The sequence below is a fragment of the Tauraco erythrolophus genome, chromosome 28 (assembly GCF_009769465.1).
Source record: "Tauraco erythrolophus isolate bTauEry1 chromosome 28, bTauEry1.pri, whole genome shotgun sequence".
NCBI lineage: Eukaryota > Metazoa > Chordata > Aves > Musophagiformes > Musophagidae > Tauraco > Tauraco erythrolophus.
The window spans coordinates 6,248,203-6,386,373 of record NC_141492.1 but is presented as its reverse complement, the minus strand read 5'-3'; the positions used below and the strand labels follow the sequence as shown (position 1 = coordinate 6,386,373).

At 48.1% G+C, this 138,171-nt stretch overlaps 10 protein-coding genes across 31 annotated transcripts in view; 4 read left to right on the top strand and 6 right to left on the bottom strand.

Moving 5' to 3' along the window:
* LOC104374500 (scaffold attachment factor B1-like) overlaps positions 1 to 401 on the bottom strand; it is a 7,174-nt gene extending 6,773 nt beyond the window's left edge. Inside the window, exon 1 of the mRNA XM_086627590.1 lies at positions 168 to 401. Coding sequence (XP_086483716.1) covers positions 168 to 359 — 192 coding nt within the window. The 5' untranslated portion in view covers positions 360 to 401. The remainder of the gene's footprint in view (positions 1 to 167) is intronic.
* A 334-nt stretch (positions 402 to 735) lies between these two features.
* On the top strand, positions 736 to 20,909 carry SAFB (scaffold attachment factor B). The gene is given in 22 exon segments (XM_086627871.1): positions 736 to 1,128; positions 2,678 to 2,765; positions 4,018 to 4,082; positions 4,169 to 4,375; positions 5,709 to 5,768; positions 6,557 to 6,584; positions 7,486 to 7,550; positions 7,552 to 7,985; positions 8,412 to 8,461; positions 11,188 to 11,288; positions 13,024 to 13,173; positions 13,269 to 13,345; positions 14,279 to 14,418; positions 14,752 to 14,843; positions 15,240 to 15,346; positions 16,506 to 16,799; positions 17,089 to 17,226; positions 17,725 to 17,767; positions 19,152 to 19,273; positions 19,989 to 20,101; positions 20,226 to 20,277; positions 20,532 to 20,909. Coding segments are annotated over 22 exon segments (2,745 nt in total). The 5' UTR covers positions 736 to 939; the 3' UTR covers positions 20,662 to 20,909.
* Positions 20,910 to 22,515: 1,606 nt separating this feature from the next.
* On the bottom strand, positions 22,516 to 32,232 carry MICOS13 (mitochondrial contact site and cristae organizing system subunit 13). 2 transcript variants are annotated; one of them, XM_086627872.1, is made up of 4 exons: positions 32,202 to 32,232; positions 30,826 to 30,982; positions 29,985 to 30,036; positions 22,516 to 24,900 (listed from the first exon to the last, which is right to left on the bottom strand). In XM_086627872.1, exons 1-4 carry the CDS (start codon positions 32,228 to 32,230, stop codon positions 24,761 to 24,763), a joined length of 378 nt encoding a protein of 125 aa, XP_086483998.1. In that variant the 5' UTR covers positions 32,231 to 32,232; the 3' UTR covers positions 22,516 to 24,760. The 2 variants fall into 2 exon arrangements, with proteins under 2 accessions (XP_086483998.1, XP_086483999.1); XM_086627873.1 differs by lacking the exon at positions 22,516 to 24,900 and adding an exon at positions 28,707 to 28,925.
* A 1,318-nt stretch (positions 32,233 to 33,550) lies between these two features.
* On the top strand, positions 33,551 to 42,162 carry HSD11B1L (hydroxysteroid 11-beta dehydrogenase 1 like). The gene is made up of 8 exons (XM_009985929.2): positions 33,551 to 33,587; positions 34,850 to 35,028; positions 36,259 to 36,389; positions 37,713 to 37,824; positions 39,100 to 39,191; positions 40,256 to 40,349; positions 41,222 to 41,387; positions 41,688 to 42,162. The coding sequence occupies exons 2-8, from the start codon at positions 34,944 to 34,946 to the stop codon at positions 41,872 to 41,874; spliced, it is 867 nt and encodes a 288-aa protein (XP_009984231.1). The 5' UTR covers positions 33,551 to 33,587; positions 34,850 to 34,943; the 3' UTR covers positions 41,875 to 42,162.
* A 5,118-nt stretch (positions 42,163 to 47,280) lies between these two features.
* Positions 47,281 to 85,362, bottom strand: CELF5 (CUGBP Elav-like family member 5). 16 transcript variants are annotated; one of them, XM_086627601.1, is made up of 12 exons: positions 85,083 to 85,362; positions 77,286 to 77,368; positions 64,988 to 65,039; positions 57,277 to 57,405; positions 56,602 to 56,681; positions 55,473 to 55,619; positions 50,002 to 50,146; positions 49,181 to 49,327; positions 48,907 to 48,969; positions 48,736 to 48,819; positions 47,520 to 47,663; positions 47,281 to 47,408 (listed from the first exon to the last, which is right to left on the bottom strand). In XM_086627601.1, exons 1-12 carry the CDS (start codon positions 85,360 to 85,362, stop codon positions 47,281 to 47,283), a joined length of 1,482 nt encoding a protein of 493 aa, XP_086483727.1. The 16 variants fall into 16 exon arrangements, with proteins under 16 accessions (XP_086483727.1, XP_086483734.1, XP_086483736.1 ...); XM_086627608.1 differs by lacking the exons at positions 77,286 to 77,368; positions 85,083 to 85,362 and adding exons at positions 58,094 to 58,103; positions 63,662 to 63,675 and having other exon boundaries at positions 47,580 to 47,663; positions 48,892 to 48,969; positions 64,985 to 65,039; XM_086627610.1 differs by lacking the exons at positions 77,286 to 77,368; positions 85,083 to 85,362 and adding exons at positions 58,094 to 58,103; positions 63,662 to 63,675 and having other exon boundaries at positions 47,580 to 47,663; positions 64,985 to 65,039.
* A 5,555-nt stretch (positions 85,363 to 90,917) lies between these two features.
* Positions 90,918 to 94,183, bottom strand: LOC147526804 (activated RNA polymerase II transcriptional coactivator p15-like). The gene is made up of 4 exons (XM_086627858.1): positions 94,112 to 94,183; positions 93,695 to 93,811; positions 93,374 to 93,482; positions 90,918 to 91,534 (listed from the first exon to the last, which is right to left on the bottom strand). The coding sequence occupies exons 1-4, from the start codon at positions 94,181 to 94,183 to the stop codon at positions 91,455 to 91,457; spliced, it is 378 nt and encodes a 125-aa protein (XP_086483984.1). The 3' UTR covers positions 90,918 to 91,454.
* Positions 94,184 to 95,442: 1,259 nt separating this feature from the next.
* NCLN (nicalin) lies at positions 95,443 to 109,587 on the bottom strand. Of its 5 annotated transcripts, none has more exons than XM_086627720.1 (16): positions 109,407 to 109,587; positions 106,450 to 106,640; positions 106,087 to 106,231; positions 105,372 to 105,466; positions 105,068 to 105,148; positions 104,762 to 104,865; positions 104,233 to 104,321; positions 103,914 to 104,053; positions 102,651 to 102,829; positions 102,348 to 102,435; positions 102,215 to 102,253; positions 101,935 to 102,098; positions 101,249 to 101,302; positions 101,088 to 101,166; positions 99,633 to 99,732; positions 95,443 to 96,141 (listed from the first exon to the last, which is right to left on the bottom strand). In XM_086627720.1, exons 1-15 carry the CDS (start codon positions 109,585 to 109,587, stop codon positions 99,673 to 99,675), a joined length of 1,689 nt encoding a protein of 562 aa, XP_086483846.1. In that variant the 3' UTR covers positions 95,443 to 96,141; positions 99,633 to 99,672. The 5 variants fall into 5 exon arrangements, with proteins under 5 accessions (XP_086483846.1, XP_086483842.1, XP_086483845.1 ...); XM_086627716.1 differs by lacking the exon at positions 95,443 to 96,141 and adding an exon at positions 96,151 to 98,630; XM_086627719.1 differs by lacking the exon at positions 95,443 to 96,141 and adding an exon at positions 96,151 to 96,601.
* Positions 109,588 to 110,434: 847 nt separating this feature from the next.
* S1PR4 (sphingosine-1-phosphate receptor 4) lies at positions 110,435 to 112,337 on the bottom strand. The gene has a single exon (XM_009982701.2). The coding sequence runs from the start codon at positions 112,335 to 112,337 to the stop codon at positions 111,111 to 111,113; it is 1,227 nt and encodes a 408-aa protein (XP_009981003.1). The 3' UTR covers positions 110,435 to 111,110.
* An 8,648-nt stretch (positions 112,338 to 120,985) lies between these two features.
* On the top strand, positions 120,986 to 122,795 carry LOC104376191 (mast cell protease 1A). 2 transcript variants are annotated; one of them, XM_086627708.1, is made up of 6 exons: positions 120,986 to 121,068; positions 121,151 to 121,295; positions 121,488 to 121,613; positions 121,930 to 122,209; positions 122,565 to 122,578; positions 122,675 to 122,795. In XM_086627708.1, the coding sequence occupies exons 1-6, from the start codon at positions 121,005 to 121,007 to the stop codon at positions 122,793 to 122,795; spliced, it is 750 nt and encodes a 249-aa protein (XP_086483834.1). In that variant the 5' UTR covers positions 120,986 to 121,004. The 2 variants fall into 2 exon arrangements, with proteins under 2 accessions (XP_086483834.1, XP_086483836.1); XM_086627710.1 differs by having other exon boundaries at positions 121,488 to 121,623; positions 121,994 to 122,209.
* A 3,194-nt stretch (positions 122,796 to 125,989) lies between these two features.
* LOC104376189 (granzyme-like protein 1) lies at positions 125,990 to 128,775 on the top strand. The gene is made up of 5 exons (XM_086627867.1): positions 125,990 to 126,053; positions 126,167 to 126,314; positions 127,427 to 127,568; positions 127,716 to 127,937; positions 128,625 to 128,775. Exons 1-5 carry the CDS (start codon positions 125,990 to 125,992, stop codon positions 128,754 to 128,756), a joined length of 708 nt encoding a protein of 235 aa, XP_086483993.1. The 3' UTR covers positions 128,757 to 128,775.
* Positions 128,776 to 138,171: the final 9,396 nt, after the last annotated feature.

Sequence of the window (138,171 nt, the reverse complement as noted above, 5' to 3'; positions counted from 1 at the left end):
CCCACGGAACCGCGCCCAGAGCCCAGCGCACGCCCCCTGCTCCCCGCAGCCCCACGCCCTCCGCTCCGCGACCGTTTGGCGCCATTTTCCTCAGCGGGGCCTGGCGGGCTGGGGTCGCGCCGGCGACCTCTCTCCCTCAGGCAGCCCCGACGCGTCTACCCGCTCACCTTCCTGAGTCGGTCCATGAGGACGCTCTTGTTTCCGCTGCTGTCCAAATTACGGCGCTTGAGTTCAGCCCGCAAGTCTATCACGCGCAGCTCGCTCAGCCGCCGGCGGTTTTCAGACTCCGAAGCGGAGACTCCAGACCCACCCAGGGACGCAAGCTCGCCCTGCCCGGCCGCTGACTGACTCTCCGCCATGGGGCCGTTGTTTCGACTCGCACGCACGGAGCAAGGCAGGATAAAAACAATGGCGAAAAGCCGCAGATGCAGCACAAAATGGTGGCAAAAACGAGACGCACTGAAGAGAAAGGGGGAGGGGAGGGAAGGGAAGGAACCGCAGCCCGCACGCGCGTTGACCAGAAGTCCCGGACGCCTTGCGCGCATGCGCAGAGGGACCTCCCCGCTCGAGCAGGCCTGCACAGGAGCGCATGCGCGCTAGTTCCTCTGGCTACCTCACGGCAGGCGTGCGCAACCGCAGCCTGTTTCGGCCCTCCGACGCATGCGCGGTAGCTCGCGAGCCGTCTCGAGATGCGGGCGACGCCGTCTGCGCCTGCGCAAGAGCTGTCATTCACGTTTTCCTCCATGTCCTGCCTTCCTCCTCCCCCCTCCTCGTCGTCGTCCTTCTCTCCGAGCCTGCGCGTAGCGGGCTTTCTTCCCCCTCCCCTCGGCGCGTTTTGGCCTCCCCACCATTTTGTGCTGTGATCGCAAGGTTAGCTGCTTGATCGTGCTGTGTTCTCCTGTGCGTTCGGGCTTGAGGCGGAATATCGAAGGGGCCTTGATGGCGGAGAGTCAGTCAGCGGCCGGGCTGGGGGAATTCACATCCCTTGGTGGGGCCGCGGCTCTCGGCTCAGAACCCGAAACGCGGCGGCTAAGCGAGCTGCGAGTGATCGACCTGCGGGCCGAGCTCAAACGCCGTAACCTAGACAGCGGCGGCAACAAGAGCGTTCTCATGGAGCGGCTGAGGAAGGTGAGTCGCAAACCTGGCGGCAGAGGGGGGGCGGGGGAGATGTCATCCGGGTTCTTTGTCCCCGGCCTGAGGGCGCTTGGCGCATGCGCGCTCGGGGTCTTGCCCGGAGTCCCGCGCCGAGGGAGGCCGTGAGGGCAGCGTGAGCTGGGCTGAGGCGCGGCGCCACTTCACTGCTTCCCAGCGCTAGTGCCGGGAGCCGCAGGGTGTTCTTTCGCACCAGTGTGCCCCTTAGCTCCGACCAGTGCAGAAGTGTTGCCCCTGCGGGGAGTGCCGGCAGCCCCGCCGCTGCACTGCTTCTTGCTGCCGCCCTGAACGCCCCGGCGGGGTCCCGCGCCGCTTACTCGCGCTCCGGCGTTGGGCACCCGCGCTACCGCCCGCACCTTCGCCGTTCCCTTGGAGCACTACTCTGATTTCACTCCGCGATGGCCCCGGTCTTTGCCATTCCCTGTCCCTGACGTACGTGCGTCCTTCCCCGATTTCCTCTCCCGTTCCCCCAGCATATACACACACTCCCCTTCCCGGTATCTCTTCTCTTGCTTCCTTTGCACGCAGTTCACCTGACTCCACCTCTCCGGAATGTATTTTCACAGCCTTCCAGGAGGCCGGAACAGCGTAGTCAATCGTGACCCTTTTATGGGTTCCAATAGGCCTGCACATTGAGAAAAACAAATATTGTTGGATGCCCTTGAGTTTCTGTAGCAGTCACTCTCAGCTCTGTACAGTTAAAAGCGCTTGTCTGCTGAGTAGGGAGCCTCGTTTACAGATGAGGGGAACTTTGCTCCTCAGTCGTAGCTCGATGTGGCTGTGGCGTTGTGTAACAACACCTTGCTTTTCAGTGCTTCTGAGGCTGATATGGCTGCCTGGCTGTATGACCTGAACTAGGGTGAGAAGCTAGTGTTCCATCTGACAAATCCTTAAAAATGCTGTCATGGTTTAACCTTAGGTAGTCAACACCACATGGCCAGACACTCGCCCCTCTGCCCCCCAGCAGGATGGGAGGGAGAATTGGAAGGATAAAAGTTAGAGAAAGCTTGTGGATTGAGATAAAGACAGTTTAATAATTTTAAAAATGGAAAGGCAAAAAAAAACAAAGAGAGGAGGAAAAAGAAAAAACACTAAAGAAAAGCAAGTAATGTGAAAGAAAGCAATTGCTCACTGTCAAACGACTGATGCTGAGCCAGTCCCTAAGTAATGACAGCCCCACCGACTTCCACCCGCACCAGTTCTTTTGCCGAGCGTGGTATCATATGGTCTGGAATATCCCTTTGGTCAGTTGGGGTCAGCTGTCCCGGCTGTGTCCCCTCCCAACTTGTACGCCCCCAGCCTGCTCGCTGGCAGGGCAGCATGAGAAGCAGAAAAGGCCTTGGTGCTATGTAAGCACTGCTCAGCAATAACTAAAACATCCTCGTGTTATCAACACTGTTCTCAGCACAAATCCAAAACATAACCCCTTACAAGCTACTGTGAAGAAATTTAACTCTATCCTGTCCAAAACCACTACAAATGCACACAAACAATATAATAGATGTCATGCTTCTGTCTCCGATAGGCCATTGAGGATGAAGGAGGAGATCCTGATGAAATTCCTGTGGCCTCAGAACTGACCAATAAGAGAACACCAAAAAGAATTAGCAAAGGTACGGAGTCTAGACAAATACGGTTCCTTTGTTTCCATGTAGCTAGAACTTGGTATACGTTTTTGATTTCTTCTGTTTCGTTAGTTTACTTTTATTTTTAAAATTTGCTTTTTCTTTTTCCCTTGTGGAAAATGGTAAAACTCTGTTGCGTTGGTGAGCGATAAGAAGTTTAAACAATACCGTGACACCTAACTGTACTTCCGTTAGCAATTCTTGAAACCTATAGATCAGACTGTAAGTGCAGATGTTTCTGTGCTTGTGACCATGAATGTAGAATTGTGGCAGGTACAGAGCAGGCAGGTGCAGCATAAGAACCTGTGGAAAGCTCTGCCAATGTATATTAAGGTGGCTCCACAACACCTGAAATACTAATTTCCTTGCCGTAACTGTATACATTCTCCTTTTTTCGTAGAAGCCCCTGAACCTCCATCATCATTTGGATGCATTTTTAAATGCAGGAAATTACTGTAGGAGTAATTAGAACCATTGTTGCACAAATAACAAATGTGTATCACTTTTGTTAGTGTTGTATTTCATTTTATAACTGTTTTGAAAATAAACTGTTCTGAAATAGCTCTTTTGTGATTTAAGTATATTTTGCTTCAAAAACATTAAATATTGAATGGGCCATGTTACATGTGGTTTATTTGAATTGCTCATAGCCAGTTCTTAAAAGATACTTTCTGAAAATTACTTTTAAGCTGCTTCCTTTACGATAACGGGGTGAAAACAGAGACAGAGCAGTTGGTTTTGAATAGTGATACAAGTTCGCGGGTGACAGATGTGTCTAAACGTGATCAGCGTGTCAAAGATCTTAAAAGAAAAGACTAATTCTAAATCAGTTTAATTATTTAAATGGTAAGAGGGAGGGGTTTTGTAACAATGATGAGGTTTCTTTTCAATGGAACACCTTCCTAGACTGTATTGTGTTTTTAGATATTGAAGTGTTGTGGAGTGAGTGGAGTATAGCTGTTGAAAAATGTAGCTGTGCTAGTTTTAGTTCATGCTCATGCTGTTCGCTTGTGTCGAGTGGCAAGTCATCCTCCACTATATTCAGACAGACCCGGACTTCTGAATCAGGGTCTTAATGATTATTTGTTGAAACAAACTCAGTGTTGAATAGATAATTCAGTGAAGAGTGGACATGTGTCATGGCAACTTCTGCCACCTGGACCTCCCCCCCCGACTTCGAACCATGACATTATGTTACAGAATCTAGTGCTGTATCTCACTTCAGTGATACTATTTTTAGGCAGAAAACCAGAAGAAGAAGGTGTTGAAGACAATGGACTAGAAGAAAACTCTAGAGATGGGCAGGTAAGTGAAATGGTGATTGCTGTTACTAAGAATATGCATTATTTAACCCGCAATAAATACACATCTGCCCTTTTTTCTTTCTGTAGGAGGATATCGAAGCAAGTCTGGATAACTTGCAAGATATTGACATGATGGATATTAGTGTGCTAGATGAGGCTGAAATAGATAACAACAGTGCTGTAGACTGTGGAGAAGACTATAGTCCTGAGAACATTCTTGATTCTCTATCTGATAATAAGGACAATGTTGAAGCAGAAATTAAAGAACTTCCAGATCAGCTAACAGAAAATGAGGTAAGTGAGTAGAGGTCTTTGAAGTTTTCAGAAGGCATTTAATAAGTATATGGGCACATGAAGGAGATATCTCAGTGTGATAGAATATAGGACATGAATGTGATACGGATTCTATTTCACGTTAACAGTTCTCTTGTCCTACTCTTTAAGTAGTAGATGTTCTTGGACCTATCAGAGACTTGAAGTGTTCACAGTAGACAGGTCACAGCCTTCTTTACCTTGCATTAACATGTTTGCTTGCCATGAAAGAAACCTGGAATGGAAAGTAATGTATTAGTTACATTAGTGTTCCTCTTGCCGTTCCAGTGTGTTAAAGCATATATATGCATGTACCCAGCAATCTAGATACTTATGTCTATGGAGAGAGAGAGAAATACATTTTCGACTCTCAGATATGGAAATCTTTTCTGTAGAAACAATGCTTTGGTTTAAAGAATTTATTGTATAATTTTTTCATAAAGGTTAATAAAAAAAGAAAGATCTTTATATATTGTGTATTGCCCTGTTCTTGACATTGCCAGGCTTTTAACTTAGTTTTGAGAGCCGCTTGCAATGTCTCTTGCACACAGCACAGTCTCCTGCTACTGAGTGAACAGGGTAATCTGTATGTTACATTCACTCCCGAAATATGATCCTTCCTTGGATCCTTATAAGTTTTCTTTATCTGAGGCTGTTCGCTCCCAAAACTGAAGGTATTATCCTTCTTTGCCTCCTCATGGTTTTTGTTTTTTGTTTTTAATTTTAGGCCTGTGGTGTCTGCTTCAACTTTTTATCATTTACCTTCTGAAAACAGAGTCATTGCAACAACATCCAGTTAACCTGAAAGGCAATTTTCTTGTGTTCTGTAAATTAGAGCTGTTGTGAGTCATGCACCCGATGATCTTTGGTTGCATCTTATCATCAGCTCTTAAGGAAGGAAGCTTTTGGGGACGTGTTTTATTTTTGGAAAAGTAGAAACCTAGGTCAGCTTCATTTCTAACTTCTTTTTCCAGTTAGAAACCAAAGAAGTAAAAACTGGAAAAATGGAAAAACATGTTATGTACAGTAACCACAAAAATGTGAAATAAATTTTCTCTCTAAATAAGAGTAACTGAAGTAGATGATGTCATGTTGGAATTAAAGTGAAAGTTAACTGGAGAAAGATATTTAATCATCACGAATACTTCTATGTTGCTCCTCATTCTTGGGTCTCAATCTAAAGCAGCAATTGAGATCTGTCAAATGCTGGAAAATAGTGCTCATATTATTGCTAGGGAAAATTGAAGTAGTATTTCTCCAGAAGGTAATGTTACTTTTTGTAAGCAATGCTTTAATTCCTTTTTTACTCTTTTAGGAAGATTATGATGAAATTGAGAACAATTTACACGTCTCTTCTGATTTAATTGAAATGAAGGTAAATAGAAAACGTAACTGTATTTCCGATTCTTATTATCAGTATTGACTGTATGCTTATACTACAAAAAAGAAAACATGACCACAATATGAAATTGTAACAGAATCCAAGACTTATATGATCTTGCTCAGAATACAATCTGTCATAGTGTCACAGAATGGGCTGGGTTGGAAGGGACCTTAAAGACCATCTATTTCGAACCCCCCTGCCATGGGCGGGGGCACCTTCCCCTAGATCGGGTTGCCCAAAGCCTCATCCAGCCTGGCCTTGAACACTTCCAGGGATGGGGCAGCCACAACTTCTCTGGGCAACCTGTTCCATTGCCTCACCACCTGTCAGTGTGAAGAATTTCTTCCTTATCACTAATCGAAATCTGCCTTCTTCCAGTTTAAAGCCATTGCCCCTTGTCCTATCACTACACGCCCTTGCAAAAAGTCCCTCTCCAGCTTTCTGGTAGGCCCCCTTTAGGTACTGGAAGGCTGCTAGAAGGTCTCTGCGGAGCCTTCCAAAAATACTTTATTGGACTCTTTAACATTCCAAGTCAGATAGGAGAATGCAGTTGTGGCTGGTACATTGATTTGGCTTTAATGGGCCAGAAAAATTACCTATATAAAGGACTCGGTTCTAGTGGATGGTGAAAAAAAGTGCTAAATGTAGTAGGTGAATTTGTTTAGTTTTCAATTTTGGAATTGGGCAAGGGCTTGCTATTATTCTGTGGAAAACGAAACAAAACAAAAAACCCCTCAGATTTTATAAAATACTCATTCTGTGTTTATTTTCCCAAACAGAAAATGGAGAAGCTACACTTGGAGCCAGGTACTGTTAAAGAAAAACATGTTCCTGTCTTTTCAACTAATATTTTTAAACCATTAACTATTAAAAAAACAGGCAAACAAACATAATTTGCATTATTTTTATGATGGACAATCCAGATCATGCAGGGTCATAGAGATTGGAAACCCAATCATATCCCCAGATCTGTGAAGTGATGCTTGTCATCTTTGAAATATTTCCAGTGAAATGAAATGGTTTAAAAACCTGTTAAACTACATAAATGGATTTAGAGAAGTTAATCACAGTTTAAAAGCTAAAGATTCTACTTGTAAACAGATCTTGTGATATCGCACACACCTTTACTCTGTTACTAAGTAGAGAGCAGTGAAAGCAGTAAAAAGATATTTTAGGGCATTAAAATTTAAAGATTAGTTACTGGATACAGAAGAAAGAAGAGAGTTTCTTCATGGAAATTGCATACAGATACTTTTCACTTACTGGACTGCAAACACACTCATGCACCATCAGAAGATGCCCAGTTCTCATGTTGGACTGTCTGCTAAAAGAATTTCAGAGAAATTTAAAAATTGAACTCTCAGTGCCTTGATACGTTCAGTTAAGCATCTCGGACTCTGGAAGCTAACTAGAGAAGAAACAGAGCTGAACGATTTCACGAAGAATATCAAGGATCAGCCAGAAGGTGTTTGTTAAATCTGTGGGGGCACTTTTCTTCCCTGTTAACATTTTAGGGCTGATTTGGTAGTTTGTCAGACAGCAGTTAGCGTAGTACTTTTACACTGTGTACACTAGGGTTTTCCAATCTCTGTGTAGCTTAGAAGTTCTCTTGGTGTTAGTGTGGCAGCCATGCCAGTTCCACATTTGTGATTGCTGTATTTCCCTGGTGATTAAATCTTGTGCCATTCTATTCCTGTTAAATCCGTAGAAAATGAGAAAATACTCGACATTTTGGGGGAAACTTGTAAATCTGAACTACTTAACGAAGAAACTTCCTGAAGCGGAGCGGCCACATGCACAGGAAGCAAGTAACGTGGTGCCAGGCAAGAGGCTAGCAGAGGAAGAGGACGCTCTTGCTGCCACTCAGTTGGAGGAAGATGCTTTAGATTTGGACAGCAAATCGGCACAAGCTATGGCAAGGAAGGAAGCAAAGCGTTTAGTTGTAGCAAAAGGGGAGACAAGTGAACAGACAATAGAGGAAGAGAAACCGGACTCTGAATGTTTAGTAGTAGAGACCCTAAGCGATCAGAGTAGCAAACGCTCCCAAGGCCTGGAAGCCTCTAGTGGGGAAACAGCGGAAAAAGGCGCAGGTCCCGAAGCCAAAGATAGCAAAGAAGATGCCAAGAAAACAGAAGACAAAGCTAATTCTGAGGAATCCCCTGCTACTAAAGAGTCCTCAACCAGTGAGGGCGGTGATCAGAAAAAGAGGTTTGTTTTTTCTCCGTTATAGACCAGATGCTATCTTTTTTCATTGGTCGTTAAGTGATGCGAATAAGCTGTTTCCTTCAATTGGCCACCGAGACTGATGAAATTGTAGCCTATTCCTAAAGAGTCTGTTTTATTTCTCCATGTGCAGATATTTTATTTTTTTTTAAAACACAGAGGGTTTGATTTCTTTCCTTCCTCAACCTTCAACGGTTGTTTTCTTACTGTTATTTATAAACGTCTTCCTTATATAACTCTGTTTAAGAATCTGACTTCATTATTTCTTGTCAGATTTCTTAAATCAACTATACAAAGGTGTGTTTTCGTTTGCAATGTATTTTCTGGTAGGTATTTAATTTTAGCATTTTTCATAATTTATAGTTAGTCACGTTTCTTTCTGACTTGAATAACGTGGTGTTTTGTCTTTAGCCCTGTTGAGGAGGACAGAGATACAAAGATAATCTCAAAAGATGAGAAAGGTATGTGGTTTTTTTTTTCAAAAATAGAACTTTAATGATTGCTTGGAGAAACTGGTTTTGTATTGGATTGGGTATTTCAGCAGAAAAACACTGGAATCTGTGCAGTTGTTAAATGTAATAAATTAGTCGCTTCTTTGTGGATTTTTTAAAATCTATCTATGCCAGAAAATCTATTTTCCTTTTGTGCATTTCCTAAGGATGTCTGTGTCGCACCCTTTGGTTTATATCTTTTCAAAAGTAGATGTTAATACATGGCAAATATGTCCATGGCATTGACAATGCTTACTAACAGGTGTAAGTGAGTCAAGAGCCTTTTGCAATTGTGTTTACTTTACTATACACTTGTGGTTCTTCATACCGTCTTCTGTTCTGCTGAAATAACTTGGAATCTAGTATTCACATGTTTAAATGCCACAGAAGCTTACAGCTTAACGTTGTCTTCAGATCAGATTGATGTTATTAGATCTTTGTCCACGCAGATCCTATTTACGGTGCAAATATGCATCATAAGCAAGATGAAAATTTCTTGATCAACAGCATGAGGTGCCTGCTCCTTCTTTTCATCATACTTCTTCCTTTTAACACATCAGGCTTCTGAGTCTTTGCAGCTCACTCCACCTCTCTATGCTCTCCTACCTGATCGGGACAGAAAATTTAGAACTGACTCTTAAACACCTTCTTACAGACTGCAGGCAGGTAGTTCAGCATGGTAAGCGTGGAAGTTCCAGCAATTCCTGTAATAGGCAAGAAACTCATTATGAGATCTGTCTACTGACTGGACAGGAAGAATTTGTTTGGCTTTAATTGGGGTTAACGACACAGACTGAACTCCGTGTCAGCTGCTTTTTCCAACATCTGGGGTTATACCTGTCTGTGCGAGCTACTGGACCTCACCGTCAGCTCCATTAGGGTCTGTTTTCCTCTTGCTTACAGTCTGTAATCTTGTCTCCTCCTGTTTCAGAATATTTAAAGGAGTGGTTTGTGCATGCAGTCATTTACCCAATTACTTTATTTTTTTTGTGGAGTAGGAAAACTCTTCTTCAAGGTTGCATTCAAAATAGCCTCCAGGAATTTGGATGTCTAATAACAACAACCTTTCCCCTGCATACCTTCCTCCAAAGGATATGCTGTGTTCCATAACATTTGTTTAAATAGTTTTCTGGCTTAGTAAAAAGCACTGGGGAGAGGTAGCTACTTGATTATGTAACTGCATGCAGAGCAGAGCAGTTGAGACAGAGGAAAGGTACAGAACTATATACAAGTCAGTTCTGACTCATAGGTTGCTATTTCCACACCTGTATGAAAGGATTTTATTTAGGAGGAGGAGTTTTCCATTTTCCTTGCATTTGTTATGAAAGCTGTATTAATAAGAATGTAGTAAATTTATGAGCTCTTAAGTCTGGTGGACTTGGCAGTCGACCTATGCATATCTGAACGATGTCGCCAGTGTTGCAGGTTGGCCCCCAATACCTATGTCATTCTAGTTTCTAACTTGGAGAAGATTTTGTAGTCTCAGTCTTTCTTTGTCTTGGAAACGCAGTACCATTGCAGGAACACCTCTTGAAGTCTTATGGGAGGGCAAAAACTGAAGATGTTGAGCCTAATCGAAGCTTATTCAAAAAGGGCATTAATGTAGTTTAAATAATCTAAAAAATAGTTGGTAAAATAGAAGGAAGTGCTCGTTTTTCTCTAGGATGCTGGTGCCAGTGTAACCACATGTGGCCATTTTCTAGAGGAAGCTGATGGAATAAAAGCATTAAAGCCTATGGCTCAGCTGTTCGAAACCCCAAGACAATTTATCTCCCATGTGCATGACACACCTTTGTCCATGCAGTTCTAGAGACTGGAAGATGACAGGTGTAGGCTGAGTCTCCTTTATACAAAAGACCTCTTTTTTTTTTTTTTTTTTTTTTTTTAAAGACATTGGTACAAATGATTGCATGCTTCCCTAGGGAACTTGTATAAATATTAACAACAGTGTTCTCAGTGCTAAGTTCATGTTTGAGACAACGAAAAACTATCAGGAAGTAAGAGATGGAAAGACATTCAAACAAAATAGCATTTTAGAAAAGTTCTGGAAGAAATGTCTTCCCTTGATGAAAGCAGCACAGAGAAATTCCATATATCACCAAAAGAAAAAAATAAAAGGCAGATGCTTTGGAAGCAGGTAGCTGAACTGAAACCTGCTTCAGTCCATTCATTGAAGCCTTGGAACTGAACACTACCAAGACTGATAAAAGGACAGTAAAGACATTTCAAAGGATGCTGGAAACAGTATCCCTGCAGAAGTGATTCACACTGAAATGCAAGTGCTAAAACTTGGAGTTCAGCCCGAACACTTTTTAATCGCTGAGCGTACATGGGTACTAACACAGTTCCCACAAATCTAGCAGGTCTTCTGTCTTTTCCTTCAAGTGCAGTTACTGGGATCTCTCCAGGCACATTCTAAAGAGCCACAGTTACTTCAGAGAAGTAGGACTTAACAGACTTCTGTTGCGTGTGTCAAAGCTTGTAGTTCCATCTTAAAATATTTGCACTTGTAATACTATTTGCCTTCAGGAATGCGAGTCACAGCGGGACAATGTTATGTATTGCGTTTCATTTGCTCTGCAATTAAAAAAAAATAAAATATTTGTAGAACTACTCCTTTTTAGTTCAGAAGTAGTTGCTGAAATAATGAGGATTTGGTGTATGTTTTGGTTCTGTTCATTTGTTTTCCTACTTAGGTCGCACTGCTAGCGGTTCTGGTAGAAACTTTTGGGTGAGTGGACTGGCTTCCACTACCAGAGCTACAGATTTGAAGAATCTGTTTAGCAGATATGGGAAGGTAAGAGTTTTGTTTTGTTTTGTTTTTTTTCACTTGAAACTGTCTTAATAAGACTTTTGAAGCTCCTGTCACTGAAAATACCAGTGAAAGGAATCAAATTATCCAAAGTATTGTGGGATATCAAGCAAAAAATTGCCAAAGTACATGCTGAATGACTGCTTTTTTTATTGTCACTCACTTCCAAACAAATACAAAATTCCATTTACAGCCCTTTATTTGAAACAGTCAATGACTGTTTACACATACTGTTATCTCCTATGCTGTAGTAGAGTATCTTCACTCATTGGAAATTCAGAGTCAACAGTGAATGTAACATTTATTAAAGACTTCCTTGGGACTAAGTAAAACATGCAGTAAATATTGAAACATGACTATTGGGGAAAATCTTAAGAATTGCCTTGGTACCTGACATTTTATTTTTGTCTACAATTGGCAATTGTTTTAAAAAGCACTTGTTTGGGTAGGATTGCAGGGAGGGAGCATGTTTGGTTTGTGAGAGGAAGGTTTCCTGAAGTTGTTAATGATAGACAAAATGGCAATTTAAATCTCCCTGTCAGCTGGGAAATTGAAAGAGCTAGTTTAACAGAAGACTGATGTCAGTGACATCAGTAAGGATTTTTGTCAGACCTTTGAAGCCTATTTAAAGATGACTGTCAGCATATTGTAGTAAAAGAAAACTGTACGTGGTAGCAATCCGCTATTGAATGTTTAACTCGTGAAAATACTCTAGAACTTAAACATGACTTTACAATAGATACAAAAATGGATTATGTGTAGCACAGCTTTGAGTTTGTCTGAAAGTCATGAGACTAGTAAAACCCTTTTAACGTTCCTTGTAACAATAAAAATGCAATGCTTTCCTTCCATTTATTTGTTCAGAATTCCATCTGGTAACCTGGAACATTGATCATAGAGATGTACCACAAAATTTTAAATGTAATTAAAAACTGTGCCACAGCCAACCGAGTATTTGCCTCTACTTAGACGCCATGGTAACGTTTAGTTGTTTAAATAAAATTACTGTTATTTTCTTTGAAGTATTAACAGAGGCAAAGCTTCCTAGAAGTGGATGTACATCTGCAATAAATCAAATGCTCAAAAGTATGTTCTTTATTCAACTGTACTTTAAAATATGACACCTCTGTGAAATACGATTGATTTCTGTAATACAAAGTAAGCTGTATTGAATATATGAGCGTAAGTAAACATCATTTGTGAAAACAGGTGTTTTATGTGGGCTTTCTCAAGTTAAACTTTTTAGGGAAACTTCCCGTTTCTTAAACAAGATTGCAGATAACATTGTGGGTCTGCCTCTTAGCAGTGACATGAAAACATATTTGAAAGGAGATGGGACTTAACAGTTGAGCTAGCATTAGCATGTGAGTGGAAATGAGCTTACAAATTTTTATTAGGTTTTTACTCCTTTACACTTAAGCAAAAGGATGCTGTTGATGTAAAGTTGGCCTCTTTTTTTGTTTTGTTTTGTTAACGGGCTTTCTTCAGAACAGAATTCAGTCTTTGGCTCCCATCTGTTGATTCAGCTTTTGCAGTGTTGTCTTTGCAACAGAAGCATGATTAGCTTCAAGCAACGATCCTTTTGTATTTGTTAATCTTAAAAATAGAAGTTTCCTGAATGAGGATGAGCAGGAATAAAACAGTAAAAATGGAGCTGGTTCTTCTTACTGTTAAAGGGCGGGCGTTTGTTAGAGTGTAATACCTCTTTTATTTTGGAAAGGTGGTCGGTGCAAAAGTGGTCACCAATGCTCGCAGCCCTGGTGCTCGCTGTTACGGCTTTGTTACGATGTCTACAGCTGAGGAAGCAACAAAGTGCATTACTCACCTCCACAAAACAGAGTTACATGGAAAAATAATTTCTGTAGAAAAAGTGAGTACTGATCCTCAAAGATATCCCATTATCATCAGATTATGCAAATGATCGAGACCGCATTCTCAGCTAATGATGTGCAAAATTAATTTCAGGCAAAAAATGAACCTGCTGGGAAGAAGCCAAGTGAAAAAAATGAGAATGAAGCAAAGAAAGAACCAGTCAGTGAGAGGTACTGTTCTAAAAGTACTCTGTCCAAAGGGATTTTGCTGTTCTTCAGTTTATGTTGATTTGTCAGGAGCAAAGTTACACTAAGAATTTCTGTGGCAAACATTCAAAAAGAGTGATAGATGCATTTTTCCAACTTTCAGTATAAGATAAACTTCTGTTGATGTTCAATGCCTAACTTAACACATTTCTGTTCTATGCTTTAAGGTAGGCATTGGAAAGTTGCATTTTCAAGCATACCTTTTAATTTAGCTATATTTGGTTTTTAGTAAAGATTGTTGTGCTTTCCTGTCACAAATCTATAGGAAAGGCTGTTTGAGAATTTTGATCAGTATGTCACTGTTTCTTGGTTAAATTTTTCCCTCCGGGCCTTCTCAGGTGGTTGTGGTCACAAACAGTTAAAGATCAGTTGTCCAAGATCCTGTTTTCAGAACATGTTCCTCTTCAGCACTATGCTTTTTCTCTCTAGCATTACTGAAAGTAGCTGAAAAAGATACCTAGAGAGTGAATAAGACACTAAGTCCTTTGCTTTAATTATCTTCTTGGGGTATAACTCCTATTAAATGCTATTTGCTGAGAAGTTTTTGCCTTTATTTCACCTAGTTGCCCAACAAAAATAATTCACATTGGCACTTCATAACTGTCGTGTCGTATAAGGAGCTTTGTGGGCATTAAGCGCATGGTGGTGTGAATTTTTTCCTTTTGGCTCCAGTTGAGACATCTGAATCACGTGTAAGTGTTTATGACAACTGGACAGCATGATCTGATTGTCTTATTTTATAGTGTAGGAAGTTGTAGAAGGAAATCTTTGCAAATCGAATTATGACTGTCCTACCACATTAGAATTCTACTTTGTTACTGTGTTACTAGCATTCTCCTTCTATTTTCTTTTCTCTTACTCTGAATTAGTCTGATCTATATCAATCTCTATCTATAGACCTGGTAGTGTTAAAAGGGATGAGAAATCTGACCAAAAAGATGATCCAAAAAAGACAGAAGACAAAGATGAAAAGGAGAAAAAAGATAAAGACGAACTGAAGTCTGGTTCATCAGATCAACCTAAAACTATTAAGTCAGGTAATGTGGCTATTCTTTTTTTCATAGAGTAAAAGTTACGGCAAAGTATGAGTAATTAATTGTAGGTAGTTCTTTCCAAAGAACTGCCAATATTCTAGAATTATTTCTGGTTCTTAGTTGGAAATCCAGAAGGTATAAAGAGGCAGGGGAGGAGACGGGTGTTTGACAGAAGCACTTGGAAGAGGTGTAGGGAAAAAACAGTTTTGGAGGAGAGAGTTAAATACCTGTTCTCACATTTTAGAGAACGTAACTTCTGGCATAGCAGAAAGTGGTGTATGTTGTGTAGTTCGATTGTTTTTTCCATCTCTTTCCCTTCACCTCTGACTTATTTAGGAAGTAAAGGAACAGAGAGAACTGTAGTAATGGATAGATCCAAAGGAGAACCTGTTATTAGTGTGAAAACATCAACTGCATCAAAAGACAGAGTAAGTAATGTTCCTGCATGGGAAACATCTTTCAGTTTTCCTTAAAAACAAATACTGAATCCTGCCAAGCTACATGTAACCCACGCTTGTCTTACTGATTTGTCCAATTAGAGTTTCTATAACGTGGATTTAGATCTTAATTAGTAAAATACTTTCATACAGCTGATAACTATATTCAGCAATGAAATCCTGCCAAACAAATGTGGGAAGGTGTTAGTGTGTTAATATATGGGGTGTCTGTAATGTTAATAAAAACTAGCTTTTTTGAAAAATGCAGAGACCAAGCTTTGAGACATTATATGTACGAATGGAAACGGAGCTTAGAGTATTGTTTGTGATAGTTGTCCTTTTGTAAATGCACTCCATTAAGTTTCTCTACTTCAATATTAAATACAGAGCATTAAGAGCCAGGATCGCAAATCGGAGAGCAGAGAGAGACAAGGCATTGTGCCGTTTGACAAAATCAAAGCGCAGCGAAAAATGAGGGAGGCAGAGCAGCGCCGGTAAGAGCAACAGTGAAATTGTTTGATGTTTTTTTTTCTGAGAATGAATATAATTTGATTAAAATGGCGAAGAGAAAAAGAGGGGTTCGATTTGTTTTTTACTTGTAATTTGTTATAGTTTTGTGGTTCACATATCTGTTGAATTGGGAAAGCTCCAATTATTGATTCTGTTAGTACTAAGCTTGAAATTGGGGGAAAAAAAATTGAAGTTTGTTTTTTGTTCTTTTTCCATTTTGTAGATTTTGCTATTTAGATTAATTTAAGTAATCCTGCTCTCCTTAGCTGAGCATGAATTATAGTAGATGTGAAACAATAGTTCTAAACTTGCCACACTCAAATATATAGGAAAGGATCAGGAGAAAAGTTGTCTTTCGGTGAATAAGACCTTGTCTTTCTTGTCTTAGCATTCAAAGTCTCCATAGTGTTTGAAATAAAACAAGATGAATGTTTTTGTATTTAAATGCATTATGTCCATAGAGAAATCGTGGGATTTTCCAGCAACCCTTCAAAGTTTCTACATTGTATCTTTTTAGTTAATAACTTAATTCAGGTATTTAATTATTCTTGGTGGGGTTTTATTTCTGTTTTCATGATGTTTAATACAGGATAAAGGTGGTAATAGCCATCCTTCAAATTCCTTGCTAAAACTGTGACCTGAATTCTATGTTGAAACATTTTCCACACATTATGAAACTTTATTATTTACCTAAAATAAGTTGAATTGGACAGGGGGAAAATGCTTTAATCATTCTTACTGGAGAGGAAAAAGTTTCTCTCTCATAGGTAGATTTCTTAGCCTTAGTGGAGTCATATTATTCAGCATACCTTCTGGCTCCTTCAGAGTTGGATATTTTACTTGAATAGAAGGAATGAGCTTGGGGCATTTGGATTCAAATTCTCTTGACCATACAGGATTATTTGCCCCCACAGGCTGGTTTTGTGGGAGTAATATGATCGGTCTCTAAATACAAGTAAATCATGTGTACGCTGAGTGTTTTCCCTCCGTGCCTTTCCTTCCACTCACCCCCCAGGTATAATTTCAAGGAGGTGACGCAAGTTCACAGTCACTGTGGTTTTAATTTTTAATACTTTTTTTTTTTTAATTTCCTTTATTTGTTGAAGTACTAGATCTACAACCTTTTTGTTTCTGTTAAAACAGCACACGTGAGCGTCGGGAGAGACAGCAACACCTGCAGACCATCCGGGAACGAGAAGAAAGGGAGAGGCTTGAAATTGCTCGTGAGAGACTGGAAATTGAAAGGCAGCGTCTTGAACGAGAACGGATGGAAAGAGAAAGACTGGAAAGAGAACGAATGCACATAGAGCATGAAAGGAGAAGAGAACAAGATCGCATTCAGCGAGAAAGAGAAGAGCTGCGACGGCAGCACGAGCAACTGCGCTATGAACAAGAACGCCGGTCTGCAATGAGAAGACCGTATGACATAGATGGCAGGTAAAGCCAGCAAATACAAATGATGCAAGTGGAAAACGTTGCTGCCAGGTTCTGTCTCATCAGCCTGTGCTATTAAAAGCTATCCATATTCTCTCAGCTTCCATTAATCAGCAGTTGTTGATTGCATTGAGATGACCATGTTTAATAGCCCCAGTCAAACTATCCTCTCTGAGGTTTTTCATCTCCCTTTTGAACTTAATTACCCCTCTTCTGGTTTGCACAGTCTGGAAGGAGGGAACAAGATCAGAAGTCATTATCTTGACTAAAATGAGTATGTTCTTTCTTTCAGGAGAGATGATCCGTACTGGCCAGAGGCAAAACGAATGGCAATGAATGATAGGTACCATTCAGATTTCAGTCGCCAGGATCGCTTCCATGACTTCGATCACAGGGATCGTGGCCGTTATCAAGACCATTCAATAGACAGGTTAGTGTCTTACCTCCCACTGTGTTGCCTGAAATTGAAAGACAGATTTGTATTTAATGTCACATTTTGCTGCCTTTACTGTGGGTTTGGTTTGCATTCTGTTTTTGAAGTGTGGCTTAGTGGCTATGGACATTTTCCTATATAACCATGAAGAGATCTGCACTGTGCCATGAGTTAAACCTTCTGGCAGGCTTGTTCAGCGTTCTGCTTGCAGTGCTGTTTCACACATTTCTAGGATTTTGAAAAATTTCAAAATAATACTGTAGGCACCTAGCATCTTAAAGAGAATATTCTGGTTTATACCTTAGGACTAACTATGTTTTCCAAGAATCCAAAACATGTCATGGTTTCCATATGTTCCAGGTGTTTGTGCCTTTTGTACATAATGTTGACACTACATGGAAGCAGGACTTTTCATCTGTGTTTTTATGTAAATGGATTTTTATAGAGTGGTGTATGTTTTACTACCACAGTCTGATTTTATTTGTCTGTCTGTAGGAGAGATGGATCAAGGACAATGATGGGAGATCGAGATGGACAAGTGAGTTGCTTTATAAAGCTACAGAAACATCTTAACTTCTTATAGCCTAGTTTTCTATAGTGTGCATGAGATTAAATTTCAGTAGTTAAGAATTACATTTTACCTCCCAAAACATGTATCAGTAACCAGATGAAATTTAGTTCAAAGACTTGTTACTATAAAAGTTAGATATAGTTCTTCTGATACAAATCAAACAAAACAAGTGAATTGCGTCAAAAAGGTAGAATATTCCAAAAGATTGTATAGAAAAGTAAAGGTACAAAGTATGTATAAAATTCACTCTACGAGGTTGCGTGGAAAGAACAGAAAAACTATCAGAGATGTTTGCATGTTTTTGAGAGCTGGGGGAAAGACATTCAGGACACATTCGACCAGTGAGAAATTAATTTTGAGAAGTCAGCGAATCCTCAAGTGCCCTTTACTGATGGCTAAGCTGTGAGACTCAGAGGGCAGGATGGAGAAGTGGCCAGAGGGGAATATCATTAAGTTCAACAATGGGAAATGGGGAGTCCTGCTCCTGGGGAGCAATAACCCTGTGCGGCAGTCTATGCTTGAGACCAACCAGATGGAAAGCAGTTTTGCAGAGAAGGACCTTGGAGTCGTGGTGGACAAGCAGCTGACCATGAGCCAGCATTGCACCCTCCTGGCAAATAAGGTCAGTAGCATCCTGGGCTGCGTTAGGAAGAGTGTTGCCAGAAGGTCAAGGGAGGTGATCCTTCCTTTTTAATTGGCACCCATGTGACATACTGTGTTCAGTTCTGGGCTCCCCAGTACAAGAAAGAGAAGAACTTACTGGAGTTAAGTGCAGCCCAGGGCCACAAAGATGATTAAAGGCCTGGAGCTTCTTTGTATGAGGAGAGGCTGAGAGAGCTGGAACTGTTAAGTCTGGAGAAGAGAAGGCTCAGGAGTTAATATGCACTAACATCTCACAGGAGGGAAGGTATGGAGTAGATGGAGCCAGACTTTACTCAGTAATGCCCACTGTCAGGACAGAGTCAATAAGCACAAACAGAAACACATCACATTCCATCTGAAGACATAACAAATCACCTTCTTTCTTTCTTTTTTTTTAAAAAAAAAAAAAAAAAAAAACACCAACAACAAAACAACCAAACAACAAACTGTGAAGGTGGTCAAACATTGGATCAGGTTGCATAGGGAAGTTGTGAAGTCTCCAGCTGTGAAGATACTCAAAACCCAAAGGGAGATTGTTCTGGACAGCGTGCCCTGGCTGACCCTGCTTGAGCAGAGGGGTTGCACTAGATGATCTGAGGAGGTCTCTTCCATCCTAAATGATTCTAAGATTGAGTAATTACAGCTGAGCATTTTTAAACAATTAAACAGTCTGTTTTGGGCAGTGCTGTACGTGTTCTTTGCGTTTTAGCATTATCCAGATGAGCGCCATGGAGGACCAGATCGTCATTCACGAGACTCTCGGGAAAGCTGGGGTAGCTATGGATCTGACAGAAGAATGAGCGAAAGTAGAGGGATACCCCCACAGTCACGGTTAGTATGCTTCACAGAAAATACTTTTTCTTGTGCATATAAGGAGCATTTCCATATGTGAAAGTGGGACACAATTTTTGGAAGTACGATTCCTTTTTTCCCCAACTTTCATCCGAGTCTGTTCTCTGTTGGATGGACTACAAATGAGTAGCTCTTTCAGCTTGCTGATGCATCTTAGCTTTTTTTTTTTTAATAAGTTTACATCTGAAAGTCTTCATGTTTTCAATTAATTTTACCTAACATTACTATCAAAGCTTGATATTTTCAGGGTAGTGGATCTTCCCCAGTTTGTAGTTGTTGGAAGCACCATCCTGTCAGCCCTTTGAAAGAAAAAAAGTTCATAAAATGCTTACGGACTAGAGGTCTGTGTGTTGTGGTTTTGGTTTTTAATAAGTCCTATGAGGAAACCAGCCTACAGAAAACTCCAAAAATAAATAGACTGGTCAAAACAAAAAGCTAGGATATTCAGCGTAAACTGGGATATCAGTGTAGCATAAACCAGATTAAGGAAATGGTATTTTCTTCTTTGTCATGTTAGTTGGATTGGACAGAAGGCTTATTGCTGAGATTTGACTTAACAGATGGCAATATAAATACAAGATTTGCATGTACCTTGGTAAAGCATTTGAGCAAGTTTGTGACTTAGTTGTTTTACTTGAATCTATTTTGTGTGCTCTGGCTAATGTGAGAAGGTATGGATTTCATACTTTTGCAGGGATGGGCGTGACTGGGGAGATCACGGTCGAAAGTTTGAAGGACACCAAGATCGTTCATGGCAGAGCAGTGTGGAAGGAGGAATGATAGGACGGGATCATGAGAGATGGCAAGGTATGCTTCTTGCACGGCAGCTCATTAGTTGTGCTACGTAAAGCAGAAAATACAGGCATTATTATCCTTGGAGATGAAGTAAAACTATTCTGTGGATATAAAGGAAGCATTTGAACTCTTTTAGGTGGAGGTAGAGGCAGACCTGGACATGTGATGCATCGTGGAGGCATGTCAGGGTAAGAACTTTAAAAAGAGCAAAGTGTTTGTTTCCCTTCTGAGGGGCATCTCTTCTATTTAAATGGGCTAAAGAAACATTTTATGGGAGTGTTAGGTATCTGATTTGATATTTAAATGTCAAGGAATGATAAAGTATTCCCATGTTTTTATGTAGTGCATCTTATTGAAGAGTGAAAAATGTTAAAACACCCATTGCATCAACCTGACTACCAGAGTCAGAAAAGAAAATTACAATGTCTGAATCACTTTCTAGGCGTGGAGGTTTCATGCAAGGTGGCAACCAAAGTCAGATGATGCATGGAGGAGGAATGCAAGGAGAAGGATTTGCTGGCCAGGAGAGAGCAAACAGACCTAATGATCCTCGTTTCAACCGTCGCTACTGAATGTGTTTTAATCTTTAATGCAAGGTGGCAACCGAAATGAATCTCTTACCCAGGGTTACCATTAATTGTAACTTATGGGCTACTGTAAGTGTATTTTATTTTTTTTTTAAGCTGCTGCCATATTATGTCACTCAATCCAATGTGAACTCATTTGTTTTGTAACGTGTTGTTCATATCCCATTTAAAATGTTTGTTAATGAAGCATTCCATTTTCCATAAATAAAGCCAGTTTACAGTTAATTGCTTTACTTCAGCAGTCCTTGGAAAACTAATTTATTCAGCTATATGTTAAACCTTGTAACTTCTTTCAGAGATGAAGTATCAAAATGCCTTACAGGTGTCCCTTTGCCCTTTCAGTAGCACACAGCTCCCAGAAATACACAGAAATACTGTGTTACTTCAGACGTGTCAAAATTAACTAGCCTATGCGCCAGCATGAAAGAATGTTAGGATTGCAGTTGTCAAAGTTGGAACACCCTGCCACTGCAAAATTGACTTAGGATCCTGTAGGACAAGTGGTGAAGAATTTTTTTCATCTTGGCTCATGTTGGTAGGTACTGTGCAACGTAATACTCTTCACTCTCTGAAAAGGCCACATGCACAGCTTCTGTAAGAGAAAACGCACAGATAGTCGTGAAAGTAATGACTTTCAAGTGCAAGTCACAATCATTTTTGTTTAGCTTCTGATAGATCAGGGTAGTCTAAAGCTCCACCAATTTCAGGTTAATTTTACCTAGCAATCCATAATTGCCCTGAAGTAGATTAGAAATGGCCATTCGTTGTGCATGAGGACAAGTGAATCACTCCCACTAGATATAACCTATGGCTGCCCCTTTTATTGCATCTGGACCTTCTCTGCAGGAATTGCATGGAAATGTGAAGCTCTAGCACAAGTGACCTGTCCATTTGTAGCTTTAAGGAGAGCATCTTTCCTTGTCCTCAGCAGGTATGTAGCATCCCAAATGGGATTATGAGATTTCTCCTCCAGCCAGGGCAGACTATTTACAGCACCACACAGTCATTTATAAGCATGAGGAACATCTCCTGGTCTACTATTTAAGGAGTTTGGAGAAGTCGAAATAAAGTCATGCCTGTGACCCAGACCATTGCGTCAACAACCTATCTAAAGATTGATGCCAAAGAAATAGTGGTTTATGATCTGGGGAGACAATTAATCTAAGAACCTTTTTGAACACCATGGAGGAAAAAGAACAAGACGCCATCGATCAAACTGGAGCCTCTTATTATCTCATTACGTTTACTGCATCTGAAACTCATACTTAGTGTAGGATGAAGGCTTTTCCCACTGGGTTGTTAACTGAGCTGCACATCCCTCTGTTTCCGCCAGATGGCGACGCTGAGTACAGGCACGTTTCTGACCAGGTACGGCCGCTCACTCAAACCTTGACAACCAGTCGGTGGCGACGATACCGGCCCAGTCTTTGTTAAACTCTGCACAGTTCTTCTGCTTTGGCAGTTGTGGGTTTTTTTTTTTTGGTTTAGTTTGTTTTTCGCCTGGTGCAAAGATTTCTATGGGCTATCAAAAAAAAAAAAAAAAATCCACATAGCATAGGTGGAGACAAAGCTAAACAGCTGCCTTCTATTCCTCGATTCCAAATAAAATCAGGATAGAGACAATGTGACCCAACTTTAGCAGAGCCTTGGAATGTCCACTAACGGTGTAAGCAGGTTGCACCTGCTGTAATCAACTGCTGTGAAATGTAAAGCACACAGTAAAACATAAATATACTGATTAACTCAGGTTTGCATAGGGCTTTTTTTTTTTTCAGACACCAAATGTGAGTTCTGTGATTTTAAGAATTCTTCATTCATTGAACTTTTGCAGGCGAGAGTCCTCAAGCCAGCACCTGTGCTGCAGGCACAGCTGTTTTCAAACCTTAGAGGGAACTCTGCAAGAGAAGAATAGACTGGACCTTTGAGAACGCTAACTGGTCAAGTTGCATAAATGGTCTGCACCAGCTCCCAAGGCCAATTATCCTTTCCGCAACATGGGGAAAAAAAAAATCTGCTTAAATGGGGTTAGTACAAGCTGCTTGCGCTTTTTTCTTCTTCTACTGTTTCTCTTCTTCTTCTCTTCTTCTTCTTCTCCTCTTCTCTTCTTTCCCTCATCTTGGAAGCAAAAACCTAAAAACTGGAAAGGACTGGATTTTTATGCAAAAATAGTATACAACTAGAAAATGCACTGGGCAGTTTTTAGACCTACCTGCTAATGCCAGCTCTTTCTGTGAGTAAGGTATTCCAGAACTGTTTGGCGTAGTGGCCACTCTGGCAGAATCCAGTCGTTGTAGTTTAGCCCAGACAGCAACTAAGCACCATGCAGCTGCTCACTCACTCCTCCCCCGCAGTGGGATGGGGAGGAGAAAACATACCAAAAGGCTTGAGGGTTGAGACAAGGACAGGGAGGGATCTCTCACCAATTATGGTCACGGCCAAAACAGACTTGGGTTTGGGGAAAAAATGAATTTAATTTGTTGCCAATCAAATCAGAGAAAGATAATAAGGAAAAAAGCCACATCTTAAACACCTTCCCCCACTCCCTCCCTTCTTCCCAGGCTCAGCTTTGCTCCCAAATTCTCTACTTCCTCCTCCCCCCACAGTGCAGGGGGACAGGCAATGGGGGTTGTGGTTAGTTCATCGCACGTTGTTTCTACCGCTTCTTCCTCCTCAGGGGGAGGGCTCCTCATACTCTTCCCTTGCTCCAGCATGGGGTCCCTTCCCATGGGAGACTGTTCTCCATGAACTTCTCTGACATGAGTCCTTCCCATGGGCTGCAGTTCTTCATGAACTGCTTCAGCATAGGTGCCTCCCACAGGGTGCAGTCCTTCAGGAACAGATTGCTCCAGCATGGGCTTCCATGGCGTCACAGCCTTCTTTGGGTGCAGCCACCTGCTCTGACGTGGTGTCCTCCATGGGCTGCAAGTGGATCTCTTCTCCACTGTTGACTTCCGCAGGCTGCAGGGGAACAGCCTGCCATCTCACCATGGGCTACAGAGCAATCTCTGCTCTGGTGCACCTCCTTCCCCTCCTTCTTCACTGATTTTGGTGTCTGCATAGTTGTTTCTCTCACATCCCACTTCTCTCCACTGCAGCCACGCTGGGCCCGGCCAGTCCAATGAACACTGGTGGCTCTTGAGGGACGAGTTCCGCCCAGCAGGCACTCTGGAAGCAGGGAGCTTTGGAGCACTCCAAGCCCTGCAGCCACTGCCTGACCTGCCCCACCAGGCAAGGGGCAGCAGCCCAGCACAGGCAGACACCCGTGTCCTCCCCCTTTCTCCACCTTCTCACTTTCTGCATTCTTTGAGATGTTCAAAAGCTGGCTGGACATGGTCCTGGGCAACCTGGTCTAGCTGACCTTGATCGAGCGTGGAGGTTGAACTACATGATCTTCAGAGGTCTCTTCAAAGTTCAAAGATTCTGTGAGTTGCAGCACAGATACTATTCTAACAAGTCAACTTCTGTACTGCCACTTTGTCTGCTCAGCAAAAGAATCTGATTAGCATCCTGTCTTACCTACAATTATTTCTATAGGCCACAAACTAGACTTGGCAAAACATTCAACTTAAATCCAGCAACTGTATGAATGGATCAGTCCCTTATTGAATGTACACCTTGTCACTGCAATGTAGTAAGAGAACAGATGTACTGGGTCCGATGAAAAAGTTCTTCCCACTCAGTATTCTTTCTCTTTTAGAGACGGATGCGTAAAGAAAAATATGTTAGAACAGGGTGCATGTAGAGGAATCATCAGGTGATAAACTCCCAGTGTCTGGCACTCCAAGGTTTACTGAGCTGTAGGTTCCATCTGGTCCATTAGCTTTAAGAGCCACTGATGGACCAACCCATCCTCCAGGAATTAACTTAAGTGCTTTTTAAAGCTATTTATACCTTAGCCAAATCCTCTGAAATCCCTTGGCAGTAAGTTTCATCATATAACTACTTGTTTAAAAAAGGGAAACAAAACCCATGCAAATCCTTCTTCCTTCTTGTGTTTTAAATCTGCTCCCTAATCTGAGTAAGCACTCATCCTACTCTTCCTACCTACCCCTGCCTGTTTTCTGTCCGGTAGCTGCGTCCTGGCTCATTCTGTACCTAACACAGACGAGAACAACATGACTGTGTCAGCAGATCCGTGTGGGAGAAATGCCGCCTCTGCTGCTTGCAGCCAGGACAATCTCTGTACTGAGTTTTGGAAGCACGAGCAGCAGCTCTGGGACAGACCTGAGGACAGAGAAGTTACAAGCTGTGTATTTACAATGACCCATCCAATACAGGCACAGATGCTTCCTGCGAAGCAGAAACAGGTTCACACTGATGCTACGCCATGTTATAATGACTTCTGCAACCTCATGCCACAATCCCATCATAAAGGGTTAAAAATACAGAATAAATCTGTAACTCCATCTTACAATACTGATGCCCTCTAGGCCATCGGTGGTCCTTACATACATATACCTTGGCTGCGAGTGAAAACCAACCTTGGGAAAGTTTTCATCAACATTACAACTAAAACACGAACTGGAGCATACTGCAAGCTAGCAAAATGTTTCATGCAGATATACTTTGCTCAATTACTCTCCCCATGCTTGTTTAATCATCCTAGTCTATGCATGCACGTGTGCCAGCCCATTCATTTCTCTACTGTCATGTTACCATACCATACAGTTCCTGCAGACAACAGCTTCCTCCTACAGAAGTAAAATGGCCTACTGTGAAAAGTTTCACATCTGCCAGCATGTGGATGAAGACAGACACAGAGCAAGACTGAGCAACTCTATTTTAGATCTCAAGGAGTTAGAAGACACTGCCACTTTGAAGGTGAGTATCAGTGAAGGATTTCACTTCTCTACCTTGGACCAGCTTCAAAAGTGCCTGTAGGAAAGAGAGACTAAAGCACAGTGAAGGTGCTGAGATTCACAACTTCTTGTATACAATACTGCCGCTGAACTGTACGAGTCTGGCAAACCACCTGTCTATTGGTATAATTCCTCTTGCTTAAACTTTAACTTAGATCAACTATGATTCACTATGACTTAGATTAATTATGATTCAGGAAAAAAAATTACTAGATATCACCCAGACGTGTTCCATCATCAGTGGGTATGTACCGAAGGGCAGCTCCAAAGGTCTATGACATCGCTTGAAATGTGCAGACACATACCCTCAAGACCCAACAGGTCCAAGCTATGCAACTCCCAGACTCCCTCTGGAGTCCAGCCTGCAGAGAATTGGCCTTTAATGTGTCTTTTTTTGTCCTCTGGACATGCTGGTGGATTGTGCCTCTGACAATCCTCACTTTGGCAGCAACTGGTACCGTCTTCCTTTTTGCAAGAACCTTTCAGAGCAGCAAAGTTAATACGACTGCAGATAACTGATTAGCTGCTTCTGTTTCCTGCCTTTTCATGTCCTGGACGTAGCTGGAGAGGTTAAAAAGTAATATGCACTAACAGCAGATGTAGTTTATGGCCTGAAACCAAACTAAACAGCTCACAATGCAGAGAATGCCACAGTGTTGTAGGAGCTGTGGAAATTGCTTCCCAGCTACTTCGTTAATGCTTTGAGGGGGACAAATGACAGGACTAAACACATACATCCAGTATTTTGTAATTAATTACTGTAGATGTCCTGCTAATGAGCTACTTTGACTTCTAAACTTGCCATGCTACATCCTCCATCCCTAGAAACACCACTGTGATAAAACGTCTCTTTAGCTCTTAGAAAAACCTTCATCGCTGCCTGCATGTATCCATTAGTATTTCCACCACAAGAACAAAATGTTAGTACCTAACCCATCATGATATAGACATTCATTTTGCTCACATGAAAAAAAATTCTCAGAAAACTGATGGCAGGAATGAGTTGCCAGGAATCCACTTTCTGCTCAAGCCTTAATTTAACTCAAGCCTTAATTTAACTCTACGTTGCACACTTCTCTTCTACCAAAAAAGTGTTGACTGCCTCTTCTACAGAGGTCTACCACCAGCAAACAATTTTCCTACTGCTAACTCTGGTTCTTCTCCATATGTCCCTGATACACCATAACATGTTCATGATGGTCTCTGCCAGAGTCAAATTCACCCTGATTCTTGTGTTGATTTGACAGCTAGTTGTTACTTTCAGCATCTTCTGGACCTATTTAGAATCATAGAATGGTTAGGGCTGGAAGGGACCTTCAGAGGTCATCTAGTCCAACCCCCCTGCAAGGAACAGGGATATCTCCAACTAGATCAGGTTGCTCAGGGCCTCGTCCAACCTGGCCTTGAATGTCTCCAGGGATGGAGCATCCACCACCTCTCTGGGCAACCTGTTCCAGTGTTCTGCAACTCTCATGGTAAAAAATTTTTTCCTAATATCCAACCTGAATCTACCTCCCTCCATTTTAAAACCATTGCCCCTTGTCCTATCACAACTGGCCCTCCTGAACAGCCTCTCCCCATCTTTCTTGTAGGCCCCCTTGAGGTACTGGAAGACCGCTATAAGGTCACCCCGGAGCCTCCTCTTCTCCAGGCTGAACAGCCCCAACTCTTTCAGCCTGTCCTCATAGGAAAGGTGCTCCAGCCCTACTTATATTTTGGCAGGGCACTGAGAAGTGCACTGTCATCTTTGTTCCTCCTCCTCTTCAGAGGAGCTATCAGCCTTCTGTGGAAGAAGAGATGGATAGCAAGAGAATAGTCTTGCTTTCCAGGAACCTCCCTTCCCATCTCCCATTTTGTATTGCTTCTTAACAACCAACAAGGTTTCTGTTTTTTTTTTTTAAAAAGAAAAAAAAAATCTGTTTTTATTCAAGCAAAAATTAGGAGAAAGCCTGATAGGAAAATACAACTTAAGGTCTCTAGGCATTCAAACAATAAGGAAATGAAAAAACATCCACACAGATTGTGGAGTTATTCAGTGGCCAGCTCTGAGTTTAGCTCACCTTCACGTATTTGTTCATAGCTCAGCTGCAGAATAGCACTGTTCCCTTGCAAAGAACTTGTAATTCACAAAGACACAGCTGCAGTCAACAGGCTCTGTTCCTGAAGTACCTCTGCCTAATTCTTCACGGGGGCACTAGGTTTAGATGAAGTAGGAAAACCCTCAGCCTCATTCTCCCTGCCATGGGGACTCTGCTGTGATTGGAGACACTTCCCGTTTCCATTTTCTCTCTTGCTCAGTTGCCAAAAAGCTTCACACAGAGGTGCCAGTACCTTAAAGATACTTCTAGCCCTATTTTACAGGCATTTAAAGAAGCCAGCAGACAGAATTATTTTTTCAAGTCAAGAGACAAACTGAATCCACTTAGTTTTAGCCAACAGCTGGTAAAATTTAAAATCTAAACCCTTGCCTCCACATAACACATGCTGCGGAGCTGAGAATTCAGATACAGATGTAAATTTGACAGTGCCATTGGTCACTGACTATGCATCCAAGGGCATATTTGGATCAGTTGCTGGCAAAGTTACAGTTAAACAGTACTGTGATTTTGCTGTTCAAGCTCAGGGACTGGGAACACTGGAAATGCGCATGGCCCGAATAGACTGGGGGGGGTGTTAAAAGTTTTCTATGACTTGCCAGAGTTTTGCATCAAAGACTCATAAACTCCCTTCTATTGCACACTGTCACCGCCAACAAATATTCCACCTAGTACTGGCTACTCCCAGTTGTCTAACAAGTCACAGACCACCTGGAAGCAGCTTTCACATCAATAATGTGCTCTTTGTCTGACAAAGACACTCCTTCCTCAGCTAGCTTGAAAATAAGTGCTTTGTCTTCAAACAACATCTTTTACTGTTACCTTGGATTCATTTTTTTTTAAACTCTTGTTGGCTTGTTTTGAATTAGAAGGCATTCACCTTGAAGATTAATTCAGCTTCAGAATAATCCGTTTAGCTAGCAAGCCTGGCAGCTTTACAACAGGGGCTATACCTCAGCACATGGCCATCACTTGATTACAATTGATCCATGATCTCTGCTTAAGCCTCTGATCATTGGTAAGACAGAAACCAATTCTTGCAGTCTGTATGCTAAAACCAACCCAAATACAAATGGAACTTCCAAAGTCTTTTATTGTAGCCCTTGCATGGCTGAGCTGCTCTCTAGAGCAATGGACTATGCATCGTCCCAAAGACAACATAGAATGGAGAGAATCATGAACCCTGGAGAACGTGTTCATTTGACAAGATCCTTCACATACTTCCAGCCTTCCGCAGTGTATTCACAGGCCCTGGTGGGAGCTACAGACAAGGCAGACATGACTGTCTGCACTCCTGCAAGGAAAGCAGAGAAGAATTATCCCAAGAAGAACATAATTCAGGCCAAATTTTCTAATGTTATTCTAGCATTGTAGATCTCTTTAAATACGGAGAGAAAAACCTAGCTGTGTCTCAGAAGCTTTCAAACACGCTGAGGCCTGAATGATCCTTGGTTCAAATACAGCTTTATTGTCTCTGTAGCATTTGTGACACAGAGAAATTCCAACTCCAGGACCAGTATAAGGAATAGACAATTACAAGACTGAAAGAAAGAACTGAGCTAAGTTGCATTTTATTTCTGGCCTTGCCACAGACTCCATGGGTGATATTGGACATGTCACAACATTTGGGGACTGTGTTTTCCCACGGTTACAGTAAGACTTTTTGCTGCAATGTAAAAAACTATAAATTAACTTACTAGGTATTTATAACATGCTTTGGCCTTCAAGCAAGATCTCCAAATTCTAGTAATAATGGGAATACTCATCCCTTCTGAAAAGTCAGAGGCTAAGTTCAGACATACTAGCATCTGAAGAGTTTATAAACTCTTCAATCTTTAACCAAAGGTTCATCTTTCTTCAGAATAAGTCATCATTCATTTTTATGCTCTAGTTTCCCTGATCACTACCAGTGCTGATGAACTCAATGGTGCATAAACTGTATTTATTGTGGGGGCCACAGGCCTCCCCAAACACTTCCCTGGAACATTCAATCTCAGATTCTAGGATAGCACAGGCATGCCTGTCTTGGGGCACAGGTAGGCAGCAAGCTTTGCAGGTAAAAGAAACACCAGCTCCTCTGGTTAGAAAAGGCAGACAGGTTCATGGGCACACATCCTCCTCCTTATTTCATCATTGGAACAACAAGAAATTAAGTCCAAAGTCACTCAGTGTGATAGTAAAACTTGAAGCAGAATAGTCCTCCCACACCCAATGATCCTTCCACCAGACTGTAACATCTATCATCTCCTTCTCCATCATTCAATTTAGCAGGACAGTATTGAAACAAGACTGGTATAAGCTACATCACTCTGGGTCCCTTGCTCCTTTCACAGTTTGGTGAGAGTTATTTTACCTTTATTCCAGGAATCAGAGGGGGAAAAGTCAAATTTTGGAGTGGGTGGGAGCTAGAAAGAGAAAGAGAGACAAAATATCAGCACTTGAGGGGTTTCACTTATAACAGGATTCACATCACCTTGGAGAAGCCTCTTGACCTCAAATCTCAAAGATACTAAGGTACCTACTTTTCGTAAATCTCAAAAGAGATCAGACATGAGGCTTAAAGTCTGCACTTTGCTCTTTCCCTCCATACAAAGTAGGGGCAGAAGGTAGTACTTATCATTTGCGTGCTCCTGAAAAATCATCTCCATGGCTGTCTCCTTACAGTTATCTATTAGTTTAGAATAGTCTCTAATATGAAAAATGCTTTTCAGATTTTCAGCAAAGGCTTCTCCTATTCTGAGGATTTTAAAAACTAAGAATTACTCAAAGAGAAGGGCCTCTTCAGGCAATTTAAATTCAAATTGATGAAATGTTAGCAGCTTGAGAAATTGGGAGGAGAATCTCTTCATTCATTTTTCAAAAGTATGCAGGATCTTTCAAAAGAAGCTTAGGAGTACCGCTACATAGTGAAATATCTCCCAGAGCATGCTTGCAATCCCCTCCTTGACCCTGCATAGGCTAGTTACCCCTTCTCCTTTGAAATAACATCTGTGAGCAATGTCTCTCCCCCAGATTTAAAATTTTATCCTCCTTCCATTTCAATCCTCTTCAAAATACTCTGAAGGTGAAATCCAGTTTCAACAGCGAAACTCTTTCCAGCATCAGTGGAACCAGAATATCACCCCAATGTTTTCTCCTGCTCATTGAGCGCATGTGTTTGTTTTGCTGACTGTGTTCATCTGCACAGTCCTTACCTCCCAGCCTATGTAACTCGTCCACTCTTGGATAGCTGGAGGCAGTGCTGCTTGAGCCTTCTTGAGGGCTTCAGCACCTTGTGTGCCACTGCCTAGCAGCCCCTGATCATATGCCACGTATACGGCAGCTCCAGCCAGGCTTCCTTTGATGACAAACCTGAAAGAATGAAACGCAGCGACAGTTCAGTTCACATTGTGACTATCAATGCATCTCTCTCGGTAGGCTGTGACTGTCAACGGGAAGGTATTAATAAAGAAATCTGAGTGTCACAAATACTCTACTGTAATGTCTTACGACAGACAAAAAGCAGCAGAAAAACATGTAACTATCTTACTTTTCTTCCTAGGCCAACTATTCTCTGTCAGCCCCTTGAAAACATACCCATTCATATTTCATCAGTGATAGTTTTCAAGAAAAAAAATAAGAAAGGGTCAAACACCTCAGAGTATGTGCCACTTTTTAAAGTCTGAGAATCACTGGCATACACCTTTGATAAAACAAACTAAAGGATTTTGCAGTGGGTAAGACAACCATGTTAATGATGTAGTTCTTGCTGTCTTGTTAATAAGTAATCTGATTAATTTGACAGACACCAATATCTTGTGAAGCTCATTACAGTCCAGTTAACGCCTGGCCATGCCTGTCCCTGCATTGCCTAAGCTTTTAAAGTTTCTTGGTTGACGGCGCAGTACGCAAACACTAGTTTTACAGCTGTAGTGGCAACTTGCAAAATGGAAGACAGGACAAGGGTATTTAACTTTTATTTAATTTTTCATTAGAGATAAGACATCTGGAGAGACTGACTTTTTCAAATTTACAAGGCAAAGAGTTGTTTCCCCTTTAAAAAACCCCACGAAGCTATCGCACACCTAGGGAGAAAAAAAAAAAAAAAAAAAACCAAAACACAAATCCAACAAACGAAAAGCCAACACTTGCCAGACAGCAGCACCGCGGTAGCGGAGCCTACGACAGAGCCCGCCGCGGAGCAAGGAGAAACGACCCGCGTTTACACCCGCGTATCGGCAAGTGCTCTGGTGAAAGGGGGTTCCTCTGCCGAAGGGTCACCGCCCGCTCCCACAGCCACCTCCGCGCCTTCTCCCTCCCAGCGCGCTGCACGCCCCACCCGAGCGCGTTCCCTCAGGGAACAAGCGCCTGGAGCTTCGCGCCCCGCTTCCATCGCGCGGAGCCGCCCCGCCGGGCCGGAGGGGGCCGAGCCCGGCGCGGCAGATGCGGTCAAGGGCGCGGCGCAGCAGGGCCGGGCGGCCGCGGGCCCGGGCCGGGGGGGGCCCGGCGAGCCAGGCCGCGGTGAGCCGCGGCGGCACGCGGCGGGGGCGCGCGCTCGGGCCGAGATCCCCGCGCGGGCGCCGGGACTCACCGGACGGCGGGCAGGAGCCTGGCGGCCATGGCGGCAGCGGGAGCGCGCGCCGCGGGGGCCTTCGGGCGCCGGTCACGTGCCAGGGGAGCGCGGCGGCTGCGGCTGTCCCCGCCTCCCGCCGGTCGCGGAGCGGCGGGCGCTGCCGGCACGGCCGCCCCGACAGTTGCCATGGCAGCGGGCCCGGCGCCAGGCAGGTCACGCGGCGGCTGAAGGGCCGCGGTGCGCCGGGGCAGCCGCGCGCGCGGGCGGGAGCCGCGGGGGCGGGGCCGCCCCGCAGCGCGCGCTCGGCGCCTCTGCGCGCCGCTCGGCGGCGATCGCTGCCCCGGAGCGCTCCGGGCGCGGCGGGCACGGGCTGCGGCCGCCGCCGTGTCCCTGCCGCCGCCGCGTCCCTGCCGCCGCCGTGTCCCTGCCGCCACCGCGTCCCTGCCGCCACCGCGTCCCTGCCGCCGCCGCGTCCCTGCCGCCGCGCTCTCGGGCCGCATCGTAACGTGCCGGCGGGCCGTATCGGCTGCTCTTCGCATCTCGGCGGAGGCTCGGCCCGGGCGTCAGCTCCGTCGCCGGTGACAGAGCCCCGTCCGGTCAGCCCTGCCCGGTGCTTCGGTTCCGGCGCCGGTTGTCCTGAGGTACGGCTCTTTGTGGTGCATCCTGTCAGCTGCGGGCATGACAGTTCTTGAGGGAATTAAACGTTCTGCAAGATTAGACATCAGGGGTTTTCTGCCGTAGACTCAGAACTCTTGACTAGAGGCTGACCGAGTTCGGAGAGCCGTGGGAATTGCCGGTGAAAGATCTTTTTCTTAGAATCAGATTTATTCTCTTTGTACCTTTCTTTTGTTTCTCTTTTTTCTCTTTTCTCTTTTCTTTATTTAAATTAATAGAGCTCCTAACCGTCTAGTCTTTGTACATGCTTACATAAAATTTGGCCAAAAGCAGGCCACCTCTTGCTGTAGGTGCCTGTTGTGTTCGGAAGCCATCACAGTTCTTGGTACAAGAACCTATTTCTCACTTTTTTCTTAATCCTAAGAAAATCTAGACAGGTTCAAACCAGAACGTCGTTATTTTTTTATCCACCTTTAAGCACAGATTAGATGGTCTGAACTGCTGATATTCAGCAGACCTGGATCCCCTGTTTGTAACAGAGGAGTAGAAATAGATACAAGGAATAGAAATAGAAAATATATGTTGTGTTGTCAAATCACATTATACTTTTAACTTAAAACCCTTGAGTTCCAAATCTACCTACTAACTTCTCAACTTCAAGAATATCTACTATATTATCACAGAACCTTCCAGCCACTGAAGTTCATACTTGTTCCCATTTTTCCCTTTTATGTTCTCCAGGCCCCAGTCCTGCCAAGACTTCGGTCCATGATCATCTCTGTACCCTGGGTAAGACTGTTAAGTTCATTATCTCACTAAATATTAGACATATCCTGATATCGTGTTCCACCCAAAAAAGCTAGCTTTAAACATGTTTGCAGAACTGTAGAAGTTGACAAAGGGAATTTTGCAGAAGACAGCTTCTGGAACTACTGCAAAATTCCTTTTTTAATTCCTGCTAAATTCACTGGATAAAACTGCTTCTGACTACTAAAGAATTTGCGAAGACAATCAAACTCAAAACAGAAGAAATATAGTACTGGCTAATGATGCTCAGCTTGGAAAGTGAATGCTAATAGTATCAGTAGGTTTTGTTACTGATTTAAGTTTTGAACAATTTTCCTTTTGCAGGACAAGTTCTAAAGAAAGAGAAGTACAGAAATAAATCCCTCACCTTTTTCCCTGCCTTGTACAGTGTTTTACATATGGCAGGCCTGTATAATTCCCAAAGCATGGAAAAGTACATCTAAACGTAACTTGTCAGCATGATTTCATATCTGTTTTACATTTTTGTCGACAGCTGCAGATAATACGTTATTTTGGAAAAGAGGTAATCATTTAATTAATTTTGCTTTTCAGATTTGATTTATTTTTACATCAAATGTATCAGTGAGAATCTGAAATAGAATGCAGCAACACAAAATGCAGAAGATTTTTACTGTAAAATCAGAGTTCGAAGTCATGGTTTAAATGAGGAATTGGTGCTGACTCCACAAATTTCCGTGGAGTGTTCCATTAGGGACAGACATTTTTAAAATAATTCCCCCAGCCCAGTTCATTTAAGACACACTGAATGCCAGACTGGCTGTCCTGGAGCAAATTAAATGCTGAGAAAACAGTGGTTGAACAAGGCAGGAAGACAGATGAGATGATTTCTTGAGCTTTCACCAGACCTGCCCTGTTTGGATCCCTTCCTCTTGTAAGAGAGCAGATTTCACTGACTTCAGGCCTGCAGCTTTACATTTTTCATCCTGCCAAGGCTACTTCCTCTGAACAGGGAGTTGCACTGCGTGGCACAGCCACCCCCTAACCTTTCTTGGGCAAATGCAAACCATTTGCAGGACTGTGGTGTTGCCTCCCTTCAACAGGGAAACAGCAACTTCTTTGCAGCTTCTTACCAAACTGTTTATTGTCCATGTCCTCTCTCTGTTTCATTCTTGACAAAGGTGACTTTGGCTCCCAGTGGAGAGACTTCTCAGGTGGAGTCTCAGTTCTACACAATGCCTTTCTTAGACACAGGACAGAAAAAGACTTTACATGCCTCTTTGCAGGTTGGCTTCCAGCATCAGAGGAAGGAGATTACAGTAATTTGCCTGGAGTGCTCAGTTTCAAGACTTCACTTTGTTCTTCACAACTTGGACGGATATGAAGCCAATTGGAAAAGTGTTTTGTGCTACAGGGATCATAGCTGGGCTTCTAGCTTTCTTCTGGAAAGACCCTTTTAACCCAGGTAAGCTGACCAGGGGGGTCGTTCCAAACTGGGATATAAGTCATGTAACAGAAGAGGTTGAATTTCCAAACTCTGACTAGTGGTCTCATTCCTGCCCATAGTCTTACAAGAGTTGGTGGCCCCAAAGCAATGTTTCCTTCCCAGAAATTAAGAGAAACTTGAAACAAAGAGGAAGACAAAATGGTCTAACAGCATTTACAAGGGATCCTGCTGTCTGTGTGGGGAGAAAATGACATGTACTTTGCCACTGCCTTTCTCTTTTTTTGTTTCGATTGCAAACTTCTCGAGGTCAAGAACCATCTCTATAGATCGGCAGTGCCCAGCACAAGAGGGTTGACATATCTCCAATCTGATGGCAAAGACTAAATGATATAAAGAAGGCAGGAGGCCCAGAGCTTGGTTTATGTTGTACAGCTTTTTATCATGTGAAAACCAACTTCATCCTTGAAAGATATTGGTCTAGGAACCCAGGCAAAGGACGTGACACAGCTAGCTTGCATAATCATATCATTATTCCCTGGCAGTGATAGCCTAGCCATAGTGTCCACAACAAACATGCAGTAATAAAACAACACACTTCTTGGGCAACTGGGCCTGGGGGTTGTTCCTTTGCAACTGAGCCATGCCAGCTGCATGCTTTTATCCATTATCCAAGTCCATGGGAGAATGCTGAGCTGGGCAGGAAGGATGGGAATGCTGAAGCAAGGCTTGGCTCTTTGGTTTCTAGCAAGCCAGCTGCTGTCTGAGTGAAGTGAGTCAGACTGAGCCTCCTGCTCCATGACTGAATTATGAACCTGGGTGTTGTCAGGATGGAGGAGGGAACTAGCTGTTGCATGTCAGTGGAGCTAGGCCGAGCTGACTGCTGTGTGCTGGAGCTCGTTGAGCTAGCCAAGCTTTCCTAGCCAAAACGGATCAGTATGACTGGCTACTTGACATGAGGTGGCCAATGACTAACGTTTTTGTTGTAGGTACCTGCCAGAAGGGAAAAATAGCTCGCTCTTCAAGGATTAGCTGATATTTTTATTATTTTCAGTCTAGCAAGAATTGGAAGGTATTGTTAATCTCATGGCTTCTTCAGGTCAGTCCTGCCTCTTCTAGTTTTGGAGAAGCATCAAGACTTCTGAGGACTCACACACCCCTTTCTGCTTCAGAGCTCTGCCAATAGCTAAGGGCAGCACCCCTGCTGCTTCCTTCACTTCTACATCTTTTATTCTCTTTCCCATAAATAAGAGAGCTTGTCTGGTGCCCGCGTTCTCGTGACTGGAGCCAGTGCTGGGATTGGAGAGCAGATGGCATATCATTATGCCAGATTTGGTGCTGAAATTGTTTTGACTGCTAGGAGGGAAGCTGTGCTGCAGAAGGTAAGAACTTTCTTGTATGAGGGAAGACATAAGAGATTTGGACTTTTACAAAAAAAAAAAAGACAATGACAACAAATTAGTTGTCAGCATGATAAATTTCCCTTCAGAACTGTTGAGCAAAATCAACTTAGTTACTTTAGAAATTCTTTCCACTTATGTAGAAAGGTGGAACATGCCAGTGACATGTTTTGAGCCTGATTTGCTGGCAGTGTCCTGTGCCATTCTTCTCTGTTACTGATCTCCTGGATGGGCTACTTTGTGTGGCCATACACCAGTGCCTGCTGCAATATGGCCAGTTTCTCTTACCAGAAGACAGTAACACTGCATACTAGGGAGGTGTAACCCAGAAGGGAGCTTGGCCTGTGTGGGAAGATGCATATACATTGCCTGAACTTTTTACTGCCTGAACATTTACCCGAGGAAATGGTAGGAAGCTGCATCAGGGGAAGTTCACATTGGACATTAGGAAAATGTTCTTCACTGAGAGGGTGGTCAGTCACTGGAATAAGCTCCCCAGGGAGAAGTAGTCACAACCCAAGCCTGTCAGAGTTCAGGGAGTGTCTGGACAATGCTCTTAGTCATATGGTTTGGTTTTCGGTAGTCCTGCGAGGAGCAGGGGGTTGCACTCAGTGATCCTTATGGGTCCCTTTCAACTCAAGATATTCTATGATTCTATGAACTACAATTCCTGTGTGATATTGCGCAGCTTTTCAGAGTCCAAACAGTTCTATTTGTAGCTGGTTTGTTAAAGACTCAAACCTTTATGTAGGTTAAATAATTTTTGATCAGCTCAAATAGATGAGACTCCTTTATCTGTAGTTTATAAAATGGGACAATATTTAGAGAAAGTATCTCTTTAAACTGTGGGGATAGGTGACTTGCAAGGAAAGTTCTTCACTATGAAATGGCACAAAAGGAGCTCAGGGACATTGAGCATAAGAATAGTTCCTGATGCCTAGAAGGCATTATTTCAGTGAATAGCTAAACTGAATGAACTTATTGTAAAGCATAACCCTTATTCCAGAAGAGTTCTGAAGACAACAGTCTTTTTCAGGTGACTGTTGATCCTTTTCCAAGGTAGATTGAATCTGCATCCTGCTGAGTTACCTCTGTTTAACTGTTCGGTTAAACAAAGTCTGGATGCAAAAATGAGCTTTCCATGGGCTAAACAGCAGTAGATTTAAAATTAAAGTCTGTCTCTGTCCAGAATTGACGGTCACTGACTGTAGTATGGGCTAAAAACAGTGCCTTGCAGCGCCCTAACTTCTGTTGGTTTTCCTTACTCCATATTGTTCAATCTTTGGGGGTATGTTCTTTTTCCAGGTGGTGGAAAAATGCCTGACACTTGGAGCAAAGAAAATACTTTATATCCCTGCAGATATGTCTTCCCCTTCAGAGCCTGAAAACGTGGTTCAGTTTGCTGTTCAAAATCTGGGTAAGCATCTTGGGCATCTCTTTGGCTTTCAGGTGTATAGACAGTTCTCATTCCAGTAGGAGCTTCCTGCTTCGATTTCCCCATGTTCCTCACTGAGGGGTATGTTTAGGATGTGAGGATGTGGGGTTTGTAAATACCAATCTGGATGTGACCATCTTTAGCTATCTTTCATGGAGAGGGCATGTCTTTTGCTAGAGAAGAAAAAAGTATGCAGAAAGTACTTGCTTGCAGTACTCCGTTAAAACCACACCCCATAGCAACAGCTGCAGTACCTCATCTGTCACAGGTACCACATGTACCTGCATTTACCACATGTAAGCAGGTACCAGCTGCACACACCCAACCCTGAACATAGTGCCGTGTGTTGAGAGGGACGGAAACTGAGAAGTCTGAAAGCAGCAACGTGCCCCTCTAGCAAAGCTCAGTCCAAGTCTGTACAGAAGGGGAAGGTGGTCTTATTTTAACCTGAACTGATTCATGCTACTCCCACTCTCATGCATTCGCATTCATTCGTTCTTTAGTACTTACAAGCAACAAGATGTGTATGACCAAGTACCTTGGCCAAGCTTACTTACAAAGGACAAGGGATGCCCACTGTTGAGTCCTCATCATGTCTTCTAGGTTCTTGGTTGGTGACTCTGCACTGCTTTTTGATTGTCTTTTGTGCCCTGTAGGAGTTGAGAGATTATGATCTTTTGCCTCTCCCTCTTTTCTCATTTGGGTCAGACTGTCATTAGGCAGCATTTTCTATTATACTCACTATTCTTTTGTGCATTATTTGAGTGTCTTAATTACTTCATTATGCTCTTGGTTTTCCTGATGTGAGTGTCTTAAGAAACTGTGTGTAAGGGTGCTGTGATCTGGATGACCTGCCAGTCCAGCAGCCATCAATTCATACCTTTCTTTTAAACCTTCTTCTGTTTCTGCTGATACATTCCCATACCAAACGTAATTTTTCTGTTACAAATGTGTATACTTATAACTTTGAAAATAGAGTGTACTGCCAGAACTAAGTTCCAAGTCTGCATTACCCTGGAACATCATTTTGGGGAGCTGCTGTCAAGAAGAACAAACTTTCCTTCCAGTTCTACCCTTGAGGAGCAGGCAAAAGCTGCTCACAGATGGACATGTTTCATGTATCTTCATGGTAAAGCACTTCTTAGCCTTCTGAGGGAGCATCTGGTTGGTTCAGCTCTCCTGTTGGCATTTCTGAGTTCCTCGGTTACTGGTTAGGGGCTGGCCTGTTTGTTTGACTGCTTTTTCGCCTATCTACAGGGGGACTGGATTACCTGGTGTTGAACCACATTGGCGTGACCCGTTTCCAGTTATGGGCTGGAGATGTGGAATACACTCGCTGGCTCATGCAGGTGAGGTTTCCCAGCAGGAAGAGCTCTCTTGGAATTAGGTGGTCTGGCTTCTCCTGGGACAGCTTTGGGAAGCCCAAACGCAAGTTCAAGTTTATGGCAATGGCTGAGAACACACCTTTTACTTCATTCGTGTTTCAGGTCAAATGGTTTAGAAGCTTTGTTACTAGACAGGTGTTTTGCTCAGTTTTATATGTGTGCAGAGAAGCATTTGGGAAGGACTTCACTTTTCTCCTTCCTTCTGTCCTTCTTATCTCCCATTAGCTCAGCATTGTTAGCAATTGATGGGTAATTACGGGCAGTTGTGCAATGTATGTCTAGTTTAGGAAGGCCAATAGGTGAGAAGCAAGCACTTCCTACTAATCCAATAGCAAGTGCACATATCATTGCAGTACAAAATAGGTTGTTTGAAATCGTGTTTGCCATTTGAGTCTCTGCTCACAGATTCAGAGTTTTCCTATAGAATCACCTTGGTACCAGGTTTTGGGACCATGGAGATGAAGAGCTGTTTTCTTGATTCACTCTTCTTAGGTCAGGTGGGTCATATTAATTTTGTTTCATGTTGGAAGGAGCCTGTTTGCTGGAGAGTACGGAACTTGGCATCACAGGTAAGAAATTTCATGCAAGTTAGAGAGCAGTCAAGCTCCAACGAGATGCTGAATTCTGTGCTTTGTTGTAGTCTGAGCTCAGTCAAGACAAACTTAAAAGGGGAGGAAACTGAGATGCTACTGGTGTCCTTGTTGCTGGATAGGGATTGCAGAGTAAAGAATGGCATATAGAGAAGTCAGGGACAGGTAATTTTGTCTTGCCGAGAAGTCTGTATGTTAAAGCCCAGGAATAACCTTTGCTCTGACTCTTCTCCATTGCTTTTCCAGAGTCTGAAAGACTCATGGATGCAATATTTGTCCCCATCATCACAGAGATGATTCTTTTCACTTGATGTTTGAAAAAGCAAAGCCAAGCCATGCTCCTTTATACATTTCTGACCAATATATTGGCTTTCTGGTTCATGCTGACCTTCCCTCCAAAATCTCTTGCTTCTCCCATGTCTACTTTTATAATTCCAGGTGAATTTCTTCAGTTATGTGGCACTCGCAACAGCAGCTCTTCCCACCCTGGAGAAGAATAAAGGCTCTTTGGTGGTCATTTCTTCCATCACAGGTTACTGCCTTTAACTGGCATAAATGCTGACCCTGTGGAAACAATAGCTCCCAGCACGTCATGTTTCTCTGTGTCCTTCAACCCCTCATTTTCAAGCTGTGCATTTTATAGTAGCAAGCAGGATGGTGGCTGCTGGCTGCCTTGTTTTCTGGAAGACCTTCTCTGTGTTGCACCGTTTTGCACTCCCTTGGAACTTTGCTCTTCACTCACCATGTGCCCAGATCTGTTCATTTGGTTCCTGTCCCTCACAGCCAGGCCCATCTCTCCTTTATTTCTGACACAGCATGAAGACCATCTCGCTACTCTAAGGCCTTCTGGCTTTGGCCAGCCTGAATAGCAGGCTCCTGAGTAGCTGCACCTACTGTATGGTATGGAAAGGCAGGAGGAAGTCTTCAGTGTGTGTTCAAGGGAGCTGCATCACCATACACAACTTCATATTATGGCTTATCCCTGCCTTGTGATGCAACGCTCCTTGGTGTCAGGGAAATATCATGGTCGGAGGCACCAGCATGTGACCCAGTCCATGTCTTTGCATGTGATGGGGAGGGGAAGGCTGTAGGTAGACCGTCACACTGCTTCTCCTGCTCCTGAAGCTGCATTCGCCATGTGACCTGGTTACTGTCTGAGTTAAAAGACATTTTCTCCCCTTGTCCATGTATGTGGTGGCTCATGTGCTGGGATGTGTTCGTACAAAGTGGTATAATTTTCGAAGTGCCTGTGTGTGACTAGAAATAGAGGGAAACTCATCTGAACATAACATGGGTTGATGCAGGATGGCAAAGCCTCATTCTTTGCCCAGATTCCCTCTCCATGACACCATCTCCTTACAGCCACTTCCCCAGTGTTTTCCATTCTCTCCTTTTCCTTTCCAGGGAAAATACCCACTCCCTTCACAACTTCTTATTCTGCCACCAAGTTTGCACTGGATGGATTCTTCAGCTCGCTGCGCCATGAAGTCATCATGCAGAAGAGAAACATCTCTATCACACTCTGCATCCTGGGCCTGATTGATACTGATACGGCATTAGAGAATATCAGGTGTGTATTTGGTGGAGGATGTAGGAATCTGGGAGGGAGCGTGTCTGCAGGAACAAGTCTCTTCTTGAAAGCATGCCAAAAACGCACCACAGCTGTGTTTAAGATGGCGCGTGCATCTGTTGGGATGTGCAAGAAAACTAATGGGAAGAGTGAATCTACTTGGGTACATCATGGGGGTTGTACATGTCCCCCTCAGCATGGAACATGAGCTTGCAGAACCCTGTGGTAGTCAGTCTGCACAGTTAAAACCACATCAACGATTGACTGGCTTTGAGTGATTCTCTGACTGTTTCCTTCCAGGGGCAAAGTGCACCTAACTGCTTCTCCTGCTTCTGAAGCTGCACTCGCCATCATCCAGGGGGGTGCCACACGGGTGCAGGAGGTTTTCTACCCATGGTGGCTGCAGCACATGTGCTGCCTCTGGGTTTTGTTCCCCAACAACCGGGACCAGGTTTTACAGAGTTATTATAACTACAGCAGTCCTTAAGGTATGCTCAGTGTCAGTCTCCTCTCCCATCCTACATCAACCATTAGTGTCAAGCAGGAGCAGGGCAGCAGTGGTGGCAAAGTAACCTTAGCTCTTTTCATAAGAGTCTTCTTGGTCTCCCTCTCATCCTGCTCCAGATGCAGTTCTGGTATTTCTACCCATCAGTCAGAGATCTTTCCCATTCTGTCTTAAGTCCTCCACCCATCTCCTCTCCTTCAGCCTCACCTGTCTGCTTTTACTGCCTCCAGTCTTCTCTCAGCTCCAGCTTTAACTTCTGTCTGTACAGGATGTCCTGGAATGTCTGTACATTCCTGGGACATCCTGCTCTGCTCCTTCATTGTTTTGTGGATTCTGCGAACCTTCTTGCTTCTTGTAGAATTTTAATCTCTATTTTAATTAAACTTTTTTTTTTAAAATGTATTGGTGTTACATGTTGATGCTTCGTCTGTGAAGGAGCGCTGGTGACCTGGCTTCTGTGAGCTTGTTGGTAAACATTTGCTGACTGCATGGGACCTGTTAAATCAGCTCTTCCTTGCTTTAAATGCCAAGATGGGTTGATGATTCCTGGAATGAACAGGAGAAAGAATGTAAAGGAAGTTCTTCCCTAACATGTTATTCCTATGGATATGTGTCATGGCTTATAAGTTCTAGCAGCTAAGAAAAAGCAGTCTCTGCTTAAAGCCTCCTGGGCTGTGGCTGGATAAAAGATCCTATGTGGGCTCCTTGGTGTCTGAGAGGATGGTTGTTTTGGGTATTGTTCCTGTCTGCAATGCACGAATCCTGAAGGACTTTTAAGTGGCTTTGAAAGCAGAACATTTTGTAGAAACTGGTTAACAAGTTTGGAATTTATTGGAACAGTCAGGTATTGTTTAAAAAAACGGGCTTATCTAGTGGACATAGAACTAAGATGGAGAGTGGAGAGCCTTGCCAAACACAATCTTTCTTCAGTCACAGCTGGTCTTCTCCAAGGCGAGAAAAAGAAAAAAAAAGCAGGTTGAGGGGTACATTCTAGCCAGTGAGAGGCAGCTTCCTGGGAAAGGATCACTGCCCTCTTCTCCTTTGCTCTGTTGACAGCTAAATGCTAGACTAAATGCACTTTTGTTCTGAGCTAAATATAAAACCTTGCATGCCTCCAAGAGACGTCACTGCAGCTTCAGGTCTTATTCTTACTACTGGGAATGGTGTGTGGCACTTTTAGTTGCAAGTACATTTTATTTGCATCATAGGAACAGGCACCAGCTAAGTGTTTTTCCTTCTCTCTCCTTGTCATTGACTTGGATTTTGACGTGACAAAGCTTTCTATGGAGCTCTGTGGAAGTAACTCACCGCAATTCACAAACTCTGGAGTCTGAACCTGCCCCTTCTAAAACACACACCTTCTTGCTTCTCACGACAGTTTGCAGTATACACCTTGGCTCAGTCACTGCAGAATTGTGTTGGTGCAGGGGCAAGGACATTTCAAAAATTGAGGTAGTCCTGGATTTCATTCTCTGCTCATATTTTGCTTTTCTCCAGCACCATTAAATAGAGGTTTCAAAGCAGAATAAAGTTCCAGGGAAAGCGGTGCTTTTATAGAAGGCAGGGCGGGGTGGGGGTTAGGAGGTGGCGGCACGGTGGCACTGAACCACAGGCATGGCAAATGGAGTGGGTGCTCTACCAACCCCAAGCGTATTCCTTACCTTCAGGGCACAGACGAGGAGTCTGTGCATTTGCTTTCCCTTTTTGCAGTTCTGTGCATAGCACCAGATGGGCTGGGCTCTGGTTCTCGATTGACTGATTTCCAGCAAGGTGCTGTTGAGAGAACCAGTTTTGTTCTCTCAGGTGTGAGCATAGTACACAAGAGGTCTTAAAAGATGTCTGATGTCTGCACACAAGAGCTGTGACTGGTTTGTGTTTAGCTGTGGTGGAGCTTGACTGCTAAACTCATTCATTGCAATTGGGCTAATGTAACAAACTTGCATTTGGGGGATCATATGCTGACGACTGGGATAGAAATCCACAGCCAGCCTTCTTAGAAACACAGGGATACTGGGATGTTCGGAGTAAGGCAGAGCTGTACTCTGCATAATTCAGGTTCTCTCATCCCTCCCAGTGAAATGCTTTTTAACTGACTGCACAGATGATTTGCTGAATGGAAAGAGGCTTTCCTTGCCCCAGGCCTTTGGTGATTGTCTTCCAGTGTAAGCATTATCTAAAAGCAGGTGCAACTAACACATGAAGTAAAACCCCAGTTACTTAGCAAGTAAAATTTTTATTAAATAAATTTAAGATTTTTTTTTTTTTACTAGAGTGAGGAATTTGACATTGATGAAGCTTGTATCGCACCTGTAACATTTTACAGTCACATCAGTAACTGTGATGGAAGAAACTGTAAATGCTTGTTTTAAACCAGCTTGACCTCAAATTTCCAAAGTAACTTTTTTTTTTCCCCATTTTGCATTGTTGGTCTTTTTTTTCTTTTCTGTTTTTGTTCAAAATTAGATAAAGTTTAAACTTCATGAAATTACTTGTAGCAGAAATAAAGTACATTATACAAATCACATACATAATAGATGTTAAGTATAAAAATGGTATTTACAATAAGTAAACATGGACTATAGAAACACACAGACTCACACAGCTTCATCCATCTCTCATAAACTCTCAGCATTAGATACAGGGGGTGGTTACAGAGATGTGAAGGTACTTAAAGAACTGTGCCTCAAACATCTGAACAAAGGCAAACTGGAGGGGGATGAGAATTGGCTGAGGTTCTCTGAAGTCCCCATATCTTGCTTCAGTATCAATTGCATCAACCTTTCTCCACCAACCCTCTGTTCATGTTTGAACACACACATACACACACACACAAATGTTCTTGGTACCTTATCAAACGCTGGAATATTGAAACTAATTGTCCAGGTTTGTGGGGTCGGTTGTTTTTTCTCTCCTGTCCTTATTTTCATAGAAATTTGGAGACTGAGTTGTTAAATGGATATGCCTTGTCAGTATGACACCCCCTCCACCCCTAGATATTTGTTAAATTGAGCTCTGAACTATGTTCTGTGCTTAAGTGTATGCCTATATTTATATATGCTGCATAATGTATAGTCTGTCCCTTGGAGGGGTGGTAGGGAAAAACCAGAATGGCAGCCTTCTTTCATCATACTATCCTTGGGTCAGCTTAGGAAAGCTTTGCAGAGGGTGTAAGAGGTGAGAGTCTTCTTGCTAAATTCAGCTGGAGAAAACGTCCCGTTTCATCTGGGAATCGGAACCGCCCGCTAACCACCATTAGGTTGCTTCTGACATGGGGAGGCAGTGGGTAGCCCTGGGAGGCTTCTGTCACTGTTTTGGAGATTGTATCTGCTCACGTTCTCTCATCTTCTCTTGCCTTGATCAAGAAAATGCTCCGTTACCATGGAGAGCTACAAAACACGATCTGTGCCACATGTGGGGAGGCAGTACAGTTTTCCTGTAGGTAAAGGGACTAGTTTCCTGTGCTTTCAGCCTAATCGAGGAGTGCTCAGGATAGGCTTTGGCATCAAATTCGAGGAGCTTTGTCTGTAGAAGCCCTTGGAAAGGTAAGACTGAGAGCTCTTGATATCCTTAACCAGGCTGGTGCTAAGGTCGGTGGATGCATGACTCGAGCTGAGCAGCTGGCTGTGCCCTAATCCTGGAGGTATGTAGTTCTCTTTCTCCTTGCTTCTTGCTAATGTTGGGCAGATACGCTCGCTCTCTCTCGCTCTCTGTCCATCCAAGCATCCTCTCAAAATGTTCAGGCCTATCTGCAGTGCTTGCTGAGAAGACACTGTTGCAAAGGTAAACCCTTAAATTCCAATCCCTCTTGCAAGGAGTCAGTCTCTGAATGAAAAAGTTTGGTCCTGTGAGCCACTTTAAAAAAAAATAGAGACTGTATATATATATTTATAGTTATCTATGAAGGGGCCAGGAGACAGGGTGGGAGGGAAGGAGGGACGGAGCTAAGCTTCCATACATCACTGCAGTAACCTAGAGACACACCAGTGGGTTTCCTTGTTCCATGTACTCCAGGCATACCCCGAGAGGAAGAGCTTCAGGTCCCCAGGGGCTGCTGTTTTCTGGTCCCTTTGCTATGCATCACATTAGCAGCAAATATGAAAGTCCATCGTGGCAAGAATCTTCCTGCTGGGCAGATATTGAGCCTTCTCTTTAATTGCATGTTTTGGGGAGCAGGGCAGGAGGAGGGTGGGGTGGGTAGGTGGGGAGCAGAGGAAGGAAAGGGGTGTTGTCAAAAGAGTTGATAAATTTACTGGCCTCTCTGTAAATCAACCTGAAGCAGAAATTCTTCCTCTGGACTTTCCCTTCACCTGAATAGAAAGGGAGGAGGGAGGGAATTGGGAGATTAGGAGGACATCTATGCAAATCTCAGGCTTTGAGTTGCTGTTGCTTAAACATTGGGGAACTGATGACCCCAATTAGAAGGGACCAAGATCAGCCCTCCCTTGCTCCCAGTCTGTTGGCTGGTAGGAACTAGCTCTTTGACAGCCAGCTCTCATGTCAGGCAGCTCTTCTGTGGCCCTTCAGGGTCTCATCTTTTGTCTGCTTTTCTATCATCCTTGTGAATCATGAGATCGTCCCGTCTTACCTGGGAAAGCATCCTCTGCAGACTAACTTCAGGGCACATGTAACAATTGATTACAAAACTATTGGGTTTTAAAACCTTTCTAGGAAGATGAACACTTTTGGGGAGTGGTCAGAAAGTAGACTGAAATCTTGCTTACACCACAGGCAGGTACTTTGAACCCATCTGCCTGTCAAGGCCCTGAGTGCACTAATGGGCCTTAATGGCCTTGACCAGCCTCACCTGCAGCTTCTGTCCACACTCTGCCCACAGGCCCTGCAGTCTTATTACAGCTCAGGCTCATGCCTTCAGTCCTTGTCTGATGTACGCTGCAGAAGCGCCAGTCTCCACCTGTCCATGAACCTGTCCTTTCCATGGATCTTATCTGGACTCCAACCCTTTGATTGTCTTCCCATCTTGATGTCGGATCTGTTTATTTTTCTCATTATAGACTTGCCTGGCAATCACTGGACTATGTCTGACCCTGTTTACCTTCATCAGTCCCGATCCTGATCTTGACCGACAGATTCACTCTCTGGCTTGGCCTTGGGCCTGCCTCATTGCCACAAACTTGCCTGATGACCTAGACTCCTGGTTGAACCTGGATATCATCTCCAGGCCTGCCTTGGTCACCCTGCTCAGGTGCTGGGGCTGGGCCCTCCCAGGCGAGGCCTCTGCCCTGCTCGCTGTGTTACTGCATTCAGCTCCTGGCTTCCCACCCCGCAGGGAGCAGCCAGACCGAACTGGCCAGCACCGTGTAAGAACTGTGCTGTGATGGTGCCAGCTTTACCTGTGCTGCAGAAGTGACTCGTGCTTGCTCACTGCTGTCAGTAGGGATGGTTAGCATCCTTGGGTCGTTTTAACTGGACCTTCAAACGTTTCATGCCAATCTGGAAGCCATTCATGGCCTGGATAGCGGTCTGTGCACTGGATGGGTTGTCAAAGCTTACAAAACCTGAAGGACAGGACACAGGCATGGAGAATAATGGCAGTTGGTGCCATGCCCAATGCATGAGTGTCCTCATTATTCATCATGCTTCCCTTGCCCACTGGCATCAGCACTCACCAAAACACTTGCTCTGGTTGGTTGCACGATCCATGAATACCTTGGAGGAAATTATATTGCCAAAGGGCAGGAACATCTGCATCAACTCATTGTCTCCAAACTCCTGAGGGAGATGGTAGATGAAGAGATTGCAGCCTTCAGGACCTGCAGGCATAAGGACAATGGGGAGGGACAAAACAGAGAGCCCCCAGAGGGAAGGGGAGGAGAAATGGGCTCAGCTCAGAGCACAGCACTGGAGAGAACCCCAGCACTGCCTCTTCTGTCTTGACCTCCCCTTGCTTGGCTCTTTCACTCGTCGACGAAGGGTTCTGAGGGCTCTTTAAGAGCAGCTGGGAGGCAATACACAGAGCTAGAGTTTCCGGAGAGCAGATTCACTTTCACAGCTTGCCCAGTTGCCCTGTAGGGTGCTGAACACAACAACTCGGAGCGTCTGGGTGCTGTTTTACTGGAAGGAAATGAACTGAGGTGACAGCTCCTTGTTCATAGCTCTCCCAGTCCTTGGAGAGCAGCAGACACTGCTATTGGAAAGCTGCTGCTGTAGCGTTCCCTGCCTACAGCTATGCAGTGGCTGCCTTCAGCCCATAAGCCACAGCCCCAACTGGAAATCTTCTCAGTTGCCACACATCCGGGTTTTGGCTGACCTGGTCCTGCCCACTCCTTCACTTACTCCCTGTAAGCCTGATAAGCACAAGGAGCTGTTCCCTCACTGACACCTGCTGTACAAAGCAGGAGCAGACAGAGAATGCCTTTGCCTCCCAATTCTGTCCAGGCCAGTTTTGAAATAAGCTGAAAAACAAACTCATGAGGCTAGGAAGGCTGAAGAGAGAGGACCGTACATTGGAAAGGCTGATTTGACTGGTACCAGTGTGGTTCTGGCATCAGTAAAGATGGGGAGGAAGTGCTCTTTTTCCCTGCCTGCATAGGGAAGATGCTGATATACCCTTTGGTGTCAAAGCTTGGTGTTTTAGTGCTTGCTGTCCTTGCCTTTTGTACTTGGCAGCATCTAGCCAGGGATAAGCTCAGAAACTTTGCATGACGAGCATGCTCTGAACCCTTCCAGTCCACTCACTGCAGAGACATGGTTGGTTCTGTAACTCAGCTTCAATATTAAAGACTAGAGTGGACAAAGATTAGAGCTGTCTCTTCTCCATTGGTTCCGTGGCGCAGAAGATGAGCTACACAAATCCCTCCCTTGCCTTCCCACCCAGATCCTCACCTTCTCGTTGTTGCTGCTGCAGGATGGGAGGTGGCTGAGGGATGCTCTGAGCAATGGGGGTGATGGTGGTGGTTGGATACACAGCTGTATTCCAAGGAGACAGAACAAATTGTTTACCTGAGGGTCTGGTCAATCACACAAGGGCCTGAGGGAGACAAGGGAAGCTGGTACCTGCATACTGCTGAACTCCTGTGAAGGCTGGGTGCAAAGTCTCTGCTACTGAAGGGCTCTGGGCTGCAGAGAAGAACATAATCAGAAGCACAGCAAAGGGAATCACTCATACATTGTTCTCTCTGTCTCTCTCCCCACACCGCCTCCCATCAAGTCAGTCTCAGTGCCTGGGTGGTAGGGAGCTAGCAAAAGTGTTCTGTGTGGGGAATCCAGAAAAGTGGAGCTAATTGCAGTTCCTGAGGTCTCTGGATGTCTTTTTTCCTGCTCTCCGTACCTGAGTATGGCACAAGGCCATTGGTGTAAACTGTTTCCAAGGTTGGATGCCCATTTGGGAAAGGTACCACTCCAGTGAATCCATTTGAAATGGGTGCCACCAGTCCTGGCATAGCTGTTGTTCCCAGGAGAGGTGGTGAATGTAGCCCTGTAGAAGAAGAGAGGATACTCCGTGAGAGTCAAGGTCCTACAAAGCTTGTGCTCCCTCCTTCCATCTGCCTGGCAAGACTGCTGTGTATGAAGCCTTTATCTCTTCTAGGTGGCACATGGAGGTGACAGTAGTAGTGCGGGAGCCTTCACAAAATTAGAGGCAGCACTAGTGAGAAGAGTGTGTGCAGCATTGCTAGTCCTGGCTCCTGTCAGAGCTTTGGGATGGAACATTTTTAATATCCAGGTTTTTGTACAGCACCTAGCATGATACAGCCCTGATCTTGACAGGTGTTCAAATCCAATATGCATTATTGCTGATACTGTTACTGTGGGATGATGATAATGAATAATAGCACTGCTGTGGTGCAGTCCTGGGAACCTGGTCCTTCTTTACTGTATCAAAGCAAAAAACTGCAGCAGAGAGGAACAGCAGTAGGGGAAGAGAATGTCCATTGAACATGTGAGTGTGTCAGGGAAGGGTTTTTTTGTGCAGAACTAGGGATTGCTGTCCTCAGAGCCTGCGTTGTTAGAAAAGAGTGGCCTAATCCAGATGCTGAGCCTGGAGGAATGTGGGAACTGTTTTACTTGTACGAGCATCGTGCTGAGCACTGGGGCAGAAGGTTCACTGGTAGGGAAGGACTTTCTGCGTCCTGGCCCACACCCGGCCCTCACCTGCTGCTGGTGCAAGAGGAGCGGCTGGCAGCCCGTTGAGACTGACAGCGCCGATCTGCTGGATGTGGCAAGGGGAGAAGGCGACGCCTGGGCTCAGATAGCTGCCGTGGGAGGTGGAGAGAACCGTCGTCTGCTGCTGCATCAGCTGCAAGGCAGGACCGCGCAGTCAGGGCGCCGTGCTGCCCGGGGCTCCGCACCGCCGGACCCCGCACCGCCCGGGGCTCCGCACGGCCCGGGGCTCCCGCACCACCGGGCCCCGCACGGCCCGGGGCTCCCGCACCACCGGGCCCCGCACGGCCCGGGGCTCCCGCACGGCCCGGGGCTCCCGCACCACCGGGCCCCGCACGGCCCGGGGCTCTCGCTGACCTCTGGGCCACTCGCGGCTCCAGGGCTCGCCCTGCCTTCCCCAGGCGCTGCTGCGGCCCTCCCGCCACCAGCGCCCCACCGCAGCCGCGGACGGAGCTCGGGGAGGCGGCACAGGCCCGCTCGGCCTCCGCCTTTCCCCGCTGCTGACCGCAGCCAGGGCCCGGCCGGAGCTGCGGACTCGCCGCCTCCCGCAGCCGCCACCGGGGGTCGCCGGGCTCCCGCTGCCGGCCCCTGAGCTTCCCGCGGCGCAGCTGGGCCTGGCGGGGCGGGCGGCGGCACCGCCGGCCTCTGAAGCCCCGCGCCCCGCCCCGCTGACGGTCCCCTGGCCGGGGGGGGCCCCCGGTGGGCCCGGAGCTCCCCGCCGCCACCTACTCACGCAGGGCCGCCCCTGCCGAGGCTGGCTGGCGGCCCGGGCCGGGACACGCGTGGAAGCCCCCACGAGCCGGCGGCAGCTTCTGCCCTGCAGCCGGGGGACGCGGCTCCGCGGGCATCTCCGCAAACCCGAGGCCACGGCCGGGCAGCCCCCCGCCCGCCCGCCGGCAGCTCTGCGGGTCCGCGCTCGCCCGGCTGCGCGCCGGGCACCCGCACGGGCCGCTCCCGCGCCGCGGAAGGGCTGTGCCCGCGGCGCCCGCTCCCCGCCGGCCCCACCGATCCGTCGGGCGCAGCAACGGCGTTTCCTCCAGCCACAGCCCCTTCTTTGAGCGCTGCCGCTTCTCCCGGGACAGTGCGAGTTACTAAATAGCACCGCTTTGCCTTGAGGAATGGGGTCCGAACCCCTCTCCTTTTGCCCAGCCTCAACAAGGAGCCCGTGCTGCTGGGAGAGGTGTGGAGCTCGCTGGGGTACGTGCACCCTCTGCACAACCAGGTGTCCACCCAGGCCCAGCTCGGACACTGTGCTGCTGTTGGAGGTCCACCCCATGACCCACTGAGCGCACACTTTCCTCCAGCAGTGGCCTGCACCCTGAGGCTGGAGGATGGCAGATCTGTGGTCCTGTAACACACCTGACCAGGCGCAGATGCACAATGGAAAAAGGAGGAGTGGAGAGGTGGGAAGGGTGGGACACAAGGTTGGGAGAAGGGTTAAGAGGAAGAAGAAAAAAAATCCTTCTAGTCCTATTTGGCCATCAGTTGGTGCTCTGAAGCATAAGATTAAATCAGACTGCATTCAGAATGCAAAGGCAACAAAGACTTAGTTCTGGATGTAAAATTATTTAGCCCCTTTATAAACCTTGTCTTCACCATCAAGCAAGAAGAGCAGAGGAGGCACAGGCACGGCCCTCTGGAAACTGTACGATTCCAGAGGAGGAACTGGGGAGTGGCAGATGGCAAAAAACAAGAAAAACACAAATCCTCTTTACATTAACTACAACCATATCCCCCTGTCTGCTCTGAAACATAAATACACACCACTCAAGTGACCTGCCTCATCCACAAATGGCTGAGTCAGGAGCCAGTTTGGCCCAGCCCTCAGCTGAAGAATCCGATAACTGAAAAGTTCATGGCTAGATAAACCTTCTCTTAGTTTCCTCCACACAGAAGCTGATTAGTTCCGTTGTGTAAAAAGAAGAGGAATTGCCTAATTTCATGGCATTGCTGTTTCTGTAAGCTGGCACAAGCAAAGCAGCTGGGGTGGAACTGACTGTGGGGCAGTGCTGGGACAAGGGAGGCCTCCTGTTTGGGGCAGAGGTGGGACACTCTCAGGCACACCACAGAGCCGGGTCTCTGCGGACAGGCAGGACTGACTGGTAGCAAAGGGCTTCACTACCCTTTGACTCCAGAAAGCAAATGCCCTAAAATCATCTCATCTATTTGCTGCCACATTGTCTTTGGAGCGATTCCACTGAAGCAGGACTCACTCACATTACTCACCCTGAGCCAGGATTACAGCAATATGTGGCCTTCCTGAGAGCAGAAAACTCTGCTAAGGAAGGGGTCCCTATGGCAAGCAGTCTGCATGTGTTCTAGTTCTATCTTCACACAGTCCCCGTTTAAGGATGCAGGCATCAATGTATTTCTTATTTACTAGATGACGACTGATTGTCCTTTTTCTCATTAATGCCTGTTCTATGCCAGGCTCTGGCTAGAACAAGACCTGCATCCCATTGCACATGCACCAAACTAGCATTCTGAAATTGTTTTTGTTAGTTAAAATAAAATTACTATAATGAACCATAAGAGCAGAAAGGGAGGGGGTGTGAACAAACTACGTCTTGTGTTTAGAACTGATGTATGAAATATAAGACGTATTCAAGCATTATAATCAGTTAGTAAATTGCACTGGCTGCTTTTTAAGACTTCAGGCCTCTTTTGTATTGATAATTATTTTTTCAGCTCCCAATCAGTTCCCTGATTCTGTCCGAACTAATCACTGAAATCAACTTGTTGAATAAACTGAAATGAAGGAAATGCTCACTTTTCACTTGCAGAAGAGGCACCTGGGATCAAAACCTGGCTTAAGCACTGAAATAACCTGTTTCCAGATACTCAGCCAGTCATATTTCCCAGATAAGTATAAGAATTTTTCTTACAAACTGTATCAGCTAACATGTACTGTTGGACTAGTTTTAATATCTTATTTTGTATATTTGAATAGATCAGAATAACTTTAAGCCTAACATAGTTTGTGATTATTTCACGTTTAATTTGAGATAGTTTTTAAAGGAAAATGCAATTAATATAAATTTAAAACATCCAACTGAAAAAAATACAAAACCCAAACAATCCAGGCTCCAAGCAACTTCTTCCTAGGCCAGGGACTCTGGAGACTGCTTTGGCTTGCTGAGGCAGCAAATCCCATAGGGACAGGGAGAGGAAGTTGTTGGCGTATTAAATTGTGAATGTAAGAACCAACACCTATGATGCCCCTGTTCAACCCAGCAGCTCTTACTCCTCTCAGTCTGATTCAACCACATACATAATTGTTCGCTGTATTTCCTGGGCCTGTGAGTAACCTTGGGTGCAGCATCTACTACTCCAAGCCCTGCACCTTGCAAGTATAAACTATGCTGGAGTTCCCATGAGCCCTGGCTTACCAGAGGTCCCAGCTCCCAAGAGCTGCCCATGGCAGGATATTTGGAGGTACTGTAAGGAGATTCAGCAAGGAAATCCCTCTCCACTTCCAGAGATACTAGATGGCATTTCAAAGGGTTGACACTCTCTCCCTCTGATGGAGACACTGTATGCATACGAGAACTGGCTAGGATCTCTCCTCTGGAAGAAGGGAGAACAAAGACTGGGATGACACAAGAGAAGAAACAATCAGGTGCAAGGTCAGAAAGGAGAGAGAACCAAAACTAGTGGAAAGCAAAAGGAAAACAAAGAAAAAAACTGAAAGAGTGGGAGACAGACTGAGTCTTGAGTCAAGGGGAAAGCCAAAATAAAGTCACAGAGCAGGGAGGCCAGTGAAGAATCAGAGACAAAGCAACAAACTTACAGACACGATTGAGGAGAAAGAAGATGCAGATAAGCAAGGAGCACAGCCTGACTGGCTTCTTGTCATCAGCAGGAGTTTCTGAAGATGGGAGAGCACTTAAAGACCAAGTCTAGAAGGGCTCACTGCTCTCCTTCCTTACACATCCTGGACAATAAGCTAAAAAAGTATTCTGCCATTGTAACTTCACCTTGTGGTCCGTTCCTGCCTCTTTCACCATCATACTGTGCTCAAGTCAGCACCATCTCCATGACAGCAGAAGATACACCAGAATGATCATCTCATAGCTGACTCACAGCTGAGCTAAACTGCAACCTTAGACCTCAGGTATAGCTGGCTTGTGGATTACATACAGGGCTGGATAGAAAAGATTGGTCCTGGCGAGAGATACTGGTGTCTGATCAGAAAGGCTTCTCCCCTCTAAACCATTCTTCTGCTGGAAGCCTTGGTGCTCAGAATGGTATAGCTGTTCTCAGCCTCATTACACAAGAAGAATCAAACAATCTGTGTTGACAAATTCTGCAATTGGTTCCCAAAATTCCCCAATGGTATGGAGCATCATGTGTATTGCCTCTCTTCTTTTGCTACTTCATGCTCTTGCCACACACTTAAATGGCATTTGGCAGTTTCTGGGGATTCTTTGAGTGGCAATGGCCAACAATAAAGAAACAGTTCCTCCTCTGTCATGTAGATGGAAGAGAGACACACCAAGTAGCCACTGAAGACAGAGGTGAAAGAAGTGTCCACATATATGAGAAGAACAGATTTATTTGCACTTCCCCCTGGAAAATTACTTTCAGTAACAGTATATACTTTTGAGTTCTTTGTTTGACACACGCATCTCTCATGCCTCGAGCAATTTCTGAGCCTCCCTCCATGGGCTTTATACTTGTCAGCAGAGACGTGAAAGTGAAAGTCACCAAGAAGACCCAAAAGATGGTCAATCTCAGCTGATCAGGGACTTGTTGAGTTTGGGACCTACCTCAAACATCAGTGGCAATCATCACCATAGCTCCAAGGCCACCAGGTTCTCTGACTTAGATCCAAAGCAGAGCCAGTCTTACCAGATAAGGCCAGACTGCTGAAACACCTCTGACCCTCTGCTACCCACTGCTCCCTCTCCAGCATCCTGCAAACCCCACAGTCACACGAGCCAAGAGAAAAAACCCTGGGAGTCAAGGACAGCACTGGGGGAATTAGGGCCCTCCTGAGAATTTCAGCAGAGAACCAAACACATGAATCTGAGACCAGGGCTTTCATGGTGCTCCGAAAAGAGAGAGAGATGCACATTTGTGCCACAGACCCAGAGGAAGAGTTTATAGGTTGGTACACTGCCATGTCTCTGGTAGACTGTCATGGCTCTGAGCTGTCCTCAAAAGAAGACAGAAAGACACTGGGTTATGCTTGACCTGTTCCCAGACACCTCCGCCAGTCTACGCCACATCAGAGAAATCCAGCCTCACTTTTCCCAGCTCTCTCCTGTCACCCCTTCCAGGAGAGACATGCACAAAGACTAGGCTGCTGACTGGAGAAACTGAAGCCAGAACAACTCCCAGGTGCTGAGAAGCTTCCACGTATTTGTTAGAGAGACCTGTTTGCGGTCTCGCAGCCCGGGTATGGTGTTGCCCCATAGCCAAGAGGGCAGCCTTCCCCCGCCCCCACGCATGATACTCACAGCCTGCGCATAGGCGCTGTATGGGCTGAACGGCAAGGTGAGAGATGGAGTGAATATCCCCAGCTGCCCCACCATTTGCTGCATACGACGGAGGGTCCTCTCTTTATCTGTGTCAGCAAACTTCACCACTAGACTGGAGGAAGCGCCCTAGGCACAGAGAGAGGAGACAGAGAGAGAAGGCAGGGGAAGAAGAGCCGGTGGGACAGCCAGAGAGGCAGCAGTCAGGCAAGGTAGGATGGGGCAGAATAGGCAGCAGAAAGGAGTGGGAACAGGAGCAGAAGAGCAAATATCAGTGTGAAAGTGCTCGGGAGCTGCCTGGAACCTGGGCTGTGCCCTTCCCCATCTGTCTGTACATCCAACCCTTCCCTCTCCCACCCATCCCCTCACACGCTGAGCCTTGCACAGATGCACAAGTGGGTGCGCACATGAACACCAAGGACATTGTCAGCCACAAGCTCCATCTTTCCACCACCATGAGCTTGGCAGGATAGGCAGAGCAGTTCCTGGCAGCTGGAAATACTCCTGCTGCAGCAGTGCCTTGTCCTGCCCACAGGGTGCCCCAGTCCAGGTTAGAGATTGTGAGAGATAAGATCACAACTGCAACTCCACTTGGCAAGAAGGCACAGCTGCAGTTACACAACCCCACACAATGCACAAGGCATTTCCATCCGCACCCAGCCTGTCCCAGAGGCCTCCTCTACTGCCGAAAGAAGAGAAGGTGGGGAGTGTGCTCAGATGCTGGAGTCTTGACTGCTCATGTTGCTGAATTGTTAGCTTGCACCCTGCTCAGTTTTGAACTACTACTACTACTACTACTACAGGTAGCTGTCTCCAAGACAGCTCCTGGCCTGGTTCTTGGCTGTCTTTTATTTGCCTTTATAGCTATAAGTACTGTCACTAGTAGTCTGGACAGACATAGACACACATACCAGCCCAGGGGACAGGATGGTTCCCAAACACAAGAGCACAGATGTGCACACACCCCACACACCTCACACACACCCCCAACCACACGAGCTGGAAACTGCAGTTGAACCTGTCATGGTTTTGGAGAGCGAGGGGAGGTCCCTGCAACAGAGTGATGGGAAGAGGATTAGGAGGAGGGTAGGTACCCTGGCCTTATACTCACGGGCATTGTCTGGCTGCCATGGAGCGCGTGGATTGCTGCCTGAGCCTCTGTGTGAGATGAGAACTTTACAAAAGCACAGCCTGGAAAGGGACAGAAAGAGCACAGGAGATTGCAGTGACAGGACTGCTGTGAAAGTGCCCCTTGCAACATCATGTAAGAGACAACAGCTGGATCTCAGGCAGGGCAAAGGAAAGCCACCCCAAGAAAGCAAAGAACAAAACGGATGACTCATCCCAAGTCCTCTATCCTGGAAAAAAACAGCAAGGGTCTCAAATTGTCACTTCAATGATATACTCTACAGATTAAGTCACCATCTCCACCCTTGCCTCTGTTTACCTCTTCTCCAAATTCTCTGTGCACTAATTGTGGGTACAAACATTTCAAATTGCAGACCCAGACTTAGCCAACAGGCTCACTAGTGATCCTGATAACTCAGCTACTCATCGGGCTCTGCTTCTCCTCCTTTCACCTCAGTCTCTGCCCATCTTCCCCAATCTTTCCTTGCAGCAGACAACTCTTCCTGCCGTGCTCCCTATGCCTGGCTGTGATACGGGTTCCCATAAAGATGGGGTGGGGGACTAAGTGTGCCAGTGGAAAGGAGGCACAGGTGGTGAGACAGGTGAGCACTACCTGAAGAGCAGGGAGAAAGGGCACGACACACAGAGGGGTTCACACCTTTGCTGTTACCATCAGGTCCACGGAGCACCGTACATTCATCAATGACCCCAAATGGTTCAAAGAGCCGGAGAACGTCATCCTCAGACTGCTGTTTATTTAACATGCCCACAAAGAGCTTCCTGTCCCCTAGGGGCAAACACAGAAACATCAACCTTCTATGAGGCTTACAGTCCAAAGCAGAAGGACAGGGACACTTAAGCACAAAACAGCCTAGTGTTGAAAACATGCCTGGCATGGAAATGATTTGCAGTTGGCTAAAATGCTTCCAGTGGTGAGTATGCAGGGTCCTCCCAAGCTCCTCACACCTGCAAAGGTTTCCGCGGCTTCCTCTGTCCTACCCTTCCCAAAGGAAAGCAAAAGATTACTAATTTCCTTCTATTCATTAGCCTTTTCCTTTGAACAATCCAACACAAATGGTAGTAAGAAAAACTGCTTGGGCAATTACACTCTTATTGAACAAAAAAAAATGTGAAGTCCAAGAGGTACTTTAGGAAATACGGCGGACCGACCCAGGCAGGGTGAATAAATTCTAGGGCCCTTGGCTTCTGTTTCCTTTTCCTTCTCTTCAAGATCACTCTTTCCACAGCTGCTATGTAATCAAGAATCTTAGCTTCAATTTGCCCTTCCCTAGCCCAGTCTAACCAGTATGTCTACTAAGCTGTCCTCTAAGGCCTGGAATAAACCCTGGCATTCTGGATCCCAATTTGCCTCACCACAGGATCAGCCAAATGCAAGACAGCTGTGTGAGGGCCAACAAACAGCTCCATGGCCCCCATTACCCCCTCTTCAAGGGCATTTTGTACCCGTGTCACACTGGCAGGGGGCTGGAAGGCCGGCCAACACATCCAGGACTTTGAGCTCAAGATCCTTCTGGGTTCCTCCATCAGAAAAGAGAAACGAGGATTATGAATTCATTGGGCTGGCCAAGTGTGGAGGTGGGAAGAAAGGTGCACAGTGCTTTCTCCCCATCTCTACTCCCATCAGTGCACACAGGGGCCCATCACACAGCCTGATGCCATCCAGCCAAGCACAAACACAGCAGTGGTTGGGGCAACATCCTCCACAGATTGCTGTGAACAGCTATTAAAGTAGCATAACATGAAAATCCCAGCCTAAACGCCAGCCCAATCTCCATTTTTGCAAGGAGACAGTTGTGCCAACTACGCAGTTAACCCTCCCCCACTGCCCCAAACACGCATGGGGAGATGTGACCCATAGGAACAAATGTGTCAGGATATGGCTTGGGAGGAGCAGTGAGAGAGGATTCCTTATTGCTAGCGACAGGATCAGAGGGGCTGGCTTCAAACGAAACCGATGTAATGTGACGCACGTCAGGGTAAATAGCAAGGAAGCTGCTATCTGTTTGGGAGTGCAGTGACCTGAAAAACAACAGGTCTTGGAGCTACAGCAGCAGAGCAGGCTGCAGGGGTGGTGGTGTGTATGTATGGCAGGAATGGATGACACATTACACATTCACTCTGCTGGCAAAGCCCCCTCCAGCCCCTTCCTTGCTCCCCTTGGCTCAGAGGACGGTTCCCAACCAGGTAAGTAAGCAAGCTGCCTCCCCTGACACTGCTCTGCCACGTACAGAGACACTTGGGAGCACATGCAGGAAGTATCTAGATGTGCCATTGACCCTTGCAGCAAAGCAGATGCACACGCACAACGTTAATGAATGAGCACATATGCTCACGCATGCACAGGAACATGCTTGCACATTGACCCAGCCCCAGCAGGTGCCTTCGGAAACAAACTTCCTTGGTGAGCAAGAGGGATGGGCAGACGGATGCACTCTGCCAGCATGCAGGCACCACAAGGAGCCACTTTGTATGGCTGCACCACCCCACAGAGCCCAAGCACAAGCTCATGCAGGCACAGCCCTCCACCAGGCACTAGAAGTTCATGCAACACAGATGTCACTTTGATCCACCACAGATATAGGGTTAAAAGTGCTGCATCTAAGGCTCTTACCCAGTCCCAAACAGATACTCCTGATTTATATCACCGAAGTGGCTGAAACACATGGCCTCATGTATTTTTTAAAGGCCAGATTTCCCAGCTTCCCCATTTTCATGATCCCTGGATAACTAAACCTGTGGGAATTTCATCCCCTTCCATTTTCCTTGTGATTCTTTTTACATTTCTCCCTGCACTTGCATGACTATGGTTGCATTTTGGAGACTCTATTTTAGCTGACGGGGTCCATGCAAAATTTAGTGCTCTGGCAATGCCCAATAATCCCCAGCCAAGGCGCAGGAGCTAATAAACCAGGTGCTGTACAGCTGCCTTCTCAGCAGTGAGACAGCACCTGCCCCCACCCAAGGGCCAGCTCAGAAACGCTGGTGGGCAAACCACAAAAACAGCACACAGAGAAGGTGAAAAACCTGACTGGAAGGGGAGTGCAAAAAAAATGAGACTGGTCAGGAATATATTTACTGGAAGGTGGAGAGGAGAGTGGAAACTAAAGAAGAAGTAGCTCCAGTGCTCCCATCAATATCACCTGGTGCCATCTGTGATTCCAGTTTGGCTATGGGAGGGGACACGAGCTCCGCAGTGTTCCCCCTTCCTCTACCCTGAATCTATATTGCAGCTGCAGCTGTGCCTTATTTCAGATATGTGCACTGTGCTGCAGCCTTCGGATTGCAAACACGGCAGGACGTCAATGAAGGGAGAAACACACTGGGAAATATTTGTACTGACTTTAGATGCTGTAAAATAATCCTGTTTTTTGAACTAACAAGCACGTGATTGTGGACTAAGACTTAACAGCCAGAAATGCACTTGATGGTTGTTAGGGACCCCAGTAGGCTGTCTGGCTGTTTGGGTTAGGGTGGCAGAGGGGTGTCAAGACAACTGGCAAAGTCAGTCATATTAGAAATTTAAAGAGCTGGAACTCTAGGGGGGGGGAACATATAGCTACAGAGACGCACCATTATTTTTGTAACGTTGGCCTTTTGCTCCTGGATCTGTTTTTGCGTAAAGTGTGGTTTTTGCGGAAGAATAGCTGGTAACCAGTGGAGGGTCAGATAAGTGGTTCCAGTTTTGGCTGATGACTACTTCAGTGCAAAGACCTGATGGTTACCACAGACACCCAAAGCTTAAGTCTCTGCCAAGCAACGGTCTAATAGATGAAAGAGGCCACAACTTTGCAATCGAGGCACTGAACAAAAAGGAACCTTGTCAATTTGCAATCGAATCAGCATTAAACTATGGGTTACTAGTTTTCTCCTTCAGAGGGCATTGAAATGTCCTGGATAAATCTTGTGGTTTCATCCTCATATCATTTCTGTTAGATCAAAAGCATTTTTCTTTATCCTGCACTTTGGGAAAGGTCCATTGAAACAGTGGATGCTAGTCTCCATTCTTGCAGTTTTACTGCAGGTCTTCTGTTGTCTGACAGGGCTCACTAATAGAACGTTTTGGAAGTCCTGTGTTTATGTGGGAATTTCAGTTTTTCTTTTCTGAATTTGGAAGAGAAAAAGTGCCAGTCTTCCTGTCTATGAAGAAAAGGGACTTGAGCTGTAAAGGCAAATACAAAGAAACACACCTATTGGTTTCGAATCTTTTCTGAATGCCCAAAACAGCAATATTAGGAGGTGAAGTCACTGACAACATAAGAGAAAGATTTTTTTTCACCATTATTTTCATTTCATACAGCCCAGTTCCCAAGACTGCATGTAGGAAAAGGATCCAGACTCTTCTCCCTAGGATGCCTCTTTGCAGCAACCGGGGACCTGTGAAAGGGTTCCTCTGCTGCTGACCTCTCTCCCTCTCCATGTGTTGGAGCCCAACCCACGATCTAGCATCCCCTCACTTCGGGCAGCTTCCAAACAGAGGCGTTCCCCTACCAATAACCAAGCTGCCTCATCCCTCCACAACCGGGCCAAAACCCTGCAAGCCCTTTCACCTGGTGTCTGCTGTCACCACTCTCAAAGCAGTTGATCCCAAATCATCTGGCATCCTCAAGCCACTGCTGTGGGTCGTTGGCTCCTTCAGCTCCCCAGCTGGGACTCCCACAGCCCTGGAAGATCTTCTCTCCCCAACTTGTAACAGCACACCCTCCTCCTGCCATTTTTCCTTCACTTTCTCTCCAGCTCTTGTTTTTCACCCTCTGATTGGCAATTTCCCATGCTGTCCAGCAACCAGGAAGATCTCTGATCTCTTGACTGTTGAGTTCCCATGGAAACATGCTCTGGGCACAGTCACCCACCCAGGCAGCAGGAGGAGGAAGGATGAGTGCAGCGCAGGCCACTGATGAAGACACCGTGGGAACAAGCGAGGGGTTAAGGCTGAATGCTTCGGCCATGAGAGAGGAGAGCACACAAGCACTGGACACTGCTCCTCTTTAAACCCTGTGGATTTAGGGCATCTGGCCAGCAGCAAGGATCAGGGAGAGGGTGGAAGCTCGCTCAAGCAGTTGGCTGTGGACAGGACGCAGCAAATCTCCCTGGGTATGCAGAGAGCTTCTTTGTCTCTAAGGCAGTGCTAATGGGCTTGGGCTAGCTGTCGTATCACATCAGTGCAGCAGAGTGCTCCAAGTCTCACAAGAAGCACAGACAAGCTCCTCTGCCCCCTCACTCCATCTCTTCCTGGCAGTCACATCAGAGGCATGAGGGAAATGGGGAAAAAGCTGACAAAGCCTGTGCCATAATCACAGGTCCCCCTCTGAACTAATGCAGGCAGCATCTTTTTACTAGTGAATTCCTTCTGCAGGGCGCAGTTAACACCGAGCATCCAGATATCCTCATATAGGCCCTGCAGGGCTTGGCCAAAACTGCCCCTTTGGCACAAAAACTAGCATCTCTTAGACCAGGAGACAAATTCTGGTGCTCTGACTTCATGTACTTAATTCAGGGTGCTTAATTTGAGAGATGTCAGTCCCCAGAGAGAATACAAGAGGTTCCCTTCAAGGATAAGGCAGAGCGGAACCTCACTGATGCATGCAGCTATTCCCTTTATAAATTCCTAGTCCAAGCAGTCCTGCCCTGCCCCACCCCAAACCTTTCTTTCACCTCCTACCAGTGTGGGGCTATTGCTCTTTCCATGTCTGCAAACTTGCCCCATCCACTTCTCTAACAAGTGGAGCACCCGACAGAAACCTTTGGAAAGAGCAACTCGATTCCGACAAACACAGGGTGCTGTCTTGATGCTGCTTCTGTCTCAGGAAAAATCCCAGTTTGTCAGGGATCCTGAGGGAGCTACTCATTTCTGAGCTCTGCAAGGAAGCTGCAAGGAGACTAGGCACATGAGTGGAGGGAGGCAGGTGTTCAGACTCCAAAGGCTGCTTTTCTCTATGACCTGCTCCATGGGAAGTAGAGCTGATGCCCTAACATTTGTAGTCATTAGAGATTGTCACACTTTTCATAACCTTAGAGATTTCAGAGTCCAGAGCCTTGACCAAAAGCTTGCCTCCACATCAACATCCTGGTTTTGAACCTGTTGGCCTATTTCAGCTCAATGTGACAGAGGAGCTGAGGCATCAGAGATGTTAAGTCCCAACACATTTTGTCATGCTACGTAGCTGCCTATAGAAGAGAGTCCCTAGTACTGCCCCACCAGCAAAAGAAAGACTGCAGAAATGACCTCAGCCTAGTATTAAGACACCAGAGATTCCTGAGCTGCACTCATCAAAGAGACACAAACTATTAAGAAAACAAAGCTGCAGTGGTTGGTCTGTTCACAGCCTGAAATATCTGTTTGGTCTGGTCTTACTGCTGTTGTGTGAAGGCTTAATGCAGGGGCATCAGCTGTGCATCCGTAGTACTGGTGAAGGTAAATGTCCTCATTTACCTACGAATGCGCGTGTCAGGTGGACACATCTGTATTCGCAAAGAAGTGCACGCACGGGGCATCTGTCTGTAGGTACATCTGCCTGTGCCTCTGTGCTGGCTGTGGGAGTTGCTGTGCAGCCATGTCTTACAGCCTAAGAGCGCAGGGGATCTGCCAGTGCATACGTGTAATGGTTTTGTGATGTTGAGTTATTGGTACAACTGGCAAAGGCTTCCCTAGTCTCCTATGCTTTTTGTTTTGTTTGTTTTAAAGACTCATCAGGAATAACCTCAGATACAATGACACAATTTCTGAATTAATTAGAAATCTGGGGTGCTAATTTTTAAAATCAATGTGGTGGGGGAAGGATTGACCACCTAATGGTTCTATCTAGAGGCAATATGAGGTGTCAGTGAGCAGTTAGCTTCCTCTATCACCAAAGCAGGCACCTCTAAAAGACAGCTCATCTGCTCCTAGTATCAGTGTGAAGAGTGAGAGATTGAATCACCCTGAAGACACTGGTCTCTTTTTACTTGTCTATACCATGGACAAGGACCCTAAACTCAACCTTAAACCCAGGGGCTGAAGTAAGATGAGATGAATCCAGTCCTACATGTTTTAGGCATACTTGTTTCTTCGGAGGCTTAAGCCACAGTTCTTTTCCAAAGGAGCATGTTTATAGGTGGCAACTCTGGGATTCTAAGTACAGCCCAAGAGAAGAAAAATGCCAAGACTTCAGTAAAAGTCAGGTGCCTTACTCTTCGACTAAATACTGAAAAGTCACAGATTTTATTAGGAAAAATGATCTGACTTAAACAGATAAACTTTGGTTTTTTAAAAGGAGGATCACACAACCATAAATACATACAGTCATATAAAACATCGTGAACTATATCTCATGTTCCTGCCAGTGCAATAAGTGAAAGTCACTACAAACTGCTTGGAAGTGACCCCTTCAAATTTAGAACAAAAGCCTTCCAAATTCTCCCCTTCCCACTACTAAACTGCTTTCAGAGGCAGCACAAGGCATGGAGAGGCAGATGCAGGAACGGAGAGAAGAGGAAAAGAAATGTATCAATCAGTAAGACAAGGAAAGCAGCAAAATGAGTTCATAAATTTGGTAAGGGCTGGAGTTGCAAACCTTCTTCACCTGGAGGAGGCATCTGAGCTGCTGTGAGCTCCCTTTTAAATTAACAGAGTTCTCCTGTTCTCAGTTTTCCAGCTCTGAATACTCAGCGTATGCTGCTCTAACCAAGCTGGTCCCCTGCAGGCTGACAGCACCTCCATCTCAAGCCTAAACTCACGATCCTTTTGCTTCAGACACTATTTCCCCATCCCATGCTATTTTCCACAACAGCACTTGGGCCCTGACAGTGTGATGGAGGCTGCTGCAGGACTGAGAGTGGAGAGGCTGAGATAGTCCAACAGTCATGGGGGTGTCAGAGGAGTGAGCTGCTGACAGGACAATCAGCTGCAGAGCAGTGAGTTGAACAGGTTAAAGAGCCAGTGCTGCTGCAGGGATTTGGCTTTTATTGGGCTGATCAGGTATAAGACTGAAGAAACCTCCTCCCAACTGCTTACACCCTCGAGGACCCCTGGTGCCATACACCAAAGTGCATGACTGTTTTAGTTACCTCCTAGGGCAGACACTGTCAGCCTAATAGCACCCTCAAAAGACTGGGGAAGAGAGTGGAGTGGGCAGCAACATTATTACCCTTAGGACTTGGGGTGCTCTCAGCTGCCTGCTGTGCCAAGCTGAAGGTTCCCCATCAAAGTCTATCCCTAGACTCTCCTCCTGCCCCGCCACATTCCTGCCACACACAAACGTCCCTTCACACAGACTGCAGGGAGAGGAAGGCCAGGTCAGGATCCTATCTCTTTGCTTGGTACCTCTCACCAGCACAAAGCCACCAAAGGAGAAACAAGGAGAGATGACAACTACCTCCACGGCTCTCGCTGTCTGCGGGTTTCACTTGAATCGGGCGCGCCATCTGCAATGAAAGAGAAATGCAGAGGGTTAGAGCTTGGCCTATCTGCCTGGCACACGGTGCTGATGGCAGTGGCACCAGGGTGCCTCTTTCTGCCCACTCTGCAGAGTAGCACAGTGGCAGAAGGGAACCAAGACATCATGATGGCAATCAGAACCCTTGGAGAAGGGACCACATGGATTTCAGACTTGTCAAAAAGAAACCTGGCACTTTTGCCTGCTCAGCTAGCTTGCCTACAGCACACAGCTCTCCTGGAAATGCCCACCATGCATAAACCTCCACCTCCTCAGGCACAGCAAGTGGCAAAGAAAGGGCTCCAAGTAAGGAGCTCATCACCATGAGACTGGAGCCTGAACAGTGATCAGGGTGGCCTAAGGTGTGACTATGCCTGGAAGTTCCTCCTACACTCGCCCTGACTCAGCACAGGCATGGTCACCTCACCTAACTGAGCCACTTACTGTCCTTGCAGGAGGGAGGAAAGACTGCCTCTGAACTTGGCTGGCAGCAGTAGAGCAAGCTGGCATGTCACGTTTCCCCTTCCCCAGTCCTCACGCAGTCAGAGCTCTGGCACCACAGGGGCTCTACAAAAGGGCAGTGCTGCTCTCCAGCAACATCTCCTGTTCACAAAGGGAATGCTCAGCTTGAAAGGGACAAAACTCCTCTCGCTTGGTTGTGGGGAAGAGTTGTTTACCTCTCTTGCACTCGTTAGTGTCTTCAGCAATAATCCAACCACAAGCAACAAGCCTGAGGGGTAGCTTGGGTCAGTGATATGGGGACTCTCTAGGTAAGACAGAAGAACACTTCCTACCCAGGAGTAGCTGCATTAGTTAACCCACAGATTTAACTGATTTGCAAAGCAGTGCAAAACTCTTGTCTGCTGAAAGGTATGCACATCCTATGCTGCCCAGAAAGGCAACTGTAGGCTCCTTCCCAGGCTAGCAGGATCCAACTGAGCCAGGCCAGAATCTCCTCTGAGGAACAGTGTACAAGGCAGACTTCCACATTTACAGCACATCTCACTCCATGCCTCTCAGCATCATTCACGGAGGCTGACAGCAGCTTGAATCAGTGACATTCATAATAAAAAACAACCACAATATCGCAGGGAAGACCTGCACACAAGTTGCAGGTCCAGGCATAGTCTGCCCCCTCTCTTAGGAAACACACTCAGGAAAAACAGTAACAACAAAACAGAAAATTAAATCAAGTCATAAAAGTCACCAACTGAAATGTGTTTCGAAGCCAGCATACAAAACGTGGACTGCTGTCTGTCTCCAAGTGGTGGCTGAGCCAGACTGGCCAGAAACCAGAGGTAGAGCCCACATTCACAACAGCTAGAGGAAATCCATGAAGTAGCTTTGCAGACTGCAGGACAGAGATGCCAACAGAAGGTGACAGACTGCTGTGGCATGGCACACCTGACCACTGGGCATGGGAGAGTGCTTGTGGCAGCTGGGGGCTGCAAGCTGGCTTCCACTGACTGGTGGATCTAAGGCAGGATGAGCAGAAGCTGGGACCAGCCCCAAGCAATACCATCCCTGCCTCAAGGAGCTGCTCGGCAGAGCCAGAGACTGGCTGGCAGCTCCCCAAAGGAACGCCAAGCTGCTGCCTTGCTGCACCTCGGTAGGCAGCAGTGCCAACCCCAACTCCATCTCCCAGGACTTGCTGTGTCATTTAGGGCAGAGGGAAAGGCTGAGAGTCCCTTTCCCACTCTTGATCAGCTGCACGGATTTGCAGAGCTCCTAACATCCCACTGTGCTGCCACGTGTCCCCAGCATATGCAGCACTGGCACTCGTCACCCTCTGGGCTGCTGCTCCCCAGGAGCTGCCAAGGACCAAGCATCTCTTTCAGCCCTTGAGCTGAGTGGGATGTGGGGCAGGGGTCTGGAACGATGTGGTCAGACATTATTGCAGAAAGCCTCAGATTTCCTCGCTGAGAGCAGTGGCTCCTATTGCTGCTCGCAGCCTCTGGCGATGTGCCCACGCGAGCCAAGGCTGGGGGTGTTTCAGCAGCAGGCTGGTGGGCAGAGGGCAGGCAGCCCAGATGTGCGCTCGGCAGAGAGGGCTCGGTGCGGAGCCAAGAGGGGCAGCTGGCCACCTCCCTCCCCACTGCTCCCACAGCACAGAGAAATAGCTTTGTTTCTACCCAGGGTGCAAAACCACGATTAAGCTAAACAGGGAGGGAGACAGAGGGACAGACTCCGATCTCAGCTGTTCTGAGGAGCAAAGCCATTTAGGGGAAGGGAGGGAGGAAGGGATGCCATGGAAGCCAAGAGCATCCCACCGCTATGTGAGCATGGCCCCACCCACGATCTGGGGCTGAGAGCTGAGGCAAAGAGTAGGAAATGATGGGGGGAGGTGGCGGGGGGAGGGGGCCTAAGTACCTGAGGACATCTCCCTGTCCCCTCCCCCAACGGGGCTGTCACTCCAGCTCCCAGCACCTAGGGTAAAGGAGGTGTTGTCATGGAAACCGTTATTCACCACATGGAACCTGACATTTGTGGTTGCCATGGAAACCAGCTCTTGGGGGCATTCCCTCTGCTTTGCACAAAAGAGACATTTTGATATGATCTCTGGGGAGGGGGCCCCCTCTACCCATCTGTCCACCCCTTTCCTTCCCCTCATCCCAGGGACCGCTATGCAGCCAAGGATGCACTGCAGGGCCCGCCCCGGGAAGGTCAGCCACGGTTGGCCCTGCTGGACCTGCCTGCCACAGGGACGTGCACCCCACAGGGTCACTGACCCACGGCAGGGCCATGGCATGGCGCCTGTGAGACAGCACCCACAGCAGAGGTGCCAGTGCCGATGCCAGCACAACGACGTGGGTTAGCACTGCGCAAGCCAGGAAGCAGCATCTGGCTGCGGGGACACGAGGAAGCAGGGCTGTCCAGGGTGGGATCAAGCATGTGGGCTGCTCTGTGCCCCACAGTTGTGGCCACAGTTTCTCTCCTGCCTACTTGACATAGCACCTTGGAAGAGCACAGGCAGTCTCATCCTCTGCCAATGTCAGACCGAGACCTTGGATTGGGACTGCCCCTTTCCAGAGTCCTTGCCAGCTCGTGATTTTGAGAGCCACCCACCGCACTGATGTCTGGTCTCTGGGCTGGCCTTCATCTGCTCTGGAAGACATGGGTAAAGAGGAGAAAACAAGATACAAGAAATCTGTTCCAATGCTGAGGCTTGGAGAAGAGCCGCAGGATTCTCTCTGCCTGCTGCTTCCTGAGGGAGAGGCAGGCATGGTCCTCCTTGCAGAAAACTGGACACCCAGAGGCTTACACAAACAGGACACCACCCCTTTCCTCCTTCTGAGTCCCATATTGCCATCAGAGATGAATAAAACATCAAAGGCCTCTCAAGCAGAGAGGTGTGAGCCTACAAATGCAAAGAGAGTCCACAGTTGCTTTAACTCAACAATGTAGGTCACAAAACCTCGGGAAGTGTCCCTGTGGGGTCCTAAGCTTTGTACACAGGTCTGAGACAAAGAGCTCTGTCCCCTACAGGAACTCAACACTCAGAAAGGATGGTCAGGCTGTACCTCTTCACTTTGTGGGAGAAAGAGAGTAACAGGACAGCAGGGAGGACATGCTTCTGGCTTGCACAGCAAATGCTAGAAGTACAAATTCTTCTGGCCCCTAGTCACCATCTCAAGCTGCACAGCAATCAGAGAACACACCTGACTCTAAGAAAGCCGTATTTGTACCTGCCCAGCTGGGCCCAGCATCCAACAGTCAGACTGTGCCTGCCTTCAATTCCGAGTGTCAGGTAGCGGCAGGTGCACAGACACGCGTGCCTTGACCACACGAGAACACACACATGTGTGAACACACATGCGGCACGGAGAACTTGAGCAAATTATTTATGAGCCTGTGCCTGTCTCACTAGCTGAGCTTTATTTTCCTCATTAAATTATTCAGCTGAATGTTTTTATTCTTCATTTCTGAAGAATACCACATTAACACTTAGCACATGCTGTCAGCCACCACAGGCCAAACATCCCCCACGCCGAGACCCTCCCTCCCATACTTCATGGCCCTTCCTAACTGCTGCTAACGACAGACAGCTGTCAGCTCCACAACCCAGTGGACTCAGGAAACCTGGAGCCACAGGCAGCAGCGGACACCAGATGGGCAGCACATGGGAGAGGGCAAAGCTCCCACTGCCCCCCCTCAGCTTCTCCCTCACATTTGCCCTCTTGGCCAGATGCACGTCCTCCCTTCCCACACACTGCCATGCTGACCCTCCGCAGCCCACCGCTCTCACAGAGGATGTTTTTCTGTCTGCACCGCTCTCCTCCTCGCCAGCACGCAGCCTTCGTCAGCTTGCTCTCTTTTACTGGTAGGAAGCAACTGAGCAGCCCGACGGGGGCACGAAGCTCTACTGACCGCTGGGGCGTTACATGCTACAAAGCACAGCAGCCATGTTTCCTGCGCAGCCCTCGGGGAAGAGCGAGGAGATACCCAGTCGTAAGAGAGTCGCTGCAGCCCGGAGAAGCCTAGAGGTTTCCAGCAAAGAGGCAGGGATGAGAGGCCCAGCTGGCAAGCGTCTAGATTACATCCCACCCCATCCCCAGCATCTGGTCAGCATAGAGAAAAGGGGAACTGTCCTCTACTGGGGCTTCCTCCTTGCTTTCAAGGAACTGCTCATTCACCCTCATAGCACTCTTGGGATCAAGGATCTAAGGAAAATTCCTGGTCCTGCTCAAGTCAGAGGAAGCTTTGCTATTGGTTTCCCCAAGGTCAGAATACACCATTTGTCTCATCACACACACACAAAAAAACCAAAACACCTTCTGGAGGTGAACTAGCTCCCCACATTTACACTAATGCCCAGCATGAGCTGCCTGTCATCTCAGCAATCTGCTAGTCCTGTGCTCCAAGAAGCAGCAGTGACCCTTAGCTCTCGCTTCCTCAGCTTTCAAACTGCAAAAGCTGGATAGAGGGAGAAAGCCCCCTGGGACAGCAGGGCAAGCCTCTCTATTAATTAGGAGTAAGTGATGTAAAATAGCCCCTCAGGTGCAATGCAGGGGAACCTCATAGTGTTAAGTGGGTCAGAGGCAGAGCGCTTGAAATGCACAATGCAGGCTGGCTCCTCTGGGATGTCAGAAACCAAAAGGTACCCAAGGCCATTGGCAGAATTAGGTCCCGGGCTCTTAAGCTTTGCAAACTGTGGGCTGGTCCTCTTCTGGTCAGTTAAAAACACCCTGCCTGAACGATCACAACCACTTCTAGCTGAGCAGAGCACATAAATCTAAATGCTGATTTGCTCATTGGGCTCTGTTTCTGGTCAGGAATGCAAGCAGTGATGGATTGGTGCCAGTCTCAGTGCTCGAGTCTCCTGCTTGCATCTTTCCACTGACATCTCTGCGTACCTCAGTCCTATACAGAAGAACCATCCTTCCATGAGAAAGGCGAGGTGTCTCACACAGAAACATGAGTAACAGTAGCACCAAGCACCATTTTGGCACAGCTCTAAAGGCTGCTTATGAATTCATCCCATCCAATCCCATTTTGAAGGGGACTAGGATAATTATGAGTACTATGTTCCAAGTGGAGGAATCAAGGCACGCGACAACGAAGGTCATGCAGAAAGTCTGTGGCAGAAGCAGGATGCAAAGTTGAGTCCAAACCACACAGCTCCTGCCTGCACGGCTACTAAGGCTGTCTCTTTTTGCATTAGCAAGGAAGATTGCTGGAGGACTTCACTCAACTGCTTTGTGTCACCAAGAAGAGGAGTCATAAACTCCAACTCCGCTCACAAGTTTATTTGGGAGGTATTTTCCCTACGCCCAGCACAGAGGGCAAATCAGGAAGAGGAGGGACGTTATCTCCCATTCCTCACCAAAGCTGACTGCATGCAGGAATCAGCAAGCAGACATCTGAGCAGCGTGTGGGCCACAACGCGCACTGACTGGCTGCTTTGCCTCTTGGATTCTCTGCTGCACTGTGTTCCTCCTCTCTTAACACAGTCAGACATCTTTGTCCTCACTGCAGCTAGTGCTGCTCTGGGAGGAAGGCAAGCAACTTAACTGCCATGACTCAGAAAGCCTTTGGATCTCCCCGGTATCTTTATGGAAGTGACGGTACCATTACTGTGCATTAACATCAGACAACCAGCAGGGAGGCCAGCCCAACATGGCAATTACAGCGCCTGTCACATACATGGCTGTTGGGCGGACGCATTTAAGTGCAATCTCTCAGGACTCCACGGTCAGTCTGTCTTCATGGGGCTCCTTCCTTGATGTTTCAGTGCACCACAGGGCACTGCATCAAGGAGGACATTAGACGACCTTCCCTGTTGCCCTGATCTCTTCTTGTCACTTGTGATTAGTGCCACTGAAGGTCAAAGGAGCTTTTAGGTGAGAAGAGGAAAGTGTCAACTTTCTTAAATCCTTTTCTACAGGTGCTAGGACAACAAGTTTCCGCCAGAGGCAACAGGAGTTCCCAGTGTATGACACGCCCATGAAAATGGCCTGATTCCCAGTACCAACATAAGAACCCCCTGAACCATCTCTTCTCTGGGCTGATCAACAATTCCCTCCTGGCAGCAGGAGCCAATGTTTGCCTTGGCAGCTCGCTCTCCCCCTGCCTCTTCAGGGTATGTACTTGGTAGGGCTGCTGCCTTGCCTTACTGCTAGTGATCAGTCCCTTAAGCCAAACCCCCACCAGCATAAGCACTCGCAATTCTGTCTGCAGTGAACAGGCACTTCCGTTGCTCCTTGCCCAGGGGCTGCTTTAGCCCAGTACCTTCAAGTCCTGGTGCTGCCATTTCAATGAGACAGCCTTGATGTGCTCTCTTTATCACTACCTCCTACTGAGAATGTTGCATGGCTCTCATGAATTCACTGACATTGTCTATCAAACCTGCAGGATGGACATGGGAAAAACTTCTCCACCCTGCCTTGCCCAAAGGTTCAAACCACAGAGGCCACCTCAAAGATTAACAAGCAGAGCCCAGGTTCAGCCCCCAACCAAACGTTCAGGCCCCCTACTCCACTCCTTCACACGTCTCCCAGCCTTGCCAGCTGCAACGCTTGTAGCATTCACAGGAAGAAATTTTCAGAAATACTGATCCAGACTGGCTTCACACCAGCACTGGTACCACACAAAGGGGAGGGGAGAATGAGACCCTTTAGCCCCTCTACCAAAACCTCTCCAGTCACTTGTGCTCCCTTCTATCATCACAGGCTGTGGATCCTGACAGATGGCCCACAGTGAGCCCTTGCTCCTGGAAGCACAGGAGACAGCCTGCCAGAGGGATGCCCTCTGCTCAGGCTACACTGGGTCTCTGCACTAATCCTTGTGCCCAGCCATCTGAGTGAGTGCTGCAGCATCTCAACCCCTGGTGCATTCCCAGAGTCTCTTTCTGCTCTAACACTGCTGTTCTCTGTAATTTTCCATTCCTGTGTCCGTGTGTTCCCAAGCTGTCACTGCATCCATGAGTTCTCCCCCTGATGCAGCCACATTTCAGTACCCCCAGCACTGCTCTTAAACTGCCCATATTCCCAGCTTGGATCAATACCAATTTCTGCCACTTACTTGCCTACCTTTCAGCAAGCCCTTCTTTGTTCTGCATAGAAATAAAACTGTAACTGTACCTTGCCAGAAGAATTACTTTTTAAACCTCCCCCCTCCGCTTCCTCCCTCTATTCTTCTTCCCCTTCTTCTTCAGGAGCAATTTTATGTAATTTGCAACTGTCTGGCTGCAAATGAAAAGAGACACAAAGCGTTTCTGCAAAATACTGAAAAGCTGGCTGCTTTTCCCTCAAATTTCACTTAGCGAGTGGCTTTAACTTGGTGTGTGATCACGGCGTGTCATTAATAACCTCTCCAATTCCTTTCAGAACTCAGCAAAGTGAAGGCACAATCACGAATCAAAGGCATGGATTATTGAGATATAACACCGTTTCACCGAGCCAGGGAGGAATGAGCCAGGGAGTGGGGAGAAGGTGAAACACTGCGCAGCTAGGCTGGCCGGCAGCTGAAGAGGACACCAGATTCAGGAAGAAGAGTAAGGGCTTGATTGCCTCTCTGCTTTTCAGATCCAAAGATTACACCTCTCTTCAGCCTCCATGGGTTGTGTGTCTTTCCTCAAGCCCTGTGGACTCAGGCCACAGAGGGAGCTGGTTTCTGTTTTGTTCCTCAGGCAGATATGTCTCCATCTCTGTTGAGTCTTTGGAGCCCATCAAACTGCTTTACTGGGACTAAGACAGACTTAATTGTGCAGTTCCCCAGGAAGCAAAACTGGGGAACACAAAACAGGATCCTTGCACATGCGGGATGCAGAAAGTCCTGTGAAGGCCCGAGAGCAGGAATGTGTGAGGCTGGCTAGGAGGTGGTGCTGAGCAGAGAGCTGGCCACAATGCTGGCACTGTCTATATGCTGCACAGCACGAGCCACTGTAAGCTACGCGTGATGAGCTTCCCACTTGTCACGTACACCGACCGAGGTGATGGGCAAACCTGTTTCACTGCGTGCCAGCCCTGTGGCTGTGCCGAGGTGCACAGGAGACCATCCACACCACGGCATGTGGAAGCAGGGTCCCTGCCCACCCAGCCACAGGGCAGGGCATTCTTCCCGCTTACCCCAGCTGACAGCAAGGGTGTAGATACTTGGCATTCTTTGAAGCTCCTTAGCAAGCTTGGGTGATCAGACACTTCTGCTAATTCACCAAGGATTCACTTTGACCTCTCTGTTCTAGGAAGCTCCATCCCTCCTTCCCCAAAGGAAGATTCATGCATTTGTTACTCCCAGACCGACAGCAATTTGCTAGCTCTGAAGGCAACACAGGTGTTTTAGATAGAATCATAGAATCATGGAATGGTTTGGGTTGGAACAGACCTCAAAGATCATCTAGTTCCAACTCCCCTGCCATGGGCAGGGACACCCTCCACTACACCAGGTTTCTCAAAGCCTCATTCAACCTGGCCTTGAACACTTCCAGGGATGGGGCATCTACAACTTCTCTGGGCAACCTGTTCCAGTGCCTCACCACCCTCTGAATGAAAAATTTCTTCCTTAGATCTAATCTAAATCTACCCTTTTTCAGTTTAAAGCCATTGCCATAACACAATATACAGCTGACAGTCCTCTTGCTTTACACCCTGAGCACACTAGCCCTTACAAAAGGGTGTGAAAGCCAAAAATCTGTCTACCTTCCAAAAAAGACGCCAAGCCTCACTGTCAAAAAATAGGGTTTTATGAGTCTAAATTCTATTTAGATACCATACATCCAACAACCCTCAATTTAAAAATAAACAAGAATTTTTATCTCCCAAAAGGAAAACTTGCCAGAATTGCCATAAAAGCAAATAGAGACCATGGTGATTCCTATTGACTTATGTGGAAACCTACAATATAAATATAAAACCTCAGGAAAGCTACACTGCAGGTATGGCCCTGCAGGACAACGTGGCAGCATTCTTAGACGGGCCGACATCACTAGCATCAGACCTGGAGGGCCTAAGGAACACCGTTCTGGGCACGGGCCTACCCACTGACGGACTTGGAAGAGAACCCAGAAGTCCTGCTGCAGCTGCCTGATCATAGCCTAAGGATCTACCAGAAACCATATAAAAGCGTTTCCTTACCAAATCACCAGTCTAGACTAAGCAAGCCACTTGTGTCTATCCAGGTTCATGTCTGTTGAGACCAACAAAAGAAGGTACTTGGGTGTTTGTGGCATCTACGGCTGCTTTGCGATACAATGGCAAGTGTAGGATTACCAACAGATCCTTTCTATGCCAGTTTGATCCTCTGCTGTCTCTAAACATGCTGATGCTTGGTCATACATTTGGTGACAGTTTGTGTCACCCTACACTGATGTCATACACTCTTAAAACTTTCTTCCTGCCATTGCTATGTGCAATAAAGAGATAGCAAATGGGTAAAATGTACAAGCAGTCGCTTGTTTACCAAGCTACGGCCCATTTACTGAAATCCCAGTGGTGTGGTCCAGTATGTTCTGTTCTCTGTCCTATGCTAGGGTCCTCACTATATTTCTGGTGACAGGCTTTGCCACAGAGTTCGTCAGAAGATGATCTAGATGTGAGCATACAGAGACGAAATTTCACAGCCTTGTTCCCAAAAGAGGGAAACAATCAGTTACCTAGCACTCCTGCCTGTGACTCATTTCCAGAGTATTCTCTGTGATCAGCTGGGTCAGAGGAACGGATGACACTGATGTGTCTGATATTACACAGACACAAGCAAACCAGGCTACGAAAACAGGGCTGAAAGCTACCTCAGGTTGCCCAGCCCTGATCCACGCCAAGACCAACTCTACGCTCATCAGGACGGAGGTCTGTTCCACTCTGGCAGTAACCATGTCTAAATGACCACTAAAACGACCAAAGAGAGAGAATCCTGCCTTCTTGGTCATTGAGGGACTTTCCAAAAGAGAAACTAGATGTGATGAAGTAGTATATTGCCAGCCTGAAACAGACAGTTCCAAAGGCAGCATAGCTCATCTTCATCTTAATCCTGAAGCTTAATTACACCACATTGCTCATTAACTGTCTCCAGACAAACATGTTCGAAAGTACTCAGCTAGCACAGACTTCTTACTGTTCCCAAGCAGTTTCTTACACCTCTCTTAACATAAAAAGCCTTTAGATGACCACATCACAGATAAATTGCTGCTTTAAATACTACTCCATGCAGCACTCTATAAGCACTGAAAGCACAAAGAATAGAGAACATAGCGAAACATGCAGCAGACTCCCAACGTAGAACTGCAGCAAAACTGAGATTGCCTTGATTCCACCAAGCCTCACGAGTAACCTCTCAGAGGCTCTCTACAGGTACTAGGTAGAGACACGTCTGTCTTCTCCATTGTGTTACAGCACTGTACCATGACTCATCACAGCTGCTCCTCAATCCTTTGACTTGTTCTTATAGACTCTGTGAATTCTGCCCTGGATCAACACACGCAGAAGATTACAATGCTTTAGCCTGAAAGGCTGACCTTTTCCCCGCACACAGAACTAACTCAAACAGTATTTGAGCACCTGGTTATCTGCACTCTTCCTCCTTGCTGCCCTGGGATAACCTGAAACAGTAAAGATCCTATTAAGTGGTAATTAAGTTTGGTGTTTTCCGGCCCTCAAATGCCAACACAGGCCTATGCAAAAAAGGAGCACGGGTAAACAAATTTGGAAAAGGATGTGTGCCTGTGGAGTTCTTTAGGGGCACTGGGAGAGGTGAGGGAAGCTATTTGGACCTGCATGGATTAAAGAGGAAATGTTATGGTTAAGAATTCCTAACCTCTCTCCAGAGACCCCTGGTTTACATTAATTATTCTGTTGCCTTGAGCCCACGGGGCCTCCTGCGAGGTTCTGTCTGTAAGTATCTAACTCCTCCGCCTACTCACCTCCAAATGAATCCTTCCAACAAGCCTGATCAACCCCTTCAGCGCAGCAAGGGAACTGCCCAGGCAAAGCTCTCAAATCATACCAAAATGGGAACAGCAACAATTCAGCACGCCTTTCAGCTCATCAACAGGTCCCAGGGAGGCAGAAGACTTCCCTGCGAGGAGGGACCTGTTCCACAGTGCCAGGTCTCCTGCGATCCCTACTGCACTTTGCTTCCAACACCAGCTGTGGAGCGAGCAGGACCCACGAACAGACCACAGCTAGTTCAGCAGTCTTGGTTTCACTTATACAACCCATTTTTCTTCCAAACAATGGGATGTGACAAGTGTATTTTTTTTCTTCTGAGAAGCTGATCCAACTCAGTCACTGCACTAGAAGTCATTTTGAGTCCTGCACGGAGCGACCCAACAAATTGCCCAGGCACACTGCAGGGCAATGGCAGACTAGGAGTGAATGCACCAGGAAGTTCTGCACACTTGGAGAAAAAGCATCTGGCACCTTGTCTTGTCTCCTATCAGCTTTCCAGCATGCCCACTGTGCAGGCTGGGCCCATGCACTTCACCCCAAAGCCCACAGCTCCCTGGTGACAGGGACAGATAGTTGAAGATGTCATGTCACACCACAGAGACCAGCAGCACAAAAACAGGCTTGGCTGGAGTTACATGGAGCAGCCTTGGCAAGGTAGAGAAAAGAGCAGCAGCTCTGTGAAGAGCAGTGCTGTGCTTTGGGTCCCACATCCCTGTTCTAACCCTAAAACCACACTTCTCTTTCACAAGCACAAAAATTAATCTAAGGCACTTCTCACTCTCACTCCCTCCCCTGACGATCCCCCATTCACCTGCCCATAGCATGAGCTCTAGGCACAATTCACTGGGACTTACCCCTGGCAAAGTCTTCTGTTCATGCAGTGCTGTCTGGGCTTTGATGGCAGAGTCTCTGGCACAGTACGTGAGGAACGCACAACCTGCAGTGGATACAGCAAGTGTCAAGTTAGAACCATAGAATGGTTTGGGTTGGAAGGGACTTTAAAGATCATCTAGTTCCAGCACCCTTGCCACAGGCAGGGACACCTTCCACTACACCAGGTTGCTCAAAGCCCCCTCCAACCGGGCCTTGAACACTGCCAGGGATGGGGCAGCCACAGCTTCTCTGGGCAACCTGTGCCAGTGCCTCACCACCCTCACAGGGAAGAATTTCTTCCTCAGATCTAATTGAAATCTGCCCTCTTTCAGTTTAAAGTCATTGCCCCTTGTCCTGTCACTACACGCCCTTGCAAAAAGCCCCTCTCTGGTTTTCTGGTGGGCCTCCTTTAGGTACTGGAAAGCTGCTGGAAGGTGTCCTTGAAGCCTTCTCTTCTCCAGGCTGAACAGCCCCAACTCTCTCAGCCTGTCTCCAGAGCAGAGGTGCTCCAGGCCTTGGATCATCTTCGTGGCCTCTTATGGATCTGCTCCAACAGCTCCACGTCCTTCTTGTGTTGGGGTTCCCAGAGCTGAACACAGCACTGCAGGGGGGGGTCTCAGGAGAGCAGAGCAGAGGGGCAGAATCACCTCCCTTGACCTGCTGCCCACGCTGCTTTGGATGCAATTGCAGATGCCCATGGACACAGCGTTCCTCTTTAGTAACAGCAGACCTCCACCCCAACATTGCTGCTCAGGTACAGAGGAGGTGGCTAGGACAGCCCATGTGCGAGACCTGACTTTTTTACAGGGTGGGGCAAGGGGAGGCTTGCAAATTAAAGATGTAAATGTTATGTAATTTGGATGTGTCGAAGACTCCAAGGAAAAAGACAAAGAAACAACATTAAAGGACTTGCAGGCCTCTCCGAGGTCTGTTGAAGTCATGGAAAAGGGTCCCAGCGAATCAACTAGATTTGAAACACGTGTTGAACAAGGTGAGAAACAACAAGAGAGTAAAATGGAAGCTAATGTTGCCTGTGGGAGAAACAGCCCAAAACACAGGGATCACAGGAGATGCAAGGACCAGTATGATTATTGATACTAAAAAAAAAAAAAAAAAACAAGGAAAGAGGAAAACGTCTGGGCTTTTAGGTTCATATGAAAGCTCATGATCCAGATTCACAGAATCATGGAAAGCTACAGAAGGAGAGGCCTGGCCTTCTGTGCCATACATACACCCATACAATGCACATAAACACACAGAGATATACATCTGCATGACAAGGGAAATACAGAGAACAGCAACATGAGAGTCAACTTAAGAATCAAGATGAAAAGCACACAGAAAATGCCTGATTCTGACATTCTTGGTCAAGATTTGACTCAACATCTTAGCCTAACACTTGAGTCAAGAGAAAGGGGAGGAATTGTAACCTCTCCAGGAAGAAGAGGGATCATTTTTGGTTGCTCTGATGGTAAGAATAATCAAATGAAACTCAGTGAAGGAAAAATTTGGCTGGTTATCAAGAAACATTTCCTAGCAGAGAGAGATTTATTAGACTGTGGAACAATCTCCCCAGGGAAATGCCTGGAGCTCCGTCACTTGAGTTGTTTCAGATGAGGATGGGCAAAGCACTGGAGAATAGACTCCAATGCTAGAATGCACCTGACCCCCTCACTCATTCTCCTCCTATTCGCAGTGTCATTTCACACCCTAAGCAAAGGCAGGACACGTCCCTTCAGCTTGTTGCTAAATGTCCACATCTACGTTGCCGTACTGGGGCGGCAGATGCATTGTTATGGCCCAAATAGAGAGGCCTGTTCTTTTGCCCCCACCTTCTTGCGCCTGGCTTGGGGTACTCCAAAACTGCTTCAGCTCTCCATGGATCCAAAGGTGGATGCAGGACAGGGGCTGTCTGGATCTCTCCCTTCCGCCCCAGAGTGACTCCATGGTACACAACACTTTTAGGCCACGCAGAAGTCAGCTGCTCAGGACAATCCCAACCCATGGCAACAAGATCATGCTGTTCTTCCATCCCAACTCAAATAAGTTGCTTCAGCTAAGGAAATCACATCTGTTCTCACAGGTCTTGCTAGGTAAAAAAAAATCCCTCCACAAACAGCGCACAAGTATTAAATATCTCTAACAGATAATTAAAGCTCCTTATTGCCCAGGTTTTGAACCAAGAATGTGGCACCAAGGCCAGATCTGGGATCGCCAGATAATTTAACAAATGCGATGAGACAAGGAAGCATACAGGTAACCTTCACTTCTCATGGCAAAGGCAGTTCGCTTTGTTGTGGGGCGAATCACCCTTTTGCTTTCAATCTCCCCTCACATCCTGCTGTCATTTCAAGCATTAGGAAAAGCCTCAAAAGCACCTGTATAACCAGAGAGCCCAAACCCTATTTCTAACAGTAAGCCTACACGAAGCTACCTGCCGAGTTAAGCACTCAATCCCAGTCCCTGAGTTCTAATTCCAGTGCTCAGGAACATTGAAACTGAGGTAGTGCACACTGGCAGGCTCAAAAACCTCAGTCCATGGAAGGACAAGAACAAAATGAGGACTGGACAAAGGTGCATCATTTAGTGGGGATAAAGGAGAGACACTCCTCACACAGGGATAGTGAGTTATTTCACAAGATACTGTCATCATGCGAGATCGGAGATTTGTAAAGTCCAGCAACACCTACATCGACCAGCACCAATCCAAAAAAGTACCACGAATCCTCTCCCTAGAACCCTCTGGTCCTTCTCTTCCCTACAGCAAAGGCAGCCCAAAATACTGTTCATCTTTTAGGTGCTTGGGTATCTGTAGCAAGAAGTAGCAGCCTCTGGAAGCTATGGAATCTGCAGCTATGGAACCTGAAGATGCCTCACTCAAACCTCTGCTTCACTCCCTGGCCAATTCTTGCTGCTGCTCTATTTTTCAAGGATGTGGACACTTGCTCAACAGGAGCCAGCCTGTACTCCCCTCCCTTCACTCAAGCATGAAACAGCATTTGGGCAGCCTCTAACAACAGCTGTGTCCAGGATGGACTGGGACAAACAAGTCTATGGGCACAGGACAGCTCTGTCCACTCCTCCATCCCTCCTCCCCGCCCATGAATCTAAGCTTTCAGGACATCCAGCTCATTCATTTCATCTCATTCCTGTTTCCCAAATGGCAGGAATCTGGGAGGCTGTACTGGCTGTGGAAAGGACAGAGCTGAAGAAGTCAGCTACATCCTTTGGAAAACATGATTACTGTCCTCCACAGACAGAGGCCTCCACAGGCCTCTCCTTTTGTAGCTTTTGGAGGTAGGATGCAGGAGTCAATCCTATTATCTTCGCAAAGTACTCATCAGAAAGAGCTTCTGCAGAAACACTACACACAGCCTAATTGTGTAAACAAATATTTGGGAAAAAGAATCTTCCTTCCTGAAGAGATGTTATCTCTTGCAAACTAACTCTTCAGTTACTCCTTAGGATACAGCAAGCAACTGAAGCACCAGGCATTTTCCACTGCCTGCGCTTGTCCCCTGCCTTCGCTCAAATGCCTGAAGCTTACAGAAGTACTGGAGGCTCATGAGAAGCCATGTTTTTCCTGCTGGGAAAGGTTTTCATGCTGTAACAGGACCCTGCTCACCATGCCTTTGCGGGCTCTTCAGGCTCCTAAAACTTCAAGTCTGACAGAATCACCCAGAGATCCACTCAACAGTGACATGTCCACAGAGGTGCAAAGGGGTCCATCGCTCTCATGAGGTTTTCTCGCTTCCACACTTCCTGCTTTAGTTAACAGCAAATTCAGGTCGACAGGCTCACGCCCCTTTGGGCACTTCTAATACCAAGACAGTCATGCCTGCTGAGACATGCGAGATGGTGTTCAAAAGTGCTCAGGGTGTTCAAAAGTGCTGGCCTTGAAGGTCTCAGGCACCAGGCCAGCCAGGTGGTGCTGATGATCCAGCCCCAGAACAGGGAAGCGTAACAGCACCCAGAGCACCGTCTATAATCAAGCCACTCCAAGTCCTAAATGGAGGAACTTGGACCAGAGCTGCCGCTGGACAGTGAGAGCTGTGACCCCAGTGCTCAGGGACGCCTCCACCATCGTTTGCTTCCTCCGCAGACTGAGTGACTCATCTTCATTATATGATTTTCAAATCTAGATTATGATTGTTATATTGACAGAGCAAACCACGTATTAAAATCTGACCCGATCTGCAGGGAGTCCAGGTGATTAGAAATCAGAAGCTGTATTATAAACTCTGTATTACACTACTTACAGATTGTACTGTAGTGATTCTGCTTGTAGAAATCCTGTGCCATTCTAATAACAAATTCCGTTAAGAAAATAAAGCTTTAAGTGTAACTACGACTTAGTGCTGACATCATTCTGTCAAAGATCCCTAAAAGAACCTGTATGTCCCCTTAGTGTCGGGTGATGCCACCCTACTCCCACTGGCTCCAGGAGGGTTTCCAGCTCTGTGTAAGCAGAACCCAGCCTAGTTTCCCTTGCAAGAGACTGCAGGGGGGTGGGAAAAAAAAAAAAAAAAGACATTCTGTGCCTGATCCTCCCTACAAACCACACATTGACTCCGGGATTTACAGTCCCTTCAGATCCTAAACATTACTCCAGACATCAGCAGTCTAAAGCCTTGAGCAAGAAAAGGCTGTCAGTTTGCAGAAGAGAGGGGTCTCTAGATTCAGCTTAGCATTAGAAATCACATCAAATACTTCAGCAGGGGAAGCATAGAGTCATCAGGGAGCTTATCTACAAGCCTGCAGAAGCTGAGTCAAAACTCAGCTGCCAGTGAGGCAAGTTAGGCTGAGGTTGTTATTGCCTCGTTGCCCTTTGGAAAAGCCACCCATCTGTCCACACACTGTACGCTTCTCCACATGCCCTGCGAGAGGACTGCTCCTGTCCCTCCCATTCCCCTGCAGTTCAGTTTAGTATCTCAAACTCCATAATCTCTCCACTTTCCTTAACATGGGCACTGATAGTAAATCCATCCAGGAGAGCATAGTTGACACTCACGGAGGAACCGCCTTCTGCCCAATCCTGGAACACAAGGCCAAAAATTTTCACTTGACTCTCCCTGCTCAGTCTCCTCTGACCCATTCCAAAAGCCTGTTCAAACGCCTCCCTGCTCTTCCCATGAAAATATCAGCTTTAAGACAAACACAGCAACTAACATGCAAATGTATCTGTGATTAACATAAACAGAAAAACTGCCTCATGAATAATATTAGGAGGCTGGAACAGCATCAACTACCGGTAGTCAAGCTGCTGAGACATGAATAGTCAGACACCAACAAAACCATTTCATAACGGTGCTTGTGTTTCCAGCAGGTCTGTAAGATCCTCCTCTGCCTCCAGTGAATTCATCAGTTCTCAGCACCCATACAGGACAGCCCTAGCTAGCTCTTGGGCTCTCGGACTCTGCAGCCTAATTCACACCCTCCTGTCCCTGGCAGCCCTTTTCCACCCTTCCTTCCTCCCTGGGGGCAGAGGCAGCTTCTCAGATCTATGTCAAGCCGCAAGGGATTGCAAGAAGAGCTGTTGGGCTTTACCAGCACTGCTGGCTTCTGACACAACTGCTTCTCCCCATTTAGGGAAAGAAAGGGAAAAAGCAGATGGAAGCTGCATGTGAGCTGTCAACTGGCTCTCACTGCAGACCAAGGAATGTGGGGAGAGAAAACTGAATCTGCTGTTACAGCCGCCCCAGAAAGATCATGGCTTCTGTATGGCACAGGAATGAGTGCAGTTATCCACATCCGCGAAAGCCTTCCCTGCAGCTTCTGGGTCAGGCCTGGTACCCTGCAGGCCTGCTGACGGCAATGAGAGGGGCGAGAGCAGCGGCTCCTAGCCAGGTTGGCCTTCTTGCATGGAGCCTAAGCCAATGCAGCCAGACCTGATAAAATGGGAGGGGAAGGCTGGGGTCAGGGTTGGCCGGACTGTGGGTCTTTCTTCTTTAGCATGTAGGGGCATGCTAAACCCCTCCCACATCCTTGTGGAAGAATGACTTCTTTGGATAGGTATATTGCCTATACCCAAACCAGGTTGAGGGTCCACATGTAAACCCATGCCACCCGGAAAGGAATCCCAACCTTTCACTTTGTACAAAACAGAGAAGGGGGATAGACTGGGGAGGGGGCGGGCAAAGGAACGTGAAAGGGTGTGGAAATTACAGTACAATAGTCACCGGAAGAACCTACACATCTCAGCAGCTTTTTCTGAACAGAACAGAGCACCAACAACCCCTGACCAACACCTGCATCTACTCAAAAATGTCAAAACCAAAGGGATATATTTATTTTGCGGCAGGAATCCTGCATTTAGCAGCAAATTAATGTCACACAGATCTGGCTGATACCAGTGCTGCCCCCTCTAATTTCCATATCTAAGTGGCAGATCCCTAGAATCTGTCTCCTGCCTGGAACCTGACCTCAGAGCACACAGTCTATATTTAATATGCCAACTGAAATGAAATGTGCGATTGTTTATTGCCTCAGGCCCATTCTCCTCCTCACTGGGTTTGAAACCTGGCAACTCACGGTCAGATGGTAGCAGGTTTGGACTCAGTCCCTTACACACACAGACACACAAGTACCGGGCATGTAGGTTCCGAAGTCCCAATCAGACATACTTCTTCAGCTAAATTCAAGCCAGCCCAGCTCCCACAGGCCTCAAGGAGGAAGTGCTTTCCTTTTGTGCTGAGGTTAGATTTGGACTTTTGTTTGAAAATAAACCTGTTTTTCTGTTGCCCCCTTCTCTCTCTGTTCAGCCTAGAACAGTCCAAGTTGCAATGGCACTGACAGTTTTTCTTACCTTTCCTCCTAAATTTGAAACCAGAGGTGTCAGGACTGAATGCAACTCACTCCCTCCAGTGTGCATCAACACGTGACCCCGTCATGAATCATTTTAGGGCACAGCGGCCCAGCTGAACACTGACAGCTTTCAAGGGGCTTACTGTAGGTTCCCCACAGGCCTGCTCCACATGTGCCAGGGACGGGTGCTTCCATCACTCTCTCACACAGCAACGGCCTCCGTGAATTCATGGTTGGAGCTGTGGTGATCACAAGACCCCAAACACCTGCTGGGGGTGGGCTAGAACCACTTCACAGAAGGCAGCTGATGTCCTGAACGCGACAGCTTTTCAATATACAGCTTTCAAATACAACAAGTGCAGCTGAACAAGCCTACTCAAACTTTTTAGCATCCACTAAAGGTCTTTCAGCAAAGAAAGACCCCTCCATCTGCCCCAATCCATCATCAAGAAGGCCCCGCTCATCCATCCCAAGCACCACTGGCAACAGCAGATTTGCGGCCGATATTGTTAGGCGGATTTTAAAACCGTAGCGCCGTACCCGTGCCGGGAGGAGGTCTGAGGGCACGGGGCGGATGGCCGGCCGCTCACCGAGGGCTCCCGTTTCAGCCCCAGTCTGCCCCACTCCGCGCACCGGCGCCTTTGTCACGGCACCCCGCGCACTGGCGCGACGGGCGCCAGGCCCTGGACTAGCGGCGGGGTGCCGGGGCAGGAGGGCTGCGTGGGCGCGGCCGGGCTCCGCGGGGCTCCGGTCTGGGGACGCCGAACCCCACCCGGGCCACGGTGCCGACCCCCGCCCGCGGGTGCCGGGGATGCAGCGGGTCAGGGTGCGCGAGCCCTCGCCAGAGGGGCAGCGGCACCACGTCGCGGGGGGTCACGCGAGGACCGACCCGAGGGCGGGCGGGGGACGGCTGGACCCGCCGCCCTTTGTGCGCGCCCCGGGGAGCGGACCGTGCCGTGCGGGGCCGGGCTCACCCTTGTGCATGCCGGTGTAGCGGTCCTTGAGCACGGTGAGCTCGTAGATCTTGCCGAACTGCTCGAAGAGCGGCTTGAGGTCCTTCTCCTCCAGGTTGCGCGGGATCTGCCCCACGAAGAGCTTGATGGCATCCAGGTCCTTCATGCTGTCGGGCTGCGCGGGAGGCTCCGCGCCGCCGCTGCTGCTCATGGGGGAGGCTCGGCGCGGCGGCTGCGGCGCTGGCGGGAGCGGGAGCGGCGGCGGCTGCCTCCTCGCCTCGCCCTCGGTGAGTCTGGCCATGCCCCGCGCCCGGCGCGGCTGCGGGCGGACGGGGGAGGCAGCGCGGCTCGGAACGGCCCCGCCGCCAGCGCCGCCGCCGCGGCGCCACAAAGAGCCGCGCCGCAGCGCCCCCTGCGGGCCCGCGGGCGGCGGCGCGGGGGCCCGCGGGCGGCGGCGCAGGGTGCTCCCGGGAGGGGCGCGGGGGCCCGCGGGCGCGGAGAGCCGCGGGCGCGGAGGCAGGGCCGCTCCGGCTGCGCCCCGAGGGCCGAGGAGGCGGCAGCGCCTGTCTCTCCGGGGCAAGAGAAGCGACGTGCTCGTGCGAGCCAGGAGGAGAGCTCTAAGCACCTGCGAATGGGCGCCCTGTGCTCAGCAGGGCCGGGAGGTGTTATTTGTAGGACTTGGTACTTATATCAGAAGCTCAAATTGTCGTCAGCTGCCAGAAAATTAGGCATTAGAGCTTCTTCCAAAATAAGAGCTTGCTCTTGCACGGCTAACAAAAGACAAGGCGGAGTGCCTTTCCACACCCCTGACAGAAATCAGTGTTTGACCCCTTTTTCTCCGTATCTCAGCACCAGGGTCTGGAGGAAAAGAAACTACTTAAAGCAGAAAATTTCCTAACACAGCCCTCTCCCAAAGCAAAGAAACTGCAACAGAGCAGTCAGCACAGGCACTGGTCCTGGAGGGTGCTTAGCTGCAATGGGAAGCGATATGTGGCCCCTCTACAACCTTGGCTAGGCCTCTCTGCCTCAGGCCCTTGTGTGCAAAGCCCCCTTTACTTTGAGAAGCTCAGCTCCCTCCTAACTGTGGCTTGGCAGAGGCATTTCCCACTATGTCCCATTCAGACTGTGCCAGATGGTCAGAAGCTGGCCACATATCCACGATGAAGAGCCATTATCGCTACCAGGGTCAGATCTGACTCACGCGAGGATGTGGATTGCTCTGCCACCAGATTCTCCAGTTCTGACAGATGATGTGAGGCAGCAGGGGATGTCAGTGCTCTGAGCAACACAGGCCAGGGGGCCCAGGCTGCTTCATCTCTGCTCCACCTCTGTTACACCATGGTGATGCTGAGGCACAGCACACCCAGAGCTCGTGCTCCACCAGAAGCAGCTGCCCTCAGTGGCGCAGCTGCAGGGATGCAGCCCAAGCCAGCTCTGCTGCCCACAGCCACACACTGCCTTCATATCCCACCGGGCATTTCCTCTGCAGCATGCACAGCTCCTGTCGTCACACCATACATTTTAGCCTGTCATCCTGCCCCAGCGTCCCTGAAGATGAATGGACTTCCGCGCCCTCGTGCTGGGAGGAGGGAGGGGGTGTGTTTGCTCAATTGCTTGCAGAGAGTGCTTTGGCAGAGCCAGGTGCTCAGCTCTGCTGAGCACACCAGGCCTGAGGCTTTACAAAGGACTGTGGTGCAGGCACAACCCAGCCTCTCTTCCCCTTGCTTAATCTCTCTTCGAGGAACTTTCTGATATCTTGCCCTGGATCCTTCAGATAGATGGAGGCAGCGAGTGGAGGAGGGGACCTTGCTATCCAGCACATGTACCCAGTGTAACAACAGCTCCATGCTCCCACACAAGCAGTCCAATTCACCAGACTGCCCTCTTGCCTGCTCCCACACCCCATCCTCTTTCCTGCCCTCTCCCCACCGCACCCCACGTACTCGCTCGCACAGCCCCCCTCCCAGAGCACGGGCTCAAGTACTACCCAGATCTGTTACACTTGGTTTTCCCCAGGAAGGTAAGAGGGCTGACTCTAGGCCCCTGCAACAGGACGTACCTGCAGGCACTTTCAATGCTGATATCTGTGCAGGAAAGGTCAGGAAAAAGGGGTGAGTTATCAGGGGAAGAAGAGGGGTCCCAATCCTAGGGAGCAAAGGCAGGAACTGAGAGTACTGTTCACTGTTCATGTATGAGCACTCACCTGGCTCCCAGGCTAAAGTCATGGCAAGAATGACAGCTGCCCCTGCAGAACCAGAGGCACACGCTGGCCCTCACTGGGAAAGCTCTGTGGATTCATTCCTCTTCTCTCTTGTGCTCAGCAGAGAATCTCAACCCTCTCCAAGATACAGTTCTGCACTTTTCTTTCTCCGGCCCTGGTTATTGTCTCAGCCTGTGTGTGGAGCTGCCAGAACACTTACTTACTCAGGGCCAGCAGGTGCAAGAGCCTGAAATTTGCATGCAGGCTTTTCACTGAAATGAACTCACAAAGGCCTTCAGCTTTTTGCAGCCTGGCCTGAACCCAGGGGCCATTGCAAAGCATCAAGACTCTTGCTGTAGAGCTGCCTTGTGTTTGAGGGTGGTACCACTCCTAAAATTCACCCTAAAAAAAACCCACAGAACTCTCCACACTGGTCAAACTTTCTGTTTACATCTCTTGCAGGGACTGCCAGGGTTCTGCCATCTATTTGGAAGTCACAGATGCATCAGCTGGGAAGCCTATGACAAGTCAAGCTGTTCTCATTTTAAACAGCTGCAAAGAGATAAGGCAATCTTAAAAACAACAGACCTTTATCGCAACAGGAGCAAACCTCGCCTTGGATAAATCATGGCTAAGCAAGTAATGTTTTCAAGCACCTTTCCACACCTAGCCTGCTTTTTCATGTCAGCTGCTGCAGCACAAGCTGCTCTAGGCCTCAGGTAGAAAATGTCTATTTAGTAAGAAAGATATATATCCACTATCTTTTGGAGTCCATGAATGGGAGTATTATAATCACACTGACTGCAGTAGAAAAAAACAGACATGAAAATACTGCTGGTAAATGAAAAAGAACAGCTGCCAATCCTGGAGTTTACAGAGTCAGACAGAGAATTATATACCACAGTAACAGGATTAAGGGGTACATAAAAGACCATCATAGGACCGAGCGAGTGAAAAAGGGAAATGACAGGTCACCTTTGCCAATGCAGAAGAAACATGTTGCATCTGTCTCTGAGGGGGCTGCAAGGGAGAGCTAGAAGGGGCACAGAGCTCAGATGCATGATTCTCAGATGAAGGAACAGATTCTGCCCAAACCTGAGACACTACTTCAAAAAAAAAACTGTTAGAAAAAAACCACATTGTGTGTCCAGGAAGTGTCTCTTCTGCAGAAGAGACATTTGCTAGTGAAAAATTAAAGGTGGTGTTTTCTTTAAACACATCTGCATTTTCCTGGCTTGTGGCATATAAGTGTTTGGATTTAGACAGGGGCAGCTTAAGATAAAAGGTGAACAGGTCTGGTCCAGTGGCCCAAATTTGACAAAGGACACAGGAACAGCAAGATACACTTTGCATTAGGAGTGCCTGCACTTTCCTTCCAGCTCCTAAAGGCATCGAGGAATGGAAAAAATACAGGCTGGAGCTCTGAATTTCCATGTCACCTAGGAGACAGCACTTGAGGCAGGAAATCCTCACAACAGCCCAGAAAAAAAAAAAACAAACGAGGGGAAAGATCTTTCAAAACAATCGCCTTCCCTTACCTATTTGCTCCCCTGGCAGAAGAGCCAAAGGACTAGTTAAGGCTGTCCTAGCAGAAAATATCCAAGCAACAATATAGTATCTCAAGAAGATAAAAGTTCATTCCTGGAACGAATTAATTCATTCCAAACACAATTCATTCCAAAAACAATATGATTGTTTTTGGTCTGGAGGAAAAGGTTCTGCAGAGGAAACAGCTCCAAGACAGATTAACAGTTTAAGAGAACATCATCCTCTCCACGTACAACTTGCTATAAATTTTCATCCTCTTGTTTACTAAGACTTTGCTGTTTACCTTTCATTGGATATCTGTTATCCCAACCAATTTAAGATCAGTGGATTTTTTTTAATATTTTAACTCTGTGACAAACCAAAAATTAACTAAGTTTTAAGGCTTGTGGATTTTATGACCGGAAGTCATCTATAACAGTGGGTAGACTGGAAATGAACATCAAAGATTCCAGATATCTTTCTGATCAAGAGCAGCTGTTCTTTGAGGATTTAAAAAAAAAAAAAAGAAAAAGAAAAAAGTACCTTGTTGCCTGTTACACAAAAAGTTTGGGTTGTCTGCAAACTGTTTCTTCCAACACTTGAAAGCAAGCTAACCAGAAAACAATGGAACACAGTCTTCCTTTCCCAATTAAGAGAAGGTCCAGTTCTAGAACCATGAAATATTCAATTGAGCTGATCAAGTTCAGTTTGGACCTGTTTTTAATCAGCAAAGATATTAAGTTCTGCTGATTTGAGCTGGATCCTCCCTCTGCCCCCCAAACGCTCTTGGAGCATGCATCGTGCAGAGAGATGGTTGTTTCCTCCAGGGCTGGGACAAAGTAAAAGGAATGAGCATCCCTAGCATCTTGGGTTCATACCTACACCACCTGCTACTCCTTCACCTCTTTCTTTTTGTAAGTTCTTTATCTTCCCATCACCTTTAGTCTCTGAACACTGTGTTAAAAGATTATGTTATAATATTACACAGGAATAAGCTTACAGCACGAGCAACCTGGCCTTGGGACATAGTCTAGTATCCCCATGCTCTCTCTCACTTGCTTGAGAGAAAGAAATGTGACACTTGAATAGAGAACACAGGATTAGAGCAGAATGCCTCAGTCATCAAGTCTACCCATCTCCACTCCTGCTCCAAGCAGCTACAGCACTGAGCCCTTCAAAATTTTTTTTTAAGAGACAGTTTTATGACAAAAGGTTTGTGTTTTGTTTTTTTTTTTTTATCCTGCTATCCCTAGTGAAAGGTAAATCCAGCAGTTACAAATTCAGCATTTAGGAAAGCCTAGTTTCATAGATTTCTAGGTTGGAAAAGACCTTAGAGATCATCGAGTCCAACCGTCCCTAGTCCCCATTAAACCATATCGCTAAGTAGATCATCCACCCTATTCTTAAACACATCCAGGGATGGGGACTCAACCACCTCCCTGGGCAGCCTAAGCCTTTCAGTTCACTGCTCCACCCCACATCTTCCACACAGCCCTAAAGCTGTTACAGTCCCAGCACCTCCATAGAGCAAGGGCCTTAGTACCTCCTACTGTACCAAGGTGTTGCAAGTGTCAGATATATTTAAGAGCATGAAGCATTCAGATACTATGGAAACCAGGACAAGAGAAAAACCAAAAATAGATGGAAGATGCAAGCTGTTGAAGAGTCTGAGAAGTCTTGCTGAGGAATGCTGTGCTTGCTGCAGCTGTTCCAGAGTGGCATCCATTTAGAGCTCAAGCATAAAATATCCTCTCTCTCCAGTCTTTCCATAGCTTGTTGTTTTCCTCTGCCACAGGGAAAGGAATATTCTTTTTCCTCCGTAGGCCTTTGATTTCCCATCTATTTAATAGACCTCCTAATTACCAGTACCTTTGAATGATTCACATCCTAGCTTGCCCTTCCCATGACCTGGAGTAGGCTGCTGTCTGACTGCTTCTGTATAGCAGGTTTATTGGGAACATATCACGAGAACAAACACTACAGTGTGCTCTCCTTCTGAAAGGGAAATCCAACAGCAACCTCCAAAGAAGGATGCCTAAAACAAAGAGTTGAGGTGCCAGCCTGTGAAACACTATGCCTCTCCTTTTTATAATGCAAACACATTTATTGTGTATATTGACCCTCTACAGACAAACCAGTTGCAAACGTATAATAATATCTTTCTTCACTCAAAAAAACCCACCACCAACAAAACAACAACACCCCAAAAAAACACCAAACAACCCTCACCAACACAGAAAGTACTTGAAATAGCCAGAATGACACGTGGAGGAAACACAGAGAATGGCACCATGAGGTATACAAACCATCTTACACAACAATCAACCAAGTGGAAGACAGTTACAGATGTGGAGCAGTTACAGCACTCCACAAGGCAGACTGAAGCCATCCACCCCAGAAAGCCAGGCTGGGTCATGTCACTCACCAGCACGTACCTCAAGTCTGCTTGAGACCAGAGATACTGAAGTCTCACTTCACAGCACTGGCTCTATTTCCAGGTGCTCATTACAAGCTACTTCTTGAAAAACAGAAGAGTCTCTGGTCTCTTCAGCATGACCACCACCTCTGTGAGGTAACCTCAGCAAGGTAAGGGGAAGGCTCCAGATAAGAATCCTTGTCTTTATAGTTGTCAGGAAACAAATTGAAGGTGTCCAAGATTCTTCATCTTATAATTTCTTGACTGCGGCATCAATCTCAGGAATTATCTCCTTCAGCTGGTTCCACTGTTCTGCAGACAGGGCAATCCCTAGCAACAGCAGAAGGAGAAGTTTCAGAGGCAGCAAGGGTTAAGCATCAAGTAGCACACCAGATTGTTTCCTTCAGACTAGCTACAGAAGGGAAAGTTGGAATCTGAGGAGGCAGAGACCAGAAACAGAAGCAGCCTCCTAAGCATGGCAGTTGTGCGAGCACTTCAGCATCCTTATCAAGAAGTACTCAATGCTATCACATCATATGAGAATATAAGCTCAAGTTGCCTTTCAAGAGTCCCACAGCCCCTTCTAGCCTGTTTCCTAGTACAAATTCCCACCCATGTGAGCTGGGAAGAAATTCTAGGAGAACCTTACTCCACACGGCAGTTAGGACACCATCCTTTCAGCTGTGCAAAGGAAATAATGCCAACTCTAGCTCTATTAAAAAAAAAAAAGAAAAACACACCTGCTGCTAACAAGAAATCATTAGCGTGGCTTAAACACTAGAGAAAAACTGGCTTCTTTTTAGATCCAGCAAAGATAAGGTCTTGATGTCCTGTCCCTCTCCCTTACAAAACACACACAGCAGTGGAATTGCTGCATGGGTTCCAGCCAGATGTTGTTAACGTCTTCCTTTTGGCTTTGTTAAGAATCACATTAAAGAATTAGGGTCCAAGCTTTATTAAATTCTCTAGGTAGAGATCAGGGACTAAGAACTCTTTAGAAAAACAGCAGAGGCAGTATTTAAATGAAAAAACATTTCTTCATGATCTCGGTTTTAACTGGCACATCTTCTGTCTTACATTGGGGGTGTGCTTTTTGCAGCCTTGAAGGAGTTCACAACGCTCCTTTCCCTCTCTGCCCCCAATGGCACAGAAAAGCTTGAGGGCTTTGCTTCCCATTTTCATTACAGGGTACACAGTTCCCTCTAAGTGAGTAATTTACACTTGTAACTTCTCTGAAGGAAGTTAATTTCTGGAAGGAAAACCATGCTTAGTGGTTATGAAGCAAACCAAGCTGAAACAAATTAGTCTGCTCTGACACAAAAATCCATAGCAAGGACTGAAAGGTTCCTCAGGAAACCCCACATTAACTGAAGCTTTGCTGGGTGCAACACACAGGGCAGGTGAAAAAAAGTGCAGGGCTGGTGAACTATGAGACAAGCTGGCAAGTCACTGGCAAAGCCCCAAACCGAAATGCCTAAGCTGAGTGTTGACTCATGAGCTGATGAGCTCTGGAGAAAAACGCGTCTTCCCTTCTCCATCTGCCTTTGCTTGTATCACCAGGTAGCGCTGCTGTGATGTGCCACCGAAATTGTGCCACTATATCACATTGTCAGGCAACTTGCTGAAAGAATAAGGGCACCTAAACCAGCAGCACTGGTGTGTCTTGGCAGGGATGCAGAAGGATCTTAACCTCCCTGTCGCAACCCAGGTAGGGGAGGATGGCAACACTGCTGGGAGGCTCTCCCTGCCGAGCACAGCTCCACCATTACGGATCAGAGCCAAACACACAAAACGCCACCTTTCTGCCCTGGGCATCAGCAGCACCAAACCGCAAGTTTGTCAGCCGGCAGCACGACCCAAGGAAGCAGCATCGGAGCCAGCGCTGTCGCCCTCCCTTCCCCCGCCGGGCGGCTCTGCCGCTGCCAACCGCGAGAGGACGGCTGGGCAGCGACGGCACCAGAGTCCCGCGCCGCTGCTCCGAGCGGCCGTGCCGAGCTGCGGGGCTCGCCGGCGGCTCCCGGCCGCTCGCCCGCGGCTCCCGGCCGCTCGCCCGTCAGCCGCCGCCGCCCGGACCGAGACCGCGCCGACCCCCCGCGCGCCGCTCCGCGCCGCTCTCCCGCCCGCCGAGCCGGCGCGGCTCCCGGCTGCCACCTGGCGGACCCGCTGTACCTTTCCTCCCCGGTTTCGCGTCGCCCTCCTTGTCCGCATAGAATTCCCTGATGTCCACGAGGACCTTCCCCTTGAAGCGGGACACTCTGACGTAACGCATCTTCCCAATCTGCGGCGACACAGACCGGCGTCACACCCGCCCCGCCGCGAGCGGCTCCTCAGCCCGCGGGGCCCCTCGGGGCGCCAGAGGACTCGTGAAGAAGCAGCCGGAGCGCCGGGCGGCCCGCTCAGCTACCGCGGCGGCAAGCGGAGGGGGTAGAGGGGAACCGTGCCAAGAGGCGGAGGCGGCTGCGCTCCTGGAGCCAGCCCTGCCCTCCGTACCTGGAACATGCCCTCCTCTTCACTGCCTTGTCCCAGAGGCTTTTCCGTCACCTTTGACGGTTTGGGCTCTGTTTTCGGCCTTTTCTCAGGCTTAGAAGACATTTCTTTCTTTCTTTTCTAGAAAGAGAGATCACCAGTTTGAACAGCCTGGTCTGAGAAGCCGCAGCCCTTCCGGGCAGCACCTGAGCCTCCACAGCGCACCGGTTCCGCGGCCCACGCTGAGGCACACGTGCTACGGGGCACCCTGCAGCTGCCCGGTGCCCCTGCTGCCGCCGCGGGGGGCGAAGGGGCACTGCCAGGCCCCCGCCCTGCTTGCCCCGCGGTGCGGGCAGGAAAGGCGTGTCGCTGGCTCTGGAGGCCGACACTCGGCCGGGAGGCTCTGCGGGCGGCTCTCCCTTCTCTCCGGGGCAGCGGTACCTTCCCCTCCTCCTCCTCCTCCTGGCTGCTCTCCGAGCTGCTCGTCCCCACCAGCTCCTCGGCCTTGGACATCCCGCGGGAGGCGCCCCGCGCCGCTGCGAGTCAGCCCAGGAGCGGCCGGGGCCGCCGGGGCCGGCCGTCCCCTCGTCAGCACGGCTCGCGCCTGGCCGGGCCCCGCCCCGCCCCGCCCCGCCAATAGGGCAGCTCCGTGCTCGTCCCGCCCCGCCCCCCGGCCAATCGCTGCGGCGCTGCCCGCGTGCCCCGCCTCACGGAGCGCGCGGCGGCAGCTGCGAGCGCCGAAGCGGGCCGGGGGGCTGCGGGCCCGCGCGGCCCCGGAGAGCCGGCAGCCGCCGCCGGGCTGAGCCGGCCCGGCCCGGGCGTGGCCCTGCTGCCGGCGGGCACCGGAACGCGCTCCGGTTGCGTCGGAACCCGCCCGGCCGCGGGCTGGGCTCCCCCGCCCGGCCCCGCATCACCCGAACGCCGGGCAGCACCGGGCACGCGGCAGGGGACGCGATCCCCGGGAGGCGGGAGACTGGCCCGGCGGCTCCCGCAGCAGCAGGCCGGGCCTCCTTCGGCAGCCCGCAGGGAAGCCACGCACCCCGGCGGGACTTCGAACGTCCCCGCAACGCGGGGGGCAGGTGGGGCAGCTGATGCTGGAAAGGCCTTGCCGAGGAGAAGCCCCCGCTGCGCGGCCATAGGCGGAAGCAGAAGGAACGCGCAGCCTCTCCTCCCCCTTCTGCCGTGTTTACAAGTCACTCTGCCGCTCTGCAGCTGTGACCGCGCTGGTTGTTAAGACGTAGACTGAGCCATGCTCAGGGAACAGATCTCTTGCAATGTTGATCGTTGGAATAAATAGTTGATGAGTGGCAATGGCAGAGGCACAACATTCGACTACTCGCATACTGCGTTGGCTCCTCGGGTAGGCAGTTTTTCACAGTATTGAAGCTGTCTTGCATAGAAACTTTAATTGCTTTGAATCAGCACAAATCCTTTGAATAAATGGGAATTTGCTCACCTCAAGGTGCTGGGATCTTGCTCAGGGTCTGTAAATGTTTTCTGCAATACTGTTTTACTTTTAGGTATATAGAAGGGATGATGTACGCTCTTAAACACACCCTTTTTGCAGGGAGTCTATTCCTTCAAATAATGCAAGGGGATTCCAGTCTTTTAAGCTTCCAACAGCAAATAGTTCTCCAACAAATCTGTTCATCAAACCTACTCACTCAGTTTATTTTTCCAAGGGAAAAAGGGACAAACAAATAAGGAAATGAAAAATGTTAAAATACTGAAATATTATTACATTTATAGTCAGAAAAAAAAATCAACTGCATTGAATTTTCTATTAGCTTTTAAATATTTACCTCAATACACATTTGTTCTTTAGGACACACAAGAGAGAAATAATTGAGTTAACATTGCTAGGTAAATCAACTCTTTTTCCTGAGCTGCAAATATTCCAATAACCTTAGAGTTGCTATCCAATAACTACAAATGGAAACTAAACAGATCAAAGTGAGCAAGCAGGAGCCCACACTTGAGCACCCAGAGGCCCAATTTACTGAGATGTATAGAAATGATCTGATCCCGTCATTTCACATCAGTAAGTCAAGACCGAATGGCTCTTAAATGCAAATCCCAGCTTGGCCACAAGGTGCAGGAGAAGCCCAGTATTTTGGCTTGTGCTATGAACATGACAGTGCATGATTTAAAACAAACAAAAACCCCCAAAACCAAGTCCCACAACAATTTTGGGTATCTGTGGTTTTAAACGTCTAAATACATTGTGGTGACTCCTCGAGCCACAGATAGTGCGGTACCTAGTTCCATTTTGACTTCAAGGTCTTTCCTCTTAGCAGTGAGTACAAGGGTAGAGTTCATATTGCACAAGAACACTTATTTCATAACGATGAACCGATCTCTCTTGTTTGGGAGATCCACTACAACAGTCCAAACTACTCGCCTACCGTCCCCGTTAGTGCACGTGTGGGTGGGAGTGGGCAGAAGGAATTAACAGCTCCAGTGTTTACATCCTGTTGGAAAACCAGATTTTTGTGAGCTGCAGACTTCGACAGCATAGGTAAAGTCAGACAGATAGCAAAGAAAATTGTTTTATGGCTAGAAGCATCAACTGCTAGCCGCTTATGTATATGTGGACATATGCTTTTCATGCTTCTTCCTTCCAGACCAGGCAAACTCCTGGTAAAAAGGATCGGTAAAAATAGAGGCAACAACAATCAGCTACGCAGAGCTCTTCCGCAATGTTGTGGAGAACTTTTATTTTACCAGAACAGCTGTTGGATTTCTGCCTTTGTGTGTCATGTTCACAACAGAATTGATCAGATATGCTGCAGTATGGATCAGCACCATTTTGCTTGTTTTTCAAAACCTAGCAGAGTAGCAGGGTCTATTTACAAGCTTCTCTATCAACTTCCCAAAGGAAACAGCAACGTGAGAACTAAGTTCACTTTCAGGATGGGCACTCTGTTCCAGCTATGAGAAAGTTGGAATTTGACTATCTCAGATTCGAGTGTGTAACATTTCACTGCACATGCATTTTGATCAAAAGCATAAACCTTTATCTGTAGTAAAAACTACTTTCTATGGCAGCCAGCTGGAGATACACAAAATGCACCTTATCAGATTATAGGACAAATTATCCTTGTGTGGGAGAGCAATGTACTATCCCAATTGCCCTTCAGGTTTATGAACTCTCCTCATTTACCTCTATTCACCTTTCTTTTAGACAGCTGCCACTGGCTTCTGGCGCTGCATCAGGAGTGTTGGCAGTTTATTGAGGCCACAAGGAGCTAAAGTGTTTGCTCTAACACTACTACCTTGACAGGGACACAGCTGCAACCACACTGGGTTGCCTTGGTGGAAATTTTTGATTCTGAACTTCTCATCTGGAAGTCCGAACATTGACAGTCTCCACTGCAACGAAGAATGCTCCAGGCCTCTTCTGTTCTCTCTTACCCACTACTTGCAAATTTGTAGGCATCAAGTCAAGCTGCAGCAGGGTTGTTAATAATTGTTTTTTTCTGTTTTCCTCAGTGAAGTAACGGAGTTTCATGAAGCCTGGTTAAGTAATCCGCTGGATTAGGGGGGACACTCCCTCTTCAAGTGTAACACACTAGAAATGTATGATGCAGCTGGAGGCCTGTGAAAGTACTTTGAGGTATTCAGAACCTACAGAGAAGTTCTTCAAATAGCCACTGTACCATGCGTGTTCTGAACCTATACAGTCCAGAGCATGCACCTTCCCATAGCACAACATATGTAGTCTCTAAGGGCAGAGCATAAAAGCCAGTGGAAAACAATCAAGGTTCATCTTCCAGCCACTCCAGCAATTTCTGAAGTCATTATAAATTCATTTGTCAGAGGAGTGTCATGAACACTTCATGCATGCAGAGAGACACATTTTAACTAAGCACTCAAAAAAATCAAAAAAAGGCGTTTCCCTGTCGGGCTGATATTTCAGGAGCGCTTGGTATCGTGCCGCCTGCTGATATTACAGGGAGCCACTGACATGCTCTCCTGGAAAAGACCCTTTAAAGAACAAGTTGCTCCACGTTTACAGTAGCAGAAAGCACACATCATGGGGTAAGGGTACTCCAAGGAGGAGACTACAGTGAAACAAACAAAGACGGATGAAATCAGCGCTTTGGTCCTCATCCAAAGGACAAGAACAGCGACTGGCCACAACAACCCCTTTTCTAACAAGTGCACACACAGCAGACAAGGATGCACAGCTTGAATTTTCCTTGCATACAAAAAAAAGGGTACACCTTCATTTGAACTCACAACAGCTTCTCAGCCTCTGTAAAAGATGCTATTTTAAATACAAGTAGTCATTTAAAACAAAAAAAAGGTAGTCACCGTGGTCTGTGAAGAGACCTCATGTGCATAGAACAAATTACAGAAAGGACTCAAACATTGTTGAGTGGCAGGACAGTAGTATTCAATCAGGACATCTAGAACCACAACTAGCCTAGGACTGTAATCAGTATCTTGATGTATTTTCCAGAAGAACTTGAGGGGTAAACAAAGTGCAACACTGCCCAGAAAGGGCATTCAGCTCTTACCAGAAATTGGTGACAAGTATCCTGCCTGCTTATCTCAGATGGCAGAATTCAGGAAAGACTTAAGATGATGACAATGCTTCAGCAACTGGTTACCTGGCCCTCCTGATCTTTGCACAGCACTGGCTACTATTTTGGACAACTACTTAGCTCTCTCCATCCAGAAGCATCGCCAAACTAAAAATAAGGCTTGCTCAAGGCTAAAAGTAACAGAGAGCATATGTTCCAAGATACACTCTCTTAGGTACAGTTCTGGAAACGGCCATGTTTAAAATGACATCCATAAAACTTCATTTTTTATTTTGTTTTGCTTTTTAATGGCCAAGTGACCTGTCTCCCTTCATACATACTGGGGGCAACACATGAAAGGACAATAACAAGCACTTTGGGAACTTGCTTATATGTGCAGGCCAGGAACAGTGTTTCCAGAAATAATAGAGCTGAAAAACATTAAATGAGACCCTGAGATGCAGGTGAACTTGGGAAAACACCCCAAAATCCAGAACCCATCTAGAAGTGAAAACTGAGGAATGAAGACTGAAGGGATTATAGACCAGAGCTCTGCAGGAGCAGGGCTGCTCTTGCTATTAAAGTAACCAGCTCATTTAAATACATGGAACAGCACAGAACATGACCCTGCAGCAGCTAGGACTGTAGAACACCCCTTAAAAACCAAGCATAGTTTAGCACAGTGGTGGCAGCTCTGAACTGTTCAAGGACCGTAAACTTTAAATCAAGTACACAACAAAATGCATCCTCCAACAGAGAGAGGAGAGAACCTGTCCTTGTTAAAACGAGTTCCTTGCATTAGGGTTCTTACAATCTTTCCTCATTCTGTCAATAACAGTCAAGAAGATAATTTACAGTGCACCTCCTAAAAGGGAATGAGTTATTGCACAGTCTAAACAAAATGCAACGAGACGCTGGCTGCAGACACTGTTTGCTCAGCCCACGTTCCTAAAGCCAGGCAGTGAACTTAAGGAAGAGGTGCCATAAGAAAACATGCTAGTAGTATTTTCTTTAATTTGCATGTACACTTCTTTTCTTTTAAACAACTGCTCTGAGTCCTTGTTTGCTGGGCAGAGATGATACAACACTCTACTTTGTAGTTTAATTTTCCAAATTGGCTGTATAGCACACGTATCCATGATGGTGCTGGACTTGGTTTTACACTCACAGGAGCTGCTCAGAATCACCCATTCAGTGTTTAAACAACCTGCAGGAACTACTGAAGTGTCTGAGCCTCTCCCTCGCCAAAAAGCAAAGGAAAACAGACATGGTGCAAGTCAGGGGAAGAAGATGAAGAAAAGCACTTAACAGGTGCATAAGAGTTAAGTTTTCATTTTCTTTCTGCCTTCCTCCCCTCTATAGAGTAGCAAAGAGGAGACAGGAAGAGAAACAGCAGAATTCAATGGAAGGCAGAAGGTTCCTGATGGGCTCACCGATGGCTCAGTGTTGCTGTATGGGTGATGACTCGTTGCTTCACTGCTGCTTGTTTTTAAGAGATAATCTCTGTATCAACTTGTAAAGGAGACCAAAGTGCTGGAAATAGAAGGAAAATAAGTAACCATGAGTCCTTATAAATTCTAATAAAATGACTGTGTTCTACACAAAGAGAAAACTTACTAGAAGGCTTAAAATAATACTAATGTGCAATTGCAGTACCTTCTTTGGATCACCCACTAGCACTCTCATCCTGAAGACAGAGTGGGACTTGGTGAATTAGAAGGAATTATTACAATGAAGCCAGTTACTTGAAGTTGTACAGAAAGCGATGGCTTACAGAAGTGTTTGTGCAGGCCTGTATCACTCCATTGTGAAGATGCAAGCATTTGTTAAAGGCTTTACATTTTTTTGGATGCAATTCTGTTCCTTTTGAAGGGGAATAGAAAGCTTCAGATTTCAATACATGCATGATATTTCTCACTACAGAAACGCTGCTGCTAGCAGTTTCAGGAATGCAAAAATGAACCAGGCAAACACACAGATTCTCAGTAGTTCACAAGCCTTTGACTGGATCTTCTCTTTCACCACTTCAACCAGTGACTTAGAAATTCACTTAATTCCTCTTTTGATTCTGCTTTCATTAATTTCATTTTGATTTGATAAGAGCTACTTCAGATATTTGACAGATATAACGATGCAGGCTTCAAATAATTTGGAATAACAAACGTAATGACAGCTGACAGAAATCAAAGTATATCTTTATGTTGTTACATGAGACTTTTAACTGCTTGTTGTTTCCCCAAAAGAATAACAAACATAAATAACATGAAGACATCAAAATTTATATTGACCTAAAACAGTTCCCTTTCATTCATGTTCTTCAGGAAACCCAGTCAGGGCCAGAAGCCCAGTTCACAGTGGCTTTGTTAACACTTAAAACCACTAAATTTAAGTTGGCTGTCCAAGGCATGGAGTATCACATTTCCAGGAGTATGGACAAAGGATATATTTATGGGTTCATTAGGGAAAAAAACAAAACAAAACAAATCCCTGAAGATGCATTTCTAAGCTGCATCCGAAGTTCAGATACTAGAAGGATCTGCCAACACTCCTAACTTACTGCAAGCTGCAAACTTTTAAGATTACAGCACATTTTAGTTACCCTGAGAAGTTTCGGTCAGAAGCTGTCACACAGTCAAAACAACTTAACAAGCCTTGACCAAGAGAAGGAGCTCTGTAAAAGTTTTACACTACAATGGCAAGAGATTGCCTTCAGCACAGCCAACTAAGATACTGAAAAACACACACATCAAAACAGCCAGCAATTTTGGATAACTACTTTTAGAGCAGGGTGGCATTATTGTTCCAACTTTGGTGCTGGGACCGTGTGAGCACCAGTAGCTCACGTGATTTATGAGGCAACTAATACGTGCGTTTCCTGCTTCTCTTACCTGCACTGCAACATAGGCAACACCAAGGTAGGCTGCAATACAGACAGCCAGAAGCAGGTCAAAGATCGCTGGCTTGACCCTGCAATAAAGAAAGAACACATGAAATTGCTACAGCAGTTACTGCCACAGAGTGAGGCAACATGCCCAAGGGAATTCCATACCTGTATGCATTCATCACCTGCTTCAGCTGGTCATAGAAAACAAACTCAGGGTCCCTGTGAAAAGAAGAAATTCTTCAGGTTGTATTACACTTCTTGACGCTGCAGTACCACCCAGACCTCTGTTCCCAAGGAGTTCACCCAACTAGAGACAGGTAAGCATGACCACCTTGCATACCAGTTTTGAACTGATTTTACTTGTCAAAGTCTTTCTTTTCCTACAATCAGAAGCTTAAGGATACGATGCAGAACACGTGCTGTTCAGGTGTCTCAGAAGAGGCACGTGGAAGATGCCTCACTGGGTTCATTAAACTGCTTCAAGCCAAGCGTGTTAGACAGGATGGAAGCTGCCCTTCTGCAATTAAAGCAAGCTCTCTAGGGGACGTTAGTTCTTTTCCTGCATTCAGAGAGAAGTAGCACTCAGAGTGGGAAGAGTGGAACCAAAACAGTGAAAAAACAAACTCCTCAGACAGAGGGAGCTGCTGAGATTTGTTATTGTGCTGTGAGGAATGATGAAAAGCTTTCTCTCGGAGACAAGAGCATGAACCAAACTGACAGGAGAACAGAGAAGAGCAATCACTTCCAACCACCTGCCAAGAAGCCAGAAAACCTGTAGCTCAGAGACAAAATTTGTTGGAGGGGAAAGCCAGTTTGCATGTCTGGGCTGGTTCTTTCATCTCTTTTCTTACCGTTTGTCTGCCTTTACATGATGCTGTTTGACATCCTTCAGGTAGCGACCCATGCAATATTCTAAGGTATTGAGGAAGGTGCTATCTTTATCAATCAGCTGGGCAGCCCTGGGCTGACTGCTCAGCCAGTCCATCACTGATTCTAGTTGCTCCTGCTGGATCTGCTGCAGAAAAATACCACCAAAGACAGGAAGTCAACCACACATAAGCTAAGACCACACCTCTCTCCCAGACTCTTGATTCCTTCTTCTCATAGGTTACAAAAATGCACTGTGCTCACCATCTGATCTGTGAAGATCTGCAGATCTTCAGGTGCTCCCTGCAAGGGAAAAAACAAACTCAGCCTATTGGTGAGAGCAAGCTTGGCTGGGCAGCACAAATCTGGCTAGCGCTGCACAATGGGCAGCTCTTACCTTGTCTGTTAGGTTGTAGATGACCCTTGTCAAAGCCTCAGCAATGATCCTAGTATTCCTGGTTAGTGCCTTAGTGTCTATTCGTGCCCTAAAGCAAAAGAGGGGATTATGGACTTGTCAATGGGATCAGCTTCCTCTAGAAACCACCCTATTTCACTGCATCAAACATGAGCCTGAATCCAGAGCCCAGCTCTCAGTGTTTTTTCACCCATCCTCTGACTATGAGAACAGCACAGGCAGTCATAAGCCCAACTTGTGTTTCTGGGCTGGATTTCAACTGCAGCCTTCCCTAAGGCCTCTAACCTCCTATCCATGATGCTGTTGCGCAGGCTGTCCCGGTGGCTCTCCAGATGGGAGATGGTGAATGCTGGCAAGCGTCGGATTGCAAAACGCTCATGCTCCCACGCCAGCATGTCCTCAGCCAAGTTTATCTTCTTGTGCACCATGGAAAACTTCACCTCCGGGAACTGGCTGGCAACAACCTGAGGGAAAGGACAAGCCATCCAGAGTGTCATGCTGCCCACTATACAGTCCCATCTTGCACTGCCCAGTCCACCTAGACCCAATTTTTTTTCTATTCCAGATGGTAAATGTACTTCCACCTGTAAGGTGCAGTTACTGCCATTAAAAAGCTGGTTTTATGCCAAAAGAAGCTGTTTTAATGTCACTACAGGGTAGCTTTTGCAAGCAACAAGCCGTAAGGAAGAGCAGTGGAAAATCCAGCATATCTAGTCTGCTCAACATGAGCCAGCAGGGCGCTCATGCGGCCCAGAAGGCCAACCGCATCCTGGGATGTATCAAGAGAAGCGTGGTCAGCAGGTCAAGAGAGGTGATTCTCCCCCTTCACTCTGCTCTTGTGAGACCCCACCTCGAATACTGCGTCCAGTTCTGGTGTCCCCACCATAAGAGAGACATAGATCTGCTGGAGTGTGTTCAGGAGGGCCACAAAGATGATCCAGGGGCTGGAGCACCTCTGCTACGAGGACAGGTTGCGGGAGCTGGGATTGTTCAGCCTTGAAAAGAGAAGACTTCGGGGGGACCTAATAGCTGCCTTCCAATACCTGAAGGGAACCTACAGGAAGACTGAGGAGGGACTTTTTACAAGTGTGTCCACTGATAGGACAAGGGGAAATGGGTTTAAGTTGATTGAGAACAGATTTAGATTAGATCTTAGGAAGAAATTCTTCAGTATGAGGGTGCTAAGACTTTGGAATAAATTGCCCAGAGAAGTTGTGGATGCCCCCTCCCTGGAGGTGTTCAAGGCCAGGTTGGACAGAGCCTTGAGTAGCCTGATCTAGTTGAGAGGCGTCCCTGCCCATGACAGGGAGGTTGGATTGGATGATCTCTAAGGTCCCTTCCAGCCTATGCCATTCTATCATTCTATGATTCATTTGGGACTGTGGCACGAGGATTTGCCTGCACTTCAAATCAAATGACTGTAAACAATACTTGAAACATTTCAATGGCACACCCTTTCTTCACATCTTCGTTCCTTCCTCTCTTGGAGAGCTGCAGCTCCCCATAGTAAGTCCCGAATTCCCATCTACCTAAAATGCTTTTCATTACCATCTCCAGTTCTCTCAGAAACGCATGCTGCAAGGTCCCCTCCTTGGGAGGCTTTGAGACATGGAGATGAAGGCTATTGCCTCGGCCCAGAGTATCAAGGCAGAGAACAAATGCTACGTTGTCCTGCAGCAGGCTGGAATCTGGAACAGAAAAATCCAAACCTTTATTGCTATGTTTTGTGCTGAGATTTCCATCCCACAAAAAGCAAGGCCCACACAAGGAGATTCTCACAGGAGGGCTGACATACTAGACACTTAACACAATCGTATTAACAGAGGCTTTGCCACAGCACATGCTGGAATGCCAGCTCCTTACTCACCAGTGTGGTCCAAATTGTCTTCCAGCCACCGCTTGGTTCCTTGGTAATTAAACTTGCCACCTCCAGATGCGAAGAACAGCAAGTTGTACCTGCCCACCAAAAAAGACAGGAAAGTGTTTGCACACTGCACTCCATGGCTGCAGAACTGCTTTACTCGGCCTTGGAGGCACGGTGAGATCACAACAGCTAGCACGTGACATTCCAGGCAAACCGTCCGTTAACAAACACTTCTGACATGCCGCATACTAAGGTCATGTCAGGACAGGGTAAAAGGGGGGAATTCCCAGTGCTTGAGGATGGAATCTACTTCCTACATCGTTCCCTCCATTTTTCCCCAAGATTGAACAGAGCTACCGCAAAGAAACCAGAGGAAGGAGATTGGTCATTAACAGCAGCTGTATTCGGAGGGAAACAAAACAGAGTAAAGAAAGTAAAGGACCACCTGTAACACTCTGCAGGTCTGGAGCGAACGCCCTTCGTATCCAATCTCAGCTACACACATTCAAGCAAGAATAGGGCAGTTTCTTACCCAGCATGGGTACGTCTGTAGGTGTAGAGCCGGGAAAACAGCCTGGCAAGTTCCAGTAGCACTGAGATACCACTGCCATTGGAGTCAGCACCATGTGACAGCCACTGCAGGATGAAGTGGAACAGAGACAAGGTGATAACCCCAAACTTATTCTCACATACCAGAGCAGCCTTCAAGATAGCACACCTCCATGCTCTGGTTATAGCTGCCCCACATCTTTAAGGCCAAGAAAAACCATAGGGGCAAAGGCCACACGGGAAAAAAGACAGGAATATGCAGAGAGCTGCAGGAAGAAAGAATACTCACTGGAGCCACTCCAAAAGAATCATAGTGAGCAACTATCACAACGGTAGGCAGGTCTTCTCCACCCAGCCCTGTCAGCCTTCCCTGCAGAAGGAGGAGATCAGTGTCACTCAGCATTGCCTCTTGTGCGCCTGTACAAAGACAGCCTGACCTCTGCATGCCTGTAGAGTCTGCAGTGGCCTCAGTTCTGAGGACTTCAGACAGTTAGTCAGCTGAGACACCCCTGACTTCTCCTATCAGTCCAAATGTCTCATGATAAATAAGACATTCCATCAATGTTGCCAGTTTGAATCCGTATACAACTCACCTCCACGCTGGGTATGAGCCAGTCGTTGATAGCTTTGCTTTGGGCTCCGCTGGTCACCATCTGGAAGCCATTGGCAGTTGCCGTGTGCAGCAGAACTAGAAAAAAAAAAAAAGTACACCTGAGAAAGTTTCATCCCTTTATTTCCCTTGCTAACCGAGCTTTGAAGAGACCAGCTTTAAACCATTTAAGCCTTTTCACTTGTCGCTTGGGTTTATGCACTGACACGGAATCCTGGTGACCAAGCATTTTCATTGTCCTGAAATCCCAGTATTTCAAGCTGGCTGAAACAAAAACTTTTCTCCAGCAGTCCTAAATTTAATCACGAGCAGCAGGTCAATAAGATAGTAAAGTTATTTACAAGGGAACACTTGGAAGCACTGAACTGACTTGTGGCCAGACAAAAAGCTTCAGCTTCTACACTGTAGTCACTTCACATCTTCAATGCTGTTTTTAACCTGAGTTTTGCTTTCTATCTTACTTGCAACAGTGTGAAGCTGATAACTCAACTCCGTGCACCTGTGTTACGTAATCACATAATACTCTCTCTTATATTGTGGTTTTGTTCCATTAAATCCCAAAGCACTTTAACAAAGACAGAATAAACATGAAGGCAACAGAACACTGGTTCACGCTGCATATGATGCAGCAGACTACTTCCAGAGGTGGGATCAGGCCTGTCTTCCTCTAAACCTTTCCTCCACTTGTTAGAACCCACCTTCTGCAGCCGAGGCAGAACCCTGTGACGCAGAAGCAGCCCGCGTTTGTTCATAGATAGACAGCAGCTCTTCATCTTCCACTGCAAAGTAGACTGGCACAATGGTTTCCATAGCAAGCATTTCCGGCTCTATCTCCATGAATTGCTGAGGATTTAAGTGAGACACAAACTTAGCATCTGCTAAACACGCATGAGGGAAGAAAAAAATTAACAACCAAAGCAAAGACAGAAAGGTAAGTTTTAAAATTAGAATTTGATTTGTTGTGTGTTACAACAGGAGCTTTCAGTCCTGCAGCAACCCAAGCCTTTCTCCCTCTCAAACACATCTCCTATTGGAAGAGAAAGGGAACTTGTTTTTTTTACCCTTACAACATCCTGTGGGACAGAAGAGATAGATCGTGGCAAGATGATCACCACAGCACCAGCTGACTGGCGGAGAGCCTTCTGGTACTGCTCATAGGAGAAATCCACCAGCTGCATCATGACACAGCGGCGGCTCAGGACGTCCGCTTCTACAGTGCGGGCTTCTGTGTTAAGCACTGCGCTCCTGGTGCCTGTGAGGAGAGATCAACAAGAGGTTCTGTAAGTGATTTCATCACACCCCCTTTGCTTGAACCTAGCTCCTTCTCAGAACAGTCTTGTTGACAGCCCGATGCAGAAAGCTAAGTTTGTCTCTTTCCCCCGTTCAAGAAGCAACGGAGATCTCTGTTTTCTCCTGGCATCCATCAGAGCAACCAACATCTGTGCAGCCAAGTCCTGCCAGGCTCCCCTTACTCCAGCACTACATACCTTTGACCACCTTCTAGTCTTCCTCCCCACCACAACCACGCAGACTACCTGTTTGCTCAGGTATTTGCACCTAATACCTGCAGGCAGCAACAGATCTGGAGAAAGTCTGGCCTCTTGCTATGCAGCCTACTGCATCCTCAAGCTTAGGACCATGTCTGCAAGCAGAGGATGCAAGTTGTGCAGAACCACTTTGTGAAAGGACACAAGGCTACCCCACGTCCATCCAAAGGGCTGTTCTAGCTCACCCACTGGGATGTTCTGTGGCTGAGAAAATTACAAATGAGCAGACTGCTTCTAACCGCTCCCTCTCTCCTACTCTCAGTTTCAGCATATCAAATCTTCCACATGAAAATGCAGTCCTTTGGGAGAACAGCAGCCTGGCAGCTTGCCAGCAGCTCCAGCATTCTCCAAGAGAGGACCACAAAGACATCTTGTATAGAGACATTCAAATCCACCTTACAATTTGTTATGCTCCAAATCCAATTTCTTCTTCTGTAACTCTGGCACCTACACTGAAGACTTCATCAGACTAGGTCCCCATGCAGTCAGGGAAGGAGCAAGGTGCTTCAGAAGGCATCTCAGCCTATGCCAAACAGGAGTGTTGCTAAAGGTTAGATTTAAACCTGGCTTAACTTAACTGTAACACTAGTTTGGTCTCATCAAAGGTCAGATCACCTACACAAGAAAAATCTGTACTTCCATTGCAGAGTATCAGAGGGCCATACACCCAGAAAAAGAGTTAGGGGACTGTCTGAATTCTCCACATAGAGCTCCTACACTGTCTAACAAACAAACATTAACCATAGCCCCCCTGATCAAAGGAAAACAATCCATAATGAGGATAATCCTGCCACTATTCCCAAAACATTGATATGTAAACATAGCAAAGTGTGAATCCAGAGTCTGCTCCCAGCACAATCCTCTGACATCTAAGCGGAGCAGACCCAACAGTATTTTCTTACAGCACAGCGAGACAAGTTGATTTTCTGTAGTTTCTCTACAGAGAACTGTTTAATAATCATTCATTTACAATCTAAAGAGTTCTATTGTAACATTATTAGAAGAAGTCCAAGTTTGTTCTTAAATTGCTCTATGATTGATGTTAACAAAAAACTCTTCTACCCCCTGCAAGAAAAGGCTTAGCAGCAATCTCTATTTGGTCTTTTTGGAAAAGACTATGAGAATGTGGAACAATAAATAGCTTTTATTCTGAAGGACAGCTGGCATGAGAACACACATGGAACAGGAACATCAGCTAGCCAAACGGGCTGGCAAGGAACAAAGGAAATACACAATCCACCAAGACAAAAAGCTCCAGAAAAAGAAACAGCATAAAAAGTTAATTGTAGGCATCTTAAAAAACAACGTGTGGCTTTTTGAGAGTTCACAAAATACTTCTGAAATACGCTTAATATCCCCATGAAAGAGCCTACCACAGATCTAGTGAAGTTCTCAGCAACAAAGGTCTCAAGATGTGGACATATTTTGAGAAACTGTGATGGAAGAATCCAGAAGAAAATTTAGATACTCAGAGGTCACTAGTAGTGGCTGTAACACTGTAGTGTTTACAAAGCGTGCAGGCATAACTGGCATTTCATAACTTCTACTGATGTTTGATCTTATGAAGATCTGAAAGATCTAAAGATCGTCTCATGGATAGCAGAGACTAAATGTGGGGCTGTAATGCCAGACTGTTAACATAAGTCTGAAACTTTGGCCACAAAATAGACAGCAGGAAGAGTCACTCACGGACAGAATATGTGCCCTGATCTGCAACAAAATATCTATGGAAGACTCAGAAACAGCGCTTGATTCTGGGCTAGTGAGTACAGGCGGGTGGAGGCTGTCGGTTACAACACTTCAATGATTTGCAGAACAGGTTGTGTTTCTGACTCGAAGATGTTGCACAATCAGCAGCCTGGAAGCAACAGAACAGAGGAACTCGAGGTCAAACATAAAGGAAGAACTGTAAAAGAAAGGACTTTCAAATAAGGAGACACCGGAGCGACAGACACTGCTAATGGAGACTGAAGAAGAGCGAAGAAGAATCAACCTGTCAACAGAGAAGTCAAGGCAAGAGAACCAAACCGAGCTCATGACCAAGCTCCCCAGTGCGCAAGAGGGCTGCAGCTGGACTGCTTGAAACGCAGAGAGTTCGGCCCACAGACAGGAGCCTGCAAGGACACAGCCGGGTCCAAGGACGCCCCTCGGTCACTACGTGAGCGCTCTCGGCATCCCCCTGCTTGTGCGGAGACTGGGCAGTAAAACTGGGCCGGACGGGCCCGCCTGCGGCCTCCCTCAGGTCCGGGCCCGCGGCAGCCTCTCGGGGCCCCCCGAGCTCTCCCGCTGCCTCCTGCGGACCGGGTCGCGCTCCCCGGGCCGCCTCCGGCTGCGCGGCCTGCCCTGGGCTCCTCCCCGGGGCTCCCTCGGCCGCGAAGGGGGCCACTGCCGGGATTCGCCCTCCCGGTGGGCCGGAGCCTGGTGCCGGCCGGCGACCGCACCGAGCCCGGCCGCGCCGCGCAGTATCTCACCGTAGGGCTGCCCGCCCAGCTCGTACTGCTGCATGCGGTACACCGTGAACTCGTGGGCAGCCTCGGCGGCGGGCGGCGGGCCCAGCAGGAGCAGCACAGCGGGCACGAAGAGCAGGAAACTGAGCGGCAGACATGAGGCCTTCAGCACCGACTCCAGCACCTCGCCCGCCTCCTCCAGCATGGCCGCGGCCCCGGCCCCGCCGCTGCGGCCCGCTCCCCCGGCACGCGCGAGGCGGCGAGGCACGCACGACGCAGCGCGCTCCGCCCGCGCCCCCCCCCCCCGCCCCGCAGGCTGCCGGGAGCTGTAGTTCGCGCACTACCGCAAGGGGCGCTGGGAGCTGTAGTCGCGGCGCCCCGCCCGGCCTGCAGGGGGCGCTCCGCGCGGCGGGCGGGAGCTGCGGGCCCCGGCGCGGAGCCGCGTATCACGCGTCGCAGAACAGCGGCGGCGAACGCGCCCGGCGCCCGCGCGTGTGCGGGGCGCGGCGCAGCGCCTTCTCCGGGCCCTGCTGCCGTGGGAGGGGAACGGGGGGCTCCTGCCGGCCCCGGGAGCGGGGCCCAGCCAAGGGATGCGCCCCGCGGGCAGCCTGGCCCGGCTCCAGCGCGCAGCCCTGTCCCGTACCAGCCACCTCGCTGCCTCCCTCGGCAGCATCAGACCTCCGGGCTGCTGCCTGGAGGCCGCCTGCTACGGGGCCAGCCACTGGGTGCTGACCTGCAGTAAGGTGAAATCACAGCAAATCAACCAAACAGGGGCGTTCTTATCATCTGGATTTATTGCAAACATACGGGCTGGAAGCTCAGTACCACCTGCTGAGAGGCTGGGCCAGTAGGTTTTAAGTCATCAGGAGCTTCTCCTCCCCAGCTCTTGGGTGGCTTTTGCCTCCTTGCAGGGGAGAGGAGGCATCTGGGTGCCGCTCCGGCTTTTCACTTGGATAGGGAATAGAAGAGCAGGAATGAGAGGCACAGGCTGGCAGTGCCTTCTGAGCCCCACTGGGTGTCTATCAGACCCAGGCAGGAATGGGACTATGCTGAAGCCAGCCATTTTCCATAGCACACAACAGTCCTCAGCACCAGGGATGAAGCCTGACCCCGAAGAGCTTCTGCAACCCGTAGGCCTGGCATGTGGGTGTTGCTGTGTCCCCTGCCTTCCCTTCCCTTCCCTGTGCCAGTGGGCATTCTACATGTTCTGTTGGCTCCTCAGGAGCTGCTAGGGCTGCTTGAGCCTTACCAGCCCTGCTGCAAAGGTCTCCAAGCCCTGCAAAAGCCTCTGCTGGCTCTAGCCAGCCTTGCCCCAGGAGCAGTTACCCCCATCAACCTCATGCAGCACAGCTATCTGCCTGCCCATGGAAAATTTGATTGCTGCTGCCAGCTAGGCTGTGTCCGTGCACAACTTGTACAGCATCTACATACATGCACATGCAGAGCAGTGTCCACTTATAACCTAGGCACAGCAGTTGTCTCAGCAGAGCATCAATTCCAAAATGTGCCCATATCCTTCACTCCCATCCTGGGAGCAATGCCCGCCTCTATGCTGCACCCACACTGAAGCAACATCCTAGTCTGAAAGGACTGGAAAGCCTGGCCACAGTTAACAACTAGGGTGGGGCTGCACCTGGTCAGCCTGAGCTGCAGTTAGGCTGCAGTTCTTCTAGGCTAGCATGATGTCCTGGTGGGCTGTCTGGCATCTCTTGCTCTCCCCATGGTCTCTCAGAGGCTGGGGAGATTGCTCATCATGCTGGAGTTGCTGGAGAGGGGTGCTCTGGGCCGGGCGTTCAGTGCTACAGAGCTGCGAAAGCTCTCCCGGTAGCGCAGGGAGCTCTCTGTGGATGAGCCAGAGTTGATGTCCGTGATGACCAAGCAGTTCCCAGGCTTGCAAAGCCCAACCCTGACACAGCAGCAGCAGAGCAGGCTGCCCACAGCACGGCGCACCTCTACACTCCGGAGGGAGTAAATGATGGGGTTAACACCTGAGTTAAGCATGGCCAGAGCCAAGGTCCAGTCCAGGCTGTGGAGGTGTGTGCAGGTCTGGGTCTCACAGAAGACATCAAAGAGCAACAGGACAAAGAGGGGGCTCCAGCAGATGATGAAGGCACCCAGGATCATTAGCACAGTCTTGAGCAAGCGCAGGGACCGTTTGCGGCTGTGCCGAGAACTGGTTTGCTTAGAGCTGGCCTGGACCAGCTGGAAGATGGAGATGTAGAGGCCGATGATCCCCAGGAGGATGATGCTGAACATGACTACGGAGAAAAGGATGTAGTTCTTGGAGTAGAGAGGCAGGAGTACAGAGCAGGCATTGAAGTCGCACAGACAGTTCCAGCCCAGCAGTGGAAGCAGTCCAATGATAAAGGCCAGCAGCCAGCAGGAAATGATCAGGCTGCGTAAGCGCAGCGTCTTGCTGGCTTCATTCTCAGCTATCGGCCTTACCATGGCACTGTAGCGCTCGATGGCAGTCACAAGCAAGCTGAAGGTGGAGGCAGCCAGCGCGATGAAGAGGATGCCTTCCCGCAGGAACCAGAGCTGAGGTGAAAGCTGGAAGGTCTTCTTGCCCGAGAGGCAGAGATTAGAAAGGTAGGCAATTCCTGCAAGCAGGTCACTCACAGTGATGCTGGCAATGCAGGAGTAGACCCAGCGGCGGGCTCGCAGGCACCGCAGGATGGCCAGCAGCACAAGTAGGTTCTCCAGGATGATGATGCAGCTGATGATGGCAAAGGTTGTGTGGATGAGACCCATGCCCTCATCCCCAGACTGCCGGTTGGTCAGCTTGCCTGTGAAGTTGTAGTGCTGCAGGATAATGTTCACATTCCTCATGGCAGCCAGCTGCAGGCAGGAACCTTTCCTGTCGAGCAGGTCAAGTCTGAGCTCAGGATATTGAGCAAAGCCCGGTGGAAGGGGAAGGGAGCGATTCACCAGCCAGCTAAGCTCTGGACCATCCATCTTCTGAGCCTAGGTCAGCAGCCAAGGGATGCACGATGGACCAAGGGTTGAGGTAGGGTCTGGAGCAGAGCAGACCCTCTGTTTGAGGGCTGGAGACAGCTGTGAGACTCTTGTCACACAGGACTGGCTCTGATCCCAGCAGCTCTACCCAGCATGGAGATGAGAGTTAGAGCCCTGTCTGCCAGTCTCGCGGCACTGAAAGAGCAAGGGGAGAAGAGGGTGAGGTGTTTTGTAAGTCCGTGCATGAGGATGGGCTTCCTGTTGTTTAATAAAGTTTCCTGTTGTGAGCTAGAATATTGACATCGTTTCTAACAGCTCTCATCATTTCTCAGTAAGGGTCTGGCTATTCTCAGCTTTGCTGTGATTGTGAAGGTGGGACATGAATGAAATAATGTGTCAGGTCCCTTGTCGAGTCAGGGCAGGCTGGGTCGGAAGAGGTAACACCGCTCACCTTGATGGGTAGGGTTTGTTGGGCTGAACAAAGCCAAATGCTAGTAAGAGCATCCAGACAGCCTGAGACACTAAATGCTTTGCCTTTTGTGGCGTTGAATTCACCCCTGAGCCTGGCAGAGAGCAACTGCCTCATCAACTGTCCTGTGGACCACTCATGCACAGATACATCCTTCTGCAGGAGAAAGCTCCATGCTTTCACCCCTCTGGGCTCCTCCATGGGCCAAGCTCCTGCCAGTCTCTCGAGGCATACCCATCCAAGTCCTGCCCTGTCCGTGCAGCAAGCCCACACAATGTCTGAAGCTAGGACTCAGCTCCACCCAGTTCGAAGGAAACCAGCTGTTGGAAGTCCTGCATGTGCCCTGACACTGCACCCTCTACCTTCAGTTCTCCAAGCACTTGCTAGAGATGGGTCAGGGTCTTCCCATTGTCTAGGTCACAGACAGGGAAACAGGCGCAGAGCTGCTGCCTCTTGCCTGGCATTGCAGAAGGCACAAGGGGCTGCACTGAGACCAGAAATCAGGAGTCCTGACATATTGTTATGTTAATGTCTATCATTGACCTGTTCTCTGCATCTGCAAAACTTGACTGGAGAGAGTCTTGCAACTTGCTATTCCCAACCGAGGCTGTTGAATTTGCCTTGTGACTCACCTGTCATGACTGACCTGAGGCTCTTGCTGCCAGGGGAAGGTTCAGCAGCCAGCAATGCTCTCCAGCTGCTTGTCGGAGGCCCAGCACAGAGTAGGTAGTGGCGAGGGCTCCTTGTGCAAAATAAGTGAGACTTCTACCTACCAAAGTGGAAAAAGGGAAGTTACAACATCAACCACACTTCTGTGCAGGATGGACCCCACCCAAAACAGCTGCAAAGAGGCTTAGAGAAAAGAAAGACAGGGCACCTTTTAACTCAGGATCACAGCAGAAGCTGTGCCCTGCTTTCTGCTTTTGCCTCTGTGCTCACTCGACTGCCACAAAGCCATGGAGAGGTCCCTGGGATGAGAGCAAAGAGCGGAAATTTCTTCCATCAGCATGGCAAGCAGGGACTTACCCTGGGAGCCCATCCACTGCCTGATGGATGGAGAGATCCTAGCCTGGATTACAGCGTAGACAAGTGGAAAATGCAAAGGAGGTTCCTGCTGCAGTAGGTCATGTACAAGCAAGAGTGGTTCTCTTCAAAAGCTGAGGGTTCTATCCTCCACATTCACCCTTTCAGCTGGTGTTTCGGGCTTGTCTATCAGCGGCGTGGAAACTCATGCTGATAAAGTCAGCAGATGACCCCAAGATTGAAGGAGCGGAAATTAGCAGGAAGGCTGGCCCATGCGTGCAGCTCAATCCAGAGAAGAGTGCAAGGTCGCACATTCAGCACAAAGAGCACACTCCCAGATGGGTTGGGCAGATGCTCCCAGCACAGCACTGGAATCAAAAAGGTCAATGTGATTCTTGCTTCAGGCTGAGCCTTCAGCCAGTGTGTCTGCTCAGGACAGAACTGGTGGGGTGTCCCTAAAAGTTTAGAGAATGAAGAAACTTGCCTTGTCAGGAGCCCTGAGTAGCTTCTCAAATAGCCAGCAGCGTGTGAGCAGTCTCAGGAAAAAGATATCTGACAGGAGCAAGCTCTTTGACAGGGAGATCTGTGGAGAGTGTGGGGCAGATGGGAGGCAAACGTGTCTAATGGCAGGAGGGCCTGAGGCAGGTGAGGTGCTGGGGCAGTTCAGCACGCTCACCTGTGGGGTGCCAGCTCCTCTGTACCCGCAAAACACTGTAGGCTCTTGCTAATGCCCCTTCCACAAGCACATCAGGTGCTGCCTAAAAGGCAGGGCTGGTTATTCTCTCAAGAGCTGTTCCACCGTGACAGAACCTTGTTCCTTGCTCTATCCTGGCACCTGGCTTGTCTGGCCTTTCCATAGCAGAGCTGACTGGGTGCCTGTGAGACACGCCACAGTTTGACAGCACGTCGTGAAGGGGACTGGGTCTGGGAAGCTGCCTGAGCTGTGTCCCAACCCATGCTGCTGCCCTTCCAGCACCTTCTCACTGCTGCCCCACCGAGCTCCGTGCTTCGTGGAAGGCACCGCACACCTCGGACGTGGCTCCCATCGCACAGCAGGGCAGGGCACTGCCCCAGAGCTTGGGGGTCCCCTCCACGTCACACTCAGCAGAGCGGGGGTCTCACTGGCTGGCGCCAATCCGGCCCTGCGTCCCCCACCGCTGCTGCCGCCAGATCCGAGGGAGGGAGTCCCAGCGCCACAACCGAGGGCACACCAGGCTCCCGCGCAGCTGCACCGCACGAGGGAGAGTTCCTGTTGTTCTGCAGCAGTTCCCCGTCACTATCTGCACAGGCACAGGCTGAGCTTTATCTTGGTACTTCTCCTTCGCTGCCGTTTCAGTTCAGATGTTGTTTCTTTGAAATGAAGGGGGGGAGGGACACCCCATGCTGCAATGTTTCTCATCTCTTTCCTTCAGATCAAGACCACAATCTACTTGAAACTGCCTCATAAATCTACCTGAAACTGCCTCATAGCTGCTGAGTGCTGGGCTGGGAAGGAGCAAGGGCGGAACAGCAGCCAGCGGTGCTCCCCGGAGCCCTCTGCCAGAGCCATGGCCACAGCAGCTGTTCACGGATGCTGAGATGAAGCACCTTAGCAGCAGAAGCCCTGGAACCTTCCACTGCCTGCTCCTGCCGAGCCAAAGGGGAGGCCGATGGGAAGGCAGAAGCACCTCAGCCCCCGGAGGGAAGAGTTTGCAGACAGGGATGCCCAGAGAGGAGCAGTGCCGGAGCAGCCCAGAGCCCGGCTCCCCGGGTTTGTGGGCAGTGGCAGACCTGGTCACTCCTGCCCTGAGACTGACTGTTCCTGGGAGCGCATCCAGCTCCAGGATGTGGGGGGGTGGCCCACGAGCAGCTGCAGGGGAAAGACAGCAAGCTACAAATGCAAGAGAAAATATTGATGATTTCTGTTGAGTTTTTCCTGCTGCGCTGCTGCACAGTCCTGATTAAAACTTGTATTTTCAGACATTCTTATTAAAAAAAATCCCTGGGTGAAGCTCTTTGAAGAGCTCTGCCTGGTGGGCCTAGCCAGACAACCCCCACGCTGGCTCCTGGACCACTGGTATCCCTGTCTCTGTCCCACAAGGCTCCCTCTCCCTCTTCCTCTCCCCCTCCCCCTCCTCACCCACCCGTCCTGTCCCCGCTGTGTGGCCCCAGCACAGCCCAACATCAGCCAAGGCATCCATTTGCCCGCAGGTGTTTTTCTGCTCCAGGAAGGGTGGAGTTGTGCTGGTTTAAAAATGACTGATCGCTCCTGGCAGTGGCTTGGTTGCATTTCTTAGCTTTGGTCTCTTCTACTGTGCAGCAGCAGGTGGTCATCCTTGCAGTGGCACATCCCAGTCCCTCGTGTGGCAGGATGCTCTGTCCCCAGAGGAGCTAGGAAGAGCCAGCAAGGCCCCTGGGACTTGGGCTGACACGGAGACCTGGCCCTTCCCAGTGCTCAAAGAATTGTCTCAGGCACAATTGTTGTGCCTGGGTGTCGCTTCATTGAAATTGGGTGGTGGTGATGGTGGGGCTCTGCAGTGCACCTCTGGTTTTGAAGGAAAACAAGAACATGAAAGAGAAAGTTTCAGTATCATCTCCTTTAGACCACATTAATGACCTTAAATGGCAGTTTTGTTGATTTTTTTCTTTAAGTAGCTTTTCTTTAGAAACTTGCATTTCCTCAATGCAAAAACATCAAACAGAAAGCAAACAGCTTTATAAAATGTCCCTCCCTACCCCCTCAAAAAAAGATAATTACTTGGAAGTCATCCCAGTAAAACACATCAGCAATGAGCCAGCCCTGTCTCCCACGGTGTCATGCCTTTCCCTCCTTTGCAATACGTTTGAGGTTTTGACCTTCTGACTGATCTGTATGGAAAGGCACGGAGCGTTTCCAGTGCTCAGTCCTGTAGGACAGGAGCTTTGGAGGCGCTCATCCCTCAGCATCCTTCCAGAGTGAGCATGTCACAAATGTAAACTCTGGAGTCTCGCTGCTGCTTTACAGCGTAGCATTTCCTGCAGCTCCTGACAGCTGCTGGCAATTGCCAGAGCAGCAGTCCCTCCCCTCCCCTCCCCTCCCCTCCCCTCCCCTCCCCTCCCCTGGGTTTTGGCCTGTGTAGCTCAGAGGGGCTGGAGAAGCCGGACCAGCTCAGTGCCTGGTCTCCAAAAACCATGCTCAGCAGCGGCTCTACTACTGTGCCTGGGACAAGCTGAGCTTTCCCCGAGCATCTTCTGCCCTGTAACCACGTCTCCAGTGAGCAGATACGTCCCCAGGAGGGAGGGAGCTGCAAGATGCTCGTGCCTCCCCGACTCAGTGTGGCGTGGCCAGCTGCACTCGGTGTGGCATGACCAAGGCCATGAGGCAGCTCCAGAGACCTGGCTGGAGCCTCTGGTCCCCTGTGCAGGGCCCATAAAATCCCTCACGTGAGCTCATCAACACTGCTTTGCACCTTCTGGGGCAGAGCCTAGCTCAATGCCAGGCTTTTCCCCACAGGCTCACAGCTGAGAGCTCGTTCTGCCCGTGTTCATCTGGGGGTGGCAAGGAGGAACCAGTCCTCACCCAGGAAAGGCTCGGCGTAAGCAGCAGGGTGATGCCCATGCAAGGGGGAGCTGGCAGGGGTCTGGTGCCAAGCACCAGAGGAAATCAGGCTGGCTCGAAACCTAACCTGAGCGCTGCAGAGGAAGGAGCAGCAACACAGCTCTGTGGTGAGCGCTGCCTGGCCAGGACAGGGCCAGCGTGTCGGCTGGCAGCAGGGCTGGTGCTGCTGTGTCTGGAGAGCACAGATTTATCCCAACCTCTGCTGCTTACCACCCTGTGCATCACTTCCTCCCCCTGCTGTTTTTCCGCCCTGCCTGGTATACGTAAGAATACGGAGCGGTTTGGGGCAGAGAACTGCTGTCTGGTTTCCACTGCAGTGCTGGCCCACTGGCTGTCAGCGAGCAGTGAGCTCCAGTGGCCCCGGGCGTCTGAGCTCGGCGGGTTCAGCTCAGCACCACAGGCATCAAGGAGAAAGCAAGGCCTTTGCACAGGGATACTGCAGGATACAGACTCATGGAGAGAACTGCTGCTCACAGAGGAAAACGGGATGAGAGTGCAGTGGGAGCCCGGTATTTGGGAGTAAGGTTTTAAGCAAAAGCCCTGATGCTCAAGGACGAGCTTTCAGGATAGCCCAGATCTCCCTGCCTGAGTTCCTACAGCCCTGCCACCAGCTCAGTGGCTCTTCTGATGTGCTGAAGACTGCTCTGGGCAGTAAGAGAGGTATATATTTATGTGTTGGTTTGTTTATACCTACACACATACTCGTTTTTTTTTCCAGGAACTGTGTCAGGGGTTTTCGATTCTCATACCACAGCTCTCCCTCAAATGCCTTCTTCCCAGCAATGCAGACTAACTGGCAGATCAGAACCACTGCCTCCCTGGTGCCCTCCTGAGATACTCACCTTGTCAACTTGCCCATGTGCCGCCAGCATGGGTCCCCTGCTGTCCGCTTGCCTGGAATCCCCCAGCTTCAAGCCCTGGCCAGGAACGACGAGGACTGGCCCAAGCAGACAGAGGAGGAAGGGCTGGGGGAGATGAGCGCTCGGCCTCTCTGACCTGTGAGCAGAGTGCCGGGGGCATCTTTTCTGACATGGCAAAATCATCCCAGCACCGGCTTGCTGGGCACACCGCAGGCAAAGGCAATGACAGCGCCTAAGCACTGTGCTTGTGCCAGGCCCAGCAGCAGTGCCCGTGCAGGGCATGACTGCCATGAAGCAGTACCCTTACTGCGTGCCAAAGGGGTTTGTAGGACAGGTCTTCCTCCTGATTTGCTCTCCTTTGCTTGGAGCTCTATGTGCTTTTTAACCCAAAATCACACTCAGCAGGAAGCAAAGGTGCTATCATGTCTTGGGCAGGCACAGCTGATTTTAAACCACTTCTCTTCTCATAGACCAACATTAAGACTGATAACCAGACACTGCTGCAGAGGTGGTGATTCAGGATTAAAGCATGCCTCGTTTTCTTCACGTGATGTGCAGGCCCCTGAGGAGCGTTGGCAGAAAGTGTCCAGGGAATGGGCGTACAGACAGGGTCTTTGAGTACAACAACCTCCCTTAGCAGGACCAAGGATTCGGAGGTGATAGCAGCATTGAAGCTTCAGAGTGCTAATTGTTCTGTTGCCTTTGCCTGTTGTGGTTTTTCATCAGTTCTTGGCTGCAGTTACAATCCCAAATTAGCTTATTTAAACCAGATGCCTGCAGAGAACCTGTAGTGACCTCAGCCAGAGCTTCTGGGAGGATTCCTGCCTAGGTGAACCAGATCAAAAGCACTCCAGGGATTAAAAGGAGGCATTACCCCCTACCTCCCCAGTTCTCCTCATTCTTTCAATAGCAAATCATTCATCTGCACAGTAGAAGAAGGTGTTTTGGAGTAGCTGCTTTGCTTAAGAACAGCTAGGAGCTGCCCACAGCTTCCCTGAGCATGAGAGGAGAGAAGAGTGCCACCCCAGCTCCAGCATGCTGGCAGAGGCCTGGCTGCCATGCCATGCGAGTGATCACACAGCCCAGTGGCACTTCCACACTCTCGGGCTCCGTCCCCCTCCTCACACAGGCACAGCCTCTGGGGATGGGCAGTGGCCACGGCTGGGCAATTGCTTGCTGGTTTCCCCTTAAGCCAGACTTTGATGCCGATGGGGCAAAGTGAAGGAAAAGACTGGACTTCAGGGCTCAGAGAAAATTTATGGAGAGGCTCTGAGGCAAGGTTTAATCCTGACCAACACTCAAAATAGGAGGGCTGAGGCTGGGTGCAGGAGGAGTGCAGAACCTGGCTGTGCTCTCGTGACAGCTTTTGTCCTTATGACAGCAGAGGCGGCAGCACCCTGCCACCTCCTCTGTGGCCCCTCTCTGCCCAGTGGATGCTCTCGTGCTGGAGCAGTCAAGAGTTGTTGAAAGTCTGTGAACATGGAAAAGATGTCCTTCCAGTATGCAACACGCAATCCCTCCTGAGCAGACACTTCCCCAGTAGATTTACACTTTGCTGTCAGCACACAGCTGCCCAGGCAATCCCCAGGGAGTCAGAAACAATGCAGCAAACTGGGACAACCTGGCAACAGGGAAAACTAAGGTGGATGAGGGCTAGGAAGTGCAAACATGAAGGACAATTTTAAACAACACAGGACTGTATGTCACAGCCCCCTCTGAGCTTGCAGCCTGAGAGTCAGGCAGCTCTTCATATAAAGGGCAGTCTCAGCCGCTATCACTTAGGCAGTGATGGAGGCAATTGGCTATTGGAGGCCCAAAGATCAGAAGGAAAGAGTGGACAGCCACCAGCTGAGGCAATGTGAGAACCAAGAATAGGAAGAATGCAGATGTCCTGAGGCCCAGGTTTTTGCCCTTGACACAAAGATTTGGTCACCTCTTTGAAACAGAGTCACCTGCGGCAGCCCGATGTTGGTTTCTGTTCAGGACCACAAGGCCAGGAAGGGGCAAGTGTAGCAGGATTGGTGCTCAGTTTAGCATTTAACCAAATCACGCTTTGCTAGGGGCAAGGTGACGACAGCAATTGCAGCCTGGTTTGCAGGAAACTTCATGCCAGGGAAGGGAGAGAGCAGAGAATCCAGAGCAGGGTAGATGAAGGCTTCTGGTCCCATTTGAACAAATGTGCCAGTGGCCAGACCAGCTGCAGAGGGGAAACCATAGAGAAGAAAGAGCATCTGCAGTCATTGCACTTGCCAACAAAGCATGAGGTGACCTGACCACCCTCAGGAGCAAGTGACGCGTGAGCTACTGAAGGTACAGTGTGAGACAGTCTGATTGCCAGAGCTCTAAGACACCATGCTTTGAAGTGAATGGATGTGATTTGTCCTGCAGCCAAGCTGCAGGAGAAATGCTAAATCACATCTCAAGAATACCCTAGGACACCTCTCCCCATCAGCATCCTTGAGGTTTTGGGACTGTGGCATACTATGCTCTCTCCCTGCCCTGGCCTTTCTGTCCTGCTCTATCACTCATCAATCGCAGCCGCGGGGCACCGGCCGGGGCAGCAGAGATGCAGATAGACCTGCAGGGATGCTGCACTGCTCTGATAGCACAATCAGGCCATCACACGTGGTTTCCTGGATGCTGGGTACAGCTGGTCCCAGGGTATAAAATCGGCCCTTGGGCACTGGGAGTCTCAGACTTCCACACGTCTTGGCAGGAGTGTCCAGCTGCGGGAAGAAATGTGCCAGCTCCAGCAGCTGCCGGTCCTGCGGCTCCTGCTTTCCTGCCCATGGGCCAATGCCAGTAAGCCGGGATGCTGCAAGCTGCTGGTATGGGCTCTGACCTCAGCAGCCACTGGCTCATCCTGTGGTGGGGTGTCTTGCAGGTGCTCTATGGGGTCAGATTGTAGGGGGCCATGAGGCTCAGCCCCACTCCCACCCTCACATGGCATACCTGAAGATAGAATGGATTTTCTGCGGAAGCTTCCTGGTTGCCCCTAACTGGGTGATGACAGCTGCACACTGTGAGGGGTGAGTACTTCATACAGAAGCTTTATCCCCTTCTTCCTCCCCTAAACTGTGAGGTCCGTTACTGGAGTAATTCTGGAGTAGGCTTCTCTTCTTCCTGTGCCGAGCAGCTCTCTCCACCTGCCTGCAAAAGGGGAGGGATGCAGGTGAGACCCAACCTGTTTTTCCCCTCCTCCCCTCTGCTGCCACAGCCAGGAATGCCACAGTCACCCTGGGGTCTCACAACATCTATGAACCAGAAGCGACCCAGCAGATCCAGGGAGTTCTCAGCTACAGTCCACACTCTGAATACAGCTCCAACACCTCGTCTAACGACATTGTGCTGCTCAAGGCAAGGCAGTCCTGCAGCAGGCAGTGGGTCGGAGGGTAGAGTGGGGTTGTGTGTCTAGCAGGGTCTGGGCTGAGCACGTTATTGCTGTTAGCTCCTTCTGCAAACCATCAGCTCCTTCTGCAAACCATCAGCTGCTTCTGTGCTGGAGGCAGGCAGGAACGGGAGGGACCTGGAAGGGAACCCCGGGCAGGGCTTGGAGCCGCATGCCCTATTCGCAGCAGCTCACCAGAGCCTGCGGTGCTGTGTGTCCTGGTAGACCTCCCCTACCTCTGTGCACAAAGTGTCCTTCAGCTGTTCTGCTTATAGCCTTCTCCAAAGACCTTGCTTTCTCCTGCTGACAGCAAAGGCCACTCTCAATGACTATGTCAAGACTATTCTACTGCCCAAGACTGACAGTGACCTCCCCACAGGCACCAAGTGCAGCATAGCCGGGTGGGGCCCAATCGATGACGACCAGACAACCAGCAAGCTCTCTGAAACCCAAGTCTTCATCTACAGCCACAGAAAATGCATCCGCTTCTTTCTGCATCTCGACACCGGCATGGTCTGTGCTGGCAGCTTCCACGAGCTCAGGGATTCCAGCCAGGTATGGGCTGCTGACGGGCTGGGGGCTTGGCCATAGGGCAGATGGACTCTCTGGTAGCAGGGGCTGCTGCTGGCACAAACTTAGCTGGTTCCCAGCAAACGTGACAAGCATTTAATTTGTAGCTCCCTTATGGGCTAGCTCTCTGGGTGCCCTGACACCACGGCCCATGCACAGTCCCAGGGGTAGAGCCCCAACTTGCCAGCTCCGGACACCTCCCCCAGCTCGGTGGGCATGCGGGGCAGGGGTAGAGACACAGCCCTGCTGGCAGTGCCTGGGCAGGCAGGGACCGAGGTGAAACCTCTTCCCACAGGGAAGAGGCCTCTAAAACTAAAACCAGTCTCTCATCTGTCCTCAGGGAGGTTCTGGTGGGCCTCTGAATCACACAGAATCACAGAATGTCAGGGATTGGAAGGGACCTCAAAGGATTATCTAGTCCAGACCCCCTGCCGGAGCACCTACCTGCCCACCTCTGGTATGCAATAAGGTGGCACAAGGCATTATTTCCTTTGGATATGACACCCCACCCGGGGTCTACACCCACATCTCTGAGTACCTGCCCTGGATCAAAAGAACCCTGAAGAAGTAGCAGCAGCAGCACTCGCTCCAGCGTTGGTGCAGCCCTGGAGACTGCACTGGTTTTCTTCCTGCCCCTGCTGAAGGCCTGAATCCCTCCTCTCTCCTTGGGAACCCGAGTGATCTGATGGCTGCACACGGGAGTCCCCTTGTCCCTGTTCTGGGGCTGCTGGCTGTCCCATTGCCTGCCCATCTCAGGCAGCTGGTTCAGGGCCATGTTAGATCACCCTGGCAGAAGCAGGATCATCCCGTATGGCGCCAGGAAGAGGCTGTGCTACAAACGGACCCTGGTTCCTTTGCAGATAACCCTATTCCTGCTTGAACCTTGCTGCACTTAAAACACCCACAGTAAACTCCGAGCTGTTTCTCAGCGTGTGTCTTCTTTCTCATACTTTGGCCCAGGAAGAAGGCAGGGAGGGTCTAGCTGGTGAAGGTGAGAGGTTGGCCTGATGGGACGGAGGCAGTCATAGCTCTGCATCCTCTGAATTGCTGGCAGACTTGGAGAACAAGAGCTACAGTTGCCCTTTCTGGGGTCATGGGGATGAGTGTGTGCGGGAAGAGAAACTGTCCAGGTAGGAATGGGATGGGAAAAGTGATGTGCACACACTCCGTCACCAGCTTCAGCTATGTCACTGCATGCCTGGGAGCAGCTGATGGCCAGGATGTGGTGTGTCAGCAGGTACCAGGGGTCAAAAGCTGCTGTTCCCTGCAGAGCTATGACTGTCCCCTCTGTGGGGACCTTGTGCCTGGGTGACGTTACGCCCTGGGACGTAGGGCAGTCAAGACAGCAGGCTGGGTCACAGGGGAAACCAGGTTGGTCTTTTCAGCTATCTTAGAGGTAAGAGGCTCCAGCAGGTGAAGGGAGCTGGACTTCTTTTGCACTGTGCTGTTCCTGCCCCCCCCTTGGGTGTGGGGCAGGTGGCAGCTGAGATCCCGGGGACGGGGCTTTAGGGATTGCACTGAAAGGGTTGGTAAAGGGCTTGGGCTCACCAACGTGCCTGACCCTCGCGCCGCTTCCTGTTTCCCTCCCATGCCGACTGTAGCAGGAGAGCCCGACTCTCCCAGGGGAAAACAAGGGCAAGTCCCAGCTGGGAGCTGCCTGCCTTGGAGCTCTTGGAGTTTCTGTCCCTCGCCAGAAGGCAAGCCCAGCCCTAGCAGCACAGCATAAGTAGAGACTGTTCTAGCAGTAGCAATAAATCACAAGGGCTTGTGACTCCCCTCGCCCAGGTGATGCTCAGAAGTGACCTTCTCCCCACAAAGGATGCTTTAGCAGCATTTTCAGACAGTCCCTGCACTGGAGTCTGAGTAACTTGCACCAGCCCCTCCTTCCACGGCCTGCACTGGGTGTAAATCTGCCCGAAATCTGAGCCCTGGTCTCTGTTGTTCCAGCTGGTTTCTGATGTCTCTCACACACAGATAGGGGAGTGCAGACACTTTCCTGGAGGAGATGACAAGGGCCAGAGGCTGCGCATTAGTAAATAACTGGGCTGCAGAACTGCCTGGTGCAGGATGACAGATGTCTGTGCAAGTTCAGGAGGACACCAGACTGGTTTGCAGTGGGGAAACCCAGTGGGGAACTTTAAACATACAGAAACTGCACGCAGCTCCAGGGAATTGGACACTGCCTTGTTCTCACAGTCCTTCTGAAGCTCCCACTAACCACCTCTGCCAGAGGTAGATGGTCTGCAGTCCAGCCCTGCGTGTCTGCTCTTATGTAGTCCCTGTTCTCACCTGGGACAAAGGGAAACTACGTCACCTTTGCCTTCAGCACCCATGCCATCCTGGGGAGACAGAGAAGGGTCCATAGTTTGGGCTTCTGCTAACAGCTGCTATCAGCTACTTAATCGGCGAGTGAAAAGGCTGCAACTGCTTATCTGGGTAGTACAAATCTTTGTCACGTCAGGGTTTTCCTTGAAGCTCCAGCTGCTGCAGTCTTCGCACGAGAATGGCAGCTTTTCGCTTGAAATCGGGTTTTGCCCTGTGGCACTGGGGGCAGAGAGGAAAGCAAATTTACCGGCAGCCAGTGAGGGCAGCAAGGGCTGTGCCAGCCCATCCCGTCACCGCCACCGCTGGGGAAAGAACCGTTCTGGGTGAGTGCACACACAGGCTCCTCTTCCTCTGGAGCCTGAGCCTTGGTGCCAGCGGGGAGGCAAGGGGACATTGTGGGGCTGGGGGAGCGTGTTCAGTGATCTGCCACCAGCCCTTCCTCTGGCTCGGTCCCTCTCACCGTGGGCTGGAGGCGGAGGTGGTGCAGCTGCTGCGGGGCTTGGTCCAGGGAAAACAGATCCCTGCCCTGCACTGCAGAAAGGCACCTGGCACTTGTTTGACGTTTAAAAACCACCAGGTTATCTCTAGCCAGTGAAAGGGCAGAATCCCAAACCTGCACCCCTGTCGCCATCCACCCTCAACACAACAGAGGGAAAGTGAGCCCCTGACCCAGGGTCAAAGAAGTAGCCTCTGTCTTCTCTCACGCTGGCTCCCCAGTTTAATGGTGAGCAATCACATCTGGAAAGAAACTGAAAATGGTGTCTTTTGCTGTACAAAGCAGAGCCCTAAGTCAGCAGCTGGTGCAGAACAGAGACCTCATGGCAACAGCAGCAGTTGTGCTGCTGAGGCCACGCTCACGAAGCTGCTGTAACGACTTCTTGCCCTCACGTAGCCATGACCAGTGTGGCGTTATAAATGCACTCACACTAATTTTGCACTATTAACCAGGACACATCTACTAAGAAAGAGCAGGAGGGTCCTCAACTGCCACAGCACAGTCTTTGGAACCAATACATTGAGTGAAAGAAATCTTGTTCTTGCAGAGCTCTTGATAAAAATCAAGAGAGTTTGCAAGTGCACAACAACAAATACAAGCTGCAAGGGAAGAGCACGCTGGCAGGCAAAGTGATGAGGGTGGGTATGCTCCCTACAGCTTCCAGCTCAAAGGCAATGGGTTAAAACTGGCTCTGGGTTTACAAGGACGTCAGATACCCCAGACCGGGCCCAAGATGAAGGTGGGTTGATGCCCAAGGGTAAGGCTGACTGAATTCCCCTCTCAGATTGCTGAGGCATGCAATTTGCAGATAGATTAATCAGATGAGTCTGACTTCTGTGGTTTCCTGGAGTCTAGTCTCAGGCTATAAAACCTTGTTGGGAGCAGGAAGAGACCCCAGCTGCAGCCTCACCTCCAGGGGATCCAGTGAAGCCGAGAACACCATGATGAAGCACCTGCAGAAACTCCTGCTCTCCCTCCTGCTGGTGACATGCCCCCCGGCTAAAGCCAGTAAGTAGAGCGGCTGGGAGGCAAGGAGGGGACTGAGGAAGGAAGATTCCCAAACTGCGCATCCTGTGCCCTGTGTCCTCCCATCTCCTCACCCTCAGTCCCATCTGTTGCAGACTACTCTTGGAATCGGATAGAGCGAGGAGGTAAAGCCAAGGCTCTCTCCACGCCTTATGTGGCCTATCTGCAAGGAAAGAACAATCAGTTCTGCGGAGGCTTCCTAGTGGCCCCGAACTGGGTGATGACAGCGGCTCAGTGCTTCATGTAAGTTTTTGCTATGTTCGTACAGCACCCGGCGCAACGAAATTGTTACACTGCCATAATCTGGGTAACGTCTCCTAGACGGAGGTCTAACAGTTTGAGTCACCTCCTTCACGACTGTGGCCAAACTCTTTCCCTAGCAAGGAGTGCAGGCTGTGCTGCTGGGACAGGGCAAGGCGAGGGGGGAGCACCGAAAAGCAGGGGTGTGTGTCTACAGCTGTCCCTCGAGCCATCCTTCCCTACGTCCCTCCCCAGCCCACATTCAGATACTCACCTTCGTTTTTTTTATTCCCCCTCCTATTCTTCCCAGACATCAACAATGAGAAGTCAGATCAGCTTCTTCCTTTGCTGTTGCCGACCTGCTGGCGTAGCAGGGATTGCTGGTGTCGGGCTTTGCCCTTTCTGCTGCCAAAGCTCTCCGAGATTGTTATCAGAATTAATAATCCCTTATGTGCAAGCTGCTTGCCTAGCTCTCTTCCATCTTTCCAGCTGGAGAAACTGGGACGTGGACAGGCAAGAGGGCTATTCTAGAGGTGCACGACTCTGAGTGTAGCTACTACACCCCTCAGGGCTGACAGCTCTGCCCTGGTGCCAGCACCCCGGGCACAGGGCCAGTCCCCACATCTGAGCAGCAGAGAGGAGGATCAGCAGAACCCCGGAGCCCCGATGCCCAAGACTCACCTGCTAGATTGAGAGGGACTCCCACTCACACCCAGGGTCCCTCCCAGTTTTCCTAAGGCAGCTCCTTCTGCAGATGATGTTGAGGCCAGTAAAGGCACGTTGGCGCAGAGCAGGGTCCTGACTAGAAATCCCTCCTTGGTGCCATGGACTTCCGTGGGCGTAGTCCACCTTCCTTAGCACACAGCAGCAGCATTAGACCAAATCCACTCAGCTCGAGATCCAGAGGTAAAGTAACCCTTGGAGAGCTCCAGTCTGTCAGATGGGAACTTGCTCAGCCTCTTGGCTGGGCAGATTCACTGGCAGAGCTCCTTGCCCCCACCATCCTTCTTTCAAGGCCAGCCGGTCTCTCCTGGCCATGCCCCTGGGATGTGCTTCAGTGCTACCAGGGAATATAGGAGAAAACTAATGACATACACTGTGCTTGATTTTACCAGACACAAACCTCTGACTGTCATCCTTGGAGCCCACACAATCCAGAGGAGAGAGGAAAACTGGCAAACATTCGAAGTCCAAGAGTATCACTGCCACCCAGACTTCATGAGTCCTAAGACGGGAAATGACATCCTCTTGCTGAAGGTAACTCCCTGCCTGGAGCACCTGTATGGTCCCATCTGCCTGACATGCAGGACTGAGCTGTAACCCTGGAGCAGGAGGGGACAGCCTTCATCACAAAGCATTTATAGACCAAGCACTTATTTCTGTATTCTCTGTCCCCTTGCCCAGCTGAAAGGCAATGCCACCAGAAACAGCTACGTTAGGACCATTTCCTTTGAAAGATCAAAAGTCCGTGGTGGGACTGTGTGCAGTATAGCTGGCTGGGGCTACAAAACACCCGCTGTCACGTTACGCGAAGCTGCCGTCACCATCATCAAAGAAAGGGACTGCCTCAACCACTACCCTGGACTTGCTGACAACTTGATTTGTGGCCGCAGTGGCTCTGCTGGAGTACCTGAAAAGGTCAGTCTCTGACTTAAGAGAGTAGAAGGCTGCAGGGGAGGCTTCAGCCAGGTGCTGGCCACAAACCTGATCTGGGCTAAAAGAACTTCACTGAAAAGGTACCATCTAAAATTGCTTCTTGTTGTCCCCTCGCTCTTCCCCCACCATCAGTCCGTGCTTCCTCACCAGCATCCCTCTCTCTTGCTGTCCTGGCATAAGAAGTGCCCTGGGTCTCAATCTCCAAGGATCGGACCCTCAGAGGATCAGCAGCGTACCCACTGACTCCAGGCATCATGCTCAGCCCTGGCTGAAGCAGAAAGGACAAGGAGATCCTTGTCTTCCCACAGCAGAGGACCTAAGAGTCTGTAACAGGACAACAGCTTGGCCAAAGAGGGGTTTGCCCAAAGTGTCATGGCTGGTCTGAGTATGTTTTGTAGAGCTCTGCAGCCAGCAGAAGTGCAGAAATTAAGCGATACTTTAAGCTTCAGCGTTTGCCCAGCTGTAGTTGTGCTGGGTCCCAGACAAAACTGCCAATGGTCCCTTTTGAACCCAGAGCTATCCACACCCACCGTGAGTCCAAGCTTCTCTTGGGGAAGCTCTGTCCTGACATTTGGAGCCTCCCTGTTCTTTGCAAACGCACCCTTTTCCTGGGGACCCCACATATATCAATGCTGATCTCTCTCCTCCATTTTACAGGGTGATGCTGGGGATCCACTCGTCTGCAACAACAAAGCCTATGGCATCTTCTCCTATAGGCATAACAATTGGCCTGGTTTCTACACACACATTGCTTCCTACCTTCCCTGGGTTAACAGTGTCATGAAGTGAGCATGAACCCACTCTCACCCCCCGCTGCTGCCCTGGAAAACTCACGCTTCAGGGCCCCATGCTCACCTGCTTTTTCTTCCTTTCTCCCAGAGAAACGTCTTCCACTGATCCTCAGGGACATGGCAAGGACTTTGTGACAAAGCCAAACTGTGGCAGGATGGGGCTCGGTGCAGAGGTTGCACCTTGACTGCGTTGGTTCCCCGTGCAAGCCGGGGAGCGCGCGTTTATGCAGCGTGTGCTCCCACACTTGGCTGCTCTAATTTACCCCTCTGTCAATCTGCTTGTGGCTACAGGTCTAGAAAGGAAGCAGCAGGACAGCCCGGAGTGAGGTGGCAGCAGCTGTTGGGATATCTGCCTTCCTTTGGGAATGGCCGTACGATTAGATCGGTGGGATCCAAAGAGCAGCCTCCTCCCTGCCCCGTGCATTTGTGACATCAGACGCCTGGGTCTCCTTTGCCCAAGCCCTGGGGTTAGAGGGTTTCCCCAGCTCCAAGGAGGATGCTTTCAGCTCCTGCTTCACTACTGCTGCTGTCCCCTACCTCTGAAACTTTCTGCCTCCTTTCTCCCCTCTTGCTGTAGCTGCAGTATTGTAAGAACACATAAAACCAATAAATTGCATCTGCATTTGAAAGCCTTTTTCCTTCTATGATTTGGGTTTCTCTTGGCCACTGGCTCCAGTCCTGAGCAGCTCAGAAGAAAGTCGCTGCTCAAATAGCTGAATCTCAAGCTGGATGTTTCTACCTTGACCGGAGGCCTCCATTTTCTATCCCACCTAAGCCCCAGAATAGGTGTCAAGTCTGGTTTTCAGGGCAGGGGAAGCCTCTTGGCCTCCTCCCCCCAGTGCGGAGCGCTCAGGCAAAACTGAAAACGATGGTAATCAGTCATCTCTGGGCAGGAGATCGTCTTCCTCCCATACGCTGCAGTGCGAGCAGGCAGGAGAGCAGGGGAGGGGGCTCTGAGCACACGGGGTCCCTGGGGCTGCGGCAGCACTTGCAGCATGTGCAGAATTAGCCCATCTCATCACAGGCAGCCTGCCCGCAGAGCACAGCAGGGCAGGCACGCTGCCAAGGCTCCACGAGAGGATCTGTGCCGCGGGGCTGTGCCAAGCCTTCCGCTGCCTCCGGCGCTCTCAGGCTGTTGGACACGCAGGGAGCCGCAGCTCGCGTTGACGGCACACACGTTCGGCTGCTCCAGCCACACAGCTGCCTGGAGCAGCGCGCTACCGCAGAAGGAGGTGAAGTACTGGACCACGTCTCAGGCAGCAATTGTGTCCTCCAGGAGGCTGGTCTTGCTCAGAAAGAGGATCCCTGGTGTGCTCCAGAGCCAGGGCAGCCCCAGGCAGAGCCAGGCTCTCCACCACTGCATTCTGCGGTGAGGGGGGCACACACAGAGACCGCTGTCCCTCTCAGGCAGACATCCAGCTCACCAGCCTCCAAGAGCACTCTGCCAAACTCCACCGCCCCTCTGCAGAGCGGTGACGGTAGAGATGGCTCACACTCCTCACTGACACTCACCCACCTACCCAGACCACCAGACGAGCTCCTTCACCAGCACTTCCTGGCACAGCCTGCCAGCCTCTCGGCTCCTTGCTGTTGGCTTCCAGGCAGCAGTCACATTCAGTGAGGGAGGCCAGATAGGTGAGAGCAGTCCAACTCTCAAAGCAGCAGATCGTTTCTTCTGCTCTGACTTCTGCCCACCTACATCCATGACCCTGCCAGGATGGAGGGTCACCTGCAGCCAGGGCCACAACGTTTTCCTTTCTTCTTTGGGCAGGCAGTGATCCCTTTGACAGGGATCATGGATGCAGAGCCTCCCAGGACTGTGCTGCCACATCTCAACAGGTTACCAGACATCAAGTGAATTACTAAACATAATCCCAAACACACTCTTGGCCTGCCAAGAGCAAGTGAGCAGAAGCCTTACCAAGCCACCTCTTGGCTTGGGCAGAGGACTCCTGTCCAAGCACCAGAAGCAGATGGAATTCAATCCCTTGAAATTCAAGATGCAGGCAGTATTTTGAACAAGAGAGGGCTTTGACAGGAATCCTCCCAGCTGAGGTGTGGAGCTTGATTCATACCCAAGCAGTGGGTAACAGAAAAAGCAGTCAGACAGCTGAAGACATTTAAGCAACCATTGGAGAAAAATGGGATAAAATCTGACTCTATTATTAGACGTACTCAGGTAGTTTTGTAGCATATAGAGGTTTTGAACTTGACAGTATCTGCATTATTCTAATTGGATAGAAAAGAGTGTGGGGGCGGGGGAGAAATCTGTTTCAAGCACAGGAATCGAACATATTTCTTGAGATTAGAACAGACAAATGAAATTCTAAATTCAAGACTAGGGGACAAAGTTTACAAAACTGCTGATAAGAACGTCTGTCTTTTTGAATCCAAACTTGATCTGAAAGTTTTGATCAAGCCAAATTTCACCAACCAGGTCCTGTTCTTAAATCATTTTAAGCCTATAGGTACACTTCATCCTGATTACAGAAACACAGTCTCCAAAGTTTTTGAAAAGTATTGAAGTTTTTATGTTAAAAGAAAACCCCTCATGGCTTTTCTTTTTCAAGGTGTGCCTGTGGGAAGCGTTCACCTTTCCTTACGTTCACCTTTCCGTAAAGCGGACTTGTTAGAGCCCATATAATATCTGCAGCAGCTCTGCAAACAAAACACTAGACCAAAGATTTTAAGATTCCAAGTACTTTCCAAACCTAGTAATTCAAAACAGATTAACACCCCCCCCCGTCATTAACGTGACTACGGACAGCTGTAACCGAGCGCAGCCCCGGGCGGCGGTTGCCGCAGGGGACGCTGCACGGGGAGCAGCTCTGCGCCGGTTTGACGTGCGCACAGTGCCCTCTCCGGGCTCGCAACAGCGCGTGTTCGTCAGGGCTCTGTTTCTAAACTTCGGAATTGATCCCGAAAAACGTGCCTTTAAAAACCTTTTTCAACAAAGCCTGAGACTGCAGTTTGGAAGAAAATTCGCGGCTAAGCTAAGAAAGGCACCTCTCTCCCCTCGGGTTCTTTACAACATTTAATGTGCTCTGAATCGTGTTGCAAAGCTGACATCGAGCTGAGACTTCTTTTCTAATCAGGCTGCCTAATCCTTCCCAGAAGAATTCCAAGGATATTCTTATCCTACATCATCCCTACTTTGCAAAGAGCCTCACTGAAGCTTTCAGCTGTTTGCCATATCAGAGGTCGAAGGGCTCAGCCACTGGGAGGGAGTATATGAACCAGCACAGCAGGAGAGACCTGCCTTTTGGATGCTTCGTACAAACACCATTTATTTCCAGGGCCAGGGGCTATAAAAACACACCTGAGAGGAAGGGAGGAGCAATTCTGGGAGCAGTGCATAGGAGTGGCCAGTGACAACAGACAATAGCACCTGACCGAGCATGCAGAACAGCCCCCAGGCTGCATCTGTAGTGCCTGCTGAGCAACAGCATTTCCCATCTCGGGAGCGAGGTTACCCAGAGGCTTCCAAACAGCCCAAATGCTGAGTCCTGTCACACAGCCCAGTATGCGAGCCATAAAAACTCTTCAGGAGCCAAGAGTTCTCAACCCAAGGTGATACAGACGTTACAAAAATTGCTTGAAGAGGTTTAAATTCTTGATCAGACTGCATCACAGAAGATAAAACAGCTCAAAGACAGCTATACTGAACTGATACACCTGAGGACAGCATGCAGATGAGTTCATTTCAGAAATTGCTAAAGATGATAGCTTTTGCTGGGAAGCTACTGAGATATCATGGACAGGAGACCACACATACAATTTATTTTCAACTAGCTTTAAAAAACGGAGAAAAAAGGAAGACGACTTTGTCCAAGGGATTTCTGGAAACCTTCATTTTCATCCTGACTGTTTCCTATCAGTTCTTACCGCTTTTGTTTGCAGGGACACATACATTATAAAAGCTTTATTTTATTTTTTAAAACCCTTTTCTCCACCTGCATTCCAAAGCACTACCTTCAGAAACAGGTAACTGCAGTATGTATTCGAATGCCTTCACACAAGAAGAGATTGGTTTCTAGAATGGAGGGACTCATGATTTCCACGTTATATCCTTGAGCTATCTGGAGCTTACCACAGTGACTGCTGGGTGTGATAAAAGTAGGCAATGAAATAGCAGGCAGGACCCAGCAGCCTTCAGCGGACAGATGTGCTGCACAGGAAAGCAAAAACAGCTGAGAGTGCTGGATGGACGCCGCTCGCTAAGCCTGGGGTCCAGGAAGTCCCCGCTCTTGACTATCAACGAACAGGTGCCATTCAGACAAGCCGAGCGGGTACCGTGCCTCTGACCTGCATGCCACAGCCTGCAGAGTCCTGCCTAAGGCAGCTGGGGGTCAGGCTAGACACGGGAGAGAAAGCTGAAGTGAAAGGAGGGAGGCATTATACTCCTGCTTTATAAATTTCATACGACTTTTTATTCTTCTCACGCTGGACAGATGCTTCCCTAGCTTTCCCAAGACAGCAAACATAACGCTCAAAGAGTTTTCTCCTGCTATGAGGACAACAGCTGTCCAAGGACAAGGCAAATCTCAAATTCTCTCTGCTTTGCCCTGTTCTTCTGCATGGGATTTTTTTATATGAAAAAGACAAAAATTTATTTCCTTAACGTCTGGGTCCACCTATGCACACAATCTCAAGGACCTGTTCTGGTCTTTGCAGTGACATCTAACAGCCAGGTCTGAAATGACTTGCAGCACTAACAGAACCTCAGGCTCTGGGCCAGCACACCTTACCAAAAAACTCACCTGGCCCACAGCCCGCTTCAGGCTGCCCTCTTTTCCCACGAGTCCTCCAAGAGCAGGCTGAAGGTGGAAGGAATTGTCCAGGCAGCAGCACACTGCTCCATGCCACAGTGGGTCCTGGGTTCCCAAGACTTCTCCTTGCAGGATGGGGCACCTTCTTGCACAGGACAAAGAAGTCGAGGGCCTCTCAGCCCGAGCTGCTGAGCTGGAGGCTGGGAGCTCACTGTCTTGCTGGAAGCAGTTTATTCAGTCTTTGTTTGAGGGGCCCTTGGGAAAGGCAGCAACTGTGAGCGATTGCTCCATCGGCTGCTGCTCCCAGCTGCCTCTTTCCCTGGGCCCCTCCACGACAGGCAGGGACGCAGCCTCCTGCATCCACGCTGAGCAAGCTGCAATGCTTCGGAGGCAGCGCCGGTGCCGCAGCCTGCGGCACGCTCCGGCGGCGGGCACACGTGTCACGGCTGGAGGCTGCAGAAGGGCCCTCCCACAGTCACCTGGGAATACTGGGCATTAGTTTTAAGACTTCAAATTCCTCCTTGAATAGTCTGAATTTGTCACTGTGCTTTATTTAAACAGAGCATATTATATTCTCTTTGCAAAGAATGGCAAAACACGTGACCCACGTGGAGCCGAAGGAAAAAACCAACAAACCAAACACGCTTCTTTCAGCTACCACCCCAGGCTTCACGGCCGGCGAGAGCAGCGAGCGACTTGGGAAAGCAACGCGCGTCCACCCTTAATTGGAAACCAGCCACGACACAGGTGCCTGCCAGTACCACGGCCAAACCAGGCTGGAGTGATCTTCCTGGTTCGAGACGGAACACGGCATCTCAGGCGGCCCAGTACCTGCGGCCTCACCTCTGCATTACTGACACAGAGGGAGAACGCCCTCGGCCGCGGCTTCCTGAGAACACGGGAAGCCTTACACAGAGCAACTTACACATCTCTACCCACTCCCAGCTGATTTAATCTGAAATTCCTGGGGAACAATCCTAGAGAAGAAGAATTAAATTCTAGGAACTCCATCCCAGGAAATCCCTTCGTGAAAGCTTCCACAGTCATCCATCCTTGGACTCCTGAAGGGAGAAATTTAAGCAGCTTTTCATATTTCAGTCCCTGTTATTAACAAACAAGACTGGAAGCAGGGCTGGTCTCACCAACATTTCTCCTGTTGGCAACACAGAGCCTGCAAGAAACGTGCCTGAAATCAGCTGACAGTACAACGAGAGGCAGCAGCGAACACTGACAACTTCACTTAGCAGTTGTACTCCAAAATCCTGTAAAATTTTAAGTCAAGGTGCCACCATTGCATCCATACATCTTAAAATCCTAGTCAGCCACTCCTTACAGTTCAGAATTGTTTGTACAGTATGTTATATATAGTTATAGCACATTACACCTTATATTTACCAAAACACTTTGTTTCTATGCCTCAGCATCCTGGTTTTCTGAGCAGGGACAACATTTGTCGTTAGGAGGGCAGAGCGTGCTCCGTTCGGATGCCAGTCCCACAGGGAACAGAGCTGTTCAGTCAGCCAGGAGAAGGGTGAGAGGAGGGACAGGAGTGAAGAAACGCATACATGACCACCATGGCTTTTAGGAACAAAATTTATTCCAATTTCAAACAGAGAATTTATTTCAGGAGAAAGATATGAAAATCAATTTCCATCAGATATTTCTGTAGTAAGGGTTGTTGCCCAGCAGTCAGAGTGGGATCATTCCAAGAAACAATCACACTCCTGGACTGGAATGAGACAGTTTGGAGCCTGAATAGATCCTGACACTGGGCATCTTATTCAGAAACTCCTTTACCCTACCCTCTTCCCTCCCCCCACCCCAACACGCACAACAATACATGCATTGCAAATGACAAGGTTTAAAAACAGCATTTTATATAGTATCTTTTTAAATAGGCTAATGTTTAAATTGTCTTAAATCAGGATCCTATAATATACAAGTATAACCAAATAATTTCCACCACATTGGCACTTGTAAAGAGTCTCTGGCACTACTAAAGAAGGGGCATTGGCACAAACCATACTCTTATAAAACCGGGTGCTGCATCACACACTTTATCTCTGCTGGACTCTAACGACCTGGGCGCTGTACAGTACAATACAATGGTCAGCACACTCCGGAAGTACTTTTTTTTTTTAAACCAATAAAACACATGAAGAAAACCCATAGTTGAACGCAAGGCAACAACAAGAGACCAAAGAATCCAACTCCAGGAGAAGGGGAGACAGGCAGAAAGGGCAGGAGCTATCTGACACGCTGAAGCAGGAAGGGGCTGTTGCTCACCAGGTAGCCAATCCACACAGAATGGTGCAAAGAAATGGGATGGTTCTCTCCTCACTGACTTCAAGTTTCAAACTGGTTCAAAGTATGTTGGTTTCTTCAGCAGAACAAAGATAAAAAGTGCACAAGGAGCAGAGGTTAGCCAAGAGACAACTTCCTCAGACTCAAGATTCTAGATTCTCTACAAGAACCCAATTCCATTTCTTTTCTGAAGGTCATCTGCTGTCTCAACCTGCAGAAAATTCTGACTGGCCTCACTTTCAGAAAAGATTATATAGGCAAATTTGGTTTAAGGTTTGGCACTTCTGCTAGGGCAGGTATTTGCCAAAGGGCCAGCCAACAGAGACATGAACCAGTTCTGCAGGAATGTTTCGCTGGCCAAGCTGCAGGCACACAAGCTACTGCTTGCTAAGAAAAGCACGTGCTAACACTGCTGTCTTCTCACATGGAATACAGTCCACAGACAACTCCAGATTATGTGTACAAGCCTGACCTATTCCTCCTGTAATTCAGAATGAGGTTCCAGGAACTCATGAGACAACCATCACATAATGTTCCCCCCTTCCCTTTGCAATAATCATCACACCAAGCCAGTTATCAAGCCAACAGCTACACCAAGCAGGTGCTCAGTAAGGTACAGCACATGCCTAAATCCTTGTGCCCGTAGCCTCCCACAGTTCCCCATGAGAATGCAGATGCACTCTGCAAGAGAGAGAAGCGAAGATCCCTCCTCCTGTGCCAGGGCAGCAGCTCTTAAGGGGGAGGATATAAACCAAAGAAAGTTTCTGATTCAAGTGGAAGTACCACCATCATTCACCTTGGAAACAAACAAAAAAACAACTTCTGGGAAGTCATTTCCAAGAACTGTGTATCTCAGTGCCAGGTCTGTTTCTGGCCATAGTTGTAGTGTGAACCATTTACAAGAGGATCACAGAGTGGAAGAGGCTGGTGCTGCAATCTGCTTCCGATGAACAGCACTCAGAATACACAAAGATGATTATAAATTCCTCTTTATAGGACAGTTTCTACAAAATGGATCCTTTTGGCATAAAGACAAAAAAAGCAGTAAAATTGATGCAAAGCTGTCTGACACATGGGAATCCCTCTCATTCCTCCCAAGTGTTAAACGCAGTCCAGAGCATGGCTAGTCGAGAGAGATGATGTGTTTCCCCCAGCATCACCTCTCAGCCAGACTGGCTCTTCAGCTGTTGGTCCCATGGCCACTTGAGCTCTCTAATCACTCTTAGCAGAGCTTGCTTTCTTCTGTAGTGCCCTGAGACATACAGAGGCTTCCCTCAGCTATTCTGGAAAACAAGAAGGACCTATAAACAGAATTACTCAAAATTATGTCCCTCCATATTTTAGTGTTCCAGATCAAAGCATCTTAAGCATCTCAGACAGTTAAGATTTACTCTTACATGTTGTGCAAAACACTGATGTAGTGCTCTGTCTACAAAAGAGACAAAATATCAACAGCCCCCTTCAACAGTGCAGCTCATTTAGTCTTTATCTACTGGCAGCCTACTAGCATTCAAGGGGGCAATCTGGTCGATCCAGAGAATTTGGACCCAATGCTACTTGTTGGAATTGGAACAGAAGCATTAATGATGACTAAATGACACATGTCCAGAGGTGGGTCAGATTTCCCCATTTCCTACTCACTCGCCTTGCCACTGCAGACATCTTCCAGGCCGGCAACAGGTCTTCAGCACATTTGTTCACTTGCCTCAGCTCCTGGAAAAAGCTCTCTAATGTGCAAAGGCTGCACAACCTTCTGCTTAGTGGAGTTTCATTTGGCATCTAGAATCCAGAACTACTTCCACTCTACCTTCCACCTGCACCAGCAAACCCTGCTGTCTCTGCCTCTACTCTCCTGCAAAACAAAAGTGCAACCACAGCAGGGATTCTGGATTCCACAGCAGCCGCACGCTCCAGCCATGACTACTGTAACTCGATTATCACATGCACCCCGGAGCAAGTACGTGTGCAAGTCCTCCAAAGAGGATCCATACTCCTCTAAAGGGAAACACAGCAGCATGTGCCTCAGGGGAATGCACAAACAGGAGACAGAAGTGCCGCTCACTCCCTTAAAGAGCTATCCTCAATCTTTTCAAGTAAGAATCCTACCTGTGTCCCCAAGTTTGTCACCCACAAATTCTGGTCCTTCCTAAAAATCTGCAAGCTGAACAGGACTGAGGAGTTCTTACAAAGTCATTCAACACACTGGCACAAAAGGCAATAAACAAGGTTTGTTTGCTACTAGCAGCAAGAAAAGAACTAGAGGGTGGCATGAGACTACAATTTTCAATCCAGCCAAAGTCTGATGTTTAAATGCCACAATTACTCAGTGTGCTTTTGATA

Coding starts and splice junctions, on each gene's coding strand:
- NCLN (XM_086627720.1), bottom strand. CDS start 109,587: ATGCTGGAGGAGGCGGGCGAGGTGCTGGAGTCGGTGCTGAAGGCCTCA. Junction 105,467..106,086: donor TTCTGCCTCGGCTGCAGAAG/GTGGGTTCTAAC, acceptor TTTTTTTTCTAG/TTCTGCTGCACACGGCAACT. Junction 99,733..101,087: donor TTGCCTATGTTGCAGTGCAG/GTAAGAGAAGCA, acceptor TTCTATTTCCAG/CACTTTGGTCTCCTTTACAA.
- HSD11B1L (XM_009985929.2), top strand. CDS start 34,944: ATGAAGCCAATTGGAAAAGTGTTTTGTGCTACAGGGATCATAGCTGGG. Junction 37,825..39,099: donor GTTTGCTGTTCAAAATCTGG/GTAAGCATCTTG, acceptor GCCTATCTACAG/GGGGACTGGATTACCTGGTG. Junction 41,388..41,687: donor ACGGCATTAGAGAATATCAG/GTGTGTATTTGG, acceptor GTTTCCTTCCAG/GGGCAAAGTGCACCTAACTG.
- LOC147526804 (XM_086627858.1), bottom strand. CDS start 94,183: ATGTCCAAGGCCGAGGAGCTGGTGGGGACGAGCAGCTCGGAGAGCAGC. Junction 93,483..93,694: donor AAGAGGAGGGCATGTTCCAG/GTACGGAGGGCA, acceptor GTGTCGCCGCAG/ATTGGGAAGATGCGTTACGT. Junction 91,535..93,373: donor CGCGAAACCGGGGAGGAAAG/GTACAGCGGGTC, acceptor TGCTGTTGCTAG/GGATTGCCCTGTCTGCAGAA.
- S1PR4 (XM_009982701.2), bottom strand. CDS start 112,337: ATGGATGGTCCAGAGCTTAGCTGGCTGGTGAATCGCTCCCTTCCCCTT.
- MICOS13 (XM_086627872.1), bottom strand. CDS start 32,230: ATGGCCGCCAGGCTCCTGCCCGCCGTCCG. Junction 30,983..32,201: donor AGGCTCCTGCCCGCCGTCCG/GTGAGTCCCGGC, acceptor TCATTCTTTCAG/GTTTGTCATCAAAGGAAGCC. Junction 30,037..30,825: donor CGAGTTACATAGGCTGGGAG/GTAAGGACTGTG, acceptor TTCTCTTTCTAG/CTCCCACCCACTCCAAAATT.
- CELF5 (XM_086627601.1), bottom strand. CDS start 85,362: ATGGCCAGACTCACCGAGGGCGAGGCGAGGAGGCAGCCGCCGCCGCTC. Junction 77,369..85,082: donor CTACACCGGCATGCACAAGG/GTGAGCCCGGCC, acceptor TATCCACTGCAG/GTTGTGCGTTCCTCACGTAC. Junction 48,820..48,906: donor AGGAGTTCAGCAGTATGCAG/GTACCAGCTTCC, acceptor CTTGGAATACAG/CTGTGTATCCAACCACCACC.
- LOC104376189 (XM_086627867.1), top strand. CDS start 125,990: ATGAAGCACCTGCAGAAACTCCTGCTCTCCCTCCTGCTGGTGACATGC. Junction 126,054..126,166: donor ATGCCCCCCGGCTAAAGCCA/GTAAGTAGAGCG, acceptor CATCTGTTGCAG/ACTACTCTTGGAATCGGATA. Junction 127,938..128,624: donor GCCGCAGTGGCTCTGCTGGA/GTACCTGAAAAG, acceptor TCCATTTTACAG/GGTGATGCTGGGGATCCACT.
- LOC104376191 (XM_086627708.1), top strand. CDS start 121,005: ATGTGCCAGCTCCAGCAGCTGCCGGTCCTGCGGCTCCTGCTTTCCTGC. Junction 121,296..121,487: donor ACAGCTGCACACTGTGAGGG/GTGAGTACTTCA, acceptor TGCCACAGCCAG/GAATGCCACAGTCACCCTGG. Junction 121,614..121,929: donor ACCTCGTCTAACGACATTGT/GCTGCTCAAGGC, acceptor TTCTGCTTATAG/CCTTCTCCAAAGACCTTGCT.